This window comes from Euprymna scolopes, chromosome 36 (assembly GCF_053919585.1).
Source record: "Euprymna scolopes isolate OS-2025 chromosome 36, ASM5391958v1, whole genome shotgun sequence".
NCBI lineage: Eukaryota > Metazoa > Mollusca > Cephalopoda > Sepiida > Sepiolidae > Euprymna > Euprymna scolopes.
This window is the reverse complement of record NC_136517.1, coordinates 78,664,052-78,808,230: the sequence shown is the minus strand read 5'-3', so window position 1 is coordinate 78,808,230 and position 144,179 is coordinate 78,664,052.

Genomic DNA, 144,179 nt, shown 5'->3' with positions numbered 1-144,179 from the left:
TGCATACATACACATATACATACATACACACACATATACAAATACATACACATATATACATATACACATAAGTACACATATGGACATATATATATATACGTACACTTTCCTACATATACATACACATACATAAATATGCACTCACACACATGCACGCACATACATACATACACATATACATATGCATAATACACATAGACATATACATGCATACATATATATACACACGTTCATATATACACATACACACATATGCATATATACACACACATACAAACAATATATATAGGTATATACATATACACACAAACATATATACACACATATATATGCATACATATACACATAGATATACACACATATACATACACATGTACATAAACATACATACACCGATAATACATATATACATAGATACACATATTAAAGGCAGATCAATTATTACATGCTTCCAGCATTTCAGGCCTACACGCGTCACAATTTTTCCATCGCCACAGGATCATTTTTTTTATAGACAAATGCCTGAGGGAGTATGTATACAAAGATTACATAATTTTAGTTTTGTAGGACAGCTAAATCTCTCTCTCGGTTCAAAATGCTGACATCCAGCAACATGTAAGAGCAAGATAGTCAGCAACAAGGCAAACTGCTGACCAGCTTAATGCGGGTACTGGTCTCCCGCCTTATGTTTGTTTTAAATCAGAGATTTGCTTCTCCTAGACGGGTTGCCTTCGCCACGGCTTACGGGAGCCCTATCCACATCACATACGCATAGAAATAAACACATGCGTACATACAGATGTACGCCAACATGCGTATGCATGTGCACACACATGCAAACATAATAACGTCGAGGCACACATATACGCATATAGATACGTATATATATATATATATATATATATATATATATATATAAGTACACACACATATACATGTAAAATACACATAAATTAATATACGAAAGTATAAATTTATGTGTAAACTTAGTATTTACTTCAACGATGCTCAATACGTAGGTAGAGCTAGGTAGTAAGTTAGAAAATATATACGGCAATATATTCCGCATTTCGTCCACTCTAGGATTCATCAGGCTTATATATATATATATATATATATATATATATATATATATATATATATACAGGGTGACCCCCCCCCCAAAAAAAGCTAAATGGAGGCCATCTAGAACATATGCTGTAGAACGGAGAAAGGAGGCCAAAGGCCCTAGTGTTTTGATGTGATGTTTTGAATATAATAAACTAGTTATGACCAAAGTTTCATTTCATTCGGACAAAACACTAAGAAACGGGGGCTAATTAGAGTTGGGGCCCGTTTTGGGGAGGGGGGTCACCCTTACACACACACACACACACACACATATATATATATATATATATATATATATGTGTGTGTGTGTGTGTGTGTGTGTGTATGTATATATATATATATATACATATATATATATATATATATATATATATATATATATATATATATATGTGTGTGTGTGTATATATATATATATATATATATATATGTGTGTGTGTGTGTGTGTGTATGTATATATATATATATATATACATATATATATATATATATATATATATATATATATATATATATATATATATGTATAACATGAGTTCCTTCAGCCATAATCGAAATCGAAACAAAAACTCATGAAGAATTCTTGGTAAAATTATTTATTACAGAAAATGGAAGGTCGTAACAAATAAACGACCCTTAGTCAGAAGAAAAAATATAAGCATGACACACAAAATAATGCACACGCTATTAAAATACAAAAATCAAGAAGAATTACGTTTCGGATGAATGGTTTTGATTCTTTAAACAATTGTTCTAATCTTGAATGATTTTATCACAACGTTTCGGCCGATGTAAGTTCCAAACTTCTTCAAGAGAATCTTTTCGAACTTGGGAATCCGTACGGAATTCCGAACGGAAGTCTTTATTGAATCCATGGAGTAGCACGCTCTCGCATCATCAGCCATGACCGTTTAAAATAATTCGCAATTATATTCTTAGTCTCGCCTGCATTGAGGATTGACACTTCAACCTCCTGAAGAGTGTGTTTTAGAATTGAATTTTGCTTAGTATTTAATACGTTATGTCACAGGTTCTTAGCAGAAATATTTACCAACAAGCTTAAGAAGTGTGGTATGGCGAGGTGGGAGATATTAAAACATTCATATTGTATTGAGAGTGATAGGGAAGGTATTTTCTCATAAAAGGATCAGATTATTAAGCGAGAGGATATGATATCGACGTATAAACTGAGTAATGTTGTATCACAGAATTATCACACAGTTATATATTACAGTTTATACATAAAAAGAATAATATATACTTCATACATTTTTTCTCGAAGAATTCCTGTATCTTCACTTGCTGAGCTCTGTGACGAAACATGAAATGACCAACATCATCCAACTGAGACATCTGTTCTTCCTTCTCTTGTGAAACCACAGAACAAAAATTTATATTTTTAAAATATAAATTTATTTCAGTTGTCTCAAAGGTTTTAACAGGGTCCGCATTTCGTCTACATGCCTATTCTTGCCAGCCCGCTTCCTAGCCGTCTGTGCACTCCCGCAATCAAACTCCAACTCCTCTGTCTGTTCTCTCTGGTGATCAAACTCCAACTCTCTACTGTAAACTTCCCGACCTCTGATCTCAGTTCCGTTACGTCATCATTCAAAAGCACACGTATCCATTACGTGTAAACTTTCCACGTCTGCCTGCCCAAGGTTATTTTGTTTATATTTAACCTAGCTAATTTATATAAACATCTTCAGCTTAAACCCATTGCTACAGTTTATTATATAAACAATAAATAACTCTCAATATAAACTATTTTAAGATTATCATTGAATAGATAGATCGATAGATAGACATATAGATCGATAATAACTAACTTTTAACAATGCTAATTATTCAACAGAAGGTCGGAAGTTATATCGGCTGAAACGTTGCGAGAATAACATTCAAGATGCGGACAGTAACCGAAATAACTTAATGCAAATCCTTCAAAGTGGTTTGTTTTGCTGGAGCATTAACATTTTTATAATGTAGGAGTTAGTACAGAGGTGACCATCTTTGTTGCAGAGGTCGCATGTTTGGCCTGTCCTTGATCCCTTTAAGCCGTCGCTTTGCTTTCTGTGGACTCGTCTCTCTGAGGCGATTTCGATCGATTGACTATCCAAGGAATATGTTCATGCTGGGAGCATTAATATTACAATTCATGATATCACGATACGGCAGCTGTAGCCACGCAGTGGATCTTTTTCAACATGAGATTTTTGCAGATACGACCATCTCCCATACGGGAAACGTGGCTTTAGAAAACATAGTCTGCACCGTGTGACCATGCTTGGAATAATTTGTACAAGACTTTCAGGAATATAACTATACATGTAAAAACGGGGAAAAATTATATCCTGTTGACTTAGAATTGGTGCTTTATGTCAAATTGGTTTTATAGGGTTAAATTTGTGCTCATTTTTGCATTAAATATAAATCCCTATTAATACCGATCTTTGCATTGAACGAATACCATAAGATTTAGATTATTTTTTTATATGGAGGTCACCACTTATCAAGGCCCAGAAGCCACTCGGGGATAAGGGTTATTGTATGTACAGTAATCAATGGGATAGTATCGTAGTAATAGCATTAGAGATTTGATAAAGTCTCATTGCATGAGGGGTCGGTTCATCAGGAATTTGTTTGTGTTGGACTTGAAGACATCCAAGTTGAAGTCGGGAGGGAAACAGGCAAGCGGTAGAGAGTTCCACGGGCATGCAGTTCTAAGAAAGAAGCTTTGTTCGTGGAATCTACGTCTTGATTTCGCCGTACGTTATCAGAAAGAAAGATGTATACAAAATTTCAGCAAAATCGGCATTTAAAGAATTTTATGGATAAAGGCCGTTGTGTGTCTATAGAGGCAATAAGTGAAGAGTTTGATGTCAGTGTATAAACTGCACAATTAATCGCGAGTAACTGAATAGGCGCGAAGTTTTCCCCCAATAGTTCTTGATACATTACAGACTATTTGACCAAGATGAGTATCAAGACAGTTCCTCACCCCCCCTATACTAAAGACTTTGCTCCCTGTGACTTTCGGATATTCCCCAAGCTCGAGAAAACCTTAGAGGCGGTCGTTATGAGATAATTGAGGAGATGGGACGTTCCAGCAGTTGCTGTATAACAAGTGCATTACAGCCGATTTACTTTCCGAAAAAAAAAAACTTCAATAATAAATGTGGTATTTTGGTGACTAATTCATACTAGTCCTTATTAATTTTCTAACTGTGCATTGGTCAGATGACATGGTTCTTAGTTCGCTGCAACTTCTCCAAAAAAAGTATCAATACAAAATTTCAACCAGATCGGACCATTAGTTTCCATGAAAAAATGAAGTGGACGAACAGAGTGATAGATAGACCCTAGGTAACATGAATGGGACTATTTAAAACATACGCATATATACCGAGAAGCACCTGCTAACAAAAAAGAAAGAGAGTGAGAAAGAGACGAATGGTTTGAGAGAAAGAGAGAGAGAGATGGACGGACAGAGGGAGAGAGAGAGGGGGGGCGTGCGGGCGCCATGATTAAACACGCGATGTTCTCGCTCATTCGTAATGTGTTTAAAATAGCTAAGTGACAAAAGTGTCATTTTTGACGAATTCAAACAGACCAGGGAATTGCGTTAACTGAAAGCGTGAACGGGCGAACAAAATTCTCGAAGCCGACATAAATAATTAAGATTAGAGATTTTCAAATTTCGTTTTGCTGCGTTTCTAAATTTTTGAGATGGGGATTGGTTATTTGTATTACTAGTAGTTCATCCCGGCTTTGCCCGGGCCATGTGTACTGTTTATTACTTGCCTTATGTCTGAATACCCTATATGTAAAGTTTCAAATGTTTATACCAGAAATTGTCTGAGTAATTTAGTAGAGAGCGAAGAGGTAATTTTTTTCTTAAATTTGTCCCCAATTTTGACCCTTTAACATTTATTGTTTTGGTCTCAAATCAAAATAAAATGTTTGACCCATATCCAAGTTACCTACATCTAAAATTTCATTTATTTTTTTTTATTTTTTTATTTTGCGACTTTTTACCTTTTCTTCTTTTACGTTTTCATAACAATGAATTTTTCCTTTTTTTCTTTTTTACTTTTTATTTCTATCTTTGTTTTTTTTTTAGCTTTAACTAGCAGGGGTGCCCGGCGTTGCTCGGGTGTTTGGAGGTGTATGTTGTGCAAAAAAAGCAAAAAAACAAAAAAAACTGTTAATTTTTTTAAACTTTGACCCCTATTATGACCCCTTAAAATTTATTGTTTCGGGCTCAAATCACTTTATTAAGTTAGATCCAGGTTCAAGGAACCTATATCTAAAATTTCAAGTGTCTAGACCCAAAATTGTCGGAGGGGTTGGGTAGAGTTCTTAAAGGTCAAATCGTTGAAATTTTACCCCTTAACAGCGAAATTTCTGGCTGACACCCGTCACATCGATTTTCCCAATTCTCAGTACCCGGTATTTCAAATTTCGAGTCTATAGACTAAAAATTGACAGAGTTATTGCGTAGGGAAATGTACACAGACAGACACACAGACACACAGACAGACAGACAAACACGTTCACTTTTATAGATATATAGATTTTCTTTCATTTTTTATCGTTTTTTTTTTACTTTCGAAGTTCCTATCCGTCGCGGTTACCACCTGACGAAGGCCAGAGGAATAGTTGGCCGAAACGTTGTGAATAAACAAAACCAATAAAAGATGAAAAACAAAAACTAATAAAGATGAGAATAATAGTCCGAAATAAAAATAAATTAATATATAGTTGGTTTTATATCAAATTCAGTGTTACGGTTTCCGAAATTTCGTTCTGATAGTGTAGAAGCGCCGACATAAATATTGTATATGATTTAATTGTAGAATATTGTTAAGAATAATTGGAAATCAAAATGGCGTCCACGTTTTGTTTGTGGCTTCGTTTTGTCTGCTTTCCATCCTTCTTCACTTATTTCTCCTATTGTTTCTTTCTTTCCTCTTTTATTTTCCTCCATTTTCTTTCGTTATTTCCTCTTAAGACTTTTTTGATATTTTCGTCTCTTACATTTTGATGTGTTTATTTTCTTCTTTCTTTTTTTTAACATTTTTCGTTTAAAAAGTTTTTATGTGTTAAGTGTTAAAATAAAACGGGGGGGGGGGTAAAATAAAAATGGCTTCCGCGGTTTACAAAGGCCGCACCAAACGTGCAGGTCTACTTAAATCGAAGCATACGACATAAAAAAAAGAAAACAACTTAAATTCAAAAACGGTTTTTATCTGACAAACTTAAGTGAATGTTTGATTTGCAACCGAGGCTTTTTATCATGTCAAGACTCCTCAATTTTGACGAGCACAGACAGATTTTTATGGCGAAAATTATGCAAGAAATAAAGTCCACTTCAACTCCTATGATGTCATTCACTTAGGTGCAAGATAACCGTTATAAATCTAAACTGCCACACTACGAACACAATGAATTCACTTAACAAACTTTTCAAGTGATAAAACACTAAAAAAAGGAGTGTGACACGTTACCTTGGAAGACATAAAAACTACATGTGCAACTGCACGTATGCTAAAACTAGTTTAGTTGGCATAAAGAACTTCTACATTCTATCATTACTAACGAGACCTGTGGAAATTCCACAGTGGACTTTTTCATATGTAATATATTGACGTTGGCTTTCTGTGGATGATTGCCCTAAATAAGGACGCCTTGATATGACTCTAGCATTTATGTTAAAACCACAAAAGTATTTATCTAAGTTAGCAAGGACGGCCGGCATAGTCCGGTCGTAAAATACGCTTAAATATGATATTTTAATGTATGCAGATTTCATATATATTATTATGGAGTCAATTTTCTATCGATTCTTATATATTATAAAGCTGTGATTTCAATGCATATATATATATATATATATATATATATATATATATATATGTTTTATTTTTTTTTATTACCGTTTTATCTGTTTGTTTCTGATGTTGGACCGTGTTTACGATCTAACAGCCTCGTCAGACCTTACAGAAATGGTTGGTTAATATTAGGAAGAATTGTTTTTAGAAGGAATACGAGAAAAAAAAAACAGGGAAAAAAAAAGGAGGGGGGTTGGGGGTAAGAGATAATAGGGGGAGGCGGGTAATGACAATATTTCAGTTTTGAAGGTTAATATATATTAGGTTGTATTGTGTGTGGGGGCTAGCAGATTCAGGTAGGCTTGGGTGCAGATATGTGGATATAGGGAGGGGGAGGAGGAGAGAGGATGGTAAAGAGAAAAGAGGGGGTAATGAGAGGAGGGAGGAAATAGGAGTTTCAATTTTTGTGTTTTAAAATTTTGACTACTTTTTTTTCCTTGTTCGATAAGATATATAAGATGAGAGGGAGAGAGAGATAGATGGGAGGAAAGGGAGAGAGAGAGAGAGAGGGAAAGGGTTAGTGTTGCTGTCATGTTTGGCTGTTACAATGTTTCATTTACGGTTTTCGTGGTCGCTGTTCATTTCATAGTGGGTTGTTTTTAAGCAGTTAAGAGTTAATACAGACGTTGACGCACGCATAAAAACGCATAATACATATACATACATATTACACACCAATATGTAGACATATAGGCACACACATATAAAAACAATGCCCATGCAGACATACATGGATCTACATGCAGACATATACACACATACACGCAACTCTCGTACACACATATATATATATATATATATACTCGCATATATATACAGATATAAATATATGCTCACACATATATAAATATATACATACACACACCCATCCATATACATATACGTGGATATACAGATGTCCAGTAAGAAGCAGATGCATACATACACATACACAGACATATACATACAAGTACATAGACACGCACGGCTCATGCACACGTATACACAATTACATAAAAATACATATTTATGAATTATAAATATACAGACCTATATAGGCACACACATATATATATATATACAAATATATACATATCCATACATACATACATATACATACGCATATCGGCATGTATACATCTATATCAAGTAAATAAAGTAAAGTTACGATGAATAAATAATAATAATAATAATAATAATAATAATAAATAAATAAATAAATAAATAAGTGAGTACATGGTTTAATTTAGTTAAGTTACTTAATACTGCGGGGGTTATATAATATATATAAGCATATACAATTATACAAGTATATATATTCATAAAAATATAAACATACATACACATACAGACATATATACATATATACACAGAGATGCGTATATTTATGCTGAGTAAGTAAAGTAAAGTTAGGGTGGATAAATGAATGAATTGATAAAGGATAAATAGGTAAGCGGGTGTAGATAATGCAAGGTTAGGTGGACATGTTGAAGTCCAATTCGAAATGCATGTTGTTTATTTAATTTTTAGGAGTCTGTATTGATTTGCTTTGCTTATTGGATGGGAATTATTTTATAGTTTCTAGGGAAAAAAAGAAAAAAGGGAGGGGGGTTTAAATTGGATATAAATATTGGAAAGTTAACTATTAGGTTCATATACATAGAGAGGGGCTCCTAACATGTTGCTTTGGGCAGTGGCTATGCTTAACTTTATTTTCGGTGTGAAGTGTATTGTTGATATAGGCATACACACACATACAGACACATATATGCATATAAATCCAGACATAGCTACATCTGTACATATACGCCCACTTATGCGCATATACATAGATACACATATACATATAGTCACTAGGACAGCAGATGCATGCATACAGATACATGTGTACGCAGACATAGACATACAAATATATACCTATGCATACATGGTCACACACAATCATGCCCGCGTATATAGAGAAATAAACATAAACACAGACAGGGATACATACATAGGTACAATCATGCCCGCACATACGCATACATGTAAAGATGCATGCACGCACATAGACAAGTAAGTAGGTGCGTTAAATATAATAGTGTTTCTGGCATATCTACAAAAAATACATACATATATATATAGATATCTATACAAGTTGCCACGTATGTACATTCATATAAATGTGGGGAGTTTTAATCGTAATTGGTAAGTGGGTGTAATTGGGTAAGGTAATATAGGATATGGGGAGAGTTGAGTAAGGGGGTTTGGTTGTGTTGATGTTACAGTAGTTGGGTGTCTGCGGTAGATGAGTGGATTGTGTGTATTATTATTCAGCGGTTCTAAAGAGGATGTTGTCTAGGAGATGTTTCAGAAATGTGTATAATTGCTAAGGAGGTGGGATTTGTAGTGCCGGCACTTTATGGGGGTTTCATGTTTTTTATTTAGTAATTTGTCTCTATCTTTAAAACTGATTATAAAAAGTTTTTCGTCCAAGCAGAGGAGGCATGGGGAGTCTAAAGATTTACATACGTTAGATTTTTTGAGGATTTCCCACGTAATGGTTGGTGTAAGGTTATTTTGGATTAGATCTAGATATTGTGAGGTTAGTGAGGTTTTGAGAAGTGTTCGCACATACGCACATATTCACTTTTATATATATATATATATATATATATATATATATATATATATATATATATATATATATATATATATATACTAGCAGTGCAGCTTTGCTCGGACCCTATAGCTTTATGTTCATAGATTTATATGCATATGTATGTATATTAAAAAGTTTGAGTTGTGTTCAGGTAACCCATATCTAAAATATCAAGTGTTTAGACCCAAAATTGGCGAAGGAGTTTGGTAGAGTCTTAAAAGGTCAACTCTTTCAACTTGGACATATTGCCAGCCAAATTTTCGCCAAAACACTGATTAAAGAGCTTTCTGCAAGTCTAAATACTGTTTATATAAAATTTCAAATGTTTAGAATCAAAATTGACAGTTTTTTAGTTGGAAACTGCCACACTACAAACACAATGAATTCACTTAACAAACTTTTCAAGTGATAAAACACTAAAAACAGGAGTGTGACAAGTTACCTTGGAAGACACAAAAACTACATGTGCAATTGCAAGTATGCTAAAACTAGTTTAGTTGGCATAAAAGTTTTACATTCATCATTACTAGCGGGACCTGTGGAAATTCCACAGCGGACTCTTTCATATGTAATATATTGATGTTGGCATTCTGTGGATGTTCGCCGTAAATAGGGACACCTTGATATGACTGTAGCTTTTAAGTTAAAACCGAAAAAGTATTTATGTAAGCTAGCAAGAACGCCCGGCGTAGCCCACTAGTGAAATACGCTTAAATATGATATTTTAATGTATTCAGATTTCATATATATTATTATGGAGTAAATTTTCTATCGATTCTTATATATTATAAAGTTGTGATTTCAAAAATAATATATATATATATATATATATATATATATATATATATACTTCATTTATTCACATAAAATTAATATACGAAAGTGTAGATTTATGCGTAAACTTTAAGTATTTACTTCAAAAGTGCTCAATACGTAGGTAGAGCTAGTTAGTAATTTATAAAATATATATGGCGACTAAGCTACACTGAATATTCGTCGTCTCATCCACTATAGTCACCTGCGAAACAGGTAGGACGAACAGGAAGTATCGAGTACTGTTCACATTTTCTCACCGTATTTGACCCCCATGGGATTTTTTCTATTTGGGGGGCGGGAGTGAGGGCATGTTAAACACAGGTTAACACTACAAAACAAGTTACGATGAAAGAAGACGTGTCAACATACTAATTGAACTTGTTAGTAGGGCTAGGACAACAGCATATTATTTTCATTGTTTTTACTCTCGAGTGTGTATCCGTTGATATCTTATATGCCTTTATATAGAGTGATGTGGTTCTTGGTTGACTGTGTCAGATATATAAAAGTGAAAGTGTCTGTATGTGTGTCTGTCCGTCTGTGTAAATTTCCCTACGCTATAACTCTGTCAATTTTTAGTCTACAGACTCGAAATTTGATATACAAGGTACTGAGATTGGGGAAAATTGATGTGGACGGTTTTCGGCCAGAAATTTGGCGATTAAGGGGTCAAAGTTCAACGATTTGACCTTTGAGAACTCTACCAAACTCCACCGACAATTTTGGGTCTGCACACCTGAACATGGATCTAACTTAATAACTTAATTTGAGCCAAAAACAATAAAATTTAAGGGGTCATAATAGGGGTCAAAGTTTAAGAAAATAGACCACTTTTTTTCTTTTTTTTTTTTTTTGCTCAACATGCACCTCCAATCACGCGGGCAACAACGGGCTGAAATGCTATTATACCTATAAAAGTGAACGTGTCTCTGTGGGTGTCTGTCTGTGTGTCCGTCTGTGTGTCTGTGTACATTTCCCTACGCAATAACTCTATCAATTTTTAGTCTACAGACTTGAAATTTAATATACAGAGTACTGAGATTTGGGGCCAGACATTTGGCTCTTAATGGGTCAAAGTTAAATGATTTGACCTTTGAGAACTCTACCAAACCCCTCCGACAATTTGGGGTCTGAACACCTGACATTTTAGATATAGGTTTCTTGGACATGGATCTAACTTAATAACTTGATTTGAGCTCAAAACAATAAATGTTAGGGATTAATAATAGGGGTCAAAGTTTAAAAAATTGACCGTTTTCTTTTTTTTTTGCTCGGCATACGCCTCCAAAGACCCGGGCAACGCCGGACACCCATGCTAGTATATCTATAAAAGTGAACGTGTCTGTGTATCTGTCTGTCTGTCTGTGTGTCTGTGTGTTTGTCTGTATGTGTAAATTTCCCTACGTCATTTTTAAGTCTACAGACTCGAAATTTTATATACAGAGTACTGAGATTGGCTAAAATACATGTGATCGGTTTTCGGTAAAAAATTTGGCTGTTAAGGGGTCAACGTTCAACGATTTGACCTTTGAGAACTCTACCAAACTCCTTAGACAATTTGGGGTCTAAACACTTGAAATTTAAGATATAGGTTCTTTGGACTTGTATCTAACTTGATAACTGGATTTGAGCCCAAAACAATAAATGTTAAGGGGTCATAATAGGGGTCAACGGTTAAAAAAATTTGACCTCTGCAGTCTCTACCAAAGACAATTTCTGGTCTAAAGATTGGAAATTTTACATAAAGGGTATTCAGAGATGGGACAAGCTTTTTAATCGGTTTGGGTCGAAAATTTTTAGTTACTAATATATAAATATATGTATGTATGTATGTATGTATGTATGTATTTGCATGTCTGCCCAACACTTTCGACAGAGGCGCCGGATTTTCTCAAGATCAGTATCATTTTGTAAGTTGACCTTTCAGACGACAAATATCGAAAAATTGACTAAAAACACTAATATCTTCACCTAAAACTGGGCCCTTTTCTACAGGAGGGGGTCGCTTTTTTCGCCAATATTTTGGAAAGTCATACTCTCCTTTCGATTGTCTAGCCTTAATTTTAAAATATGGCACTGCCGGTTTGGCGGTGGTCGTACCAGCATAGACGTCGGTTTTTTTAACCCGTTCTTTTCCTCATTTGCGGCACGGGTTCGAGCCAGCCTTCCTACTACCACTTTTTTTTGGGGGGGGGGCTCAACATACACATCCACATACCCGGGCAACGCCGGACTGAAATGCTAGTATATATGTATATATATATATATATATATATATATATATATATATATATATATATATATATATATCGTGTCAAGAGGCGATCGCGGATGTGAGCGCTGAAGATACAAATATTTATTTAAAAACTAAATATACATATTTCACAGGCGTCGTACCAGTGGTTAAATTGCCTTTTATGATTCATTCAACGCAAGGAAACTACTGGTACGCCTTTGTAATGTGTATATATACCTTTGAAAAATATATATATATATATATATATATATATATATGTGTGTGTGTGTGTGTGTGTGTGTGTGTGTGTGTGTATATATATGCAAGTATCTGTGTGTGTGTCAGAAATTTGGCTGTTAATGGGTCAAAGTTCAACGATTTGACTTTTGAGAACTCTACCAAACTCCTCCGATATTTTGGGGTGTGTAAACAAATCGAGCTTAGGTATTTGGACATTATCAAAACATTGTTAATTCACTGCCCTCATGGCAGCATCCGATTAGCGCAACAGTTAGAAGCTCGGACTGTCATATGGGCGGTCGGGTTTCGATCCTAGCTTGAGCTAGTTGCTGGTCTAGCCGCAATATATATGTAGTCATCCACATCCAGTACTGTTTCGCAGCTCATCAGTGCGGCTAGACCAGCAACTAGCTCAAGCTAGGATCGAACCCCGACCGCCCATATGACAGTCCGTATATATATATATATATATATATATATATATATATATATATATATATATATATATATATATATATATATATATATATATATAGTCTGCATTACACTGTAGACAATCTACTGTTTATTCTATAACGTATGTTTCGTAAATACAGACATGTTTTGAATATTGATTTAAAAAAAACATTTAAAAAACATTAAAAACCATTAAAAAAACATGGACGCGGAAATCATTTTTAATGTGCATTTTGGCAAATATAGATACGTTTTTTGAATGCACTTCGATTTCTATGATGTCTAGGATTATTGAAGGATGTTTTGTTTTTATCTAACCGAGAGAAAAAAAAAGCTAAACCAATTTTGAAACAGCAAATTTGACGGAGGAATCGATAAATTGATTGATCGAAGAATTCGCTAAATCAATTAAACTGAAAATCCAAATATGCCTCGGTCGTCTAAAATATATTACCTCGATTTCTTAGCCATAAGTCACATTCAGCGTTGCGTTATCAATTCAGCCGCAAGTGTTATATATCTCTATATAAAGATAGATATGGTTATATGTTTGCTAGCAGGGAGACCCGACGTTGCCCAGTGAAATCGATTATTTTTTAATTAAATCGATTGATTGCCTGCTCTAGTTGGAGACACATAGCAGTGCAACTGGAGGAACATGCAAATGCCCCCCCCCGCAGGGACTTATTCAACAGTACATTATAGTCCACATTGCCTTGTCAAGTATCATTGGTTTAATTGTGTTTTAAATAGAAACATTAATTTCTAACGTCCCCTTGTCATGTCAAAGAACCTACTGTTTATTTTATATGTCTGTTTTTTTCTGCTTGTGTGATAACAAAAATTTCCCGGTACACCGGGAGGATGCTTCACATGTATTCCACAATTCATTGTAGTCTACATTGCACTGTAGAGAACCTACTCTTCATTTTATAAAATTATTTTTTATATATAATTGCTTGAATTAAAGTTTAAAATGTAAAAGTCGAGTAGCATGCTTCAGTCGCGCACTAAACAGAAGCATTTATTTCGAAAGCGCCCCTGTCATATTAAAGAACCTAATGTTGATTTTATATGCCTGACTCTATTGCTTATGTAGTTAGAATTTAAGTTTAAAATAATAAAAAAGGTCAAGTATCGTGGTTTAATTATGCTTTATACAGAAACATTGATGTCGAACGTGCTTCTGTGAAATCATTTTCAAAGAACCTACTGTTGATTTTATATGTCGGGCCTTTCAGCTTGTGTGGTAATAAAACTTCTCGAATGAACTTGTGAAGGTAGGATGTGTAAGGATGTGTGAGATTTTCTGTCGCATCGACGAGATGTTGCATCCTCTGCCTGTTCTACAAATACTTTAATGGTGAATGCTCTGACGAACTGCAAACACTTGTACCTCCCCGACGTAATTTACCCCGATAAACCCGACAAGCTACTAAGTCTCATCCCTTTACAGTAGAGATCCCTAGGTGCAAGAAAGCCTTTTACTCCAATAGTTTCTTCCCCAGAACTGCGAGTCTTTGGAACTCCCTTCCGGGATTCTGCTTTCCCAACTGCACTGATATGCAGAAGTTCAAGTTTAATGTTAACAAACATCTTTCTACTCATCTCCCTTCATAATGACCCTGCTAATTAAGTCCCTGATAGTAGCCCCCTGCTTCAAAGTGGCACTGTACCTTGTTTGGGGTGAAAATTGAATTTAAAAAAATTGAAAAAAAAAAAAAAAAGATGCTAACTTTAGTCAAAATCGACTGCTCTTTGTGACATCAGATTATTTCGATTGTTGATTACTTATCGAAGATACTCCTATACAAAATCTATCTTAGAACACTGCCAGAAAGATAAAGTACATTCCATAGGAAAGGGACCTACAAACACACACACAGACACACGTGGAGGTAAATTTTTATGTAATATTAGATATATATTGCTATGTGCAGGATTCATTCCTAAACGAATTGATCGATCATTGTAAATTTGTGAACACTACTGCTAGGCTATAGGTGTCAAAAGGTGGGCTACATTTACTGTAGTATAACTTTATGAAAAGAATTTTAAAAAATGACATACATAGAACTCACATACATCCGATTTTTGTAAACATCAAATGTTAAATATTCCTCAAATTTCAGTTTCTTTTGGAGTTTTTTTTTTACATGTTTCTATGGGGCATGTTATGGGTACAATCTTTTGCTGTATTGACAAATGTTTAGTGTGGTGAGATAGGCAGATGTTTCCGGTTGGTCGTTTCAACGGCAATCAAATAATTCATCCAACAGCATCATCGACGCAAATAACGAAATGGAAATGTTACTGTTTACATAAGCACTACCATTCGTCGAAGAGAAATCCATTCGTTTTTTTTTTTTACACGTAGTATGCTATTTTATTTGACAAAAACAAGTTCGCATCTTCACTTTCATCACTTTGACATTGGCTTAGTTTAGCCGAAATATGTCTGAACATATGTAGCCAAAATCTTTATACAAAAAATAAAACTATCCTTCCTCTCTCTCTCTCACACACACACACACACACACTCTCTCTCTCTCTCTCTCTCTCTCTCTCTCTCTCTCTCTCCACACACACACACACACATATATATATATATATATATATATATATATATATATATATATATATATATATATACAAGCCCTCATCTTCTTGATATATCAGAGGTGTTTGATTTAGGAAAGCATTACCAATAACGACGTACACAACGTTGAGTGAGAAAATCTAGAAAAACTGCCGCAGATATCAGTGTGAGCAGGAAGGGAAGGGAGGTGTGTTGAATGATTGAGACAAAGAGGGGTCCTGAGAGGTAGAGAGAAAAAAGGATCTTTTAATTACTCCCCGAGGGAGAGGTGAGAAAAAGGGGCTGAGTTCATGAAAAGACTTCTGAAAAGATTCTAGCTGTAGCTAGCAAACTGAACGGCTGAGCTGGTCAAGCGCTCCCGGATCAGGGGGCTTCTCAGGGCCTGATGTTACGATGTTAACTAGACTGTGTTAACGGGGTTTGTGACTTTTACTTGGTCTGTCCAGATATTGTTCTCTGCTTGTAGTCAGTCACCTTAAATTAGACAGTGTCGGTTGTGAACTGATGAACCTTATAAATAGTTTGTTATTGTTTATAAACCAGAGTTCTGTTTGTTTCTGGTGCGGACTCTTCATTTGCAGCAAGCTGACCAGACCGGCAGAGGAATTAATGAACCCGGACACTACCCAGGACAGGAGACGATTGGATCGAGAGGCGAAGCGCTCCACCATGGAACACGATTTGGTGAAGACGATCATAGGTCCCCTTGTGACGGGGCAACGCACAATCGAAAAAAGTACCTGTCATATCGGGTGCCGTTCAATGAAGAAAGTCACCGGTCATAAGTGGGCCACCTGTGGGAGAACTGTATTTTTGTTACATGATAAAAGGGTTGTCCCCTTTCCATGTAAATAAAAAAAAAAATAGGGAATTAGCTAAATGTAAATATGAAATAGGATAGTAAAGGATTCGAACTTGCGAAGCTAGATTTGGAATTGAAAATTCCAATCAGAAGTTAAAATAAATACAGAATGTTATTGAAATAAGGAATTGCAATTGTTTAGCTTACATATCTGTATATGGAAAAGGAATGTAATAATGAAATTTGTTTCTGTGAAAATTAATAAGGTATTTAATCGTCAATTGAAATTGTAAATATATTTTGTAAAAATGTTATTTGAAAAATAGGTTACTGAACTCGGGGTCATGTCAAGTTTGGCAACGTGACACATGTCAACCAACATGTTTTATGAGCACATGTTTAATCATGCGATGATGTGACGAGTTCTCAATATAGGTAGAGTTAGATCAGTCAGATCAGAGGAGCAGAGAGGTTCAGACCGATTCTCGGCACCCTCTGGAAGCGAGAGGGGGTTAGAGATAACCATATAACAACTTTGGATCCCTGAAATACAAAATCATGTCCGACCGGTTGAAGAAGAAATAAACGTATCATCGTGTGGTTTTGTATCTGCGTCTTCTGTGTTCATCATTACAACGAGAAAGGTAACGTGTGTATATTATGCACAACTGTCAAAACGTAAATGTCAAACGCACTATCTCTCGGTGTATCTATCAAGATATTCACAAATATTAATATGAACTTTGTGTTTATAAAAATGTACAACTGTCAATGTAAATGTTAAACCCTCGGTCTATCTATCTATATATCAAATCTCCTCTCATTGTGTAGTAACATGTACACTGTCTATTACATATATACAGAACTGTCTTTATATATACCTGTTTATGTCTCCAATATGCTATCTCTAACAACATGAACCTCTAAGACACTACTAAGACAAACATTAACACTCCTAAGACTGTCTCTATCACTCTAAGACTCTTACAAAAATGAACAACAACTAATAACATTTTCCCCACATCTAAAACGGGCCTTGTGTCTATGTCTCTCCTCTGCCATTAATATTTATAGACTAGCAGGGCTACCCGGCGTTGCTCGGGACCGTATAAACAATGAAAAAACAAAAGCAGATATTGAACATATGTTTTATTCTTAGGGGAGGGGAATCTTTAATCTCTATGTATTATTTGTTTTATCTACCCTAGGACTGGTATTGTTCATGTTTTATCCCTAGCATAGGTAATTTACAGCATGTATATTAAATTGTTTTACTTTAGGGAGAAGAGAACAGGTAATATACAACATAATGTGTCTATATTACATCCCTGGCAACGCCTAGAAATCAGCTAGAACATGTATTTCAGTCAATCTTTATTACATCCTGGGCTATGCCGGGAAACCAGCTAATCTCTATTTAGTGACTTGACCGCCAAAATACCTCCCTAAGTGTGTCCTTTCTTTTGAACTTATTAGATATAGGTATCTAGAAATGTGTGTGAAATTTTGTTGAATGCATTGTTCACTATGATTTTCTTATTGTTCTACACAATATCAACTGTAGCGAAATAACACAGTAAACTTAGTGTAGTGTTAGAATAAAGAGCAAAGGAAAAAATTAGAATCATATTCTGTAATTGCAAATCTAAATTTGCTAGCGTGTACCATTATTTTCCAGGTTGTGGAAATTTGGAATTTCTAACATATGTAGTGGCCTTTTCCTAGATACCTATTGCTAAAAATTATACTTTCATTTTGTTAGAAAAATCTCTCTTGTATTATTATTATTGATGTTTGGCAATATTTAACTATTTAAATTATGCGAAATCAAGTGCAGGCCTGTGGAATTGTCTTCCGTTTTCCTGCTTTCCAGCTGACTACAATGTAATTGTCTTCAAGTCCAATATAAACAAGTTCTTGATGAGTCGTTCCATTTAAGTTAACAAATATACCGAATTTCCATTACTAACGATTACTATATTGTCCAACTATCAAAACAATCCTTACCTTTAAGAAAATGGAATCATTATTTAGAATATGTTTTAAACTACATTTTTAAATAAAATGAGTGAGGATAATGAATTAATAACATAAATATTAACTGTAAAAGCAAATTTGCGTTTTTAAATAATAGTGACAGAAGTTTGATTTTTCATTTTAGGAACGTTTTTAGATGTCACCTTTGTAAACACACATTTGTTATTGCTATTGAAAATTAACGTTTGTTTATTTGTTACTTTAAAAAAAATACAATTTTAGACTTATTTCAAAAGCAGAAACGATGAAAAAGACTTGTTTAAAATATATATTATTAAAATAGAAAACTGCGAGCATGAAAAGTAATATGGTTAAGCTTAAACATGGAAAAGTAAAGAACTATTTGTTAAAACTGGAAAAGAAAAGGGACAAGATATTCTAGTAAAAATATAATAAATTTATAACTTAAAATATTGTCGCATTAAGAGTTGATTATATGATATTATAAATTGATTTTTATTTATTTATTTTTTTTTTTGCTGCAATATTTTACGTTTGGTAATGGACGCAACAGCAACCGCACCACTTTTTTTCCACGTTTTTTTTTTCTCCTTCGCGGTACGGGTTCGAGCTTGCCTGCCTGCCTGCCTATTACCATTTTTTTCTTCTTTTTGCTTAATACACACTTCCAAACACCCGGGCAACGCCGGGCACCCAGGCTAGTTTTAGATAATCAAAAGTTCTAAGAGAACAAGCAAGAATAAAGCTATCCAGCAATGTGTAACATGTCCATCAAAATGAGAATCTACTTAGTGTTGGAATTGATTGTAGAATTGATAAGGACACTTAGCAATACAAAGAAGTTGTAAATGAAAAATGGTGGGAAAAAGATAGTGCAAAACAGAGGAGCAGAACGCAACTTAACTTTCATCAGAGAAACAGAAAGAGCAAATATCTTACCCATAAAGCGATACCATCCTGGGGGCAACTGGTGTTCTCTTAACTGAAGATGTTTCTGCTGTTTTAAAAGAATATAACAGTGTAGATACCGTTAAAGCAATTTTGGTAGATAATACCAGTACAAACACTAGCTATGAAGCGGGATTTATTACAGCACTTGAAAAAATTAGCCAAATTGTATCCCCCCCCCCCCGCAAAGACCCGTGGCGCAGTGGTTAGATTACTTAGAAAAATCAATTGTAAAAAGCGATATTCTCCTGAAGGTTGAACGTTCAATCCTCAGTGTTGGCGACCGAAAAATACAATTGCGAATTATTTAGGACCTCTATCCAGTCATGGCTGACGGAACAAGAGCATGCTATCCTCGTAGAGTAAATAAAGTGTTCCGCTCGAAATTCTGTCCAAATTCCCGAGTTCGATAGAAACATTCTCGAGTTCGGCAATATACTCCTAAAGAAGGTCGGAGGTGATATCTACCGAAACATGGTGAAAATCATACTCAAGAAGAGAACAGTTAGTCCGATGAATCCAAATAATACGAATAACCGATCCTCATCTAAAAAAAGAATCAGAAACGTCATCCCTATTAATCCTTAACTGTGCATCGAACCGATAACTTAATTCTTATTTCACTGCACCCCACCGTAACCAATATTCATACAAAATTTCAGTCAGGTTGGCACAGTAGTTTTCGAGATAAAGTAGAACGGAAAAACAAACAGCCCTACAAACTACGAGAAATAATACAAGGTGTCCCAAAAGAAGCTGACTGATTTTAAATTTAATTAACTTCCTCAATATTTAAGTTATGCTTACCAATTTTCAGATGTAGGTAGATGAGCCTCACCGTGATATTTTTAGATATAGTAACATATCATAGTCTACTTATGCTAATTTTATTTACACAACATAATCTAGGGTATATTTTTCACAAGGTCTAATTTTAGTTATGATACTGATGATGCTACTCAAATGTCCACTAATTTCCTCCTCTATATTGTTTTTAAGGGCATTTATTGTGGCTGGTTTTATTGCATTGGGAGTAGGGGAATTTCTTGTGTTGAAGTTTCGACGAAATTCTCTTTGAGTTTCTGATATTGACTCATTCAACCGAAAATACGACTCTACGATAAATATCGGCTCCTCGGAAGTGTAATGACTCAGGATAACCTTGGAAGGGTTACGCTAGGTGATCTGAAAAAATAAAAGAAAAATATAAAAAATTAAGAAAGTTATGAATTTGTTTTAACCGTCAGCTTCTTTTGGGACACCATGTATATAGATTAGTTGCTTTTTTTATCATTCTTCTTCCATGCGTGTCTCATAAATTCTTTGGCGTTTCTGTTTAGTTAATAAACTAAGAACTGCAAAAACGAAATAAAAAAAAGTACCGTTTTATTCCTTTTGTAGCATTTGTATAGCCAAGCAGTTAGTTCTTATGCTTTTCAGGTTTAATAATTGTTGCGACACGTTCATTTCTGTCTCTCGCTACTTTCTAATTTTTTTTTTTTTTTTTTTTTTTTTGAAAAGTTGCGTACGAGTCTTCTTGACCACCTCAAGCAATTAAAGGAATGAAAGAAGCTCGTCGATAAATGTTTGCCGCGCGGACTTAACGAAAAATCAAAGAGACGATCGATTTTGTCGTCCACGGTATTTTTTTTTTTGCGAGAAACTATTCTTTTTTATCGATTGTATCGTCACGCGCGATAAGCTGAGGACCATTCATAAAAATCAACGTTAAGGTCAACCTAATGACCTTTCCTCACACGCATAATGACCAGCGGATAATAAGTTTCATTTATAATATCGTGGTGGTTTTATATTCATAACAATTATTAAAATGAGAAATACAGTATAATTCACGTTGACAGATCAACAAAGTTAAGCAACGTTAAGCCTGATCAGTACAAAAATGGGTGACCATTTGGGAATTCCAGGTGATGTATGTGTTTCCTGTATCTGAAGCAATGACGGCCCCAAAAATATGCTTGGTAGTGACGCCATGTAACATTTTTAGTAACCGTTCGTTAATGAGTTGGATAATTTTATTTCAGAATATGAGAATAGTGAGAGCTCAGCCAGCCGGGTTCATTGTGATTATGATGTATGTGCTCTCCGCTTATTACGGCATTGTTTCCAGTTCTCTAGCACTTTTCCATTTACTGGAGTCAAGCAGTGCCGATTAAGGAGAGGCGTGGTTGAGGATTTCACAATCCTTGCCTCACAATTACACGCGCCGCTACTCTTACAGAGGGTATCCATTGTTTCTTAAGACTGAACGGAGGCATCGCGTTAAGATGAGACCAATAATCTAAATATTACGAATTATTAATCGTCATCTCACACAATCAGAAACGTAATACTGTCTCAAGAAGTCGTGGCATAGTGGATAGAGTACTTGGTGATATTCAGTTGTAAAAGTTACACGCTTTTGGGCATTTAAGGTCCAATTCTTAGCGCGAGCAACTAAAAAAATAGAATTGCGAATTATGTAGGACTGAGGGAACAAGATCATGCCCTCCCGTGGATTAAATAAAGAGTTCTGTTGGAAATTCCAAATAGATTCCCGAGTTCGACATAAAGATTCTCAAAGTTTGACAGAAAGATTTCTGAGTTAAACAAAGATACAGCTGGAGAAGGTCGGAGGTTACATCGACCGAAATGTTGTGCAGATAGCACTCAAGATGAGAACAGTAGTTCAAAGAAGTTTTTTTTTTAAGTACGAAAAATGTAGTTGTCCGAACCAAAGAAAATGGCCGCATAAATCTAGTTTGAGAAGCTTTCCAAGGTAAAAAATTAATCCAATGTTGATCATCAGCTGTTATCTTGTTAGTATACCTGAAAACACCGGAAAGTTAAATAGTCGATTATTATGGTTGCATTTGTTTAGATAGAAAAATGTTATCTATGTGAAAAGTTATGTTGAGTTGAAATGTTTACATTTAATAATTCACAGGAATATTAACTTGATGTTAATTTGATAGACGGAATTTAAGCTAATCATAATATAAGCAAAGATATGTGACAAAAACTAAGCAAGGATCTTTTGGTTACGTGTAGGTATGACGTAATGGAAGAGATACATTTTGAGTCACGACAGTTTAGTTACGAAGAAAATAAGTTCGATACTCAACACGTTAGCGGACGGACGGGATTTTGGCAGTCGATACAGCTTGGCTCTAACTGCGCCGCTAGAGCTGCTAGTGATGGCAATATAGGCCATCTTAGGGACTCCGTCTCCAGATTTTCTGTCTAGGCTTACTCCCCTAGCCTTTTTCCCTAATGAGGTATTCTTGCATTAAGCGGAGGTTTTAAATCATAATTGCTTTTTTACTAGGTGAGCTACCATCCAATGTTGAGGAGACCCCAACTGCTCGAAGTGACTGGATTTAAGCCGCCTTTGCCCCTTCTTCCAGTTAATATAACCAGTTTTTCCGGGCTTAGTAGCTAAGCCATAGGAGAAGGCCAGGATCTGGATTCGGTTGTCAAACGCTATTTGAGACGCACCCCATGAGGACATTTTTTTAGGGAGAGGGAGCTTATCCCCACTACCATCATCGGTTATGATGACTTTGAAACCAACTGTTGGGTACGCGCTTTTATATTGTGTATTATTTTTGCACAAAGTATTCGCTTTCTTCTTTTTTAGTGCTTCTTAAAATAGAGTTTTACATGAAACGAAAATCTTTCTTCAGTAAAAGAAAAATCCAAGTTGTCCCCGACGGTTGCACATCCAAATAATATGATATAAATGCAGGAGTATCTCAAGGGTCTATCCCGGGACCTTTATTATTCTTGATATTCATAAATGATCTCCCTGATAAAATTGCTTCTGAGATGGGTATATTTGTTGATGACAGCACGCTCTATAACAGGCATGAGCGGAAAACAAATGACCACATAAGGAAATGGCAGAAACACTAGATGAAGACCCCCAATCCGTAGTGGAATGGGGACAAAAATGGTTGGTCACATTCAATGCTGCCAAGACTAAGCTTGTTTTCTTCAATAATTACAAGAAACTTTCTCAACCATCAATAGCAATGGCCAAGACCACATTACCTGAAAGTACTTCCTTTAAACTCATCGGCCTAACGTTCACAGGGAGCATGAACTGGAATAGATACATTGATAGCATTGCCAAGGCTGCTGCAAAGAAGGTGGGCTCTCCCTACCGTGCTAGAAAGATACTTACGCCTTAAAGTATCCTGTACCTCTATAAGGCCACCATTCGCCCATGTATCGAGTATTGTTGTCACATTTGGGCTGGTGCATCTGCTGCTTGTCTCTCACTCCTGGACAGGGCTCAAAAGAGAGTCGCCAACCTGATAGGTCCTGAACTGTCATCTAGGCTTCAGCCTCTGTCCCATCGACGAAATATTGCATCCCTCTACCTGTTCTAAAGTACTGTAATGGTGAATGCTCTGACGAACTACAGAACTTTACCCCCTCCCCGACGTGAATACCTCCGACAAATCCGACAAGTAGCTAAATCCCACCACTACACAATAGAGATCCCTAGGTGTAAGAAAGCCGTCTACTCCAATAGTTTCTTCCTCAGAACTGTTAGACTTTGGAACTCCCTTCTGGGCTTCTGTTTTCCTAACTGTACTGACATGCAGAAGTTCAAAGTAGCACTGTAGCTTGTTTGGGGAGAAAATTGAATTTAAAAATGTTTGGTTATTTTGTTTTACGGCATATCACTCTTTGGGGGTTATTTAATGTTGAAACCCATAATTTTGGAAAAAAAATTATAAATTTATTTATTGCGGACTATTACCCTCATCTTTCTTAGTTGTTGTTTCACGACATTTCGGCCAACTATTCCTCTGGCCTTCGTCAGGTGGTAACCGCGACGGGATAGGAACTCTGAATCTCCTAACTGCATTCTCAGTAATTACTACCAACCGTAGTTCTTGTCGTCTCACCACGTTTTTGGCCAAGTAAGCCTCTGACCGCCTTTGGGTAGGATTGAAACCGCTATCTTCAGATAGCTCGTGGTGCAGTGCATAGAGACGTTGAATCTCTACAGTTCCAGGTGAGAATTGTCTGAAGATAGCGGTTTCAATCCTACCCAAAGCTGGCAAGAAGCTTACTTAGCGAATAACTATGAGACGACAACAACTATGGATAGCAGTAATTGCTGAGAATTCTGTTAGGAGATTCAGAGTTTCTATCCCGTCGCGGTTACCACCTGACGAAGGCCAGAGGAATAGTTGGCCGAAACGTCGTGAAACAACAACCAATAAAGATAAGAATAATAGTCCACAATAAATAAATTAATAAATAATACTCATCTTAATAATGAATTCCAATTAAATAATATATATAAAATAAATGAATTTATGCTTCAAGGTCCATGTATCTTCAAACATTTATTCAGGTTATTTAATGCCGAATCTAGTTATTTTGAATAAGGTATTTGTGCTTCGAATTAATTATATCTTCAAATATTTATATATTATTTTATTTTTATTTCTTTGGAAACCATTTGAGATGAGACTTCATAATTCATGTATTCATTGTTTCACGGACTGTTATCCTCATCCTCATAATTGTTTCACCACATTTCGGCCAACTCATCCTCTGGCCTTCTTCAGGTGATTAACCGCAACGGAAAAGCAGAGTTTTGTAACTGTATCCCCAGTAATTACTGCCTTCCATAGTTGTTGCTGTCTCACCACGTTTTGGCCAAGAAATCTTCTGGCCTTTTTTAGATAATGCTCACCTGGGACCGTAGAGTCTCAATGCCTTTCTCCACTACGCCAGAGGCTCCGAATTATGAAGCTTTACCTGAAAGGATTCCTACCACCACCACCCACACACACATAAAAAACTATGTAAACTGTGCCAAGTTTCGTTACTCTACTACAACTAAAAGTGCATCAAGAGCAATATTTATTGAACACTTCTCTAATGAATATTATACTCGTTCAGTTGCCACAGTTTAAAATAAGACAGGTCGGTAGAAAATTGAATTTTAATGCCTTCGTTTGAAGTATTTTTTGTTTATACATGGTTTCTAGATTTTTGTTAACTATATTGCAAGATTACCTCTTTCGCTTTAGCCACCGACAAAAAATGTAGCTCTGTCTTTACGAAACTATTTAATCGATAAAAACGTTTTAAAAGTAAAAAAAAAAAAAAATTAAATAAGGAAGCAGAAATCTATAACGACGTCCGATGACGTCACTAACGTTGTCATAACAACTGTGCAAACTCCGTTATCAGCAGCAGTTTACACAGTATTTCAAACAATGGAAGAAAAGCGATAAGTTGCTGGAGTCGCTGTGATGTCAATCACAGCGCGTTGAAGAATTCAGATCGTTTCTCATTTTCTTCCAATCTTATATTCTTTAGAGATGACGCAACAGAAACACCAAAATATATAACGAGTCTGATGGGTTTTTTTTTTTTTTTTTTTGCTTTATTTTATTTTTTTGTTTTTTTCTTGTGATATTTTTCTTTTATCTCGACTTCGTTTGACACGTGCTTGCGTTATTTTTATTTCGCCCAGGCCTGTCAACGAATGGGAAACTTCTCACCAATGTTTACACCTTAGAGTCCAAAATGAAATTATTAAACACGTTTGTGCGCATATCGTTTGCGCATACACTGGGCTGAATGAAAGCAAATAATAATATTTTGGGCCAATCAGAGAATCTTCTGAATTTATTCGAATTAGTCGTTCTGAGAGCGACTTCGATCCCTTAAAAAGCCAGACTTTTCTCCAATAAAATTCTTGAGCCGAAATCCAACAACTGGCGTACTCGGTGTCCCTCTGTTAGAATTCGAGCCTTACTGGCATGTAAACTCATGCATGCTACACACTTACAAAGCCTCACACACACACACACACACACACACACACACACACACACACACACACACACACACACACTGCTTGAATCTCTTCATGTCGTCTGCTCACTATTAAACAAATCATCAATTGAAACAGTATTAACCTTTCTCACTGAACTTCTTTTCTAATATAATATACGAAGAATGTTAACCTTTCTCACTGAACTTCTTTTCTAATATAATATACGAAGAATGTTAACCTTTCTCACTGAACTTCTTTTCTAATATAATATACGAAGAATGTTAACGCTTATTAACATTTTTTAATTAAATATAATTTATGTAATTGAGCGAAGAAGTTTTGATGATTTTATGATCTGTGTAAAGCACCGCTGTTAAATTATCGACTGACTACGTTGATATCTCTATTAATGAGCCCCCTTGTTTTTACAAAAGTCTTAAATATTCACGAATATTCTATGTTTTTCCTATTGCTGTAAACTTCCATGTCAAATATATGCAGGGTGCAGCAGAAACGCCTCCCAAGTTTTAAACTATCAAGTATTGTTAGAAATTTTACAATTACATCATACCTCCCATTGTATTTGTTTTGGGCCAATCAAATCAGTCGATTTTATTTACCGCGAAGCGTTTCACTTTCGCTGTTTTTTTGTTTTGTTTTTTTTTGTACTGTATGCCTTTCTTTTTCAGTTTCATCAAGTAAGTCGTGGAAGAAGGATGTTTTGAATCTCACTCTCCGCATGAAGCATAATGGAGTCTCGAACTTTCATCTCTTTGAGGATTTTTTTTTATTTAAAGCTTAAATAATAAGGCTAATTAATTATTATTTAAGTCCGCTAGAGACTTTTTTACATTTGAATGGATGAACGGATACCAAGGACTTTCCCTAACATGAATTACGAGCTTCTGCAGTATCCTCTTGGTACAAGGACTGAATCTTGTTACATCAGAAGGCATCATATCTACCCCTTCAACGGCTGCAAACTCATATCTTTGAAAACAGATAAACCAGCTACTAGTTCCTGTTGCAGATGAAGGACTATTACCTTTCGAGGTTGTTAACAGCTCTGTTTGCAGAGACAAAAACGGGCATTCCTTTTTTGCAACCGAGGATCTAATAAAATTTATACTGAATTTTAAGGTAGTCCTTTGTTATGTTCGTCTTATTTTGCCACTCTCTTGGAGCAAATAGCAGTTAGATAAAATATCTTATACTTTATGTTGCTAATGAACTTATGCAGATACAAATAACGTTTTCATTTAGTTAATAACTTGCCATTTTTTTTCGATGCCCTCATCAACCAATGAGCTTTGGACTAATGCATATCGAGCGTGTAGAAACATATTTTTTAAGAACGGTGGATCTGTAACTGCCACACAGAGAGCTTTCCGTTCATTACAAGTTAGGACGGCGTGATGCTGTCCCAGATATTCAAAAAAAATAAATACATGTTCAGCACTGAAACAAAAATGTAATAGGCAAAAAAATAAATAAATAAATGTTCTGTCAGCAACAGTACAACTTCAAAATAGTCAATATCGCCCACCTCCAGAAGAGAGGGAATTCCTGTCCGTGATAACCGTGGTAAAAGAAGACACACTCCAATCGCCAGAAACACCCACACACACAGTTTGCAGGACACTGCCGACTCGTCTCTAGCCTCCTGCTTTTATAGTGGCCGGGAATTATCCATTTGCATAATCACATGAGAAAGAAACGTGATTTTCCGAGAGTTGCATGGGGTAAATGCTAATAAAACCCCCCGGACGCCATCTTGGAATTCTCTTTTTCCCCCCAACTGGTGACACAACAGACGTACCCGAGGTAAGCTCTTTTTCCCCTCATTTTAGTTATTGCTACTTCTGCTACAAGCACTTAAAAGAAAGCTACCTAGAAGGCCTCGAAGCGCTCGAACACTAAACAGTATTCGAGCTGTGAGACGTTCTGTTACCCAGTCTCGTACACGTTCAACTCGCAAATATATTTTGGCCTTGAGATTATCTGATCGAACAGTCAGAAGAACTCTGCACACTGATATGCAGTTCCATCTGTAAAAATTAATGATTGCTCAAAAACTACACGAGCGCGACTGGTAAGATCGCATGTCAAAATATGGGAGATATTTCTGCCACACCCTGTATAAAATATCTCTATTGTGAGTGCTTGCTGTGTAAACTCGTTTTGTTTTGTTTATTGTAAACTAGCTTAAGTGCCTGGCGTTGCCCAGGTATTTGGAGGTGTGTGTTGAGCAAAAATAAAAAAGTGGTAGTAGGCAGGCAAGCTCAAATCCATACCGTGAAGGAGGAAAAGAACCTGAAAAAAAAGTGACGTCTTTGCCGTTGTGTCCATCGCCAAACCAGAAATGGCGAAGGTTTAAATTAAGGCTAGTTAATCGAAAAGAGGGAATGACTTTTGAAAGCACCCGCGAAAAAAGCGACCGCTCTCTGTAGAAAAGTACCCAGTTTACGGTTAGGGTTAGGGTTAGGGCGAAGGAATTAATGTTTTAGCCAATTTTTCGTCCGAAAGGTTCGAGCTTCAAAACGAGACAAATCACGTGAAAATCCGTCGCCTATGATGTCAGACGAGTGCCACACCCTCAGACATTTCAAATCCATGATTCCAAATGTCTGAGGGAGTATCTATACAAATATGATGTTACAGAGTCTTAGCTTTGTACGACAGCTAAGTCTGTCTCTCGGTTCAAAATGTTGAGATCCAGCAACAAGCAAGAGCAAGATAGCAAGCAACAAGTTAAACTACAGACCAGCTTAATGCGGGTACTGGTCTTCCGCTTGATGGTTTTTTAAATTAGAGATTTGCTTCTCCTAGAAAGGTTGCCTTCACCACGGCTTACGGGAGCCCTCTCTACCCCAATACACATATACACACACACAAATATACACGGTGGTAGTTGGCCGTTGACCCAGAAAAAGAGTTCATTCGCCCTTTTGGAGGGTCTTGTTTTTAATCCTTCAGGGAGACTAGCCGCCCTCCTCAACAAACAAGTCTGGTGGGGGAACCAGTTTAGTCGCCGGTGACCCGACCATGAAGCAGGTATTACTGGGTTACATTGTACCAGTAGCATATGACATGACCTGACATACATACATACATACATACATACAAAAGCTTCCTTCAGTCTTGACAGACTATGGATACCCACGGTAAGAGTGCCTACGCATGAAATTTTTGTGGCATGAGTTGCGCAATCACTAACCACGCCCCTCCTGAGTCGACACTGTTGAATACCAGTGGCAAGTGGAGCTTCAGGACGACTGGAAACAATGCCGAGGTAAGCGGAAAGCACATACAGTGCCTCACCTTTCTAAATGGTCACCCATCTGGTACTAGCCAGGCTCAATGTTGCTTAACTTCGGTGATTTGACGAGAACCATTGTGTCAACGTGATTGCCATACATACATACATACATACATACATACATACATACGTGATGGCAGCAACTCGTTCTTGAGTCTTGCCATTACTTAATATATCTCTGGCTTAAATGACGCAAACATGAGCGCAACTAGCAGCACGTGCCAGACGGTCACTTCTATGAACTTTCTATAGTCCTGCAGATTCACTGATGACCGGGTCCAAGCTGTGGTGCCTCGAACACCTACCAGGCCAGACCCTGGAATTTCCAGAGCCCTTATTGCCGTTGACGCCCATATTTGCATCATTCCTCATTGAATGTCCGTTTGCCATTTTTGGCTAAAGCCAACCTTTTTGTTATCGAGATACACACTGATTGCAAAATGTGTATTCCATTACATATCAAGTAATGCCTGTGATTGAAGCTTTTTATAGTGAGGAAAGACTTTGCACTGAGACAATCCCACTCTCTGAACAACTGCCACATTGAACCAAAAAGTCAACATCATTGGAAGCAGCAGTCGCTTCAGGTTTTATATCAGGGTTTTCCTTCTTCTAGAGAGGTTACTTTCACCACGCCGTATGGAGCCGTCTCCACCCATCATGCCATTTGATCCATGACTGGGACTTAAGTTGCTGGACACCAGAGCATACTCCACACGCCATTGAGTCATGTATGCCGCAACTGACAGGGCCTAAGCTCCTCTGGAGGTTTCTGTCAGGGTTACCTCACCCTTAGCCTTTGGTTAAAAGAACCTTGGCCTACAAGGCAGTGGAGGTCCAGTTATACGGCACAGGACACTCGCCGTTCATCAGCGCATCAGAGCCCCGTCTGTGTGGAAGTGGTTACGACGTGCACTTGGGGTTGATTTGTCTGAGAGGAGCACAGTATGAGGCAAAGACATCTGTGTGATTTTAACACACGTCCACGCCAGATCTTGACCACCATACATACATACATACATACATACATACACACATTTAAACAGACAGGTGAGATTTATATTATAGAAGGCATGTCTCTTGTTTTCTTGCGTTTAAACAAACAAAAAACATTTTTCAATAAAAATATTTATTTGGAAACCTGCTCATACCAAAAATGCTTACCCCATTACAAAACACCTAAAGTAAAACATCCCTAAAAATCTAGTACGCAGTGTCCTTTTCTCCTCCTTTACAATCTTTTTCTCACAGAAGTGACATTGCTGGTCTACCTCCCCCTATGGTTCTCACTTGTCAAACTTTCACAAAAACCACTCAATTAGCTACAACCACTATAAACGAATTCTCCCCACTCCCTATACGTGCCTTAATCGCCACACAGATGCCATGAACAAAGCTTCTTTCCTAGGACTACCCACCTGTGGGATCCATCCATCTAACGCATCCGTATTCGAGATTGAAGTCACTACATGAGTTTGTAATGTAATTCAAATCTTGTCGGTAGCTGAATACTTGATGCTTCACCAGGGCTATCAAGGGTATTTTTTTATCGTGACGCCATCAATAGATGAGTTTCCTACCACGGCTTAAGAGAGTTCCATCAACCCTCGAGAGAGGGGTAGACCGTGCCAGTTTTTCAACCTGGTATTTTACCTCGCAGTACATATAGCGGCTGGCCTTCCAAAATTGTCACCCATCTGGTACTGGCCAGGCTCAACGTTGCTTAACTTTGGTGATCTGGCGAGAACTGGTGTGTCACCATGATTGTGCCGTAATTATTGAAACTGTTAATATTGTTCTGCTGTCCTGCTTCCCGGTTGAATATAACATGGTAATCTTCAAGTCCAATGTAAACAAGTTCTTGTTGAGCCGTCCCCATAAATAATACAATACCAACCCAACTTACACTATTAACGATTACTACGCTACCACCTCATTAACTCTTATCTTCGAGTGGCTTTATGATCTTGATAAGTGGTGACTCTCAAGTAAAAAAAAAGAACTCTGCTTTGTTGTTGATTTAATGACAGGTGCAGACTGAGCTTCAATCTATACCCCCCCACTGTAAAAAAAAACATTCACAACAAACACTCGTCTAGCTACAACCACTGTCAACAATTTCTCATATTCCTTATCTGTGCCTAGAAGTAAACGAAAAATCTGTGAGCAAAGTTTCTGTGCTGGAACTTTCTAACTGAATCTAGCATGATTGTTTTCAAATTAAAACAAGTTCTAGATGAGCCGCGCTTTTAAATAGTTAATTTCTACACGATTTTCATCACTATGATGTTGTTTCATTAGCCATTTGACACTCATTAAGCCTTCTCCTTGATAAGCAGTGATTCCCCAGCAAAACATTTGAGACTCTTTTCTGGATCCTATTGAAGAGTGAGAGACCTGTTGAGGAGTGCAGAATGCAAAACTTTTCTGGATCCTGTTGAAGAGTGAGAGATCCTGTTGAAGACAAAAACATTTGAGACTCTTTTCTGGATCCTGTTGAAGAGTGAGAGACCTGTTGAAGAGTGCAAAATGCAAAACTTTTCTGGATCCTGTTGAAGAGTGAGAGATCCTGTTGAAGACAAAAACATTTGAGACTCTTTTCTGGATCCTGTTGAAGAGTGAGAGACCTGTTGAAGAGTGCAGAATGCAAACCTTTTCTGGATCCTGTTGAAGAGTGAGAGATCCTGTTGAAGACAAAAACATTTGAGACTCTTTTCTGGATCCTGTTGAAGAGTGAGAGACCTGTTGAAGAGTGCAGAATGCAAAACTTTTCTGGATCCTGTTGAAGAGTGAGAGATCCTGTTGAAGACAAAAACATTTGAGACTCTTTTCTGGATCCTGTTGAAGAGTGAGAGATCCTGTTGAAGACAAAAACATTTGAGACTCTTTTCTGGATCCTGTTGAAGAGTGAGAGACCTGTTGAAGAGTGCAAAATGCAAAACTTTTCTGGATCCTGTTGAAGAGTGAGAGATCCTGTTGAAGACAAAAACATTTGAGACTCTTTTCTGGATCCTGTTGAAGAGTGAGAGACCTGTTGAAGAGTGCAGAATGCAAACCTTTTCTGGATCCTGTTGAAGAGTGAGAGATCCTGTTGAAGACAAAAACATTTGAGACTCTTTTCTGGATCCTGTTGAAGAGTGAGAGACCTGTTGAAGAGTGCAAAATGCAAAACTTTTCTGGATCCTGTTGAAGAGTGAGAGATCCTGTTGAAGACAAAAACATTTGAGACTCTTTTCTGGATCCTGTTGAAGAGTGAGAGACCTGTTGAAGAGTGCAGAATGCAAACCTTTTCTGGATCCTGTTGAAGAGTGAGAGATCCTGTTGAAGACAAAAACATTTGAGACTCTTTTCTGGATCCTGTTGAAGAGTGAGAGACCTGTTGAAGAGTGCAAAATGCAAAACTTTTCTGGATCCTGTTGAAGAGTGAGAGATCCTGTTGAAGACAAAAACATTTGAGACTCTTTTCTGGATCCTGTTGAAGAGTGAGAGACCTGTTGAAGAGTGCAGAATGCAAACCTTTTCTGGATCCTGTTGAAGAGTGAGAGATCCTGTTGAAGACAAAAACATTTGAGACTCTTTTCTGGATCCTGTTGAAGAGTGAGAGACCTGTTGAAGAGTGCAAAATGCAAAACTTTTCTGGATCCTGTTGAAGAGTGAGAGATCCTGTTGAAGACAAAAACATTTGAGACTCTTTTCTGGATCCTGTTGAAGAGTGAGAGACCTGTTGAAGAGTGCAGAATGCAAACCTTTTCTGGATCCTGTTGAAGAGTGAGAGATCCTGTTGAAGACAAAAACATTTGAGACTCTTTTCTGGATCCTGTTGAAGAGTGAGAGATCCTGTTGAAGACAAAAACATTTGAGACTCTTTTCTGGATCCTGTTGAAGAGTGAGAGACCTGTTGAAGAGTGCAGAATGCAAACCTTTTCTGGATCCTGTTGAAGAGTGAGAGACCTGTTGAAGAGTGCAGAATGCAAACCTTTTCTGGATCCTGTTGAAGAGTGAGAGATCCTGTTGAAGACAAAAACATTTGAGACTCTTTTCTGGATCCTGTTGAAGAGTGAGAGACCTGTTGAAGAGTGCAGAATGCAAACCTTTTCTGGATCCTGTTGAAGAGTGAGAGATCCTGTTGAAGACAAAAACATTTGAGACTCTTTTCTGGATCCTGTTGAAGAGTGAGAGACCTGTTGAAGAGTGCAGAATGCAAACCTTTTCTGGATCCTGTTGAAGAGTGAGAGATCCTGTTGAAGACAAAAACATTTGAGACTCTTTTCTGGATCCTGTTGAAGAGTGAGAGATCCTGTTGAAGACAAAAACATTTGAGACTCTTTTCTGGATCCTGTTGAAGAGTGAGAGACCTGTTGAAGAGTGCAGAATGCAAACCTTTTCTGGATCCTGTTGAAGAGTGAGAGACCTGTTGAAGAGTGCAGAATGCAAACCTTTTCTGGATCCTGTTGAAGAGTGAGAGATCCTGTTGAAGACAAAAACATTTGAGACTCTTTTCTGGATCCTGTTGAAGAGTGAGAGACCTGTTGAAGAGTGCAGAATGCAAACCTTTTCTGGATCCTGTTGAAGAGTGAGAGATCCTGTTGAAGACAAAAACATTTGAGACTCTTTTCTGGATCCTGTTGAAGAGTGAGAGACCTGTTGAAGAGTGCAGAATGCAAACCTTTTCTGGATCCTGTTGAAGAGTGAGAGATCCTGTTGAAGACAAAAACATTTGAGACTCTTTTCTGGATCCTGTTGAAGAGTGAGAGACCTGTTGAAGAGTGCAGAATGCAAACCTTTTCTGGATCCTGTTGAAGAGTGAGAGATCCTGTTGAAGACAAAAACATTTGAGACTCTTTTCTGGATCCTGTTGAAGAGTGAGAGACCTGTTGAAGAGTGCAGAATGCAAACCTTTTCTGGATCCTGTTGAAGAGTGAGAGATCCTGTTGAAGACAAAAACATTTGAGACTCTTTTCTGGATCCTGTTGAAGAGTGAGAGACCTGTTGAAGAGTGCAGAATGCAAACCTTTTCTGGATCCTGTTGAAGAGTGAGAGATCCTGTTGAAGACAAAAACATTTGAGACTCTTTTCTGGATCCTGTTGAAGAGTGAGAGACCTGTTGAAGAGTGCAGAATGCAAACCTTTTCTGGATCCTGTTGAAGAGTGAGAGATCCTGTTGAAGACAAAAACATTTGAGACTCTTTTCTGGATCCTGTTGAAGAGTGAGAGACCTGTTGAAGAGTGCAGAATGCAAACCTTTTCTGGATCCTGTTGAAGAGTGAGAGATCCTGTTGAAGACAAAAACATTTGAGACTCTTTTCTGGATCCTGTTGAAGTGTGAGAGACCTGTTGAAGAGTGCAGAATGCAAACCTTTTCTGGATCCTGTTGAAGAGTGAGAGATCCTGTTGAAGACAAAAACATTTGAGACTCTTTTCTGGATCCTGTTGAAGAGTGAGAGACCTGTTGAAGAGTGCAGAATGCAAACCTTTTCTGGATCCTGTTGAAGAGTGAGAGATCCTGTTGAAGACAAAAACATTTGAGACTCTTTTCTGGATCCTGTTGAAGAGTGAGAGACCTGTTGAAGAGTGCAGAATGCCAACCGTTTCTGGATCCTGTTGAAGAGTGAGAGATCCTGTTGAAGACAAAAACATTTGAGACTCTTTTCTGGATCCTGTTGAAGAGTGAGAGACCTGTTGAAGAGTGCAGAATGCAAACCTTTTCTGGATCCTGTTGAAGAGTGAGAGACCTGTTGAAGACAAAAACATTTGAGACTCTTTTCTGGATCCTGTTGAAGTGTGAGAGACCTGTTGAAGAGTGCAGAATGCAAACCTTTTCTGGATCATGTTGAAGAGTGAGAGATCCTGTTGAAGACAAAAACATTTGAGACTCTTTTCTGGATCCTGTTGAAGAGTGAGAGACCTGTTGAAGAGTGCAGAATGCAAACCTTTTCTGGATCCTGTTGAAGAGTGAGAGATCCTGTTGAAGACAAAAACATTTGAGACTCTTTTCTGGATCCTGTTGAAGAGTGAGAGACCTGTTGAAGAGTGCAGAATGCAAACCTTTTCTGGATCCTGTTGAAGAGTGAGAGATCCTGTTGAAGACAAAAACATTTGAGACTCTTTTCTGGATCCTGTTGAAGAGTGAGAGACCTGTTGAAGAGTGCAGAATGCAAACCTTTTCTGGATCCTGTTGAAGAGTGAGAGATCCTGTTGAAGACAAAAACATTTGAGACTCTTTTCTGGATCCTGTTGAAGAGTGAGAGACCTGTTGAAGAGTGCAGAATGCAAACCTTTTCTGGATCCTGTTGAAGAGTGAGAGATCCTGTTGAAGACAAAAACATTTGAGACTCTTTTCTGGATCCTGTTGAAGAGTGAGAGACCTGTTGAAGAGTGCAGAATGCAAACCTTTTCTGGATCCTGTTGAAGAGTGAGAGATCCTGTTGAAGACAAAAACATTTGAGACTCTTTTCTGGATCCTGTTGAAGAGTGAGAGACCTGTTGAAGAGTGCAGAATGCAAACCTTTTCTGGATCCTGTTGAAGAGTGAGAGATCCTGTTGAAGACAAAAACATTTGAGACTCTTTTCTGGATCCTGTTGAAGAGTGAGAGACCTGTTGAAGAGTGCAGAATGCAAACCTTTTCTGGATCCTGTTGAAGAGTGAGAGATCCTGTTGAAGACAAAAACATTTGAGACTCTTTTCTGGATCCTGTTGAAGAGTGAGAGACCTGTTGAAGAGTGCAGAATGCAAACCTTTTCTGGATCCTGTTGAAGAGTGAGAGATCCTGTTGAAGACAAAAACATTTGAGACTCTTTTCTGGATCCTGTTGAAGAGTGAGAGACCTGTTGAAGAGTGCAGAATGCAAACCTTTTCTGGATCCTGTTGAAGAGTGAGAGATCCTGTTGAAGACAAAAACATTTGAGACTCTTTTCTGGATCCTGTTGAAGAGTGAGAGACCTGTTGAAGAGTGCAGAATGCAAACCTTTTCTGGATCCTGTTGAAGAGTGAGAGATCCTGTTGAAGACAAAAACATTTGAGACTCTTTTCTGGATCCTGTTGAAGAGTGAGAGACCTGTTGAAGAGTGCAGAATGCAAACCTTTTCTGGATCCTGTTGAAGAGTGAGAGATCCTGTTGAAGACAAAAACATTTGAGACTCTTTTCTGGATCCTGTTGAAGAGTGAGAGACCTGTTGAAGAGTGCAGAATGCAAACCTTTTCTGGATCCTGTTGAAGAGTGAGAGATCCTGTTGAAGACAAAAACATTTGAGACTCTTTTCTGGATCCTGTTGAAGAGTGAGAGACCTGTTGAAGAGTGCAGAATGCAAACCTTTTCTGGATCCTGTTGAAGAGTGAGAGATCCTGTTGAAGACAAAAACATTTGAGACTCTTTTCTGGATCCTGTTGAAGAGTGAGAGACCTGTTGAAGAGTGCAGAATGCAAACCTTTTCTGGATCCTGTTGAAGAGTGAGAGATCCTGTTGAAGACAAAAACATTTGAGACTCTTTTCTGGATCCTGTTGAAGAGTGAGAGACCTGTTGAAGAGTGCAAAATGCAAAACTTTTCTGGATCCTGTTGAAGAGTGAGAGATCCTGTTGAAGACAAAAACATTTGAGACTCTTTTCTGGATCCTGTTGAAGAGTGAGAGACCTGTTGAAGAGTGCAGAATGCAAACCTTTTCTGGATCCTGTTGAAGAGTGAGAGATCCTGTTGAAGACAAAAACATTTGAGACTCTTTTCTGGATCCTGTTGAAGTGTGAGAGACCTGTTGAAGAGTGCAGAATGCAAACCTTTTCTGGATCCTGTTGAAGAGTGAGAGATCCTGTTGAAGACAAAAACATTTGAGACTCTTTTCTGGATCCTGTTGAAGAGTGAGAGACCTGTTGAAGAGTGCAGAATGCAAACCTTTTCTGGATCATGTTGAAGAGTGAGAGATCCTGTTGAAGACAAAAACATTTGAGACTCTTTTCTGGATCCTGTTGAAGTGTGAGAGACCTGTTGAAGAGTGCAGAATGCAAACCTTTTCTGGATCATGTTGAAGAGTGAGAGATCCTGTTGAAGACAAAAACATTTGAGACTCTTTTCTGGATCCTGTTGAAGAGTGAGAGACCTGTTGAAGAGTGCAGAATGCAAACCTTTTCTGGATCCTGTTGAAGAGTGAGAGATCCTGTTGAAGACAAAAACATTTGAGACTCTTTTCTGGATCCTGTTGAAGAGTGAGAGACCTGTTGAAGAGTGCAGAATGCAAACCTTTTCTGGATCCTGTTGAAGAGTGAGAGATCCTGTTGAAGACAAAAACATTTGAGACTCTTTTCTGGATCCTGTTGAAGAGTGAGAGACCTGTTGAAGAGTGCAGAATGCAAACCTTTTCTGGATCCTGTTGAAGAGTGAGAGACCTGTTGAAGACAAAAACATTTGAGACTCTTTTCTGGATCCTGTTGAAGTGTGAGAGACCTGTTGAAGAGTGCAGAATGCAAACCTTTTCTGGATCCTGTTGAAGAGTGAGAGATCCTGTTGAAGACAAAAACATTTGAGACTCTTTTCTGGATCCTGTTGAAGAGTGAGAGACCTGTTGAAGAGTGCAGAATGCAAACCTTTTCTGGATCCTGTTGAAGAGTGAGAGATCCTGTTGAAGACAAAAACATTTGAGACTCTTTTCTGGATCCTGTTGAAGAGTGAGAGACCTGTTGAAGAGTGCAGAATGCAAACCTTTTCTGGATCCTGTTGAAGAGTGAGAGATCCTGTTGAAGACAAAAACATTTGAGACTCTTTTCTGGATCCTGTTGAAGAGTGAGAGACCTGTTGAAGAGTGCAGAATGCAAACCTTTTCTGGATCCTGTTGAAGAGTGAGAGATCCTGTTGAAGACAAAAACATTTGAGACTCTTTTCTGGATCCTGTTGAAGAGTGAGAGACCTGTTGAAGAGTGCAGAATGCAAACCTTTTCTGGATCCTGTTGAAGAGTGAGAGATCCTGTTGAAGACAAAAACATTTGAGACTCTTTTCTGGATCCTGTTGAAGAGTGAGAGACCTGTTGAAGAGTGCAGAATGCAAACCTTTTCTGGATCCTGTTGAAGAGTGAGAGACCTGTTGAAGACAAAAACATTTGAGACTCTTTTCTGGATCCTGTTGAAGAGTGAGAGACCTGTTGAAGAATGCAGAATGCAAAACGTTTCTGGATCGTGTTGAGGAGTGAGAGATCCTGTTGAAGACAAAAACATTTGAGACTCTTTTCTGGATCCTGTTGAAGAGTGAGAGACCTGTTGAAGAGTGCAGAATGCAAACCTTTTCTGGATCCTGTTGAAGAGTGAGAGATCCTGTTGAAGACAAAAACATCTGAGACTCTTTTCTGGATCCTGTTGAAGAGTGAGAGACCTGTTGAAGAGTGCAGAATGCAAAACTTTTCTGGATCCTGTTGAAGAGTGAGAGATCCTGTTGAAGACAAAAACATCTGAGACTCTTTTCTGGATCCTGTTGAAGAGTGAGAGACCTGTTGAAGAGTGCAGAATGCAAAACTTTTCTGGATCCTGTTGAAGAGTGAGAGACCTGTTGAAGACAAAAACATTTGAGACTCTTTTCTGGATCCTGTTGAAGAGTGAGAGACCTGTTGAAGAGTGCAGAATGCAAACCTTTTCTGGATCCTGTTGAAGAGTGAGAGATCCTGTTGAAGACAAAAACATTTGAGACTCTTTTCTGGATCCTGTTGAAGAGTGAGAGACCTGTTGAAGAGTGCAGAATGCAAACCTTTTCTGGATCCTGTTGAAGAGTGAGAGATCCTGTTGAAGACAAAAACATTTGAGACTCTTTTCTGGATCCTGTTGAAGAGTGAGAGACCTGTTGAAGAGTGCAGAATGCAAACCTTTTCTGGATCCTGTTGAAGAGTGAGAGATCCTGTTGAAGACAAAAACATTTGAGACTCTTTTCTGGATCCTGTTGAAGAGTGAGGGACCTGTTGAAGAATGCAGAATGCAAAACGTTTCTGGATCGTGTTGAGGAGTGAGAGATCCTGTTGAAGACAAAAACATTTGAGACTCTTTTCTGGATCCTGTTGAAGAGTGAGAGACCTGTTGAAGAGTGCAGAATGCAAAACTTTTCTGGATCCTGTTGAAGAGTGAGAGACCTGTTGAAGACAAAAACATTTGAGACTCTTTTCTGGATCCTGTTGAAGAGTGAGAGACCTGTTGAAGAGTGCAGAATGCAAACCTTTTCTGGATCCTGTTGAAGAGTGAGAGATCCTGTTGAAGACAAAAACATTTGAGACTCTTTTCTGGATCCTGTTGAAGAGTGAGAGACCTGTTGAAGAGTGCAGAATGCAAACCTTTTCTGGATCCTGTTGAAGAGTGAGAGACCTGTTGAAGACAAAAACATTTGAGACTCTTTTCTGGATCCTGTTGAAGAGTGAGAGACCTGTTGAAGAATGCAGAATGCAAAACGTTTCTGGATCGTGTTGAGGAGTGAGAGATCCTGTTGAAGACAAAAACATTTGAGACTCTTTTCTGGATCCTGTTGAAGAGTGAGAGACCTGTTGAAGAGTGCAGAATGCAAACCTTTTCTGGATCCTGTTGAAGAGTGAGAGATCCTGTTGAAGACAAAAACATCTGAGACTCTTTTCTGGATCCTGTTGAAGAGTGAGAGACCTGTTGAAGAGTGCAGAATGCAAAACTTTTCTGGATCCTGTTGAAGAGTGAGAGATCCTGTTGAAGACAAAAACATCTGAGACTCTTTTCTGGATCCTGTTGAAGAGTGAGAGACCTGTTGAAGAGTGCAGAATGCAAAACTTTTCTGGATCCTGTTGAAGAGTGAGAGACCTGTTGAAGACAAAAACATTTGAGACTCTTTTCTGGATCCTGTTGAAGAGTGAGAGACCTGTTGAAGAGTGCAGAATGCAAACCTTTTCTGGATCCTGTTGAAGAGTGAGAGATCCTGTTGAAGACAAAAACATTTGAGACTCTTTTCTGGATCCTGTTGAAGAGTGAGAGACCTGTTGAAGAGTGCAGAATGCAAACCTTTTCTGGATCCTGTTGAAGAGTGAGAGATCCTGTTGAAGACAAAAACATTTGAGACTCTTTTCTGGATCCTGTTGAAGAGTGAGAGACCTGTTGAAGAGTGCAGAATGCAAACCTTTTCTGGATCCTGTTGAAGAGTGAGAGATCCTGTTGAAGACAAAAACATTTGAGACTCTTTTCTGGATCCTGTTGAAGAGTGAGGGACCTGTTGAAGAATGCAGAATGCAAAACGTTTCTGGATCGTGTTGAGGAGTGAGAGATCCTGTTGAAGACAAAAACATTTGAGACTCTTTTCTGGATCCTGTTGAAGAGTGAGAGACCTGTTGAAGAGTGCAGAATGCAAAACTTTTCTGGATCCTGTTGAAGAGTGAGAGACCTGTTGAAGACAAAAACATTTGAGACTCTTTTCTGGATCCTGTTGAAGAGTGAGAGACCTGTTGAAGAGTGCAGAATGCAAACCTTTTCTGGATCCTGTTGAAGAGTGAGAGATCCTGTTGAAGACAAAAACATTTGAGACTCTTTTCTGGATCCTGTTGAAGAGTGAGAGACCTGTTGAAGAGTGCAGAATGCAAACCTTTTCTGGATCCTGTTGAAGAGTGAGAGACCTGTTGAAGACAAAAACATTTGAGACTCTTTTCTGGATCCTGTTGAAGAGTGAGAGACCTGTTGAAGAATGCAGAATGCAAAACGTTTCTGGATCGTGTTGAGGAGTGAGAGATCCTGTTGAAGACAAAAACATTTGAGACTCTTTTCTGGATCCTGTTGAAGAGTGAGAGACCTGTTGAAGAGTGCAGAATGCAAACCTTTTCTGGATCCTGTTGAAGAGTGAGAGATCCTGTTGAAGACAAAAACATCTGAGACTCTTTTCTGGATCCTGTTGAAGAGTGAGAGACCTGTTGAAGAGTGCAGAATGCAAAACTTTTCTGGATCCTGTTGAAGAGTGAGAGATCCTGTTGAAGAGTGCAGAATGCACAAACTCAGAGTTAACAACAATACTCCATGCCTAGCTGAATGGCGGCGTTGTAGAGATATAAGATATTCTCTGGTGTAAAAATTTTTTTTCACGCTAGAGGGAGTCCACATTTTTGCAGCAGTCTTTGCAATATCCTCAGTGCATTTTTTCCAGTTGTGTGTATATATATATATATATATATATATATATATATATATATATATATATATATATATATATATATATATATTAGTATTGAAATGATTAATCAGAATCAGAATCGGGAATCAGAAAAATCGGAGTTTTTTTGAGTATCGGAATCGGAACCAGAACATTTTGAGCCCAATTTCCGATGCCTAAACCGATTCCTTTAATTATCTGTTTTATTTGATTTTTGGTGTAAGAAGCATCTTCCACTGCTCGTAGTAAGAATAAAATAATGAATATTTATTGATTTATCGTTCCAGTAAGACTAAAATCGCTAGGTCACCTCATCGCAAATGTGTTTTTTACGTTTGAGAAAATATAGGCACATTTAAGATTTGTTTTTACGGTAATCAAGGCAAAATACCACTTTTATGGTTAAATATTTAGAGATTTATAAAGAATTAGAATCGGAATCGGTAATTTTATCAGAATCGGGAATTTAGTACGAAATCGGAAATTGTATCGGAATCGGGAAAAATATTTTAATCGTCCCATCACTATATATATATATATATATATATATATATATATATATATATATAAAAGTGAACGTGTCTGTGTGTCTGTGTGTGTGTGTCTGTGTACATTTCCCTATGCAATAACTCTGTCAATTTTAAGTTTACAGACTCGAAATTTGATATACAGGATAGTGAGATTTGGGAAAATCGATTTGATCGGCCAGATATTTGACTGTTAATGGGTCAAAGTTCAACGATTTGATCTTTAAGAACTCTACCAAACTCCTCAGACAATTTGGGGTCTAAACACTTGAAATCTTAGATATAGATTCTTTGGGCATGGATCTAACTTAATAATTGGATTTGAGCCCAAAACAATAAATGTTAAGGGGTCATAATAGGGGTCAACGTTTAAAAAAATTTGACCTCTACAGAGGTCAAATGTCTGGTCTAAAGATTTGAAATTTTTCATAAAGGGTATTCAGAAGTAGGACAAGCTTTTTAATCGGTTTGGGTCAAAAATTATTATATAAATCTATGTATGTATGTTTGCATGTCTGCCTAAAACTTTCGACAAAGGCGACGGTTTTCACAAAATCAGTATCGTTTTGAAGCTCGACCCTTCAGATGACAAATACCGAAAAATTAGCTAAAAACATTAATTTCCTCACCCTAAACTGGGCACTTTTCAACAGGGAGGGGTCGCTCTTTTCGTCGATATTTTCGAAAGTCATCCCCTCTTTTCGATTGTCTAGCTTAATTTAAACTTACGTCTCTTCTGGTTTTCCGGTGGTTGTAACAGCAAAGACTCACGTTTTCCCCCGTTCTTTTCCTCCTTTACGGTACGGGTTCGAGTCTGCCTTCCTACTACCACTTTTTCTTTGCACCCATGCCAATATATATATATATATATATATATATATATATATATATATATTAGAAAATACTTGCGATCCACTAGCGCCTTAAAACCAGTCATTTTGGGCAGGTCAACTTTAGATGGTAGCTCACCTAGGAGAAGGCAACTTTGATTCCAAACCTCCACTGCCTTGCGGGATTACACCATCGGGGGAACGGCTATGGGAGTACACCCCAACGGAAAATCTAGAGATGGAGTCCCTAAGGCGGCCTGACTTTATAATATCATCACCGAAAACTCCTGCGGCGCACTTAGAGCCAAGCTGTATCGATTCTAGCTTTTCCTTGAATTCTCTGGCTTCGCGGAGGCGTGGGGGGGGGTACTGTATCATGAGCAGCAGCTAATATCTCAGGCTACATAGCTCCACTACTTCATCATCGCTAAACTTTATGTCTAGCATCCTTATTCTAATTTAAAATAAAATCCATTACATGATTTTGATTATAGAAAATGTCTCAAATATAGGGCTTAAGCTTAATGGGTTTTAAGAAGAAATTGAAGTTCAATTCGGCTTCCTTTGTATCTAATGACTATGAGTAAAATTTAATGCAAATCTGAAATATTTGGATTTTAAAATGGGCGCTTGTGCCTATATTGTGCCTATAAAACTCAGTAAAAAATACTTTAAAGAAATAGAAATTTGGAGAATTTTATTGAATCGATGTCCCTAATACATATTGTTTAAATTTTTAAAAGTTGGAGGTATCTGACATTTTGTGAACAATTTTAACCCATATAATACTCCTTACAATGACAAAATTAAAGTAATCTTATCCCCCATTATAACCCATTATTCGTAGCAATTATATTCTAAAACACTCATTTATAATCATCGATAAATGTTATTAGTTGAGTGTCTGTGTGTAGGGGCTTATTTTGTTGTAAAAAAGGAGAAGAAAAAGAACAACAACGACGTTATATGAAAAAGGGAACATTTGAAAAAAACAGAGAAAAACGGACAACATTGTCAGCCAAAAAGTGCCGAGTTGAAGAAGTAATTTAAAGATTGTTTCTTGCAATGTGATGTCATTATTTGCATTGAACTATGTAGCACAATATTACTTTCTGTGTATTTAGTAGTACTTATTTATGTATCTCATTTGTGTCAGTTGTATATTTAAAATGTAATGGACACTATTTTCGTAGAAATGTTAATAAACTTATATTTGTTGCCGGTTATTAGTTTTTCTGTTAATATATATATTTCTGTGCTATCCAGAAAATTAGCAGCTTAACGTATTTGTAAATCGAATATATTTTTCATTCCGTGGAATTTCCACTGTCCTTAAATTATTATTATTATTATTATTATTATTATTAATAATAAAAAGAAGAAGAAGAAGAAGATGATGATGAAGAAGAAGAAGAAGAAGAAGAAGAAGAAGAAGAAGAAGAAGAAGAAGAAGAAGAAGAAGAATATGAAATAGAAAGAGAATTAGGAAAGAGGAGGAACAAAAAGATTAAGTAGAGGAAGAAACACAAGAAACAGTAGAGGTTGGAATTACGAGAAGAAGAAGAAGAAGAAGAAGAAGAAGAAGAAGAAGAAGAAGGAGGAGGAGGAGGAGGAGGAGGAGAAGAAGGAGGAGGGTTGGAGGAAGACGAGGAAATTCGATCTGTTTGACCCGAAATTCGATTTAAGAGTAACGCTCCGATGACCTCCGGGTTATTGATTGCCGCTTGTCGTAAACTCGCGAGATCTTCGGAGACCACCTGGTCACATTCCACAATTCCCACTTCAAAGTCTCCGTATTTTTTTTTCCTGAGGGTTTCTAGCGAGGTCATTAAGTACTTTACTGCAAACATTTTTCGTTTTAACTATTTTCCTCCTTTATGTTTGTTCATCATTTTTTTTATTATTCTAATCTTGTTTTATTTTCATTTTTAAAAACTTTCTTTTTCTTCTCTTTATCAATTTTGTTTGTTCCTTTCATTTCCCCCCCCCCTTTCCTGTTTTCAATATTGAGTCAATGTTTATCAGGCCAAGGAGCCGCTCAGTGATGAAAATTAACGAAACGAAAGCGATTGGGTTAAGTTAAAAAAAAAAAAAAAATTCAGTACTCAAAATTTAAGTAGACTCAGTTTACCTAAATATTGAACGGAATTCACAAAACATGAAACGAAATGCGAAACCATGTGGAAATAATTTATTTCCAACAATGCTTTTAGTTTTAAAACCTCGGTAAATGTCACCTTAAGCTACAACAGAACACCGACTACACTAATTTGGTTCTTAGGGATATTCGAGGTCGCTGACAACGAATCTGATAATTAAACCCGTCGCAAATTTACCGTTTGCATGGTATGAGCCCTTGGACCCTAGGACTATTTTGCGCCATTTCACCGCCTTCAGTAGTGTTTTCTTGCATGATGCGTTCGCGTGCGCACTCGCGTAATTTTTCGTTTCATGTTTTATTACTTCCGTTCCGTTCCGTATTTCGGTTAACCGAGTCTACTTATATTTACTAAAACTTCTTTTGCTATCATAAAACAATAAAAATGTAATAAACTTGTATTGTTTTTTACATTTCTATAAATAGTTCTTGTTGGTTTGATCACTTGTGATATCACGAAACAAAAAAAAATTCCAATAATTTTTTTTTAATTATTTACACGTGTTTTATCATAAAACAATATATATATATATATATATATATATATATATATATATATATATATATTCAAGGAAACTTTATATAGAAATGTAAAAAAAATAAAAGTTTATTATTTTTTTTTATTGTTTTGTTATAAAACAAGAAGTATTTCCATGTGGTTTTGTATTTCGTTTCGTGCTTAGTGATTTCCGTTCCGTTTCATATTTTAGCAAAACCGAGCCCACTTCCGGGCGTCTTAACTTTAGGAACTGTATGGAGTACTGTTGTCATATTTGAGCTGGTGCATCTGCTACTAGGCTCTTGCTCCTAGACAAGGTTCAAAAGAGAGTCGACAACCTAATAGGTCCTGAACGTTCATCTGAGCTTCAGCCTCTGTCCCATCGACGAAATGTTGCATCCCTTTTCCTGTTCTACAAGTATTTTGATGGTAAATGCTCCGACGAACTGCAAGCACTTCTACCCCCTCGACGTAAATACCCTCGACAAACCCGGCAAGCAGCTAACTCACACCCCTTCACAGTAAAGATCCCTAGATGTAAGAGAGCCTTCTACTCTAGTAGTTTCTTCCCCCAGAACCGCTAGACTTTGGAATTCCTTTCCGGGTTCCTGCTTCCCCAATTGTACTGACATGCAGAAGTTCAAGTGTAACGTGAACCGAGATCTTACTGCCCAAATCTGAGTACTTGTCCCAATTCAAAGTTCCATTAAAAAAGCGATTTAAATATGTTATCTCAAGGGAAACTACTTTACTAAGCTCAAACAACTTTTCTCAAGTAAAATTTTACAAACGTGGTCTTTTGTATTGTTTTTGTCTGTGCGTGTTTTTTTTTTTTGTTTTTTGTTTTTTTTTTTTACAATATCATGCGTCTGCAAACTTAGTAGATGACTAAAACTCTGGGTTAAATCCAAAAATTCAGTTCCCAAAGTTAACACGCTTTGAACTCGGTTTACCTAAATATGGAATGGAAGTAACAAAACATGAAACGAAATACGAAATCATATAGAAATAATTTATTTCCAAAAATTATTTAGTTTTAAAAATTCTTGTGCTATCATGAAGCAATAAAAATATAAACTTCTATTTTTTTACATTTATATAAATAGTTTTTTTTTATTTGATCTGTTTTGATATTTTTTATTTGATCTGTTTTGATATTTTTTATTTGATTGTGTGTGTGTGTGTATATATATATATATATATATATATATACATATATATAACAATATATATATAAAACAATATATATATATATAAAACAATATATATATATATAAAACAATATATATATATAAAACAATATATATAAAACAATATATATATAAAACAATATATACACATATATATATATATTTCAAAAAATGTATATATGTAAAAATATTTTAACCTTTATATATCTAATTTTAAATAAGAATGTAAATATACTAAATACTAACCATAGTGTGGGGTGATAAGTAGTTAAATGGATTAATCCTAATCTTATAAATACAAGACTGATAAATTAAAAAATTAAAAAATGTATCCATTTTAAATGTGGAAATTGATGAATCGCACAGGTAAGAAATTCATTTTTATAGTATGAAAAGGTTAGTAATTGCAATTAAGAATAGGAAATTGGATCAAATGTTTGAAACATGTCTTCTTCCTAAGATTAAGGGTGGTGGTGCTTGATCAACGCTGCTGGGGAGCCATGATGTAATATACTGTTTTGTTTTTAAATCCCCGAAACAGTGTTTCATGGTAAACAACTGATGATCCCTTGAAAAATAAATTATTGGTACTATAGTAAATTCGAGAGCGAGTTGATGCAGTGATTGCAGGTGATTAAATGACTTACTGACTAGATGGTTTTCTAACGAATGATAAAAAATATTTTTTGTATAGTTTTAAAGGTTAAAAACTTCCAAGACTATATATATATACATATATATATATATATATATATATATATATATATATATAACAAAACAGCTATATGTTAAATTCCAAGATATTATTCATCTTACAATTGCTTTCTGTTAATATGTCAAAACGTCCATTTTTCACAGTATGTGTTTCGTAGCGCAGAAATAATCATATAATTATTATATAATTTTCATATTTACCACACTGATTCTTAAGAAAGGTAGGAACTTAAAAACTTTAAAAAGAAAATAAAAATAAATAGGCATGGTCACATGAATCCGGAAAAAATCAGAAGAAGATGATAATATTCGATCCACGTTTGATTGTATGCACAAACTGAAGCACTATGTTGTCAGCAAACAACGCATATAACTCCAACAACGACTCGCAGATATCAACTTTGAACTTCACATGAAACTTCATTTGATTCCATCGATCGAAACACTAAAAAAAATAATCAGAAAAATTGGAAAAAAAATGGAAGCTCTCTGTTGTCTTCTGCAAGGTTTGTTTAAATGAAAGAATACTGCCTAAACGCACACAATTCTAAATTACCTGATCCCGTAGAGCATTATAAAACAGCAGCCCAGAGACTCTGAAGCAACTTAATTAAAAGACAAATTAACATCGCGGAAGAAATAATTCAAAAACACACCTACGAACTCGATGGCCTTGAACACAAGTTGATGCACCCTGTTGCCGACAAACGAAACAGAAATACAACAGCGACTCGCAGCTATCGTAGATAGCGTCGCCAACTTTGAACTACACAGAGAATTTCTATTAATTCTGTCGATGCACACAATAAAAAGATCGTTGGAAAAAAGGTCTAATCGAACGGAAGATCTCTGTTGCAAACGTTTGTATATATATATATATATATATATATATATATATATATATATGTAAAATAGATTTAGAAGGCTATCACAATGCGAGGAATGAATTATAGTCGCTGTTGGTAAGAGGAGACGAGAACAAGTGGTGATTTACAAATCAATAAGTACATATATATACATATATTTTTATTATTTTTTATTTATTTTTTTATATATACTTATTCAGTTGTATGGTAAAATGTCTTACATGCGACGTATTCCATTATTAATTTCGGAAAAATTTTCCCTTTTCAAATGCGTAACAGGTCGTTTCAAAGCATGCTGGATGGAGGGCCGGAAGTTGCATATATATATATATATATATATATATATATATATATATATATATAAAGAGAGAGAGAGAAAGAGAGTGAGAGAGAGAGATATTTGTTTACTGTTTTATGGGAAAGGATTCCAACAAAGTGCTCGATTACAAAGAAAAAAATTCGAATCAAGTAAAGAATAGATACCCTTTGACAGAATTATACAGCTGGCGACGACTGGCGCACATTTCAAGTGATACCGGTGATTCGACATTGACATTGGAACAAGCACATGGAGTTAAGTGTTTGTAAACACGACAAATAGTAGACATGGTCGAATATTCGCAAGCACGATTTTAAAAAAATATATTTACAAAACTTTTGAAGATTTAAAAGAAAAACATATATATTTTTTTTTTAATTCAATTTTCACTCCAAACAATGCACAGTGCCACTTTGAAGCAGGGACTTAATTAGCAGGGTCATTATGAAGGGAGATGAGTAGAAAGATGTTTGTTAACATTAAACTTGAACTTCTGCATATCAGTGCAGTTGGGAAAGCAGAATCCTGGAAGGGAGTTCCAAAGACCCGCAGTTCTGAGGAAGAAACTATTGGAGTAAAAGGCTTTCTTGCATCTACGGATCTCTACTGTAAAGGGATGAGACTTAGTAGCTTGTCGGGTTTGACGGGGGTAGTTACGTCGGGGGGTACAAGTGTTTGCAGTTCGTCAGAACATTCACAATTAAAGTATTTGTAGAACAGGCAGAGGGATGCAATATCTCGTCGATGGAACAGAGGTTGACGCCTAGATGACAGTTTAGGACCTATCAGGTTGGCGGCTCTCTTTTGAACCCTGTCCAGGAGCGAGAGACAAGCAGCAGATGCACCAGACCAGATGTGACAACAGTACTCCATACATAGGCGAATGGTGGCCTTATAGAGGTATAGGATACTGTCAGGCGTAAGTAGTTTTCTAGCCCGGTAGAGGGAGCCAACCTTCCCTGCAGCAGCCTTCGCAATGCTCTCAATGTATCTATTCCAGTTAATATTCCCTGTAAACGTTAGGCCGAAGAGTTTAAAAGAAGTACTTCCAGGCAATGTGTTCTTGGGCATTGCTATTGGTGGTAGAGAAGGTTTCTTGTAGTTATTGAAGGAAACAAGCTTAGTCTTAGCAGCATTGAATGTGACCATCTATTTTTGTGTCCAGTTCACTACAGATTGGAGGTCATCCTCTAGTGTTTCTGCCATTTCCTTAGATATATGTTCATTTGTTTTCCCCTCATATCTGTTATAGAGAGTGGTGTCATCGGCAAATATACCCATCTCCGAAACATCAGGGAGGTCATTTATGAATATCAGGAATAATAGAGGTCCAAGGATAGACGCCTGAGGTACTCCCGCATTTATGTCATATTGTTTAGATGCACAACCGTCGAGGACAACTTGGATTTTTCTCTTACATAAGAAGGATTTAATTACATTATAAATTCTTCCAGTGATTCCATATGATCTAATTTTCCTTAGAAGACCATCGTGCCATACCCTGTCAAAAGCCTTAGATATATCAAAGGCTACCGCTCTACCCTCCCCTGTTTTGTCTAATGAACGGTATATACGTTCAGAAACTACAGTTAAGATATTTGCTGTTGAACGGGCTTGCCTGAATCTATATTGTCTGTCAGTCAGGAGTTTAGCAGATGTTAGGTGCTGGATTAGGGCTTGATTAACTAAGGACTCAAATATTTTGGCGAAAAGCGGGAGGAGGCTAATGGGGCGATAATTTAGTGGGTCAGTTCTTTCACCAGAATTCTTGAAGACTGGTACCACAGAGGCGGTTTTCCAGCAGTCAGGAAAGCAAGATTCGTTAAGGCATTTATTGTAAAGTTTGGACAGAACTGGAGCAACCTCGGCACAGCCGGGATGAGATCTGGTCCACATGCTTTTGAGGTGTCTAGGTTTTTTTATAATAGCATGTACCTGAGAAGGGGTGATTTTCAAATCGTCTAGTGTGGCGTCTGTTCGCAGAGGAAAATCAGGGAGTGAGTGGTGTACCGAGTTCAGTGTGGAGTTTGAGGCAAACCGACTGGCAAGCAGATTAGCCTTGTCAGTTGCCGTGCAAGCAACCTCATGATTGTTTGATAGTGAGGGAATAGTTGACTGTCCATTATTTACTACTCTGTTGTAGATTTTTCAAAAATCCCGGGTTCCTAATTTCTGTGCTTCGATGCGTTTTCTGGTGGGTTAAGAGTAATCTGTCTTAGCTGTCTCTAACACTTTTTTGCAATTATTTCTAGCTTCTATTTATTTGAGCTGGACTTATGTCGGTTGAATCTGCAGAACGCATGCTGCCTTTGACAGATGGCAGCGGCACAAGCAGAAGTAAACCATTGGGGGAGAGTGGGGCTTGCTATAGAATTTCCGTGCGGGAACATGTGCTTCAATTGCAGTTTTGAACCATTCAGTGGTCTCATTTGCACACTGTTCCGCTGGAAGAGTTAAGATATTTTGCCATGGGGCATCTCTGATGTGTTCCCTGATAGCTTCCCAATCAGCCTTTTTGTAATACTTCGTTGTTTTGAGTAGTGGTTCTTCAGTTTTACAAAAAATTGTTTTTTAAGTAAGTAACAAAATGAACGTATTTAAATAAAAGATACTTAAATAAAGTGATGTCTTTCTGGGTGCGTTTTTAATATATTTTCATGACTTTTTAATAAATTTATAATAATTATAATTATAATAAAATAAATAAATAAATAAATAAATAAATTCAACCCAAACGTTTTAATGACAGAAACAAATATTAAATAACTGACTTGTTCGGATTTTATGAATGTTTCACGGATTTTTGCGACCAAGGTTGATTTTTATGTACAGTGTTTTTTGTTTTTTTCTGTGTGCGTTTTTAATACAATTAAATTTAATTATTCTTTAAAACATTAACTTTAGCGACAATTAATATATTTTAAATATTAAATTTTGATTTTATTTCATGTGATCAATTGATTTAAATATCTTTTACTTTAATAAGTTCGTTTTGATACTTACTTAAAAAATGTTTTGTAAATATATATTTTTCTTTTAAATGTTCAAAAGTTATTTTTTTTAAATCGTGCTTGCGAATATTCTACCATGTCTGCTATTTGCCGTGTTTACAAACAACGCCATGTGCTCGTGCCAATGTCAAGGTCGAGTCACCGGTGTCATTTGAAATTAAGTAATTAGGCCCCGTTTCTTAGTGTTTTTTCCGAATGAAATGAAACTTTGGTCATAACTAGTTTATTGTATTCAAAACATCACATCAAACTTGTCAAAAAGCATTTGAGCAAATCAAATCTTTACTATGTTCTCAACCTGTTTTAAAAGCCCCTGACTTCTCACAGCCATTCCGTTTAGCCATCGATGCCAGTGATTCTGATCTTGGTTCCGTATTACTCCAGACAGATTCAGCCGGTATTGAACATCCAGTTAGCTACTTTTCCAGGAAGTTTAATGCGTATCAAAGGGGATATTCGACTGTTGAAAAGGAGACGTTAGCCCTCGTCCCCGGCTTAAGGCATTTCGACGTGTATGTTTCTTCCTCGTGTACGCAAATACTCGTTTATACTGACCACAACCCCCTTACTTTCTTATACAAGATGAAGAATCAAAATCGACGATTATTAAACTGGAGTTTGATTCTACAAGAATATAACTTGAAAATCCAGTATATCAGAGGAGTGAACAACGTTTGTGCTGATGCTTTATCCCGTGTATAATATGGATAACCTAGAACACTTCTTGTATGTTTCTTTTAGAAGATCGTAAGATAATTCCAAGAGACTTCAATACCACAAGAAAACGTGTGGGACTGGACAAAATAAGTATGAAAAAAAAAAATCTTTGGAAACATTTTTCAGGAGCAGAATACTTTGTTTATCATGAACAAAAGTAAAAAAAATAAAAATTAAAATAAACGGAGTCTGTGTCAGTGAGCATCAAATTGAATCCCGTCACTGGGAATGTAAATGATCTATTTGATCAACCAATCAGAGGTTAGTTTTCTTTGATGGTTTTAATATCACAAGTGTCTTGAGAGTTAGGGCTGTGTCTACCCCGCTCGTATCCATCTGTTCCGCGCAAGGTTTACGCCCTTAAATTTTTAAAAACATAAAAATAAACAAATAATGCGTTTCTGAATTTTTGTGATGAGGATTGGCTTTTGAGATGAGTATTTGGATTAATCGGGCTACTGTTCTCATCTTGAGTGTAATTTTCACAACGTTTCGGTTGAGGTAACCTTTGACCTTCTTCAGGTGTATCTTGTTGAACTGGGGGGGGTCTGTTGAACTTGGGAATTTGGACGGAATTTCGAACAGAGCACTTTATTTACTTCACGGGGGTAGCATGTTCTTGTTCCGTCAGTCAGGACCCGTGACAAAGTGGTTGAAATACGTGGAGGAAGAGTCAATTGTTAAAGTAGTATTCTCCTGGAGGATTAAGGCTCAATTCTCAGTGTGAGCGACCAAAAAATACAATTGCGAATTACTTATGACCGCTATTCAGTCATGGCTGACGGAACAAGAACATGTAACCTCCGTGAAGTAAATACTTTTATACAGTTCGACATCAGAGATTTCTATGCCTCGATATCCGAAAAACTTTTCAACATTGCCCTGGAGTTTAATTATCATCTCTAAATTTTCGCAGCCGCTGTATGATAACTTCAAGTTATTTTTATTGAAAATTTTGTGTAAGGGATTTGTTACGGGGAGGTGCTTTTCGATAAGGTCTAGATATTTCTTGATAATTAAAGCACATAATAACAAAATATTAAATAAAAGCAATGAAAACAATAACAAAATAAACAATAAAAAAAAGTGAACAACATGACAAAAATAAAATTAACACAAAGGACAAAGCTGTAACCGGTAGAAATAATAATAATAATAATAATAATAATAATAATAATAATAATAATAATAATAAGCAAATAGCCGAGAAGGGTCAAGGAGGATGGAAAGACCGAGGAGGGAGCATTGGCCAGACCTCCGCTGAACAAGTGCGAAGAGAATTGGGATCTTGGGGAGGCTTAGTGCCACTCAAATTCCAGTATAAACCAGTGGCCACTGCCAGCGAGATATCAATGGTAAGAGGCTTTTGCGATGATGCAAATTTATTTGCAAATGCTAACGAAAGAGGGGGAGAGAGCTGGACGTCTGGGGAGACTTGTTGTCACTCAGCTTCCAGAGAACACCACAGGTCTCCAATCAGATAGTTTGCTGACTTGTGTGAAAGCTCCATGTGAGCCGATAATAATAATAATAATAATAATAATAATAATAATAATAATAATAATAATAATAATCCACACCTAAATAACAACAACCATAAGAGAAATTATTTTTCTATCCTTTGCAAATGATTAAAATTTCAGTATGTTATTAAAGATGATAACGACTACCAGCTTTTCACATTTGTTATTTCTAACAAATATTAGGTTTTAAAATTTTGTCCCTTAGTTTTGGATGCTACTATATATATATATATATATATATATATATATATATATATATATATATATATATGATGATGATTGCAACGTCTCTTGTGAAACGAGTGCCACTCCCTCAGACATTTAAAATCCATGAGCCCAAATAGATGAGGGATTATCTATACAAATATGATGTTACAGAGTCTTAGCTTTGTACGACAGATAAGTCTCTCTCGGTTCAAAATGTTGAGATCCAGCAACAAGCAAGAGCAAGATAGCCAGCAACAAATTGAACAGCAGACCAGCTTAATGCGAGTACTGGTCTTCCGCTTTATCGTTTTTTTTAATCAGAGATTTGCTTCTCCTAGAAAGGTTGCCTTCACCACGGCTTACGGGAGCCCTCTCTACCCCAATACACATATACACACACACAAATATACTTGTATATATATATGTGTGTGTGTGTGTGTGTGTGTGTGTGTAGCAAAAATGGTAATAAGTAAAAACTTGAAGAAAGTGCTCAATACAGAGCAAATATATATTTTTTATTACCGTTTAATATGCTTAATTACACATGTTTCGGCTACCTAATCGTATCAACGACCCAGTAAGTTCATCCGACTTTAATAGGTTCTGTTAAAGTCTGATGAAGTTACTGAGTCGTTGGCTCGGTGACTGAAACATGTGTAACAAAGCAGATAAAACGGGAATAATATATATATATATATATAAGTAGGTTGTAGTTTGCTTGAAGCATTGTTGAAGAAAATTATAAGGTAAAATTAAAAGCCAAGAACAATGCGAGATTTTTTTTTTTTATATAGAGTAAAATTAAATGCAAACAAAAGAAATAAAGTTCTTTTTTTTTTTGTTGTTTGTTTTTTCTTTTTCACACAAATTTTAACTCTAAACAACAGTAATTTTTTTTTCTGTTGTATTCAATGGTGATATAAATCTCAATATATTTCAGACTTATTAGTCCATTTTCAAGAGAAGACAGCGGAAGAGTGTTCAAAATTGGAAAAGTAGCCGCAGAGTTTGCCACGTGATACCGCGAAATATAGAACAAAAAATGACGTTAGGAGAACGTTAAAATAAATCAGTTGATGTTTGAAATACTTGTTGCGTTTGTGAATCAAGGGAGATGACTATTCAAGCAAGGTTTTTTTTTTTTTTTTTTTTTTTAATTATTGTTTTTCTTATGTTTTAAACTTATATTATAAAAGCGGAGCTCAATTCCAGTCTATTGTTTAGTGTGGGAGTATTTTTTGAAATAATTAAAGATTCGAGGATACGAAGTTGACCTACGTTTCTTGAAGAAGCAAGAATGTTGATGTGAAAATCTGGTTCTGAATTAATGCAAGTGCGAATATGTTTATAGAACGACGAAGCAGTAGTGTTTAAGTGCTCTTTAATGCGGTGATGAAGCAATCTGGTAGTGCTTCCGATGTAAGATGCACTGCATTTAGTGCATTGTAGGTCGTAAACAACGTGGTTCTTAAAGCATAAACCTGTGTGTGATATTGGGCAATTAGAGAGTGAACAAGGGGAAGGTGTATGCGATGGATGTTTTCGGTTGAGCTGTTGTCTTAAAGTAGATCCAGTGTGGATGAGTTGAATGTTGAGCCCCTCGCTGCGGATGGCTTTTCGGATTGAAGATGAGATTTTGTCACTGAGGAAGGGTAGTTTTAGAAAACAATTGTTAGAGAAGGGTCGGGTGTTGCGTTTTTTCTTTTTAAGTGAGGATAGGATCGTATTAGGGTAGCCGTTTAGTGAGAGGGTCTGTAGGAAATTGTTAGTGTGTGTATGTTTGTCGGAGATGTTAGTGCATTTGTCTTGTATGCGTGAGATTTCGGCATGTGCGTAGTTTAGTTTGTCCTTGAGAGGTAGCGCAGATTTGAAATGTACGAAGAGGCGTTTGCTGGCGAGTTTTCTGTAGAATTCAGTGCATATGGCACCATTTTTTTTTATTTGTATTTTAAAATCAAGTAGAGAAAGAGATTCCGAAGAGTCTGGGTGTTCTATAGTAAATTTTAAGTTTGGGTCGGCGTTATTGAATTTGTGGAAAATGTTAATAGCTTCTTCGCGGGAGTATGTGATAATTAAAATGTCATCGATATATCTAGTAAAAAGGAGATAAGAATAGCAGGTACTAAGGGTGTGTCTTTCGAGTTTGTCCATATAAGCAATGGCAAGAATACCGGATAGACTGGAGCCCATGGGTAGTCCAGATACTTGTTTGAACGTGTTATATTTAAAACTGTACAGAAGGTCAGAAAAACATTAGTACCGTCGGTTTCAAGCCTAACAGAAGGGGGAGCATTTAATGGTAAATAATTTTAGGCTCTCATCAGCCATATTGTTTTCTGTGTGAGGAAAAATCAGGACCGCACCCATTATCTATAATGAAGTTCATTTTTATTTAATTATAGCTTGTCTGTCCATATTTCTATACATTTTATTTTATTTTGATTTTAATATCAATTTTTTCAATTTTTTATTTAATATATTCCTTAGTAAATATATGTTTAAATTTATTTTGCCCATTCTGTTCTTAATTGACATAGCTTCCGGTCTTAATCGGTCCAAGGGAGATAATTACGTTTAATTCTTTAATTGTTTGGTCTCTTTTCTTTTACTTTAATTAAAAGGGGGGTAACTTATGAATCCTTGCTTTTATATTTTATTATATTTTTATATTTCTTTATATATATATATATATATATATATATATATATGTATATATATATATATATATACATATATATATAAATATATATATATATATTTTATAATATTTTTATACGCTTTTCCTTTTGATTAATTAAATTCATATGCTTTTATTTTATTTTATTTTCATGTTTGGTTACTATATATCTGGGTATGTGTAAATGGTATCAGGTTTTAAGTGATCTTGTATGAACTATTTTAATTATATTTATATTTATTATTATTATTGTTACTATTTATTATTATTATTGTTATTATTTATTATTATTAATTATTTATAATTAATTATTATTATTATTAATATTATTATTATTATTATTATCATTATTTATATTTATCATTATTGTTATTATTATTATTTCGTTTACTGAATTGTAATGTCTAGGTCTTATATATATATATATATATATATATATATATATATATATATATATATATATATATATATCTAAGGTCTATATATATATATATAAGGCCTATATATATATATATATATATATATATATTTGAATTTATGATATTATTTTATATAACCGTAATAATTCCTAACACTTTCATTAAAAATTCTCTTATATATCTGTTTTCACTTTTGATAAATTATTTTATGTGTTAATTTTTCTGCATTTAGAATACTTTTTAAGAATTTCTTTTATGTAAAGTTTGTTGTTCGGTCCTCCCAGTTTAATAGGAGCGCTTATCTCTTATGTATACAGGCCTTAAGTGATTCACTGCGGACGTTCAAACAGGTCTTTTGAGGGGCTTTAATAGTCTTAATAATGTGGTATTACTCCGCATCACAACGGAGTATGCAGTTGTTCTCTCTATGATCTTCCATTTAATGCTGAATGGTGTTCCGTTGTCTTTTAACTGCTTTTATCCTTGTTCTTGCGCTAAAAGGAACAGTTATGCATGTAAAATATCTGCTTAAACCTCGCTTGTGTCATACTGATGTATACTTCTGGTGTATCACTAACCTGATGCGTGAGTGTCGTTTCATATACGAAGGATTTTACCCAGCATCTTCCCTCTAATGGGCAATCTTTGTTGTATCTGCAAGCGCAGTCCCTATTTTCTTTTCTATTGCGTTCTCTTGCGATGATCTTTATTTATGGGGTGGTAAAATAGCTGACCATAACTGTGTTCCGGTTGAATGATTTGTGCAGCTGGTCTCCCTTATGTTTTTCTGACCTTCTGTATAGTTTAAAATTAATAAATATTAAGCTCTTATATTGAAAATCTGTTATTTGTAATCGAGCATTTGTTGGAATTATTTCCCATAAAACAGTAAACAAATATATATATATATGTGTGTGTGTGTGTGTGTGTGTGTGTGTGTGTGTGTGTGTGTGTGTGTGTGTGTGTGTGTGTGTGTGTGTGTGTGAATATATACATATGTCCTGAAAAGTTGATATGTACGCACATGAATTAATATCTATCTGTCTATCTATCTATCTCTGTATATATATATATATATATATATATATATATATATATATATATATATTCTAAAAGAGAAGAAGCCTATATATATATATATATATATATATATATATATTCTAAAAGAGAAGAAGCCTATATATATATACATATATATATATACCTATATATATATACATATATATATATACGTATATATATATACGTATATATATATATATATACGTATATATATATATATATATATATATATAGGTTTCTTCTATTTGAGAACCAGATGCCTTCCATTGCAAGTAAACTTCACGCTGTCTTCTCTTGAAAAAGGACTAATAGGTCTGAAATATATTGAGATTTATAACACCATTGAATACAACAGAAAAAAAATGACTGTTGTTTAGAGTTAAAATTTGTGTGAAAAAGAAAAAACAAACAACAAAAAAAAGAAATTTCTTTCTTTTGTTTTCATTTAATTTTACTCTATATAGAAAAAAAAATCTCGCATTGTTCTTGGCTTTTAATTTTACCTTATAATTTTCTTCAACAATGCTTCAAGCAAACTACAATCTACTTATATATATATATATATATATATATATATATATATATATATATATATATATATATATAGGTTTTATTTCGGTTTCGATTCAAGCTAATGCAAGCTGATCCCATATAGTGATAGAAGATATATCAAGACACAGGAATGGGTATATTTGATCTGGCATAATGATGATTCATTAAAATTGTGGGGTCTGCGTACGCGCCTGGTCCACAAAGTATGGAAATTATAAATTTAAAAATTAAAAAAAAAAGTTTACAAGTGTTTTTGATATAGATGTACATAAGAATACTTTGATAAGTATGTTTTAACTTAAATAGGGATGATATGATAAAATTGTGGGGTCTGTGTTCACGCCTGGCCCCCATAGAATGGAAATTGGCACAAACTTTAATAAAGACTTTTCATATCTATCTGCGTAAGTATACTTTAATAATTATGTTTCAGTTTGAAGAAATATGGTATAATAAAATTATGGGGTGTTCGTTCGCGCCTGACCGCCATAGAATGGAAATATGTCACAAAGTTTAACAAGGTTTTTTTAATCTAGATCCACAGAATATTGTGATAAGTGTTTCAGTGTGAACAGGTATGGTATAATAAATTATGGGGTTTATCTATTTTATTTTTACTTTTATGATATTTTGCTTTGGTTTTGATACCCCCAAATTGGAAGCTATCTCTTTACAATCCTTCCTTTTCATAACCTATCATGCTTTCATAAATCAGAGTCCATTTTCTGTAGGCTGTTTTTGAACCCAGTCAACGACGGGTACTTTTGCTAGTATATATATATATATATATATATATATATATATATATATATATATATATATATATATATATATATATATATATATGGGATGAATCAATAAAACGATAGTAATCACTTGTCTTATCATGATTAATTATTCGACGTCATCTATCCGATCTAGCGGTTCAACACACATGTCGAGTACTTCAGTTCAATAGATCTGAGCTCAGGCTATTTGCCTAATATCTAGCGACTAAACGATCAATTTATCGATATTTCCATGAAATTTGCTGCATTCAAAATTGCCATTGACTTTAATCTGAAGAAAAAAATATTTTTTCAATAATCCCAAGTCGAAGTGCGTATCTAATCGCTATCTTTACATTCTATTCACATTTTTTTTGCATTGGAAAAGCACGTTGGTTTATTTTTACTTTATATTTTCAGAGAGAATTTCTTCCAGATAATGAATACACTATTTACTAGATTAGCTTGACGCAATCCCCCGTTAGACATAATCACAGGGTTGTAGCACATTAAAAAAAAAACGCTTCAAAATAAACTACACACAAAAAACACGTGCATAATTGCAAACTTTCTAATCGCAATCTAAAAATAAAGATTTAAAATGCAAGTTTTTAGTTGGTCTTCTTTTAGGTATTCATAATAAGGCATTTCCTATTTTTCCTCGATTCTAACATTTTTTTTTTTTTACATTTTCACCCCAAAAAAGACACATTACCATTTTGATGTAGGGGGCTACTAGCATGGGGCAACAACTACTGGGGTACTATGTAGGGATTTGGGCAAATTACCGATTCCATTCTAAATCCTTAATTCTTATACAATTTCCGATTCCGTTTAAAATTCACAATTCTAATAGCTATAGACTCTAATAGCTATCGACTCTATCTGTCATATATATATATATATATATATATATATATATATATATATATATATATATATATAATGGATATTATTATATAAAAAAAAAATCTCGTAAAATAACACGAGTGAGGGATGGTATCCCGCATATAAATATAAGAAGAAAAAAAGAAAAGGATGTCATAACTAAACTATATTTTCAAATGACTACTCAATCAGCCTCGAAATAGAATTGAAAAGAAGTCGTCCTTATATACCAACCCACATTCTGGATTATCCAATAAATGTTGTCCAATTACGGAATCTAAATTATTTTGGGTAGGGTTGAGGAGAATTTTATTTTATTTTTATTACGAAAACCTGAAAGTACATGTTGTCCAATTCTTGTTTCAAAGTGAACGCTGGTTCGTCCGAAGTAGACAGCATCACACTGACATTGGGATTTATATATAATATTACTAAGTTTAGTGCGGGGAAAACCATCCTTTTTGAAAGAAGAAAATGCAGGTTTCGTATCGAAAATCACCCGATGCAGAACGGACAGAAAACAATTGCTGATCGTCTGTTTAAGTTGATTATTAAAAGGAACACATTTCTCCAACCTATTTCAACTTAAGATATACAGGAAACTTTGAAGGGACAAAGGTGTTATCTTTATTAAATTTTGAATATAATACATTTATCAATTAAGAATCCTGAGTAGCATTATCAACCAGGATTTCCTTAATTTTAGTAATTTCAGTATCTAGTCGACAGAGGGAACAAATAACAAGGCCGTATGAATCAACGCCAACTTTATGGTTTTAGCTGCAAAAGAACACCATTTAGTATATAGACCGGTAAAGGTAGGTTTTCTATATATAAGGGTAAGAAACCCCCATCTGGACCTTTCACTCAACACGTCGAGGAACGGGATAGAGTTTTCCTTTTTTATCCTCATAGTAAAAGACAAAGCGTGATGTAAAGAATTAAGACGTTCGAGGAATTCTAAAGCCAGGTCCTGCGAAGGAAAAGTCGCAAACGTATCATCCACATAACAAAAATAAAAACCAGAAGAGTTATGTGATGATTTGAAAAGTTTTAATTCATAAAACCCAACGAAAATGTCGACAAGGATAGAACCTATGGAAACTCCATCAATTTGTTGGTACATCACGTTGTCGAAACTAAACTCGACGGATTTTGTGCAAAAGAGAAAGAGTTTCGATAAAATATTTCACAGGTAAAGAAGAGGGAGGAACAAGTTCACTACGATAAAGTACATTGTAGCAAATAGTAATGATTGTCTCATCGAGAGGCACGTTAGTAAATAAACTGGAAATATTAAATGAGAAAACAAAAGAATTTTTTTGATTGGGGGTAGTATCTCTAATGATTTTGGAAAAAGTAAAGGAATCAGAGACTCAAAAAGTAGAATGGAATGCAAGGGCAGGTGAAAGTAATTCAGTCAGCCATTGGGCAAGTGCATGTTGAGCGGAATCAACCGTGGATAAAATCGGTCTACCAGGCACATTATCTTTATCAATTTTAGGAAGACCATCGAGTCAGGGTCTCAAGGATCCAGTGGGTCGTATTTTCTGATAAATCTCTTTGGAGAGATAATTCTTTTTAAATAAAAAGTGCAAGCGTTTTTGCAATTTGTTTTCAATATTCAAAGTATTATCACGCGAGTCGACTGAACAGAGTTTAAGAAATTTTCTAGTGTCATCTAAAAAATTTGATATTTTATTAATATAGTCAGTACAGTTGAGGACGACTTTTCCAGACAAAATTCCTAGAGTCGATCGATGAATTGCTATGAATGTTCAATACTAGACATATTAGCTTTCACAGCTGAAAAAGTATCAGAGGAAAGAGGGGCATGATGTTTTAACTGAGAAAACAAGATTTCAACTTCAGTGAGAACCTCAATATCACTGATGAATTTAGGAGGGACACAAAAATTTAAACCTTTAGAAAGAACAACTTTTTCAGAATCAGAAAAGGGCAACGCTGGAGAAATTGAAAATGTGTTTATCAAGGATGGTATTGTCCGAGCCAAATCTATTCTTAATTATTAATAACAAATGTTCGTTGAATCGAGTAGATAATTTCGTATTTACCTAATACCCTGGGCCTTTCGGGTGACTTGTAGAGGGATACTATAGTTATGATCCCCCTTTTCTAATATATATATATATATATATATATATATATATATATATATATATATATATATATGTGTGTGTGTGTGTGTGTGTGTGTGTGTGTGTGTGTGTGTATATATATATGTCTATATATATATATATATATATATATATATACATATATATATATTGTCGATGTAATTGCTCGATTCTATCTAATTCTGGGTTCTAGCTTTATCGTGAAAGGTGTATGTGAACGGGTATATATATATATATATATATATATATATATATATATATATATATATATATATATATATATATATATATATTAAGGGGATTAGAACAACAGTCTAAAGAGCAGAATATATTTTTATGTATCAGTAAATTCATTCATACAATTAAAATAAATTAAAAGAAAACAGTGCTCGTTGTAATGTAGATATATAATAAGCTCGATAGGCATATATATCCTGGAACTAGTTTAATATTGAGTAAGATGATTGATAATTTGTAATTAAAATTAAAAATTAAAAATCGGTTTCACAATAAACCCCCACCCAATATTTTTGCTGACGAGGAGACTTTGTTTCAAAAAACTTAATGATAAAATTATTGCCCAAGACTTATTGTCTATCTCAATAAAAACATCGTTTCTGAAACGATCGTACAATTTATTGATTTTGTTTGTTCTTCCCTGTGAAACCGATTTTTAATTTTTAATTCTAATATATATATATATATATATATATATATATATATATATATATATATATATATATAATGGACTCTCCCGCCGATCCGATTTCAACATATGAGGTTCGTCCACCTACACTAAGTTGTTCAGAGATCCACACGGATGATTTGTTTATAGTGGTGAAAGCTTTAGGCAGAACCAACCACATTTTTGGTATTACTGCTAATCTTTGTCGGTGCAGATGACTGCCACGAGACAGAGTATACAGTAGACCGCAGGATTTACATCAGAGTTTTCCTTCTGCTTGATGCATGTCTCAACGAGACAACGAGAACTGGGAGTGCATCTTTCCCAATTAATTAATGCGCCTCCAGGTACGAACCTGGAATTACTACGATACTTAGCGCGATACCTACAGCGCCCGACCTCCCAAAATGGTCACTCGTCTGGTACTAACCAGGCTCAACGTTTCTTAACTTCGGTGATAAGCACTGAGATATATATATATATATATATATATATATATATATATATATATATATATATATATATATATATATATATATATATGAGCAAACAGTTAATAAAATATGTTAATTCGCGGAGTACTTAAATCATTCGTTGACATCTACGCTGATGACACAACCTGATCTGAAATGGAACACGTACATCAAGTCTGTTGCCAAGATCGCTGTAAAGATGGTGGGATCCTTCTACTGCTCCAGAAGATATCTCACTACTGATGCAATTCTCTATCTATATAAAAGCCAAGTACGTCCAAGGATGGAATACTGTTGCCATATCTGGGCAGGAGCTGCTAAAAACAGCCTATCCTGCCTTGACAGAGTACAAAATAGACTTCGTGGCTTAGTGGGGGATGCCCTTTTCTCTACCCTACAACCTCTCTCCCACAGAAGAGACGTTGCGAGCCTGTCCTTGTTTTATCGTTATTTCCATGGCAGATGCTCGTCTGAACTCCAATCCCTGGTCCCCCCTCGCCAATCTTTCACGAAAAACACCCGTCTAGCTGAATCCACTGTGAAAAATTTCCCCCACTCTATATCTGTGCCTAAATCAAAACACGGATTCCATGAACAAAGCTTCTTTCTTAGAACTGCACGCCTGTGGAACTCTGTTCCGTCTGCCTGCTTCCCTCCGGACTACAACTTGGATGTCTTCAAGTCCAATGTTAACAAATTCCTAATGAACCGCCCCCTTAAGTAAACACTTCAGCAAATCTCCTCACTAACTTAATGTACTTGCAATAACTCTTATCCCTGAGTGGCTTCCGGGCCTTGATAAGTGGTGATCACTGTGTAAAAAAAAAAAGTTTCGAAGAAATACTTTCCTTCTCATCACAGGGTAGGAATTAGCAGCAAAATGTGGGATCGGATTTTGCATGCAGAAGTATTTGATGAAACAACAAGTAAGTCAAAGATCTTACTTGAAGACAAAATAAGTTAAGCAGAGGGAATATGGTAAAGAAAAAGGTGATTACACACGAATGGATAGTCTGGTGGAAGATAAAAAATCCAGTGACGGTAAAATCCAAATGTAAAACTTCAAGAAAGTTAAAAGAATTTCCATTTGTACAAGTAAAATCCAAGGAAATCCCGTAATTGGAATAAGATGGTCCATAATAATCCAAAGGCAGAAATCCATGGAATAATTCACAAAAATGTGTACAAGGAAAAAAAGAAAAGATTCCAATAATATTAATAAAAGAAAAAGAAAATGTGCTTTTCACTCTACTTCCGAGACATAAATATAAATAAGAAAGATATGGGAAGAGAAAGAAGAGAAAAAAATGATGATAAAGTTTAATATAAAATATAAAATAAAGGGAAACAAAAGTCTAAATGACCCAGACAGGAAATGTTAAAGGCGCGAAAAATATATAGGGCAAAATGAAATGTACAGGTCAGCAAGAGTTGTTAAACGACACTAAAAGGAAAAGAAAGATAAATAAATAAATGAATAATAAATATATAGAAAATAAAGAATAAATAAATAAATTAAAAAAATAAAATATAATGAAAAATAAAATATAAAATATAAAATAAAATAAAATAAGAATAAAAATAAAAATTAAAAAAAAATTATTTAAGGGGAGAGGATGGCCGGTATCTGCAAATTCAGGAAAAAAAAGTAAGTGAATGCATATAGTAAAATGAAGGTGTGGGTAGATTAATATATTAGATAGATATGAAAGTTTAAAGAATAAAACAGAAAATGAAGATAAAAAACCGGCCATGCAAAGAAGAGATAAAGAATTAAAATAAAGGATTATTAAATTATAAAAATTATTAAAAAGTATGTCGAAAAAAGTTAAAGAATTTTTTTTTATATATATGTAAAGGGTAAAAGTAATAACTATGTAATTTCAAAATTGCCATAATTAAATGGTATGTTTACAGAAAGAGATCAGTTCATTTTTAGAATTTATTATATTGTTACTTTGAGGGGAAGTAATTATAGTTATAGCTTCGGTTGTGCCGAGGCGACATGATTTAGAGCCTGGCGTATAAGACTTAACTTTTTTATAATAGTCCATTTGATTGAGAAGGGAGTATTGTTAGAGTTAAGTTTTTTTAATTAAAGTGGTTAGAGAAGTGCCTTGGTTATTATTAGAATTATGGTTGTTAAAAGAAGAAATGTGGTTGGATATTCTTTTCTTAATTAATGTTGAAGTAGCGCCGAAATATGTATGTACTTTATTAAAAGCTCAAGGTCTGGTATTAATATTAATTTGCTGATTTGTATTAGTTAAATAGTTTGAATTTTGTTCATAGTGTTCAACAAATCGTGGGACAATGTCTGTATGAGGACTATTTTGGAGGGGATAATGAGTGTTGTTAGTGTTAGGATGGCTGTTAGGAGAAATATTATTATTCTCATTAATATTATGATTATTATTATTATTATTATTATCATCATTATTACTTGTTGTATGATTGTAGATGGAAGGGCTGCTCGAGTGGTGTATTGGATTAGTAACTATATCAGATGGAGGATGGGAAGAAGAATAACTTGAAGATGAAATATTAGTGTCTGTTATGGGAGGATTGCGTGAGAGCTCAGTAATAGTGCAAGAATATATAACATCTTTATCGCTGAGATAATTTTATAAATATTAATTCTTTAATATTTATAATTTACTTTAATTTTACCATCTTGGATCATTTTGGTAAATTCAATTGTAATTTTCATTTTATATATATATATATATATATATATATGTGTGTGTGTGTGTGTGTGTGTGTGTGTGTGTGTGTGTGTGTGTGTGTGTGTGGCGTGTCTTTCTATCGGAGGAACAGTCTCTACCGAACTCCTTTGTCAATTTTTGGTCTACAGACATAAAACTTCATATATAAGTGGATTTTGACCCGCGAAACAAATTTGATTCGGTATTCAGCCGGTAAAATTAACTGCTAAGGAGTCAAAATTTAAAATAATAGAACTTTGCAGACGTAAGTCAACTAAAAGTTTTTTTCTACGCATGCCCAAATATACATTTAAAGTCGGTTAACTTTTATCGTTTTCTCATCCATCTGATGATAGTCGCTCGCATAACCACGATTGAGTATATTAAGAGGTTCGTTTTAAATAAAAATGGAAATTTTTAATATCAATGTCGGTGCAAGAGAAACATTGAATTTATAGGTATGTAGAAGATATATATATCACCATCCACATTAACACTTTTTCGCCATATCACAGTTCATCAGCGCGGCTAGACAAACAACTACCTCAAGCCAGAATCGAAACTCGACCATCCAAATACAGTCGGCAGTTCTAATCGTTATATTATGTGGCTGCTGCTATGCCGGGTAGTAAATTAACGATGTTTTGACATTGTCCAAACGCCTAAGCTCAGTTTGTTTACACAAAGAGCATCGCTTAATACGCTAATGGTAATTTATATATCATGTGTGTGTGTGTGTGTGTGTGTGTGTGTGTGTGTGTGGAGAGAGAGAGACATACAGACAGACAAACAGACAGATAAACAGACAGACAGAAACAGACAGGCTTGCTGTTGTGTTATATCACAGCTTTTCGAAGCGCTTAGACCAGGGGTTCTCAACTAGGGGTCCATGGAATATTTCTGGGGGTCCACATACAAAACTTAACAAAATAAGTGTCCGCAACGATATTTTGGTGGCCCATGAAGAAAACCAACTCAGACTAGTTTTTATTATTAAAAATTTACTTTCTACTGTAATTTTGTATAGTTTTTTTTTTTTTCAATCATTCAAGTTATTTTAACGATAATATTTTTATTTACCAGGTTTACCCCATTAAATTAGTTTTAATTTAAAAATAAAGCTTAATTTCACCACGGCTTACGGGAGCCCTCTCCACCCCAACATACATATACATACACACAAACACACACGGTCTTAGTTGGCCGTTGATCGCGAAAAAGGGTTCACTAGCCCTTTGGAATGTCTTGTTTTTAATCCTTCAGGGAGACTAGCCACCCTCCTCACCAAACATATCTGGTGGGGGAACCAGTTTAGTCGCCGGTGACCCGACCATGAGGCAGGTAGTACTGGGTTACATTATACCAGTAGTATATGAAATGACCTGATATATATATATATATATATATATATATATATATATATGTGTGTGTGTGTGTGTGTGTGTGTGTGTGTGTGTGTGTGTGTGTGTGTGTGTGTAAGAAGGGGAAACGTAATTTGCTCTACATTAAAAACCGACATTGTCTCTAACTCCGCCCTCGTGGGGATTATTATTATTATTATTATTATTATTATTATTATTATTATTATTATTATTATTATTTAGAACTATCACCAATGTTATTAATACTTTACTATATTTATCTATTAATATTTTTGTTTCAACTATTACTATTATCATTATGGTAAATATAAATAAGGTTGTTTTTATCGTTCAACAAATTTGTTTCAGTTTCTAACCATTTCTTATTATTGAAATCAATTGCGTCTCCCTTTTTGCCGTTTGAATTAAATGCTTATACGTTGCAAATTATTTTTAAAAATAAAAAAATAAAATAATGCAACATTCTCTTTCCACAGACGGCAAAAATAAGTCACGTGAACTCTTTCGAACATTGTTGCAAAGAATGAACAAATGTCCAGTTTTTTCAACGTCTTTTATTTTCATTTCGATACTTTTTTGCGATTAAGAACTTGAAATATAAAAAAAAATATCAAATATAAAAATAACATCGCTTTCATGCTTCAAAAGAACCTCTTCATCTTGAAATCACTATTCTAGAAGAATACGTGAGCTTTTAACATTATATATATATATATATATATATATATATATATATATATATATATATATATATATATATATACGTATTGTTTTTAAAATATAATTTATTTTTAAAATATAGTTTTTTTAAAATATAATTTTCTAATTATATACTTATTTTTTAAGTATAATTTGTTTTTAAAGTTTAATTGCTTTTAAAATATAGTTTTGTTTAAATATAATTATCTAATAATATATATATTGTTTTAAAAATATAATTTGCTTTTATAATGTAATTGTTTTTGTTTTTGAAATATAATTTTTCAAAATATAATTATCTAATTATATATATATTGTTTTTTAAATATAATTTGTTTTTTAAATGTAATTGTTTTTCAAATATATTTTAAAATATAATTATCTAATTATATATATATTGTTTTTAAAATATAATTTTTTTTTTAAATGTAATTGTTTTAAACAAATTTTTAAATATAATTATCTAATTATATATATTGTTTTTAAAATATAATTTGTTTTTTTAATGTATTGTTTTCAACATATTTTTTAAATATAATTATCTAATTGTATATATATATTGTTGTTAAAATATATTTTTTTAAATGTAATTGTTTTAAAATATTTTTAAATATAATTATCTAATTATATGTATATATTGTTTTTAAAATATAATTTGTTTTTAAAATGTAATTGTTTTTAAAATATAGTTTTTAAAATATAATTATCCAATTATATATATAGTTTTTAAAATATAATTTGCTTTTAAAATGTAATGGTTTTTGAAATATATTTTTTTTAAATATAAGTATGTAATTATATATACATTGTTTTCAAAATATAATTTGTTTTTAAATGTAATTGTTTTTAAAATATAATTTATAAAAATATAATTACCTAATTATATATATATGAATAATTATATTTGAAAAATTATATTTCAAAATATAATTTTTAAAATATAATTATAAATATATATAGATATAGATATTTTTAAAATATAATTATAAATATATATAGATACTTATATTTAAAAAATATAATTTAAAAAATATAATTTTTAAAAATATAATTACCTAATTATATATATATATATATGAATAATTATATTTGAAAAATTATATTTCAAAATATATTTTTTAAAATATAATTATAAATATGTATAGATATAGATATTTTAAAACATAATTATAAATATATATAGATACTTATATTTGAAAAATATTTTTAAAATACATATATATATGTATATATACATATATCTATTTTTAAAATACGTATATATATATATGAATATATATATATACATACATCTATTTTTAAAATACGTATATAAATACATGTATTTATTTTAAAATATATTTTAAAATATAATTATCTAATTATATATACATATTGTTTTTAAAATATAATTTGTTTTTTAAATTTAATTGTTTTTAAAATATTTATAATATATATATTTTAAAAACAATATATATATAATTAGATAATTATATTTTAAAAAATATTTCAAAGCAATTACATTTTAAAAACAAATTATATTTTAAAAACATATATAGTATATATATAAATACTTGAATTCATTCAAGAAAGTATCGCTAACAAAAACAAATAAAAACATCAACGTAAAAGTGATACATTTAGTAATCCGGCGAGGTTAGCACCGTGGTAGAGGTTTGGGCTTCTTATCACGAGGTGCCGATTTCGAATCTCGCTAGATTCAGCCACTCTGATGAGTCGTGGACGACGAAACACGTGTCAGTGGATAATTATATTTTAAAAATAATATATATGCCGCTCCCCATTAAAAGGTGGTACCAGATTGGTCAATGGGAAAATTATTCCCAACAAGCATTTAGGTAAAAATGCACTTTCGTATAAATACTTGAATTCATTCAAGAAAGTATCGCTAACAAAAACAAATAAAAAAATCTACGTAAAAGTTATACATTTAGTAGTCCGGCGAGGTTAGCCGCGTGGTAGAGGTTTAGGCTTCTTATCACAAGGTGCCGATTTAGAATCTCGCTAGATTCAGCCACTCTGATGAGTCGTGGACGACGAAACACGTGTCAGTGGGTAATTATATTTTAAAAACTAGCGGGAGGACCCGGCGTTGCTCGAGTGTTTGTTTCCGGGACGGGACGGGGGGGGGGAGTTTTAAAAAATGTTATGGTAGGTAAGTAGGAAGGATCAAACCCGGAGTCATGAGTAAAAGTAGGAAAATAAAGTGTGAAAAAAAGAAAAAAAAAACATCTGCAACGTTAACAGTTCGGCCACCGAGAAAAGTCCATTCCAGTTGTTTAGGAAAAAAAAAAAAAAAAAACGACTACGGTAGGTCGGCGCGAACGTGAAAATATAATGAGAATTGTCCAGCACGCTAACCACTACGCCACAGAGCACTGCAACTCATTTTGATTTTGATTTTGATTTTGACCTTAATAGGATTAAAAATCAAGATATTTCATGCAAATATAATATGCACAAACGGCAGAACAATATCTGAGGTGTGTTATAGGCTTATTATTTCTCAAATTCCTCGATAATCTTAGATTTCTATACTTTTTCTGCTGAGAAGTCACGGCCAAAATCGGTTAAGATCAATGGAAGTGGTAAAATATTTTCTCTCTAATAAATTCCTCCCCCCCCCCCTGCCACCACTTAACACCGTTTGGGGATCGTTCACAAGGAACAGTTGAGAAGAGAACACCGGTTTGGCTTCGTAGTTCTTTCATGTGAAGTTATTTAAAATCACTAAACTAAGCTGCAGTGTTCTGTGGCGTAGTGGTTAGCGTGCTGGACAATTCACATTATATTTTCACGTTCGCGCTGACCTACCATAGTCGTTTTTCTTTTTGTTTTTTTTTCCTAAACAACTGGAATGGACTTTTCTTGGTGGCCGAACTGTTAACGTTGCAGATGTTTTTTTTGTTTGTTTTTTTTCACACTTTATTTTCCTACTTTTACTCATGACTCCGGGTTTGATCCTTCCTACTTACCTACCATAACATTTTTTTAAACTCCCCCCCCCCGTCCCGGAAACAAACACTCGGGCAACGCCGGGTACCCCCGCTAGTATATAAATAATTATATATATATATTTCATGTAAATACAGTCATGTTTTGCTACGATGTGCAGACCGTTTCAATCATATTAGATACCATCAGGCAAGAAAAATTAAGGTACAAAAACTGAAAACGATCAACACCTTTCCAAATTTTGGGCGAAATTAAAGTTCTTATGAATTTATATTCATTCTGAAGATTCGGTTTCTGTTAAGAGAAGGCGGAGTTAAGAAGGGTGCTGAAAGGGTAGTTTAAGGTGACTGTATTTACATAAACAAATTCTTTTTAAATATAAATTGCTCTTTTATGATTGAGCACTATCAACGACCCCTGTAGAAATTCAATTATTTTCAATTTTTGGATATCTTCCCACCGAAAAACAAACTATATATATATATATATATATATATATATATATATATATATATATATATATATATATATATATATATATTCATATATATATATATTCATATATATATATATATATATTCATATATATATATATATATAGAGAGAGAGAGAGAGAGAAATAGAGTGAGAGAGAGTCTGTGTGTGTATGTGTGTGTGTGTGTGCGTGCGCGCACGCGTGCGTGCGTGTTAGGGAGTTTAAATAAACTAAAATCTCTTATCTTGAACTTCAAATGAAAATATTCTCACGCCGGTTCGCTATATTCCAAACCAAATTCGTTGGCGATAAGTCTGCCAGGAGGGACGATAAAGAATTTCCCGCTGCTTCCCGGCGCAAAATTACCGACGCCGTTCTCCCACTGGACGGATTCCAAATCGGATGCTAGCTGCCAATCGCCGACATGGCAGCACCATCCGTTCATGCTTATGAAAGATGCAAGTCTCACTGCTCCCGGAGTAGCCGACGCAGGCACGGGCGTGGTGCCGCTGAACTAACCACATCTGCAGTGTTTTAGAGCTCGCTTTCCTGAGTGGAAAAATCTGCCGATGAGATAACAAAAAAAGAAAGATAGAAATTACTCCGTCGGGTTCATCAAGCAGAAATCGACCGGTCGAAATAATATACGAAAGAGATATCTCGGACGGCTGTGCGAGTTTGTTATATAACAGAAAATATATTGTGTGTTAACCACAGCGCCCACTCTATGTAGCTATCTTTATTTTAAGACGAATAGATAGCACTGCGCTTATGCATTGCTTATTAGGATAATTTGTTTGGAATATCATTAGAAGTGAACACACACAGAAACATATACCCGGTGAACCAAGTTCAAAAGAGATAATAAAAAAATAATAATAATAATTTCACTTAAGAGAGTGCTAACAATCTTACAAATATATTTTAGTCGGAATATTTTGGATAGTGGGTGAATGTCTGACATCCAACAGGATGCTCCATCTGAAGCTAGAACAAAACAATAGGACAATTAAAATATATATATACTAGCACTTCAGCCCGGCTTTGCTCGGGCCCTATGTACTGTTCATAACTTTATGTGCACATACACACACACACATACATATATATATATATATATATATATATATATATATATATATATATATATATAATTATTTTTTTACTATAATAATTAAATACCTAGAGACACTAGTGTTTCATCCTTTCGGGAATCTGCTGTGTAGGGTGTCACGATTAACACCAGTCGAACGATTCGAACCCCGCAACACGAGACATCTCTGGCTCGATTAGCGAAGACCTAATCAATTCGGCTACTATTAACCGCGTGAAATAACGTTGAATTAAAACATTTTAATTTTAACTGTTCATTTACGTTAATTAGACAGTGATCTAATCGTTTTACGATGATCTATGCATAAGATGAATCTTGCTTTCCGGGCTGTTGGAAAACTGCTTCTATAGTATCAGTATTCAAGAATTCTGGAGAAAGAACGGACCCATTAAATTATCGCTCTATTAGCCTCCTCCGTCTTTTTTCCAAAATATTTGAGCCCTTAATTAACCATGCTCTAGTCCATCACCTTACACATGCTAATCTTCTGACTGACCAACAATATGGATTTAGACAAGCCCGTTCCACAGCAGAAATCCTCACTGTAATTTCTGAACCCACTTCCCATAGCAGTAGAGCAACGAATCTTGGCACAGTTATTAGTCTTTCTCTACATAGCACCACCCAGAGTTATGCATTTCTCCCATCGTTTGAAGCAACTCTGGAGACCGTTTTTGTAGAACACCCCAGGTTGGTCCTCCAACCAGGACGTGACTTCAGAAATCAAGGCTGCATCATCTGGGAAACGCTTTCCTTTCAAAAACAACTTCATGGCTGGGAAGAGGTGAAAGTCAGAGGGTGAAAGGTCATAAGAGTAGGGAGGATGGAGAAGAATTTCATAACCACACGCCTGTGCTTCTGATCTAGCCATATGCGAGTTGTGGACCAGAGCGTTATCCTGCAGGAGAAGGGTACCTCTGCTGATCTTGCCTCACCTCTTGATTTTGATAGGTTCCCTTAATTTCCTCAAAAGTGAAGTATAATAGGATCCTGTAATTGTGGTACCCTTTGCCAGGAAATCTGTCATCACTACTCCGTCCTGGTCTCAGAAGACTGTGAGCATGACCTTGCCAGCGGAGGGCTGCACCCTTGCCTTCTTTAGAGGTGGTGAGTCCAAGTGCTTCAACTGCATTGATTGGGCTTTGGTCTCTGGATCATAGTAATGGACCCAGGTTTCATCCTGTGTAATTAGTCTTTTGAAAAACTTTGACTCATCTTCTTGGCATATCTCCAAATTCATCCTCGAGCACTCGACGGGTTTTCGCTTCTGGAATGGTGTGAGCAACCTGAGAATCCATCTGGCAGACACCTTATACATATGCAAATGGTCATGAATAATAGTTTCCACAGACCTTGACATCTTGGGCTATTTTTCGAATAGTAATGCGCCGATCTTCCAAAATGGCAGCCTCAACTTGACGGACATATGTCTCATCAATGGCAGAAGGGGGAGACGACTAGTTCTGGGAGCTGTTTCCACAGACTTCCGGCCATGTTTGAATTCACGATGCCAGCGTTTTACAAGATCATATGATGGGGCATTATCACCATAAGTTTCTTTCATTTCATCAAGTCTCCTGTGGTGTGCGTCCTTTCAAATACAAAAAACGGATCACTGTTCGACATTCAACAGGCTCCATTTCACATCTGACTCAGTTCAAACACCTATAAAAGAAAAACTACAATTAGTTCAGAGCTGTAATTTTCCACATAACCCTTAGAGATATAAATCATGGCACATGCAAAATTTCAGCTACATCAGACAACTGGAAGTGGGTCAGGAGCATTACCTATTGCACGCTCCTCGTATATATATATATATATATATATATATATATATATATATATATATATATATATGTTTGACTCATGACTAGATTACCTATATCTTAAATTTCAAATATTTAAACCTAAAATTTGTGGAGAGGTTTTCGCCCCAAAAATGATTAAAAAGCTTGCTTCATGTCTGAATACCCTTTATGTAAAATTTCAAATGTTTGGACCCAAAATTTGCTAAATATATTGCTAGAGACCACAAAGGTTAAATCCTTTAGACTTTGTTTCTTTAGCAGCCAAATTTTCGACCAAAAACCTATTATAAAGCTTTCCCCATGTCTGAATACACTCTATATAAAATTTCAAATGTTTAGACCATAAATTAGCTGAGTAATTTGGTAGAGACCGCACAGATCAAATTTTTTTTTTTTTAACTTTGACCCCAATTCTGACCCTTTAACATTTATTTTTTGGGACCCAAATAAAATTATAAAGTTTGATCCACGTTTCCCTAACCTACATCTAAAATTTCAAATGATTAGGCCCCAACTTGAGGCGTTTCGCTGAGTCTTCAAATGCTAAATCGTTGAACTTTGACCCCTTGGCATGCACATTTCTGACCGAAAACTGATAAAAAGATTTTTCCAAATCTCAATACCCCGTTACGTTCAATCTCGAGTCTGTGGATTGAAAATTGATAGAGCAGTTTGTTAAAGAAATGTACACACACAGACACACACACACAATCTCATTTTTATTGATATATAGACTTATATGCATAAGAACATATGCATAAAAGTTGTATATTCGGGGACGAAATAGCTTGTTTCGTTTAATCCTGTAAAGATTCACCTCTTTCAATCGTAAGCGTGTCCCTTTTCTTTCTGAGATTCTCATAAATGGAGCAGCTCTTTGGTAAGAATCGACTTGGAGGTCATATCTATCTTTAAATCTACTATCAAATCATGTATGGAGTATTGTCGTCATATTAGTGAGGGTGATTAGGTGCAGAAACGTATCTGTAATTTGATTAGCTCCACCATTTCTTTGCTGGCTTCACTTTCTCACGCACGTGATATTACTAGTCTCAGTCTTTTCTACATACGCCGTTATGGTATGTGTTCTTCAGAATTGTCTTATTTATCTTATGCTTCCTTTATTCAAGCTCGTTTGACATGTTGGTCTAGAAGTCTTCATCAAACCACTATTTTAATCCTTGGCTGTGATACAACTTCCTATTACAGTAGCTTCTTTCCAACAATTGTAGGAATGAAAATCTCTGTTTTCCGGATGACTATTTTTCACGAATAATGTTACGAAATATGATTATCGCGAGGGCCGGGCTTTGCGATATTAATAGTTCGTTCTTGATAGTTATTCCTACTGACTGTTTTCCTCCTATCTAAAGTCTTGGGCTTTTCAATACAAAGGTCAATAAGCATATTCTTTTTTCTTTTCTTTTTTTTTTTGCAATAATTACCTTTCGTTCTGTTAGTTTCTTGCATCAAGTGGATTCACGCCTTGTCTGGAGCGATTTCCATGGAAAATCCTTATTCAACCAAGATAGGTAAATTGTGATTAGGAAATTGAAACTAATCTGCTAGATTATTCTAAAGCTTACGAGCACTTCAACCCATCTTTGCTCGGGCCCTATGTAACTTTATGTGCAACAGTATTCCATCCTTGGACGTACCTGGCGGCTCTTATATAGATAGAGAATGGCATCAGCATTGAGATATCTACTGGATCGATAGAAAGATCCCACCATTTTTCCAGCGGCCTTGGCAACAGATTTGATGTACGTGTTCCATTTAAGATCAAAAGTAATGGTCAAGCCCAGAAGCTTGTCAAAACCTGAGGCCACCTGAAGACGAGAGCCATTCATTTCAATTGATGCCAGATGTGGATCAGAATGTTGATGATAAATAATACTCATCTCAATAAGGAATTACAATTAAATAGTATATATACCATCCAGTACGACCCCAACCATGGAAGATAATAAATAAAAGTGGATTTAGAAGACCAAAAAATACAACCTTGACACCCCCCCCCTTCGGGGCCCGTGGCGTAGTGGATAGAGACGCTGCATCTTTACGGTTCCAGGTTAGAACTGTCTGAAGATAGCGGTTTCAATCCTACTTAGCAAAAGCGTTGTTAGTTCATTGCAGTGCGTGTCAATGCGAAGTGCATCTATTTCTGTAAAATGGACTTACCTTTTCGGTACACGCAGTTTCAATTAACAATTATTTTATTTATAACAATCATCATATTTGGTTTTAACAGGCCAGGTTCGCGTGGATTTATGAGGCCAAAAAATTCGACCTTGATCGCCCTTCAGGGCCCGTGGCGCAATGGATAGAACATTGAATCTCTACAGTTCCAGGTGAGAATTGTCTGAAGATAGCGGTTTCAATCCTACTTGGCCAAAACATGGTGAGACGACAAATGACCTTAACTTTTTGATACACCCGGTCTGAATGTCCATACAAAATTTCAGAACATTCTAGAGTAAATGTGGTTTTATGGTGACTAATCCTCATCAAAACCTCTTTATTCTTATTTGCACAACAAACGGATACCATAAAAGTTAGTTCGCTGCACCGTTTTATAAGAAAGATTCTATATAAAATTTTACCCAGATAATACCAGTAGTTTTTAAGAAATGGTAGAATAGACAGACAGGCAGATTAAGAGAAATATTACATGGATAGGTAAGCGTTTTCAATAGCTATTTCATTTCGATAGAAAATAAAAAGAGTCTGACAGTAAAGAAAGACAGAAAATAATTCATCCGTCTAGCGAATTATCGATCGGAAATCGAATTTCTGTTTACAAGTCCATTGTTCTAATGAAGTTCGCTAGTGCGTAAAATCACAAACAATCAAGGTCAGACGATATCAGCGGTACGAAATGGCAAGATGCAGTCAACCATAAAAACGTCAACCAGTCGCCGTCTACATTTGCTCCGATGACATCGAACTAATTTCCGCGAGAGAGATTTATATTTTCTCCCGCCATTTTTCAATGATTCGGATCACCATTAGATAAATGTGATACAAAACCTCTAGCGACAATACCCATTCCAGAACAGTTTCATAATGCAATGTTGTTAATTATATAAAGTGCGGTAGTAATACTAGGTGGCCCACTTACAAGTAGCCTATAAAAATGTAGTAGAGAGGAGGAACATTCTTTTATTGTTCAAATTACCTGTCGTGTTATAAAAGATGTTGGAAGTTTTTTTGTTTTTTTTAACACAGTGATCACCACTTATCAAGGCCCGGAAGCCACTCAGGGATAAGGGTTATTGCAAGTACATTACGTTAGTGTGGAGATTTGATGAAGTGTTTAATTAAGGGGGCGGTTCATTAGGAATTTGTTAACATTGGACTTGAAGACATCCAAGTTGTAGTCCGGAGGGAAGCAGGCAGACGGAACAGAGTTCCACAGGCGTGCAGTTCTAAGAAAGAAGCTTTGTTCATGGAATCCATGTTTTGATTTAGGCACAGATATAGAGGGGAGGAAATTTTTCACAGTGGATTCAGCTAGACGGGTGTTTCTCGTGAAAGATTGGCGAGGGGGGACCAGAGATTGGAGTTCAGACGAGCACCTGCCATGGAAATAGCGATAAAACAAGGATAGGCTCGCAACGTCTCTTCTGTGGGAGAGAGGTTGCAGGGTAAAGAAAAGGGCATTCCCCACTAAGCCACGAAGTCTATTTTGTACTCTGTCAAGGCAGGATAGGCTGTTTTTAGCAGCTCCTGCCCAGATATGGCAACAGTATTCCATCCTTGGACGTACTTGGCTTTTATATAGATAGAGAATTGCATCAGTAGTGAGATATCTTCTGGAGCGGTAGAAGGATCCCACCATCTTTCCAGCGACCTTGGCAACAGACTTGATGTACGTGTTCCATTTCAGATCAGGAGTAAAGGTCAAACCCAGAAGCTTGCTCCCTATTCACATCTATGCATTTCTGGGCACGTTTGACAATGTTTGCAGATACTGCCTTTAGATCTTCTCTGGTGATTCTCCTGGTAGCGTTGTTAATGTTTTGATTTAGTTGTGAGGATTATTTGCATAAATTTTTCGTTTTAAAGTCCTCCAAAGATAAAAAAATCACATGATGACAAGTCCGGGGAACGTGGTGGCCATAACGCTTTGCTTATTGTTCTCTCTTTCGTAATCATGTCATGAACTGGTGTCAGTGATCTGAGGTGCGTGTGGCGTTGGAAAAAGAAATACATTTTGTCTTGTGGTGTCAGTTGGGCGATAAGAGAAAGATTAGAGCGATCGGTTTACATTTAACTGGGCCATCTTGTACCCCTTTTATAGTTAGTATGAGTTTCTACATAGCCACCGGTATTCTTCCCACATGTAGGATGATGCGTCTACGTCTAATCTATCCCTTTTAGACAGGATCCAAAGAAAGAGTTTTCCAATTTAATAGGTTCCACGCTATCGGCCAAGCTCCAATCCTTGTCCCACATGCTGCAATGTTGCATGCCTCTGCTTGTTTTACAAGAACTTTAATAGAATATCCTCCGATGAACTCATAGCACTTGTGTCCCCTCGACGTATGTACTATGACTAACCCGAAAAGCAGCAAAATCCCACCACTTCAGTGTCGAGGTCTCTAGGTGCCAGAAAGCCTTCTATTTTAATAGCTTCTTCCCACAGATTGATAGACTTCGGAATTCCCTCCCTGTTTCTTGTTTTGCTGATTGTGCTAATCTGGAGAAATTCAAATGTAACGTGAACAAACATCTCGCAGCTCAACTCCTCATATAATATTCTCTCTGGCCTATTCCATTAAACAAAATAGACGTCTATAGAATTTGTCTATAAATTCTATTTTTGATCCTTTCCAACTTCAGAATAATATTCTTCACTTCTGGTGGGAACTGGCTGATGTAATCACCATATTTATCGTAAGGCCGAGTACTTTCCAATCCTTCAGGATTCATCGTCAGAGATGAATCAATCTAACTAGTTTTGAAAAATTTATAAAGTTGTTTATGCTTTTTTTTTTTTTACTTCATTGGTTAATTATTTTATTTATCATTTTTTTCCATTGGTTAAAATTGGTTAATTATTAATACTTTTTTTTTCTAGAAAAACGGATTAATAATCAACCAATTTTAACAAAAAAAAAAGGATAAATAATAAACCAAAAAAAACAGAAAAAATATAAAATAACAATTAATTTATTCCTGGAGATGAATCCTGAAGGATTGGAAAGTACTCGGACTTACGATAAATATGGTGATTACATCAGCCAGTTCCCGCCAGACGTGAAGACTGTTATTCGGAAGTGGAAAAGGATCGAAAATAGAATTAATAGATTAATAGACAAAACCCGTCTATTTTATTTACTGGAATATACCATAGAGAAAAAATGTTGCATATATATATATATATATATATATATATATATATATATATATATATATATATAGCTTAATGTAAAAGGAAAAGAGAAAGATCAATTCCACAGTCCTATTATATATATATATATAATATATATATATATATATATATATATATATATATATATATATATATATATATATATAGGCAACATTTTTCACTAATATATATGTATATATATATTAATTTTATCACAAATCAATATAAAAAAATATAATTTTATGCGTAAACGTTCAGTATTCACTTCAACAGTGCTCAATACATAGGCAGAGCAAGGAAGTAAGTTATAAAAATATATATGGCAATTAAGCTAGGTGTTAGGTGAAAGTTTTTTTTTCAGGAAAACTTGCACTTCTTTTTTTAAAGAAATTTGGCAGTAAACGTTTCTCTTTGAAAACGGAATTTTTATTATAAAATGAACAGATGAATGCTTTACATGAACACTGTAAATAGTTAGGTGACAGTAGAGAAAAGTTTGATTCTTTTTTTCAAGAGAATGTACAAATTATTTTTTTAACAGATGTTCAGAAAATAAACAGAAAAATACTTCCATCATTAATTATGCAAAAAAAATAAATAAAATGTTGATTTAGTGTTTCAACATAATGCTTATAAATTACGATAAAACTTGCTGAGTATGCGCTGTTTTACGGTTGTTGTAAAATGGAACGGAAACTTAAATTTCGCTCCGTTTTAATCTTTCTTAATTTTTTAATTGTGCCCCCCAAGCGAATATAATCAAACCAGTAAAATTCAACAATTGTACTTTATATATATAAAACACAAAATATTTTTTTTAAAAAAATGTTATTAACGAAAGGGAAATACTTCCATTTTTAAACGAAAAAGTCAGTTTGGTATATCTTTTTGTCATTTTTTACATAAGTCAAGCTTACCATTCACACTGGAAATGTCGACATTTATAGGTTGTCGGGTACGTTTACAAGGAATAAACACTCCAATCTACCCATGTTAAGAACGGCTTTCGGAATAGACACCCCTAACTTTGTCAGCATACCCGAAAAGCTATAAAAGTTGACGTGTTGAATGTGAACGATGAGTTGGACGTAATGTAAAAATATACCGAATTTAAAAGGGAAGGAAATTCAAATTTCCGTTCCATTTTTACAACAACCGTAAAGCAGAGCATTCTATGCAAATTTTACCTAACTTACTGTATTGATGCTATTTTTTTAAGCAAAGAAAAAAATATTTAGGTTTGGCTATAAATTCCTAAACTCATTTCACTCTAAATAATTTAGGTGACTGAAATAGGAATCTAATTGAATCTTTAATTTCCTGAATAGTATGCGAGAAATTCATTTTTCTTCGAGTTATATCGAATTCATCAATACGGACTTTAGGGGCTTTTTTCGTAATGTTACTGTAAAAATTATTTTTATTGTTACAAATTTATATAAAAAAAAAGCAAAAATAAATTCTTGCGTTTTTTATTTACTACTGAAAACCATAACTTTAGTAAAGGTATTTTTTGTTTAAACAAAATAAAACATTTTCCCTAAGAGTTAAGTAAAAATAATTAGTTCATTATATTCTGCGATCATTATCTGATAAATACTGAAATTTTCATTAAAATTGGTTAATTTCCTGATTTTTAGTGAAGTTTTAAGTAAAGGAAGGGGTCAAAATGTTTATACACTTTGAGCGTCGGCATTCATTTTGTCTGTATCTACCATTTTTCGATTAATATTTGATAGGAAAGCGACCACGTGTGGTTAATTTAAATTAAATTTCAATCACATGGTTACATTATAAATAATCATGTGATTAAACCCATTGAAAATTTACCGATATTGTAAACACATTCTGTTTACATTATCCTTTTAGTGATGCAATGTTGACAATTGAGATTTTAAAAAAACGCGAGATCAGCAGAAAGAAATCTCCAGAAAATCGCTAGATTTTTAACTTTTATCGTCTGAAATTTTCAAAAATCGCTAATTCACCCCCCCACCCAAAAAACTCCATATTTTAACTTCCTACGATAAAAAAAAAATTATAAATATAGTATATTCAATATATAAAATGTTCCGTGTTTTCTCACTATATGTTTCTGGAATTATATTGAAGCGGTTAGCTCCCCAGAAGGCTTACATATTTTATCAGCTAGTTTTACTTGTTTTTTTTTAGAGAGGGTTTTTATTTTTGCAAGAAACAAATCATAAACTCAAACTTTTTATAATAAAAGTTAAATTGAAATATACTAGAAATTAAACATCACAATAATGGTGCAACATATTTTGAAATTAGAAAAATAAAAAAACAAAAAAACTTTGTTTTAGCATGTTAAAAGTATTTAGGTTGGTAGATAATTAAATTCTACTGTATTGGTATAAGTTTTTTTTTGCTGTTGTTTCTTTATTTTTACAATTTTCGACTAAATACTTATAAATTAAGCGGGGTTGCTTAGATCGTATTTTAAACTAAACTTCGGAGGTTGGAATGCCCCCCACCTAAAATGTACTTGGAAAAATCGATTTTATAGCGAGATTTAAGAATGGTTAGCCGAAAAAACAGGCGAAAAACAAAACAAATAATCAATAAATAAATGTTACCAAAGGCAATAAATGCTACTTTTTTTACTTACATGAATGAGTTTATTTTATGTTTGAAAGTATTTTCAAGCGCTTTTCTTTATTTTTTAATCTAAAATTGCGGGTGTGTGGATGCTAAATATCTCCAGATTTTCTAGAATTCCCCGCTAGATTGCTAACGAAATCTCCAGATCTAACAGGAAAACCGGTAAATTGGAAACACTGGTCATGTGACAGGAAGCGGTAATAAATTGTCCCTAAATAAAAGCGTTTTTCTTTATTTTTTAATCTAAAATTGCTGGTGTGTGGGTGCCAAATATCTCCAGATTTTCTAGAATTCCCCGCTAGATTGCAAACGAAATCTCCAGATCTAACAGGAAAACCGATAAATTGGAAACACTGATCATGTGACAGGAAGCGGTAATAAATTGTCCCTAGATAAAAAAAATGGCATATCGGTACAAAGAAAACCACCTATTTATCATAGAAAAATTAAATATAATGTTATAATTAAAAAGAAATATATAAAAACACACATGGTACAGCAAACATATTATACCAAAATGTGGAAGCCATCCGTCCTGTGGTTCTTTAGACTATTAATTGCGAACGCACCAAGAGTTACATTATTATAGATATATATAAAGATTATGAGGTGTTTTTGAAGCATGAAAAACGATGTTACTTTTTGTATTTAATATTTTTATTGTTATTTTTTATATTTCAAGCGGACCTCCGCTCTTGGTCGCAAAAAAGTATCGAAAATCATTATACACACACACACACACACACACACACACACACACACACACACACATATATATATATATATATATATATATATATATATATATATAGTAATTTATAAAATATATATGGCGATTAAGCTACACTGAATATTCTGCGTTTCATCCACTGTAGGATTCGTCAGGCTTATGCGCGAATTCTGTGGTTGCTTCTTGTTTTTATATATGTTGAGGATTTCTAGTTATCCAATCAGCTTTCTAGTATCCACCGCGCCCCTTCCTATCAGCCAATGGGCATGCATTTTATCGAACAAAAGATCTGTTTTTGAACTAGGTTAGTGGTTTTAGGTAGATCTTTTCCCTCCTTTTATATATATATATATATATATAAATATACCTATGTGTACACACATACATGCACATATATATATACATATATATATATATATACATATGTGTGATCGTTTATGTATATTCATGTTTATTTAATTTATTTATTTGTTTGTTTTCTATTGTTATTGTAAGTTTTAAAGCTATTTTGTATCGCTATCCTAGAGTAAGTTTTATTTTGTGAACACAGTTGTTTGCTGTTTCTCGTACATACATATATATTCTGCTTTTCTAGCAATTGTGTCTGCGTATTTTTTTTTTAAATATTGTTCTTTTAGTAATGCAGCTACTCCTACGACGGTCTTTCTTTACATTTTGATATTTTGTTATTGAGGCCGTAGTCGTTCGGTATGCTAACACCAATAACGAGAACGTTATACAAAACATCTAGCAGCAATATCCGCCCCAGAACAACTTCTAATATAACTCTGTTAATTACACAACGTGTGATACAAATATCTCTTTTAAGACTGACTAGCAGAGTGATCCGACGTTGCCCGGAGTTGAATGATAATAAAACGAATATTTATTCTCATCGAAATCGGTGAAATCGACCATTTTCCAATCAACCCTATTAATTCCATGCTCTACTTGAGGAGCTATCGCGGTGCACCGAGAGGTAGTTTCACATGCATTTTTGAAGTGACTTAGTTCGCATTACATAGTAGTTTACATTGCACTGTAGAGAACCTACTCTCACCTTTATAAAATTATTTTGCGTATATTATAGCTTGAATTATAGTTTAAAATTCAAAAGTAGAATATCATGCTATGGTCCCCCCTCGCCAAACTTTCACAAGAAACACTCGTCTAGCTGTAAACACTATCAATAATTCCCCCCCCCACTCTTTATTTGTGCCTAAACATAAACGTAGATTCCATGAACAAAGCTTCTTTCTTAGAACTGCACGCCTGTGGAATTGTCTTCCGTTTTCCTGCTTTCCGGCTGACTACAATATGGTTGTGTTCAAGTCTAACGTAAATAAGTTCTTGATGAGCCGTTCCATATAAGTTAACAAATTTAACAAATTTTCATTACTAATGATTATTATATTGTCCAATTTCTACTGTACACTCTTTAACCCTTATCCTTGAGTGGCCTCTGGGCCTTCATAATGTGGTGATGCCTATGTAAAAAAAAAAAATTGCGCCTTAAACAGAAACATCCATTTCGAACGCGCCTCTATCTATAAAAGAACCTAATGTTGTGTAAGGTGTTAACTTTGGTCATGATGCAATTGTCGTTTTAACAGAAACATTCTTTTCGAACGCGCCCCTGTCATATCAAAGAAGCTGCTGTTGATTTTATTTGTCCGGGCTTTCTGGTTTGCATAGTAATAAAACTTCTGCTATGCACCTGTGATGTTAGGCTGTGTAAGGTGTTAACTTTGGTTAAAATCGCTTGTTCTTTCTTTCATCGGTTTATTTCGATTATCGATAACCGATACTTATCTTGAATATTCCGAAATAAAACCTATCCGAGAACACATAAAGTACCTTCCTGTGAAATTGTATAAAAAATCGACCCAGCCGTTTTCGAGCATATAGGGAACGAACTCACACACACAGATGTACGCACACATACGCACACACACACACACACACACACACACACACACACACACACAAAGTTCCCTTTATATAATAGTAGAGATATTTCTAATTTACTACCGCTTCGTATTTTAGTAATTGTGTCTGAGTAGTTTTCAGTTTTTGGGTTTGTTGTTTTTTTTTTTTAGTTCCTCCTACTACAAACGCCATAATGTTTACTGACGGGGAGGGAGTGCCGGACCTTCTCGGTCGTAAAATACGTTTAAATATGATATTTTAATTTGTCCAGATTTCGTATATATTATTAAAGAGTCGTGATTTAAAAATTAAAAATAAATATTCGGGTGCAATCAACTAGAATCGAAACCGAAAGCAAAACTGCAGCATTCAAAGCTGGTGACGTTACCACTGTACTAACATGACACGGATATGAACTGGTTAAAAATAAGCTAAGATGAATGTACAAAATGTATAGCGATATATTATAATTTTGACCTCTTTTTGATCCCTTAAAAACTATTTTAACCGGCTAAAGACCCATAAAATAACGATCTATTAAAAAAAATCCAATCCTTTGAGGCCCCTATCGCCGCTCTGCGACTTTTAGTTTCGGGAGAGATAGAGTTTGAAAATATGGAGACGGACAGACAGACAGACAGACAGATAGACATAGTAAGCTTTATACATTAGATTTTGGTCCTATGATTTCCTGGAATTGCGCACTTGTTTGATAACGGCGTTGACTGTGACCATTTTCGATTACAAGCGTTTTGAGTTATAAAAGACCTAGAGAATAGAACAGGCGAGGTTGACAGCTGTCCCCAAGAAGAAGGGGGACAGAGCGTGTCGGAAGCAACTGTAACGAAACGGCTTCCAACTCTCTCTCTCTCTCTCTCTCTCTCTCTCTCTCTCTCTCTCTCTCTCTCTCTTACGTACACACACATAAGCACATACAAAGTTATGTTTTCTCTTTCTGTTCTTTTGAAATAAATCCCGTTAAAATGAATATTGCCGTTCACGTGCTTTTGTGTCAACAAACGAAAGAAAAATGGGTTTACCTCGACGACGACGACGACGACGACGACGGCGGCGGCGGTGGCAGCAGACTCAAAAATGGTTGAGTTGATTTTCATGAAATTTAACACGAAGTTACTTTATGTTTATGGGCGTGTTCTTATACAGGTTTTATTTCGGAATACCCACAATAAGTATCGATAATCGATAATCGAAATAATCCGGTGAAAAGAGGAACAGACGATTTTGACCAAAGTTAACACCTTATACAGCCTAACATCACAAGTGCATTTGAGAAGTTTTATTACCACACAAGCAGAAAGGCCCGACATATAAAACAAAGGGTAGAAAGTATTTACATATGATAGTAAAAATTGCTCGCTCTTTTTGACTTCCGGTTTCTGCTGGCCATTTTGCTGGCTGAGTAGACACGGTCAAACGAGCAAGAAAGTCATCTAAGGGAGGAGGTTTTAACGTTATACGAGAGGAAGGTAATCATTAATCACACGGGACTATATCTTGTTTATCAATGTCGTCCCATCTGCAAAAATCAAAAATAACAGACAATCCTGACTATAGCCAGAATTTTAAATACAACAAAAATCTTAGGCATTGGGGCTTGTTCTCTATAGCTTTTATGTATGCTCCGGTGCAGTTCTAACAGGCTCACCTTAGTCTTTCAAAAGGAGATTAGTTTATTGTCAATCGCTTGAGGTGTTCCCATTGTGTAATGCTAACGTGGCTGTGTGTGATACTATAAAGCGGCCCTGAGGTGGTTTTGAGCCACTAAGTGCCGAGAGGAGGGGGGATAGACAAAGGAAGAGGAAATAGCTTAGAATAAACAAAGAAATCAGAAATATCCTACAATCAACAATAGATAGGAAGTAGCAAACAATAACAATAAAAACCAACAGATAAAACAGGGAAGGGGAGAAAGCTGAGGGGAGGAATAGACAAAGGGATAGGAAATGGCTTAGAAACAACAAAGAAAAAGGAAATATCCTACAATCAACAATAAATAGGAAGTAGCAAGCAATAACAATAGAAACCTACTGATAAAACAGGGAAGGGAAGCTTCTGGTAGCCAGGGTGGGGTGGGCGACCTGAGATACCAAGACAGAGGAGACAGTCATTTGACAACTAGATGCCCTTGATGGTGGATGGGAGTTGATTACAACTACAGTTGGACATTTAGTGTTGACTGTGATACAGAGATAGACAAATGTTACATCGATAGAACAGGGAGAAGACCCACACACACACTCACAAGTCCAACAGTCAATTTATATGTGAACAATGTGCGTTTGTATTTTTCCTTTCTTTGTTCATATTTGTACATTTGTGAAACCACGCGTGTGTCCCCACCGACAGTCGCCAGCGAGAAAATCACGATCCGGCCATGAATGAAAAATCCACGATACACGACGTTGGGAGTCGGCGTTCTGTGTAAGGGCGCACGTCGTGTTACAGTATAAGAAATTTTTGTTCGGTTAGATAGCTCTTCCTCTAGAGGTTTTTTAAAACCCAGTTTCCTGACCGCGGTGGGAGTGAAACAAATAAAATGCTGAAAGAAATTGGTTTCAAATTGAAAATCGAGACCAAAACACAAAATAAGACTCTACGGAATAACAAACGAAGCAAACTATGGTTGTTCTAAAAAGTTTTGAGATGTGACGCCCTCCTCAGTCTAGAATAGGTATATGCTAATTAAGTATATAAATAGCTGGCTTTTCCTCTGTAATATATATTTACCAACATTTGTACAAAATATTGCGTTGCAATTTTGATTAAAATAACTATAAACCATTTTCATGTTAATATACGTGAAATGAAAAAAAAACCCAGAAAACTCGCATTTATTTCTTTAGGTACATATCGTTTATTTTAGATATAAGTAGATATATTTTGTTGAAAAAAAAATGAATCGGGATACATTAGAAAAGTAATTCATAAACAGGATGTGTTTTAGACAGGGATCAGAAGAGTTGGGTTTTATGGCAAGCCGACCATGTGTAGAAAGCGAGTACATTGGAGGTGACATCCGACCATTGATGATGATGATATTGATGATGGTGATTATGATGATGATGATGATGATGATGATGATCATCATCATCATCATCATCATCATCATCATCATCATCTGAATACTAAGATTCCATTGTTGGTATTGGTTTCCTCGATCTTTCGCTAATCCGAATTCTTTCTAGATAGAGACCGGGTACCTACGGGAATCACGAGAAAGTTGCCAACATCCTAACTTAAAGTTAATTTTTGTCCAACGAACTGGATTCTCTAGCTATTAAACAGCATCCAAATGAAAAAGAACTGCGAGGCAGAGAAAAAATAACAGAGAGAGAGAGAGGGGGGATGCTTATATTACAAAGTTCTTTTTACTACCAATAATTCCATCTCAGTAACCTCTATCCTCGAATGGCCTTGGCCTTAATAGATGGTGATGCGATAGACAAAAATTCGCAAATCAAATTTTATAAATACGTTCGCTCCCTCTGAAATCCTGACTTAGATTTGAAATTCCATGTTTTGATATTAATCATCTTGTTACATGAAAGGGCTGTCCCCTTCTCATGTAAATAAGAAGACATACTAGATAAGTGAAAATGATATTAGGAAAAGGTTAGAATCGAACCCTGTAGGCAAGTTTTAAAATTTAATGGATGAATTGAAATCCTAGGAATGCAGTCGATTGTTAATTCTTGTAGAAATAACTAAATATTATTTATGTCAGGAAAAGAGCGATTGTCCATTCTTTTAGAAATAACTGGATATCAAATATGTCAGTTAAAAGAATGGACAATGTGAGTAAATAAATAATGATTAGCTATTGAACAATAAAAATTGGGGATTCTTTGTTTTCCAAAAGTGTGTTTGGACAGATATATGTAAAATTCACGTGAAAATTAGTCACGTTGGTTAGCAGCACACTTCTGGCGTCATAAACAAAGGAGATTCTCAATATATTGAGATGGGGTTCGAAATTAGGATTAGAAAGAATCAGAGAATCAAAGTCACAGTCATAGACGAGAGTGGAGCTGATCCCCTTCAAGGCGAAGGGAGAAGAGAGTAGACCATGTAGCCATACAAGCTTCAATTCCTGAGTCATCAATCGGCCGGCTGATGAATAAAGAAAACGCCATCCATATTTTATAACTGTTTGTCTTCGTGTCGTCATTCCACCAACTGAAAGGTGCATGTGTTTTGTTATCATCTTTGAATAAAGGTTGTATAACCCAACACCCTCCAAATATTAATTGTCTGCCCTCTCCTCCATCATAAGTGAAGTCTCTCCTCTGATGTAAAAGAACTGTATTAAACATTCCTTCAATAATGAATTCCCATCTCTCTCAGCTCTGTTATAAATGCCCCTCCCTCAATATTGTCATAATCATCCCTGTTCTGAGTCCCCGTTATATATGTCTCCAATATGCCCCCCAACAACACAACAGTCTTAGGAGATGACGGCGGTTAACGTCACATACTGCCGACTTGGATGTTCCACGTTCAAATTTAGTTTGTTGAACAAAACTTAACTTTCACTTATAATTTGGCAACTTTCTCGTGGTACACGATTTTCTTTTAGAAAGAATTCTGATCAGAGAAATATCGAGGAAACCAATACCAACAATGGAATCTATTTTGAACTCTGTGATGGTAGGATAAGATCTTTCTAGCAGCCCCTTCCCAAATGTAGCAACAGTACTCCATCCTTGGACGTACCTGCCTTTTATATACGTAGAGAATTGCACTAGCAGTGAAATATCTACTGCAGCGGTAGAAGGATCCCACCATTTTCCCAGCGATCTTTGTCAACAGATTTGATGTACGTGTTCTATTTTAGATCAGGAGTAAAGGTTAAGCCTAGAAGCTTGTCAAAACATGGAACCTCCCCAATTCATTCCATTTCAATTGATGCCAGATGGGGATCACGGAGTTGATGATGTAAAGATAGAAGCTTGGTTTAGATGCATTAAAAGTAACTAGCCACCTCTTTCCACATGGTATCACGTGCTCAAGGTCAGAGGAGAGAGAGAGAGTCAGAGAAAACTTGGTCTTTTACGGCATTTGATGTGTTGTTATAGATAGTAGTCTCGTCAGCATAAATGTCTTCGAATGGTCTTAGGAAATCATTGATGTGGACCAAGAAGAGAGGTGGACCCAGGATGGACCCTTGAGGGACATCAGCATTAATGCAGTGGGATTCTGATTTCTGCCCATCGACCACTACTCTTATGAACCTATCAGAGAGAAATGATTTACTAATTGAGAATACATTTCCAGATATATCATAACTAGAGATCTTGTGAAGTAGGTCTTTATACCATACCCTATCAAAGGCCCGTGATACATCAAGAGCAATTGCCATAGAAAGGAAGCCTCCGTCGAGAGATTCGCTAATTCTATGAGATATAAACGGTTAGCACACCTGTTGTAGATCTAGCAGAATGTAAACCATATTACATGTCACAAAAAATTACTTTTGCTGAGGTGGTTAACTATTTAAAACAGATTCCAGCAACTTACTCATGACGCACAAGAGACTTATAGGTCTGTACTGAGAGAAAGATGACCGATTCACCTGAACTCTTAAATACAAGGCATATTGATGAGGCTTTCTAATTCTCCTTAAGACAACGCTTAATCAGCTTTGTAAATATTGGAGCTAGTTCTGGTTGAAGCTTTTTCACCTCTATAATTGAAATGTAATAAGGGCCTGTTGCTTTACTGGAATGAAGGCTTTTGATTAGCTTGACAACATCACGTACAGATATTTGTATGTCACATAGCGTGTTTTCTGATACAGGTGAAAATACGCGGGGGTTACGGCCTTGGTCGCATAGGGTAAAGGTTGCTGCAAAGTTCTTGGCAAAGAGTTTGGCTTTGTCTGATGCTGACGAGATTACCTCAGGTCCATTGATGATGATTGGGATAGAGCACACGCTTCTGTTCAGGGTCCTATTTGCTATTTGCCAAAACTGGTGGGAACCAAGCCGCTGCTCAGCTACTTTGAACTTGACGGACTGAGCATACAACTTTCTTGCGTTCTTTATTACTTTTTTTACAGTTGTTGTTGGCAGTCTTGAAAGCGGCTTTAGTCTCAGTACATCTATTACGTTGGAAGCAATGGAAAAAGTGATTTCTGTGCGCAATGGCAGCAGCACATTCTGGAGAGAACCACGGCTGGCTGTTAGGTTTTTGCTGGAATTTTTATATATACACAATTTACATCCCTCATGTAATTTAGATCAGAATGCAACATTCGGCAATATTACTAAGTTGTTACGTGAGTTGATTACGAGAAATATATATAGGCATTAAAGTGAGTTTTTTTTTTTTAATTAAGTATTATTACATGAGAATCATTTCGAGTTAAAATCAACTTACTATTTCGCATGTAAACTTGAAAATTACACACTTTAAATGTGTAAACGTTAGGTGAGGAATAACAAATTATACAATACGGCCGTCTCATTTGAGCTGATAACCTAATCGATCTATGGGATTGGACTTTCTTTATGACTTCAAATTTGTTGTTTGTTTGGGGGGGGATGCATAACATTATCTGGGAAAAATAATGTGTGTTTTTTTTCAATTTCGTTTTTCTGTTATTGTTTTCAAATATAATTAACGTTACAGTTCTGATACTACACTTTAGCTTGTATATTCTGCATCACTAAAGAAATCCTTCTAGACTGCGGTAGTTACAGAATCGTAGCATGACTTTAGTAAGGTTATTTTTAGGCGTTGTTTTTTTTTATTTTGTAGCGTGACTTACTAAGCTTATTTTTAGGATGAAGGTTGATTATTAGATTAGAGTCAAAGGTCACTTTGCGATTCGGTCCGATTACTTCGAACAGCAATAATTATCATTTCATACATTGATGATTGCGTTAACATAAAACAGGTTCTTGTAGTTATAATCTATATTCCTGTAAATTTGGGATTTGGTTCAAGATCAAAAAGTAGGACGTCCCCCAATATGAAAGGGTGAATGTGGTATTATGGTGAAAGAAGATACTAGCTGGGAGAAACTTTTTTTTAGTTTTTTTTGTTTAGTTCTGGAGTGACAAGGATGACCAACGACCCCCACAATCCCCCCTTTTGAGTTGGCCATGTGCCTAAGTTTTTTGTTCATCGTTGATTTTGACTGTATTTTTAACATGAATAAAAGTTTTAATATCTCAAAGTGTAGTATCTGTTCTTCAGATGCTACACTTCAATGTCTTGTTCTCTGTCTCTGCGACAATTTTTATTTTTGTTCCTTTTCTCCACGTTAAAAAATGACCCTGGTGGCTAACTCTGTCCCGTGGGGAGGCATTGTAAATAGGAACATCCATACTAAAAAACCGTTTCTTTTATTTATTTAAACAAAAAATACAATTTTGTTATTTATGGGTCGTGAAAGAGGTTTGTGTTTACTATAAGCTTTTTACGCAAATATTACGCAAGTATAAATCATGTATGATATCTGCATGAATATAATTACACGTAATAGTTAACTTAAGATGATTATCCCATGAGAAAACCGAAAAAATTATAGGGAATTAATTATTCTCGATTGGATAAACCAGAAAGGTTGAGATTAATGAACTCCTGGCGATCACTAAGAGAAAGTCGTGGTATATGGACTAAATGTTACGTTGTATAACCTGGAACAACAATAATTACGATTAGAAATGCTTTGTTGCCTGTTGGTGGATATTTTTAACTGATTAAGAGGCGATAATTTAAGCTGGTTTTAAGCGAATTTGTTGCTGTGGGCTTTCTTTTTGCCTCCTCAATTTGAAGCTATTTTTTTAAAATCCACATGAACACTAGAATATTTGAATTAAAAGTCAAATATGAACAGGTAAAATTATAGAGGAATAAAAGGCGAATCAAATGAGGTATAGGTTGTTTAAACAGTTTAATTGAATTTAGCTTAAGTTTGCAGTTTTTGAAAATAAATTACAAGTGCGGACTTTGTTTTGGGCGACACTGTATATATGTTTAATATGAGCAACGAAATTAAGGAAAATGGCGGATAATTTTGATGTTTGTGCTTGTTCAATAAGATTGAATATTTCTCTTTCGTCACTCACTGACGTAACTTGATGTAAGGTGTGGCCATGAGAGTCTCTTTCAACCGACAATATACGCTACTTAACCCTTAAGCAATTGAGACCGTTGTATCTGATAAAACGGTTGGTAACCGATAAAAATTAACACTGCTTTAATATTCCCTTGCACTCATATGAACATTCCAATTCTTTTATCATTACGCAATAAATAATGTTCAATGTTTTATCTATCTGTGTTGGATGGACACGCACATTTTTTTTATTACATTTTTACCCCAAACAAGGCACATTGCCACTTTGGTGTAGGGGGCTACTATCAGCGGCAGCAACTACTGGGGCACTATGTTGGGATTTGGGCAGCAAGATGTCGGTTCACGTTACACTTGAACTTCTGCATGTCAGTACAGTTGGGGAAGCAGGGACCTGGAATAGAATTCCAGAGTCTAGCAGTTCTGGGGAAGAAACTACTGGAGTAGAAAGATCTTTTACATCTAGGGATCTCCACTGCGTGGGATTGGGATTTAACTGCCTGTCGGGTTTGTCGAGGGTGTCTACGTCGTGGGGGTACAAGCGCCTACAGCTCGCCTAAGCATTCACCATCAAAATACTTGTAGAACAGGCAGAGAGATGCAACGTTTCGTCGATCGGACAGAGGCTGAAGCTTAGATGCCAGTTCAGGGCCTATCAGATTGGCGACTCTCTTTTGAACCCTGTCTAGGAGCGAGAGACCACCAGCAGATGCACCAGCCCAAATGTGACAGCAATACTCCATATATACATAATTATAACAAAGACCCAATTTTTATTCTAATCGTTATATAATATACTAGAGGGCGAGGGGCGCCCAGCTTTGCATGGTCGTAAAATACGCTTAAATATGATATTTTAATTTGTTCAGGTTTCGTATATATTATTACAGAGTCGTGATTTCAAAAGTAAAAAAAATATTTCAATGCTATCAGCTAGAATCGAAACCGGGAGCAAAACTTTAGCATTCAAAGCTGGTGACGTTACCACTGTATCAACACGACACGCTTATGACCTAATTAAAAATAAACTAAGATGAATGTACAAAACGTATAACGATTTTTTACATTTTGGCCCATTTTTTAACTCTTAAATCTAGTTTAATCGACTAAAGGTCCATGAAAGAACGTCCGTAAAAAAGCCAATTATTTTAGGCCCCTATTGCCTTTCTGCGACTTAGTTTCGGAAGAGATATAGTTTGAAAAGACGGAGACAGGCAGACATAAAGCCTTTTATATATTAAATTTAAAGTTGCCTCGTATTATATAAATTCTTCAGACTACGTTTCGATCGATGTAAACTCCGACCTAGTGCATAAAGTAATTGGTGGAATTAAGTCATTTGTTGCACTCTTACGGAGGTTGAAGGTTCAATTCTCAACGCGGGGTGACATTCAAAATACAATTGCTAATTAGTAAGGACTTCTACCCAGTCATGGCTGATGGAACAAGAGCATTCTACCTCCGTGAATTAACGGGTTCCGTTAGAAATTCCGTGAAAATTGTCGAGTTCGACAGAAAGCTTCTCGGGTTCGGCAAGATACACCTGACGAATATCGGAGGTTATATCGGCCGAAACGTGAAAACATAACTCAAAATGAGAACAGTAGTCTGATAAATCCAAATAATAGGAATACTCAATCCTTATCTCAAAAATTCAGAAAAGGTACTTTTATTTCGATAATAAAGACATTTTATATTATTTACTCGTAAACCGTTGAGTCAGTATTTGTTATATATATATATATATATATATATATATATATATATATATATATATATATCAAACTTACAAACTTTTACAACGCTGCTAACAAAGATATTCACTTCGGATTTTACCATGGAATTTGGATGTGAATTTTTATATCCTTTTCATTAACTTCCCTTACTCTATGATATTTAAATACTTAAACAACTTTTAATTGTGATTTTCCATGTCTCACTGACTTTGGCAAATAAAGTGTAAACCATTATAACTATTTGCTATTATTTTCTCCTCTGAAGAGATGGTAGACATCGAAATTCTATAGGATAATGAGTTACGAGTACATTTCAAATGTATTCTTTGTCTTACATAGAATATTAAAAATCTTTTGATTTGAAATTCAAACATTTCACGTCATTGGATGACTAAAATTTAATTTATTTACTCTATCTATTATATCGAGCAATTCTTATATAGGTGGGATATTACTTATAGAAAATTACTGCCAGTAATATCTTGTAAGACTTATAATCATAGGTTTCCATACCAGTTGATTGTTAGATAATTTTATTCTGTAGTATATATATATATATATATATATATATATATATATATATATATATATATATATATATATATACTAGCAAAAGTACCCGTCATTGACTGGGTTCAAAAACAGCCTATGGAAAATGGACTCTGATTTATGAAAGTATAATAGGTCATGAAAAGGAAGGGTTGTAAAGAGATAGCTTCGAATTTGGGGGTATCAAAACCAAAGCAAAATATGATGAAAGTAAAAATAAAATAGATAAACCCCATAATTTATTATACCATACCTGTTCACACTGAAACACTTATCACAATATTCTGTGGATCTATATTAAAAAACCTTGTTAAACTTTGTGACATATTTCCATTCTATGGAGGTCAGGCGCGAACGAACACCCCATAATTTTATTATACCATATTTCTTCAAACTGAAACATAATTATCAAAGTATACCTACGCAGATAGATATGAAAAGTCTTTATTAAAGTTTGTGCCTATTTCCATTCTTTGGAGGCCAGGCGCGAACGCAGATCCCACAATTTTATTATACCATCCCTATTTAAGTTAAAACATACAAAGTATTCTTATGTACATCTATTTCAAAAACACTTGTAAACGATTTTTTTTTAAATTTTTTATTTCCATACTGTGGACCAGGCGCGAACGCAGCCCCCACAATTTTAATGAACCACTGTTCTGTCAGATCAAACATACCCATTTCTGTGTCTCGATACACCTTCTATCATTATATGTAATCCGTTTTTTAAAATAGTCAACCATCTAGGAGCCTATTCGTGACCAGACACACACACACACATACACATACACACACACACATTCAGCTTTATATATATTTATATATATATATATATATATATATATATATATATATATATATATATATATATATATTTATATATATATATATATATATCTAGAAAACAACATTACAACTTTATTTTATTGAAAATAAAATCAATTCAGGTAACTTGATTACGTAGTAGTAGAGCTGATATCTATTCAATGTAGCCGCCTTCAGAAAGAAAAGAAAACCGGTTTTCGCCAAACGGAAATGGAATCATGTCGTTTTTGCTAGGGCGACAATTTTATCATTATCTGTAGAATATGACGTAGTTGCAGTTACTGACAGACACCGAATCTCTATTAAATATATAAATACTTTAAAACTCCTTACGCCCATCGGTGACTGTGGTTTTTCTATTCATTGTATCATTCTTCTTATACTTTTTAAAATTATCTTTGTCTCCTTCTGAGGATCAAATAAAAGCCGAACGTGTCCTTAGTGTCTGTCATATAGAACGAAAAACTACGTCTCCATTGACGTTAATACGGCTTAGTGTCAAAAGGATTTATCTCCCTTGTCTGTCATATTGGTCGAGACGGTCGGAAGCCTGGACAATGTACTGACTTTCATCGGAATTGAACACCTGTAAGCGAAATAAGTACTGATCCCAGTGACACTGATCTTAAGCTGGGTGGAGTTGTAATATAAATCTATGAAGCATAGTAGCATAGCCTTGTACAGAGATACAAGGAATGTTTTATAAAAAAAAAAAATATATATATATAACTACTTTATTTGCTCACGTAAAATTAATATACGAAAGTATAAATTTATGCATAAACTGTCAAATGCTCAATATGTAAGTAGAGCTAGTTAGTAATTTATAAAATCTATTTGGCGATTAAGCTACACTGAATATTCCGCGTTTCATCCACTCTAGGATTCTTCAGGCTTATGCGCGAATTTTGTGGTTGTCTGTCGTTTTTATATACGCACCTTCTATTGAGATTTTAGTTAGCCAATCAGCTTTCTAGTATCAGCCACCGAACATGCACTTACAGGACAAAGGCCCATTTGACCTCTGGTTGACCTGATTCTTTGTGTGTGTGTTCTATTTAGCCTGGATATCTAGTGTCTTGACCTGTTTTAAATCTAGGTTAGTTTTTTATGTTAGTTTAAATATATATATATATATATATATATATATATATATATATATGATAGTTTATGTATATGCATGTTTATTTATTTTATTTATTTATTTGTGTATTTTCTATCTTTTTTCTTAGTTTTAAAGTTATTTTGTATCTCTATCCAAGAGTAAATTTTATCCTGTGAACACAGTTGTTCGCTATTTCTCTCCTACAGTTTAATAGATCGCAAATTTTTCATGAAGGTATAATCTACATGGATCGTCTAGGTCTCTACAGGTGTGTGCTTGTCTTACTATTTTCCATTCGACTATCGGCGAACGGCGACTTTCCTTGAGTTACCAGTATTTATTTGCTAGCTTTGTTTTCATACGGTGTTTTTTTTATTGTTGAATGTACTTTTATGGTCATAATATCGAGTTTTGAAACCGAAGGAAGTCATACCTACGTAATATTTCTTGTTATTCGGGTTTTCTTTCGCGGATATTGTGGCCTGGTAACCTATGCTTTTGGTTAGACTTTTTGTATTCCTACATGTCAACACATAGGAAATAAATACAGAAAATATATAAATTTTATATATTTTCGTATTGATTTTTTATTCATACAGTTTATGTATATATATATATATATATATATATATATATATATATATATATATATATATATATATATATATATATATATATATATGAAAGAAAGTATAGCCAAACTGAGGGAAAATCGCTAGCAATTATCTACGCGGTAAAGAAATTTAAGAAAAGGCTGAATGGCAGGAATTTTACTCTGATAACAGACCCCAAGCTCTTAACAAATATTTTGGTTCCAGGAAAGGAATTCCAGTTTATATAGCCAGTCGTTTACAAAGTATACTTTTATATTACGCCTTTTCTATAAAATATCAAGCTGGCAGCAAAATTGGCCAAGCAGATGCGTTATCCAGATTCATCTCTTCTTACCAAAAAGTAGTGAAAGACAGTCGTCGCTATTAGTATCCATGGAACCTGACGTTGTCTCTTACCTTGTTTTCACAGTGAGATCGCTATTTGTCACAATAAAGGTGATCAAGGAGGCTACAACCACAGATCCATTATTTCATCTAACAAAACATGCACTGGTCAGCAATTTCAACCAGAGATCTTTATCTAAAACCAATAGACCTTTTCTTTCTTTTTATTTTTGAGAACGTTTGGTCCCATTCAAACTCCAGAACAGAGTTCTCAAACAATTCCATTATGGACATCAGGGAATAGATCGGATGAAGTCTTGGTACGTAGCTATGTGTATTGACCAAACCAAAATGGGCAGGGCATGAGATTAACTTGTAAAAAGTTGTGTCAAATGTCAACTGGTTGCAAAGTTTCCTTGAAAACCCACATTGCATGCTTAACCTACTCAAGAAATACTTTGTTCACGACTACACATGGACTTTGCAGGACCAATTAATGGGCAACATTGCTTAATATTGGTAGATGTTTACAGTAAGTGGCCAGAAGTCCTCCAGATAAACTATACTACATCAAATGAAACTGTAAAGAACAAGAAATTTTAAGCAGGTTGGGCGTTTAACTTTGATAATGGTACTGCATTTACCTCAGCAGAATGTCCTGACTTGTGTAAACAAAACATTATTTAGCATCTGAGCTCTCCATCTTTCCATTTACTATCAAATGGTCAAACCGAACGCATTTTCGACACACTTAAGAGAGCACACTTGAAGTTAAAAGGAGAAGGAACTACTCGAAAGATCATAGAAATACACGTTTATCAATGGATGCCATTTAGCATACATCGAATAATCTCCCCAAGATAGAAAACCAATTCAATCGCCATCATGGAGCAAGGTCACGTAAATTCCTACCAGGACAACCTGTATTGGCAACATATTACCGCAATGGTAAAGAAAAATGAGCAAAAGGTCGCATAGTACGCCGTTCTGGTAAAGTTATGATATGGATGTACAGTCATCTATTTGGATTAGACATACAAATCAATTTCGTCAATCATATCCTGCAAAGAGACAATCAAATAACACAATCATTTCACTAAGTATTTTACTGGACACATTTGAATTACCTCAAAGTGTTCAAGCAACATGCAGTAAACAAAGCAAGTCTGAGAAGGTCAAAGGGGGGGTTACGGCGATCAAAGGAGAAATAACTCTAATAAAGAAGGTAAGACTTATCGCCCTTTATATAGATCATATAAACAGACAAGGAAGTCCCAGTAAGGGACCCGAGGGCAAGATGGCGGCTAAGCTTGACATTAGATATTTTTCTGTAAATAATTTAAGTTTTCTGTCGTGAATAAATTGTGTTTAAAAATACAATGAGCTTGTTTACTTGTTATTTGAATATTTAATGATCCTGATATAAGAATCTCCGAATAAAGCATATATATATATATATATATATATATATATATATATGTGTGTGTGTGTGTGTGTGTGTGTGTGTGTGTGTGTGTGTTACAATAGAAAAATGCGAGCATGAAAAGTAATACGGTTAAGCTTAAACATGGAAAAGAAAAGGACAGGATATTCTAGTAAAAAATATAACAAATTTATAACGCAGCATAAAGAATTGATTATATAATGTTAAATTGAATTTTTTAAAAATTCTTAATGCTGCAATATTTTAAGTTATAAATTTATTATATTTTTTACTAGAATATCTTATCCTTTTCTTTTCCATGTTTAAGCTTAACCATATTACTTTTCTAAGCTCGCATTTTTCTATTGTAATCCATGATTTTTTTCAGGCTTCCAGTAAATTCACTTGTTCTTTGCTTAATTTCAATGTTATTTTTTTGCCCCATGAACATAACATACACATATGTAATAACAATTTACGGCACTCGTCTGCTTTCAATCTGTTTCAGTTGTTCCTTCTTTTTTCGCGACAGTGTGAATTAGTAGCAACTCTTGTTGCTGAAGCAACGTGGTTGCTATGGAAACCAGTCATAAAAAACGTCGCTCATCTCCTTACGAATTTTTACGATTTTGAATACTTAAATTCATCATAAGTTTTGTTTTACTGAACGAAAATTGAAAATTGTTTTTCACAATGTAGCTGAGTAGGTAATCTATAAGCTGTAATAATTGTTTGAAATTTGGTTCGAAAAATGAGTGAACGGTAAATTTCAAAGCAGTTCTAAATAAGAAAAACTGTCACTTAACCATATATCCAAACTGTTATGTTGACGTTCATCTTCGTCGCCAACTGCTATGTTTGCAGGTTGAACCAAATAACGTATAAGGCAATACAAATGGAGACTCAACAAACAAGGTAGATCAGTAAGAAGTGTATTAGAAAAAGTATAGTCACAGTATATTTACATAATGGTTGTCAGGTAAGAAAGTCTTGGCTGGAGAACATATCTGCTCTCGGCTCGGCCTTCGGTGGCTTCTGGTTAACACACACTCAGACTAACCGAGTCTTGCTATTTATGTGTAATATTATTCACATATGTAAATGAGTGGGTGCCACCACAACAAATATATATATATATATATATATATATATATATATATATATATATATATATATATATTTCGGCGTATAAGACGACCGTTAAATTAAAAAATCATCTTGAAGAACCAATATTTCATAAGATACCGAGTGTTGAAATCTCTAGCCTAAGCTAAATAAACATGGTTTCGTGATTTAGTAGTCATCTTATACAACCAATATATGATAAATTCACGAAAATTTGCTCCAATTTTGTACCTCGTCTTATCTGACGGTCGACTTATACGCCGAAATATACGGTATATATATATATATATGGCAACGTGGTTGATAATTATTTATTGAAACATGGTATCTATTCGAGAAAAATATTACAAGTAAATGAATTAGTTGTATCTGCTAAAAAAAATTTTGGATTTTTATTCCGTTTGGATAATCTTTGCTCTCAGGCAGTGAATGTAACGATAGTTGATTTTGTTTGAATTTCATTTTGCTTCTTTTTTTTTCTATCAAAATTAAAGTCACAGAAAAATAGAAACATAAAAAGAAAACGAGTACAAGGAACATCAAAGAAATGAAAATCTAAAACGCAACCTGATTTTTCTGTTGGCTGGAAAACATGCAGATGAGGCTAACTACCAGTGCGATCGTTTCCAGGCAACCGAATCGTTTTTTTTTTTTTTTTGTTTTTTTGTTTTTTTGGGTTTTTTTTTTTTTTGACGACGTTAATGGTCGGAAAGGATTTTCTTTTATAAAGGCTGGACGCTTACAAATGGTTTGTTGCCAATTAACAAATTAAAATGGTTGGGGATAAAACGAAGGAGAATAATAAAGAGGAAGAACGAACGTAAGAAAGTAAATAAAAAGAACGATATTATTATTCAACAAAGGAAAATATTGCATAGAAAAAAAAAACGAGGGCGGTGACAAACATTTAAAAGAATAATGAAGATTTAGTATTGATGTAATGATAAATTAAGTGGTCTTGCCTGGTTTTTCTATGTAAAATATTGCGAGAATGACGTGCCTAAGTCGCATGACTAGAAAATCAGCAGCAGCAGTTGCTTGTTTTGTCGTGCTTTAATTTGTCGTAGATACATAGTAGAACTAGCGTAATACACATGATATTCCACGATATTTTTACATCAACGCGTAGAATTCGCTGTGAAAAATAATATCCGCCCTGGAATCATGACTGTCTCTAAATAACGCAGAAATTATCTAATAAAAAACGTGTACTGTTTTAGTCGGGTGAAACGAATTTTAAGTTTGGAGGGGAAGTGAGAAAGCTGATAGCAATTCAGACATACCGCTTTCTGAAATGAATTCGGACTTCTCTACTGTATAATCTCTGCTTATATATAAAGGGTACTTTTTCTGTGTGTGTGTGTGTGTGTGTGTGTGTGTGTGTGTGTGTGTGCTTTCCTTGTGGACTCCAAAACGACTGTGCCGATTTTCCGGAAATTTCACATAAATATACTATATCGATTTGGGTGAAATTTTACATGTTATTACATGGGTTTTGGATTTTGTATGGGTTATCTCCGATAAGTATCGAAAATCGATAATCGAAAAAATACCATTAAAGAAGGAAATGTCCGATTTTGACCAAACATAACATTTTTATATAGCCTAACATGAGATTTTTATACATACTAACATAATATTTTATACAGCCTAACATAATATTTTTATGCAGCCTAACATAATATTTTTATATAACCTAACATTAAGTTTTTATATAACCTAACATAATATTTTTATACAGCCTAACAAAATATTTTTATACAGCCCAACATAATATTTTATACAGCCTAACATAATATTTTATACAGCCTAACATAATATTTTTATATAACCTAACATTAAGTTTTTATACAACCTAACATAATATTTTTATACAGCCTAACATAATATTTTATACAGCCTAACATAATATTTTATGCAGCCTAACATAATATTTTATACAGCCTAACATAATATTTTTATATAACCTAACATTAAGTCTTTATATAACCTAACATTATATTTTTATACAGCCTAACATAATATTTTTATACAGTTTAACATATTTATATACAGCCTAACATAATATTTTATACAGCTTATAACATTCTTATTCGGCCTAACATCACGAATGAATGTGAGCAGTTTTATCACCACACAAGTGTAAGGACGCGATGTATAAAATCCACTGTAGGTTCTTTGATATTACAGGGGCGCGTTCGAAATAAATGTTTCTGTTTATAGAACAACTGAACCATGATACTTGACTTTTGTATTTTAAACTTTAATTAAAGCAATTACAGTAAAACACGAGGATACGGTAGCCTTACGATACGGTTTTTTCGGGTTAAGGTGTCGAATACGATGTTTTTCCGGTCCCTGGTTACGATATTTTCCCCGCTTTACGGTTTTATTTTTAATGTTATTTGATTATATACATGAGTAATTTTTATTTTTGTACCTTTTCTCCACGTTAAAAAACGACCCTGTTGTCTAACTCTGTCCCGTGGGGGGGGCATTGTAAATAGGTACATGAGTATTATATACTGTACTGTATTTTGTTACTAATTTTTAATGCCGTATCCAAGGGTTCTTCTGTATATCATTATAGAGTCATGATTTCAAACGTTAAAAAAAAATGTATTTAGGTGCTATCAGCTAGAATCGATTCTTGTTACTAAGTATTAATATGTACTGTATAAAAAAATTTCTTTAGGCCCCGCCATAGAGCGATTTCACCTAATGATCCAAACCCCGGAACGGATTAATGTCGTATCCCGGAGTTCTACTGTATATAAAAATATTTTTTAAAAAAGGTTCTCGACAGAGCAATGTCAACTACAATGTACTGTGGACTAAGTAATTGCGGGAAGGCATATGAAGGTTCCTCCCGATACACTACGGAGAGTTCTAGACTAGAGTAGGCAATTAATCACCGCGTGTTATGAAGGGGCGGACCCCAGTAAGTAAGAAGGCAAACTAGATAAATTTGAAAATGAGATTTGGAAAAGGTTAGAATCGAACCCAGTTAGAAAAGTTTAAAAAGTCCCCAAAGTCTTAGCATATCTAAATTTGAGTTCAGCACCATGCAAAACTGCTAAATAGACATACACAGAAAATTTTTGAACAAATATGGTAAAATAGTCCCCAAAAATGAAGTGTTTTTATTAGCCCTAAAAGAGCCCCTGGGGCACACTTAAGAGTAATCGCGAAGTATAAACAAAATTATATAGAAATCAGTTAGTTACAACTTTTCAGAAAGTTTTATAAAAATTCAGTTTTTTTTAATAAGCACAAAAGTGTCAATTTTAGCCATTTTAACCCGAAAAGCACCACTAGGAGGTCAACCGGAGTTTTCCTTCTTTTTTTTCTTTTTTTTTTTAAGTATTTTAAACTTCTAGCAATTCAATTCTTAATGGAATGATGTTGATATTTTTGAGATATCGTGTGAAATTTAGGATATTTTTCTTTTTTTAGAAATTTAAGAAATTTGAATACAATATTTAGAAATAAATTATTTATTTACCTTAAAAATTGATTGCGCAAACTCCTTTTAAAGCGTTGTTGTTGTTGTTGTTGTTGTTGTTGTTGTTGATGGTGATGGTGATGATGATGATGATGATGATGATGATGACGACGACGACGACGACGACGACGACGATAATGATAATGATGATGATGATGATGGTGATTTTTTTCCGTCGGATAAATACAGGATGAGTCACGGGAAACGCATCTTAAGCTAGTTCAAAGACGACCTTCATCACTCCCTATCCCTTACTCAAGGAGGACAAGGAGCGTTCTAAAATCATCCGTTTCCTGTGACTCATTCTGTCCCCCCCCCCAAAAAAAAAAAAATCTCAGGTTGTTTGGCCGTCTTTTTCAATGTCACGTGTGGTGTGCGTGACATGTTCAATATTGTCACTTTTGAATTTTTTTACAGGAGAGTCACCACTTATCAAGGCCCGAAGGCCACTTGAGGATAAGTGTAATGAATGTCAAGTGGTAGTGGAGTAACTATTAATGTTGTATATTGAGTAGAATTTAAATCATTTAAGGGGACAGCTCAACAAGATCTTGTTTACATTGGACTTGAAGGCTACCATGTTGTAATCGACCGGGAAGCAGGCCAGTGGAATAGTGTTCCATAGACGGGCAGTTCTAAGAAATGTTGTTTGATAGTCAGACCATCAGACAGCAATCAGCACCTCGATAAATTCCGTCCCTGAGAGATTTTTTTTTATAAATCCGACGGAAAAATGATTTTAAAAAATGCTTGAAAAGGGTCTTATATGAGTGAAAGTTTCCTCAATCACATCTTCGCAAATAAAGAATTTATTATTTTAAAAAAAAGTAATCACTTTTACTCAAATAACGAATTTATTTTTAAAAAGTAATATTGTGTTTAGCTTTATTAAATTTCTGATAATATCTCAAATTTATTTTTTACGAATAAATATTATTTGTCTTCTTGCCGTCAGTTAATATTCTTCCGATCCAGAAACCAATTTCCAAAGTTCATTCCAAAAGTAGAGTCTACTATTTTTTTTTTTTAACTCAAAAACTAAAACGTTAATGAGCTACAAAAGTTAGGAGTTGTACCATTAAAACGAACGACCTTTTGTGCACCAGAACTTGTTTTCTGCATAGTCACCAGCATTCTCAATGCACTTTTGCCAGCCTCTTTTTATTACATTTTTACCCCAAACAAGACACATTGCCACTTTGATGCAAGAGGCTACTATCAGGGAAATAAGCAACAGGGGTAATATATAGGGAGTTGGGCAGCAAGATGTCAGTTCACGTTACACTTGAACTTCTGCATATCAGTACAGTCGGAGTAGCAGGGACCTGGAAGGAAATTTCAAAGTCTAGCAGTTCTGAGGAAGAAATTACTGGACTAGAAAGTTCTCTTACATCTAAGGATCTCTACTGTGTAGGGGTGGGATTTAGCTGCCTGTCGGGTTTGTCGGAGGTATTTACGTCGAGGGGGTACAAGTGCTTGAAGTTCGTCAGACCATTCACCATTAAAGTACTTGTAGAACAGCCAGAGGGATGCAACATTTAGTCGATCGGACAGAGGCTGAATCTTAGATAACAGTTCAGGACCTAACAGGTTGGCGACTCTCTTTTGAACCTTGTCTAGGAACGAGAGACAAGTAGCAGTTGCACCAGCACAAATATGGCAACAATACTTCATACGTGTGCGAATGGTGGCCTTATAGAGGTACAGGATACTTTCGGGCGTTAGAGAGAGCCTACCTTCTTCGCAGCGGTCCTGGCAATGTTCTCAATGTAATTGTTCCAACTCATGTTACCTGTGAATTTTTGGTGCCTCAGTCATTAACGTCCAGAGCGTGCTTTGTGACTCACACTTTTGCCGCTGTTCTGAAATCGACGAACCCATCTCCTAGCTGTGCTGACATCGAAAGTATTGGCTTCGAAAAAGTTCAATTGGCGACGATAAATGTTGATTGGTTCAATTTTTTTCTGCATAAAGGAATTCAATATCGCATCTCTGCTTCTGGCGCACGTTCATGACAGAGGTTGCTTTTTTTTTTCGAGTACCACACGATCAATACTTTCAACAGAAAGATGAAACTTTCAGGTCATGAATGCATAAGTATAGTCATTATAACAATGCAATTTGAAATCCCCCCTTTTGATCCATTTTGGTAGAATAAAAAATAGGAGACATTACTTTTATAAAGTCTTTCGTATTTAGAATTTTACTGTTGTAATAGGCAAAATGATATGAGTTGATTTGGAAATAATTCATTTTTAAAAAAAATTCAAAATTGGTTGCCTTAATGACATTAGATTAATTAACAATCACTTTTTTCTTGATACAAACAATCTCATTTTTAATGATTTATTTTATTGCGGACTATCATCCGCATCTTTTTTTTTCAGGTGTTGTTGTTTCAAAACGTTTCGGCCAACTATTCCTCTGGCCTTTGTCAGGTGATAACCGTAACGCGATAGGAACTCCGAATCGCCTAACTTCATCCTCAGCAATTACTGCCATCCATAGTTGTTGTCGTTTCACCAGGATTTGGCCAAGTAAACCTCTGGCCGACTTTGGGTAGGATTGAAACCGCTATCTTCAGACAAACCTCACCTGGAACCGTAGAGATTCAACGTCTTTATCCACTGCGTCATGGGTTATCTGAAGATAGCGGTTTCAATCCTACCCAAAGCTGGCCAGAGGTTTACTTGGCCAAATCGTGATGAGACAACAACTATGGATAGCAGTAATTGCTGAGAATGCAGTTAGGAGATTCGGAGTTCCTATCACGTCGCGGTTACTACCTGATCAAGGCCAGGGGAATAATTGGTCGAAACGTCGTGAAACAACAATAACTAAAAAAGATGAGGATAATAGTCCGCAATAAAATAAAAATTAATGAATAAAACTCATCTCAATGAATTCAAATTCAAATAATTTTATTTTATTTTTGTCATGCGTGTAAAAAGCGATAACATACATTTGTTTTTCATTAGGATTTGACTTCTTATGAAGGCCCAAAGGCCACTCGAGGATAAGGTTTAAATGAGGCAGACCGTGAGACAACACCATGATGACTGGTAACGATAGTGGTGATTGAGGAGAATTTGATTATTTATGAAGGCGGTTCAACAAGAATTTCTTTACATTGGACTTGAGAACGATTATATTTTAGTCAACTGTGTGGGGCAGTCCCACCGTATTGTTTTCTACAGACGGACAGTCCTAAGAAAGAAACTTTGCTCATAGAAGTCTGGTTTAGTTTTAGAAAAAGAGAGAGAGAGAGAGAGGGAGACTATTGACAGTGGTTGCAGGTAGATGAGTTTCGTTGTTAATGTTTTACAAATCGGGACAATATATTAAAGCTCACTCGAGCACCTGTCATAAAAATAAAGATAAAGGAGAGAAAGAGAAATAACGTCTCATATTCTAAGAAATAGGTATTTAAACGCAGTAACATATCTTGATGAAACATAACATTGGCCTTTCGGGCCGGGAACACAGTGTAGTATCTGTTCTGATGCTTCATTAAATAATTCGGTTTTGGTCAATGTGGGGGAGACTCTCCATATCGAGACAATAGCTATTAATTTGGAAACTGACAGAATGCCCCCTTTTAGGGGAAACTGATACCCCCCACACACACATACACATTAAAACAAACACCTTGTGTCTATTTTGCTTTCGTAGAGAAACAAATAAATAAAACACAACATTCGGCTCCCTACTTGGCCTTCGGGACAAGATCAAAGTGCAGTCTCTGTTCTGATGTTTCCCTTAAGTAATTGGTCCTTGACCAATGATGGGGAAACCTTTTATACCGAGACAATTACTATTTATTTGGACAATGCCAGAGTGCCCCCTTTTTGGGGGGGGCTGGTTCCTCCCCTCACATTAAAAAACGACCTTGTGGCTAATTTGCCAAAGTGTAGTATCTGTTCTGATGCTACACTTTACCTTTTCTGTCTTCGGTCAGTGGAGGAGAAATCCTTCATGACTGAGGCAATTTTTAGTTTTATTCCTATCCAGAGTGCCGTCTGTGGAGAGCTGTATTTTCCCAACATTAAGAACCGATCTTGTGTCTAACTCTGCCCTCGTGGGGATGCAAGTAAATGGGAACATCTATTGATGAAACTGTTATTAAAATGCGTTTTGTTCATAGAACAAACCGGATAAAGCCACCCAATCGCGATTGTCTAAAATAAAAATAAAAAATGAAAGCTAATCTGTTACTGCTTATTCGCAGTAGCTTTGCTGAAAAATCGTTCGAGAGGGAAGCAGGCCGATGGTGATGAGAGAGAAAGATGCTGCCGGCGATGCACGTATCTTGAGTTTAATAAATGCATGCGTGTTATATAGGATGAATTGCGTTAATAAAACAGAAAGAGACAACCAAAAAAAAGCAGGACTTCTCGAGTAAGAAAACGTAAAAAAATAACGAAAGAGAAGAATAAAGAGAAAAAGAATGTAAGTAAAGAAGAAGAAGAAGAAGAAGAAGAAGAAGAAGAAGAAGAAGAAGAAGAAAAAGAAGAAAGTACGGAAGTAAAGAAGAAGAAGAAGAAGAAGAAGAAGAAGAAGAAGAAGAAGAAAGTACGGAAGTGAAGAAGAAGAAGAAAAAGAAAGAGAAATAGAAGAAAGTACGGAAGTAAAGAAGAAGAAGAAGAAGAAGAAGAAGAAGAAGAAGAAAGTACAAAAGTAAAGAAGAAGAAGAAGAAGAAGAAGAAGAAGAGAAAAAGAAAGTAAGTAAGTAAAGAAGAAGAAGAAGAAGAAGAAGAAAGTACGGAAGTAAAGAAGAAGTAGAAGAAGAAGAAGAAGAAGAAGAAGAAGTAGTAGAAGAAGAAGAAGAGAAAAAGAAAGTAAGGAAGTAAAGAAGAAGAAGAAGAAGGAGAAAGAAGAGGAGGCGGAGACGGCAGGGAGAAAGATAAAGAAGAAAAAATATTAAAAAAGAGAAGAAGAAAAAATAAACAAAGAAGTTCAAGAGGAACAGAAGGGGGGAAAGTAGAAGGAGATGAAGAAGAAATATTGTGTTTAGCTTCCTCTGGAAGTCTCGAAATAAAGATGAAACGTTGATGAGCGCATAACACGCTTTGTTCCTTTTTATTTCTCTATTTTGTCGGAATACTATTTCCATTATATATATATATATATATATATATATATATATATAATGGGTTAAGAAATTCCAACGAAAGAAAGATGTATATTTAAATAAAGGGGTAGTCACCAACAATGTGTATTTTTTAACATTATTTTCGAAACCGCTGACTTCGGTTGTAGTCACTCTTGTGTTGTGTTTCTCTCTCTCTCTCTCTCTCACTCTCTCTTTCTGTTTGTGTTTTTTTCTTTTGCTTTAGGGTAGGGTAGGGTGTGTATGTGTATGTATGTGTGTATGTTTGAGAATGTGTGTACAGTTTTATAGCATTATGAGGTTATTTGCTTCCCTAAGAAGGTGACTGTGATCCAAGGTCGTTACTAATGTGTATGTGTGAGGAGGGGAGGACCAGCTCTTCTGAAATAAGGGTAGGGGTGCTTTCATTCTATTTTGGTATTTATTTTTTGGATTCTTGGATTTTAGTATTGTGATTTTTCGTTTCAGTCTTTTCAGGTATTCTTTATATTATGTTTGTTTAGATAGAGGGGTGTATTTAAAAATATGTATAGGAGACTTTTTAATGTTTCTATTTATTTGTCTCCCCATGTGGGTATGGCCAGACCCAGGGTCGGTTCCTAGTGTGGGGAAGATCTTGTTCCCCAGAGGGGAGGGGCCAATTGGAGGGGTATAGGTATGGGAAGGGGTGATAGAAGGGATGATAGTTGTCTCAGTCATGAAGGGTTTCTCCTCCACTGACTGAGGAGGGAGCGAGGTGTTGGAACAGATATTATACTATGGTTCTAGGTGTTTCCTAGTGTTGTTGGTTTCGAGGTTAAGTAGGGTTGATATTGTTCAGTGTGTTGTATTAGAGATAGGGGTGTTATGTCTGTGTGTGGTTGTATGCGCGCGCGTGTGTGTGTTTTAATGTGTCGGTTCTGATTTATGTGTGGATGTGTATATGTATATGGATGTGCATGTGAGTGTGCCTTGCATTTCATGTTTTTGTGTGGTAATATTAGGCTCTGTTCAGTTCAGGAGTGAATCTTGTGATGAAGTTTTTTTTTCCTGTGTAAGTAAATAAAAATAATTGTCTGTTTGGAAGATTGGCATTATTTTGAAGCTGTTTCCACTGAATGTGTGTACGTGTTTTGAAACATAGAGGTATCTGTTATCTGTAATTTTGATGTTGCTCTTATGTAGGGCCACTCTATTGCTGAAATTTTTGGTAGCGCCTATGTAGGATTTGTTGCATGCTGTGCATCTTAGTGCATATACTACATTTTTGGAGGTGCAATTTAGATCCTTTTTTTATTTTTAATGTTTGTGCTGAGTTTTTGAATGTGTATGTGTTACCTTCTATTATTATGTCACATACTCCACATCGCGGTTTGTTGCATTTTGTAACCCCTTTTGTAGTATGTGGAACGAGTTTTGAGGAAGTTAGGATGTGTTTTAAGTTTTTGGGTTGGCGTTTGCTTTTTATTATTTTTGTTGTTTTAAGTTTAGTTTGTCGTTCTGATTGAGGAGGATAAGGTTTTTTGTTGTCTGTGTGAATAGTTCTGGGTTGTTTGTGTTGTGTGTAGAGACGTATGCTAAAATTTGTTCTTTGTTGTGTTCTTTTGGGATACTTAGTTGGTCTATTGGAATTTTTTTCAGCCAGTTCAATACCTTTCTGTATTAGTAGTAGTGGATATCCTCTTTTCCGCAGTGTTATAACTACTTGTTCTTATATATATATATATATATATATATATATATATATATATATATATATATTATATATAAGAACAAGTAGTTAATAAAGCATGTTAAAAAACACTTTGAAAAGGAGTTAAAAAACCTATTTCATGTTAAAAAATAAAGCACAAAATAAGTGGCTAGTCCTTAATCCGCGGAGTTTCGAAGAAATACTTTCCTTCTCATTAGAGGGTAGGAATTAGCAGAATGCGCGATCGGATTTTGCTTGCAAAAGTATTTAATGAAACTACAAGTAAATCATGGATCTTACTTGGTAACAAATAGTGAAGCAGAGGGAATATGGTGAAGAAAAAGGTGGTTTCATGTGAATGGATATTCTGGGGCAGGGTAAAATATCCAATAACGGTAAAATCACAAAAAGTTGATTAAATTTCCATTTACACAAGTAAAATCCAAGGGAATCACGTAATTGGAAGTCCAAAGTAATCCAAAAAGCAGAAATCCTTGGAATAATTCACAAATGGGTAAAACGAAAATGGGGGATCATGTATGTATCACTTGTTGTTTATGAAATTAAGTTTCAAATTTATTGAAACTTTATTATTTTTTTAAACAATTCTACTTTGCTTAAATTGGATGTTTTTTTACATAGGCATAACCACTTATCAAGGCCCAGAGATCACTCGAGGATAAAGGTTAGGAGTGTACAGTGGTCAATTGGACAATATAGTAATAGTTAGTAATGGAACTTCGGTAAATTTGTTAACTTAAGTTTAACGGCTCATCAAGAACTTGTTTACATTGGACTTGAAGACAACCATATTGTAGTCAGCTTGAAAGCAGGTAAACAGAAGAGAGTTCCACAGGCGTTCAGTTCTAAGAAAGAAGCTTTGTTCATGGAATCTACGTTTAGGTTTAGACACAGATAAAGATTTCTGGAGTTTTTTTTTTTTTTCTTACATTCCTTTTCTAACATAATTTCTCTTAGGTAAATATTTTTATTTCTTAACACTTTGAACAATCTTCCGGCTTTACTTTTGGTAATCTGCTGCTGCTGTTGTTGTTGCTGTTGCTGCTGCTGCTCCCCGGGATTCCAATATTTAAGACATAAAACATAAACAGACTTATACTACATCCGTGAATTAATAAAGGATTTCGTTTAAAATTCAGCGCAGATTCTCGAGTTCAACAGAAAGGTTTTGTGTTCGCTAATATACACGTGAATATAGTTGAGATTTATATCGGCTTAAACGTTTCCGGAAACAACACCTAAGATGAGAACAGTAGTTTCAAAGACTCGGATAATACGAGATTATTGAATAAAATATAGAATATATAATATTGAATAAAGATAGAACCGTTTCCTTTTGTTCTTGTTTTCAGGAAAAACGATAAAGAAATTACTTTATTTTGTTCGTTCGTTTCTTTTCTCTTTTCGTTCCTTTGTTTCTCTTCCACAACGTTGCTTTGAACAAAATCTACAAAACGCTAATTCTTTTGAAATCTCTTTCATGAGAAAAAATATCTCAGTAATCATCTCTCGTTCGCGTCTTTGTAATCTTTTTTTTTTTCTTTATGTAAACGAGAAGAAAAGAAAAAAAGAGAAGAAAAGAAAAAAAGAGAAGAAAAGAAAAAAAAGAGAAGAAAAGAAAAAGCCCCTCCCCCAAAAAAAACTACAGTTATTTTTGCATTCTTTTGGTCCCCTGGCAATAGAAGAGTGGACTTGCAAATTCACGCTTGTCCGTTCGTCCGTTCGTCCGTTCGTCCAATTGTTTGTCTATACTTTTCTCAATAACTACGCCTTGGAATTTTTTTGAAATTTTGCGCAAACATTAAACGTGATATGAGTAGATTTGAACAAAAAAATCTACAAGATGCTAATTCTTTCGATATCTTTTTTGGAAGAAAAAAAATCTCGGTCATAATCTTGGGTTCGCTTCTTTTTATTCGTTTTTTTTTTTTTTGGTAAACGAAAATATTCGAAAGAATAAAATAAAAAGAAATAAAACTAGTTATTTTTGCATTTTTTTTGTCTTTCTTTTTTTTTCCTGTTGAGCAACGATTTGATGTTATGATCTGCGAAAAAGTCAATAACTTTTTCACATTTTTTTTGTTGTTTTTTGTTTATTTATTTATTTATTTTGTTTTTTTACTCATTTGTTTTTTTTTTTTTTTTGGTTCCCCGACAAAAGGAGGGTGGACCTGTAAATTCAACCTTGTCCGTTCGTCCATTTGTCTGTCCGCACTTTTCTCAATAACTACGCTTTAGAATTTTTGGAAATTTTGCACAAACATTAAACATGATATGAGTAAAAAAAATGTAACAGGACGAATTTTCCGGGGAAACTCCGGTTGCTACCCTAGAGCTGCGTTTCGGGTAAAAATGGCTAAAATTTACACTTTTGCATTCATTTAAAAATTGTATTTATTTAAAAACAACTGATGCCTTGGATTTTTATAAAACTTTCTGAAAAGTTGTAACTAACTGATTTCTATATAATTTTGTTTGTCTATACTTTGTGATAACTCTTGGGTGTGCCCCAGGGGATCTTTTAGGGCTAATAAAAACATTCCATTTTTGGGACTATTTTACCATATTTGTCCACAATTTTCTGTGTATGTCTATTTAGCAGTTTTGCATAATGATGAACTTAAATTTACATATGTTAAGGCCTTGGGGACTTTTGGGGTTAAATGGGGAGGGGGCTTTGTCATTTGTTTTTTGCATGGTGGAGAATTCGAATTTACATATGTTAAGGCCTAAAACTGTAGCGTTTGTTCATTTTCACCAGGATTTGACGACTCTTTCTCTATATATATCCTTATATATATATATATATATATATATATATATATATATATATATATATATATATATATATATATATATATATCCTTGTACACATTTTCGTGAATTATTCCATGGATTTCTGCCTATGGATTATTATGGACCATCTTCTTCCAATTACGGGATTTCCTTGGATTTTACTTGTGCAAATGGAAATTCAATTAACTTTCTTGAAGTTATATATTTGGATTTTACCGTCACTGGATTATTTATCTTCCACCAGACTATCAATTCATGTGTAATCACCTTTTTCTTCGCCATATTTCCGCTGCTTCACTTTTTTTGTTATCAAGTAAGATCTTTGACTTACTTGTTGTTTCATCAAATACCTTTGCATGCAAAATCCGATCCCGCATTTTGCTAATTCCTACCCTCTGATGAGAAGGAAAATATTTCTTCGAAACTCCGCGGATTAAGGACTATCCACTTATCAAGTGTTTCCTTTTCAGATTAAATATGTTTTTACCTCATTTCAAAGTGTTTTTAACATGTTTTATTAACTGTTTTCTCGTATTATAAGCTCTATTTCCTATTTGGTTTTATTGAGCTTTTACATCTGGCTGAGATAATTTTATAAATATTAATTCTTTAATATTTATAATATACTTTAATTTTACCACCTTGGATCATTTTGGTAAATTTAATTGTAATTTTTATTTTATATATATATATATATATATATATATATATATATATATATATATATATATATATATATATATATATTATTTGCTTGTTTGCCCACAACCCCCTCTTCTTTATTTGTGGGTACAAATATGCTTAAAATAATTAGCCGAAACTGAGCAAAATAGATTGTATTGTGGAGAGGGTGAGGTTTGTAGAAAAAGAAACAATTGCACACGTATCAGATTTTAAGGTTGAAAATCCGAATTTTGAATGTATTTATTTTTCGTCTTTTATGTTTTGAAGTGCTAAATTCGTTAAATTCGTTTAATAGTAATAAGCTTTCAGACAAGTAAAAGAAAAATTATATATTTTCATTATTTTTGAGAAAACAATCTTTGGAAAATAAATTAATAACTTTCTTTTGGTGAGCCTAATATTGCTAATATAGCATTAAATAGAAGATCCTTTGAAGAAGCGATAACAAAATAGAAACATTCGATAAATAACTGCACATTTTGCTAAAAATACGACAATTTCTTTCGGCAATTTCTTGGTTATTCACTCACGGTGGCTCAACCGTGATATTAGATGCAGGAGTTGTTTTTAACACATACGATGCCTAGCATTCCCATAAAGGTCACCCACTGATACTGGCCAGCCTCATCGTTGCTTTACTTCGGGGGTTATGTAGGCTATATATATATATATATATATATATATATATATATATATATGTGTGTGTGTGTGTGTGTGTGTGTGTGTGTGTGTGTGTGTGTGTGTGTGTGTGTGTGTTCAAAGGGAAAACATTTCTAAATATATATATGGTCAAAGGGAAAATTATTCTCAACTCGCATTTAGGTAAAAAAGTGCTTCCATATAAATAATTGAATTCATTCAATAAGTATCGCTAACAAAAACAAACAAACAACATATATATATATATATATGCTTTTGCAATATCCTCAATGTATTTGTTCCAGTTTATGTTTCCTATCAATGTTAAACCGAGGTGTTTGAAGGAGTAGCTATGAAGGAAAAAGTTATTGGTTATGCCTATCGGTGATTAGGAAGTCTTATTGTTATTTTTAAAGGAAATATGCTTAGTCGCAGTCACATTTAATATTACATTCTAATTACGACCCCATTTCACTATAGACTTGAGGACGATTTATAAGAATTCTGCCATTGCCTTAGACATGCCTACATCTGGGGGGGGGTTCGCCTGCCTTTTATAGAGCGTTGTATCATGGGTATATAGATCCGTCTTGTTATTCGTCCTTGTCCAAGAGGGAGAGACTAATGGTAGATGCACCCGCTCAGATGGGCCAACAATACTCTATGTATGTGGGAATAGTGGCTTTGTGCAGGTACAGATTACCACCAAGTATGAGTAATCTTCTAGCACGTTAAAGGGAACCCACTTTCTTTGCAGCAGCTTTTGCAATATCCTCAACGTATTTGTTCCAGTTCATGTTTCCGTCTCAGATACAATATTATCAGTGAGGTAATTTATGAATAGCAGGAATAATAGAATTCTAAGAATCGACGTCCGAGGTACTACTACACTAGTATTATGTGTAGGGAAAATCGTAGTATCAGATAGATTAGCGCAGGTGTCAAGAAAAGAAAGGGAAAAGTGTTAAACTCGAAACCCGACCAACACGAGACAAAACGTGTCTTATGAAAATTTAGACGCAGTCGGGTTTGACAATATAAAAAGTCAGCATTTCTTCAATTGGGGACGATTCGTTTTTTTTTTTTTTGTTTTGTTTTTTTTGGTACAGTGTACTTTGCAATCAGGTTTCAATTGAAGAAAGCTTGTTTGCAATAAATTCGAAAAGCGAATAGGATGGGTTTTTGTTACGTGCGCTTCGACGTGGTTAACTTGACGATCGGAAAATCATCCTTCTTTTTCTGTAACTCAAATATTCAACGATTAGATTCTGCTGTTTTGATGTTTCATCACGAGAAATTTCAGTTTCCCTGTTGTTTAAGAAGTATCTAAGTAGTATTATTTATTTATTTAGCATTTGTCTTGTAATTCCGTATGATTCAATTTTCATTAGGAGTCCTTCGTGTCAGACTTTGTCAAAGACTTTGGATAAATTAAGGGCTATACTAAAGTCTATAATTCATATAATCATTACCGGCAAACAAGTTTCCAAAAATTATACTCTAGCAAACATGCATTAGGGATAAGAAAAATATCTGGTTTAACCCTCCGTAAAGTAAAACTAATATTCAATAGAAGCTCTTTAAGTTTGTAAATGTTATTTTATGTATAGAAGAGAAAGGTAGGGAATAAACATCAACGGGATGGGGGTATTATAAATACTCTCTATATCTAGGTATTTCGAAGCATACTGCATCTCATCAGAAGAGAAGAAAGGCGCTAAGTTACAAAAATAAGAAAATGAGATATCTAGCTCAGAGTACATCAGGAAGAAAATGTTCAAATACATGAAATTAAAGAAAGAAATAATGCTTAAATATCCTGTTTAATGGTTGTGCAAAATTTCCAAAATATCCAAGGCGTAGTTATTGAGAAAAGTGCGGACAGACGAACGGACGAACAGACAAGGGTTAATTTACATGTCCACCCTCATTTTGTCGGTGAATTAAAAAGAACAAAGGAGAACAAAAAAAAAACAATGCGAAAAAGTTATTGACTTTTTCGCAGATCATAGCGTCAAATCGTTGCTTAAGAGAAAAAAATGAAGAGTAAATAGACGAAAAGAAACAAAAATGCAAAAGTTTTATTTCTTTTTATTTTATTCTTTCGAAAATTTCTGTTTACAAAGAGAAGAGATTAAAAAAAAAGCGAACGCGAGATAATTACTGCGACATTTTCTTCTCAGAAAGATATCAACAGAATTAGCGTCTTGTAGATATTGTTCAAAGCAACGTTGTGGAAGAGAAACAAACAAACGAAAAGAGAAAAGAAACGAACGAACAAAATAATAAAGTAATTTCTTTATCGTTTTTCCTAAAAACAAGAACAAAAGGAAACGGTTCTATCTTTATTCAATGTTATATATTCTATATTTTATTCAATAATCTCGTATTATCCGAGTCTTTGAAACTACTGTTCTCATCTTAGGTGTTGTTTCCGGAAACGTTTAAGCCGATATAAATCTCAACTATATTCACGTGTATATTAGCGAACACAAAACCTTTCTGTTGAACTCGAGAATCTGCGCTGAATTTTAAACGAAATCCTTTATTAATTCACGGATGTAGTATAGAACAAAAGGAAACGATTCTATCTTTTATATTTTATTCAATAATCTTGTATTATCCGAGTCTTTGAAACTACTGTTCTCATCTTAGGTGTTGGTTCCGGAAACGTTTAAGCTAATATAAATCTCGGCCATATGAAACTCGAAGCCCAATCGACACGAGACAAAAAATGAAACTCGAAGCCCAACCGACACGTTGACAATATAAAAAGCCAGCATTTCTTCAATTGGAGACGATCCTTTTTTTGTGAGCTCGACATCAGTACGGTGTACTTTGCAATCTGGTGTCCGTTGAAGAAAGCTTGTTTGCGATAACTTCGGAAAGGGAATGAGACGGGATTTTGTTACGTGTGCTTCGGAACGGTTAACTTGGCGATCAGAAAATCATTTTTATTTTTCTCTAACTCAAACATTCAACGATTAGAATATGCTGTTTGGATGTAAGTTCATCACGAGAAATTTCGATTTCCCCGTTGTTTAAGAAGGATCTAATTATATTTAGCCTTTGTCTAGTAATTTCGTCTGATTTAATTTTCATTGGGAGTCTTTCGCGCCAAACTTTGTCAAAGCCTTTGGATACATTAAGGGCTACACTAAACTCTGTAATTCATATAATCTTAACAGGCAAACAAGTTTCAAAAAATTATACTTTAGCAAACATGTATTGGAGATAAGAAAAATATCTGGTTTAACCCTCCGTACAGTAAAACTAATATTCAATAGAAATTCTTTAAATTTGTAAATGTTATTTTAGGTATAGAACAGTAAGGTAAGGAATAAACATCAATGGAAGGGGGTCCATATATGGTTGACTATTATAGAAAACTGATCACATATAATGATAGAAAATATATCGAGACACAGGAATGGGTATGTTTGATCTGGCATAATGATGATTCATTAAAATTGTGGGGTCTGTGTACGCGCCTGGTTCACAAAGTATGGAAATAAAAAATTTAAAAATTAAAAAAAAAAACGTTTACAAGTGTTTTTTATATAGATGTACATAATAACACTTTGATAAGTATGTTTTAACTTAAATAGGGATGGTATAATCAAATTGTGGGGTCTGCGTTCGCGCCTGGCCTCCATAGAATGGAAATAGGCACAAGTTTTAATAAAGACTTTTCATATATATCTGCGTAAGTATACTTTGATAATTATGTTCCAGTTTGAAGAAATATGGTATAATAAAATTATGGGGTGTTCGTTTGCGTCTGACCTCCATAGAATGGAAATATGTCAGCAAGTTTAACAAGGTTTTATAATATAGATCCACAGAATATTGTGATAAGTGTTTCGGTGTGAACAGGTATGGTATAATAAATAATGGGGTTTATCTATTTTATTTTTACTTTCATAATATTTTGCTTTGGTTTTGATACCCCCAAATTCGAAACTATCTCTTTACAGACCTTCCTTTTCATAAACTATCGTACTTTCATAAATCAGAGTCCATTTTCTGTAGGCTGTTTTTTTAACCCAGTCACCGGCGGGTACTTTTTCTATTATATATATATATATATATATATATATATATATATATATATATATATATATATATATATATAATTATTTATATATATATGTGTGTGTGTGTGTGTGTGTGTGTGTGTGTGTGTGTGTGTGTGTGTGTGTGTGTGTGTGTGTCTAAAGGTGATGAACTTTGTCTGTCATTTGGGCGGTCGAGTTTCGATCCTGGCTTGAGGCAGTTGCCTGTCTAGTCGCACTGATGAGCTGTGAAACAGCGAAACAGTACTGTATATGGATGACTATATATATATATATATATATATAGGTGGGTCGCCACTTATCAAGGCCCGTAGGCAACTCGAGAATAAGGAGTTATAAGTTTAAGGTGATCAGTGTGACAACGACTCAATTATAGCTGTTGGTAGGATTTGGCTAGAATTGGATTATTTAAGGGGATGGGATAGCAAGAACTTATCCATATTGAATTTTAAGACAATCATGTTGTAGTAAACTTGTATTAGGCGGGTAGACCTAGAAAGCTTTGATTTTGGCATTGATAGAGAGTAGGTGAGCTTTTTTTTTTGGCAGCAATCGTAGTTTAGCGAGTACATTTTGTGAAAGTTTTGCAGGTCGGAGGGGGGATTGAATAATGCTCAGACGAACACTTACCAGGAAAATAACGGTAAAGCAAATGCAGGCTCACGACGTCTCTTCTGTAGGAAAAAGCTTGCAGGGAACAGGAAATGGCATCGCCTACTGGGTTTCGAAGTCTGTTTTGAACTCTGTCAAGCTAGATACGGTAACACCGCGGATCTCCTGCTCGCATATGACAACAGTATTCTATTTTAGGGCGTATTTGACTTTTATACAGGTTAATAACCCCGTCAGGAGTGAGATACCTTCTGAGGCGTTAGTAGGACGCGACCATTTTTTCAGTGACATTGGCAACAGATTTGATGTAAGTCATCCATTTCTGGTCAGAGGTGACTGTCACTCCCAGAACCTAGTTGAAACAGGGTGCTTCGAGACAAGAGCTATTCATATCTGTGGCGATTAGAGCGTTGGTGGTGAAAAGATTAAAGATTGGTTTGGGATGCATGAAAATTAACCAACAACCTTTTCCCCTGTTGCACCACGCGCATAAAGGTCGTTGGAAAGAGACTCTGAGAGATCGTGGTCGTTGCTGGCTTTTGAAGAGAGACCAGAGATGGTAGTGTCGTCTGCGTATATTTCGACGAATGACATTAGGATGTCATTTGGGAGACCGTTGATGAATATAAGGAAGAGAACTTGGGCCAAGGTAGATCCCCGAGGCACACCAGCATTAATATTTGAGTTTCCGACTTTTCCCTGTCACTGACTACTTTTATTATCCTGTCGGAGAGGAAGGGTTCGATGATTGAGAAGACATTTTCAAATATTCTATAGCTAGACATATTTTGAAGTAGATCTTTATACCGAATCCTGTTAAATGTTTTTGCTCTAGATAGGAATCCCCCATCGAAAAATTCGCTGATCCAATGTGAAATTACAGTGAGAACGTCAAGATGAAAAGTCTATTACTTGTCGCTAGGCAGGTTATTTTTGTCGAGGTGCCTGACGATTTCTCTATTTAATACAAACTAGCGGGGGTACTCGACGTTGCCCGGGTGAAGTGAGGTGTATGTGTGTGTGTGCGTGTGCGTGGGGGGTGAATCAAAACAAAATGGAAAATAAAGAATAAGCGAACGTAATAACCCTGTTTAATTTTTTTTTAAATAGGAAAAAACAAAAACAAAAATCAGCGAAAAACATTTTTAAAAAAAACAACGAAAAATGGCATAAATAACTTTGTTTCCATATTAAAACTTTACAAATCGAAAAAAAAAGATATATCTGATCTCTCGGCTCGAACCTGCAATGTTAACGACTAACGACTGGTCAATGATCGCATGAACGAAATTAGGTCGTTTTTTTATATTTAAACTAATTTAAGAAAGAACGTTTTTTGCGCATGCGTGTTTGCCTAAATTGTCATGAAGGAACGATTTTTTCCTACCCCTCCCTGTAGAAAAGTACCCAGGTGAGGGTAAAGGAATTAATGTTTTTAGCCAATATTTGTCGTCCGAAGGGTCGAGCTTTAAAACGCTACTAGTATCGTGAAAATCCGTCACCTCTCTCGAAAGTTTTAGGCATACATACAAACATGCATACATAATACATTTAAACAGGTTTCTGTCCTTATATTATAGACTAGCGGGGGTACCCGGCGTTGTCCGGGTGTTTTGAGGTGTGTGTGGTTTTACGTAAATCAAAACACCCGAGTGTTTGCGTCGGGGGGGGGGGGTAAAATAAAAAAAAATGTTTTGGTAGGTAAGTATGAAGGATCGAACCCGAACCCTTCAGTCAAAGTTGGAAATTAAAGTGTGAAAAAAAGTGCAACGTTAATCACTGGGCCACCACGAAATAGTAACGGAAACATGTTTGAATTTATTTAAGTATTAAAACTTGGCAGGTGCCCGTACTTAATGAGGTCAACTTTGACTGCGGGGCAGTATTTTTTTTTACTGCGGGGCAGGATTATTTTTTTCCCCAAGATGTTGTGGAGAAAACCAGCTCCCCATGAAAAGGGGATTGTTCAAATTGAATAGCAATTGTCTGATATAAGCAGAAAATCCACATTGATCAAAGCTGATTGCTTTCGGACGTTTCCGAAAAAATGCCGCCAGAATTAGTTTCGCTTTTATTATACGAAAAAGCTTAATGCACATGCGACGATCGAAAAATGTTGAATATTTATCTTTTCAAAGTCGAGCAAATTAAATAGATAGGCGACCCCCGTTGTTAACTCGGAGATATTATCATTTAGACGTGATATAAAAAGTTTTAAGAAGAAGTGAGTCGACCGATCGCTTCTCAGAAAAAAGCCTTTCTCAGACATACACAAAAAGCGAACATACATACATACATACATACATACATTTTCGCTTTTATATTATAGATTACTTATTACGCATAGAAGAGTAATTGTTCTGTACTGTGATGCTGAAGACTAATCTCCAGTATTTTCTTAATACTAGACAGACTAATGACGTTTTTTAGATGTTGGGAAGCATTTTTCCTATAGGTATCGATTGAACCACTTTAAAAGAATGGGTTCTAGTCTCAGTTGTAGCTTTTTTAGTAGTATAACTGGAATATTGTCAGGATCAGTTGTTTTATTAGTAGCAACGTTTTTGATGAGCGTGGCAACATTACGAACAGATATGTGGATGTTCTTCAGATTATTTTTGGTAATTTAAAGAAATTAGGGAGTAAGTAACCCTGAAGACTGAGTTTGCTGCAAAGTGTTTGTCTTTGTCAGATGCTGACGAGATCACTACATACTCATTGGTGATGTACGTAATTGAAGACGTGTATCTGTTCAGGATCTTGTTCATTATACGCCAAAACTCATGAGAGCCAAGTCTGTTCTACTTGGGACGATAGATTGAGCATATGACTCTGGCGTTTTCTATAATTCTTTTACGTTGATTTCTGGCAGTCCTAAAGGCGATTTTATTACGTTCAAAACAGCTGGAATATTATATTTCTTAAAATAATATTATCATATAGGTGTGAAAATCTATGCAACCCAGGGAGTGAGATATTACGTTGGATTTGAGCAGTAAGCTTTGAAATTTGTGGCCGAGTGTTTGTTAGAGACAGTCTCATATCGTCTCCAACAGCTAATCTATTCATATGCTTTGTTTTTATATTAACAAGAGTAAAAAATCCACGTACGTTCGACGATGGAGTACTGTTGCCACATCTGGGCAGGACCTATTAGAAGCAGGAGCTATTAGCGTGCGTGTCATTCGCTTAAGAAAAGAAAGAGAAAAGTTTTAAACTCGAAACCCGACCAACATGAGACAAATCGTGTTTCATGAAAATTTAGACGCAGTCGTGTTTGACAATATAAAAAGCCAGCATTTCTTCAATTGGGGACGTTTCTTTGTTTTTCGGTACAGTGTACTTTGCAGTCAATTGAAGAAAGGTTATTTGCAATAACTTCGAAAGGGGAATAGGACGGGTTTTGTTACGTTACGCGGTTAACTTGGCGATCGGAAAATCATTCTTCTTTTTCTGTAACTCAAACATGAGTTCAAAATAGACTTCGTAGCTTAGTGGGGGATGCTCTTTTCTCTTCTCTGCAACCTCTTTCCCACAGAAGAGACGTTGCAAGCCTGTCTCTGCTTTATCGTTATTTTCATGGCAAGTGCTCATTTATGGTCCCCCTCGCCAAATTTTCACGAAAAACACTCGTCTAGCTGAAAACACTATCAATAATTCCCCCCACTGTTTATCTGTACCTAAACCTAAATGCAGATTCCATGAACAAGGTTTCTTTCTTAGAACTGCACGACTGTTGCCACATCTGGGCATTAGCTGCTAGAAAGGACTTATCCTGACTTGATAGAGTTCAAAATAGATTTCTAGCCTCGTAGGGGTTTCCTTTTCTCTTCCCTGCAACCTCTCTCTCACAGAAGAGATATTGCGAGTTTGACTCTGCTTTATTGTTATTTATGGCAAGTGCTCGTCTGAACTCCAATCTATGGTCCCCCTCGTAAAAAATTTAACGAGAAACACTCGTCTAGTTGAAAACACTATCAATAATTCCCCCTCTTTATCTGTGCCTAAACCTAAATGTAGATTCCATGAACAAAGTTTCTTTCTTAGAACTGCACACCTGCGGAACAGTCTTCCGTTGTCTTGCTTTCCAGCTGACTACAATCTGATTGTCTTCAAGTCCAACGTAAACAAGTTCTTGATGAACCGTCCCCCTAAATAATCCAATTTACAAAATTCCCACTACTTATGTTTACTACGCTATAATCACATTGACTAATGTATACCCATTAACTCTTATCCTCGAGTGGCCTCTGGGCCTTGATAAGTGATGATTCCTCTGTAAAAAAAAGAAACTTTAATACTGACATTGAAATTCGGTTGATAAGTGGTGAACCAGAAATGAATCACGGAGTCCATCCTGAAAAGATCACGAGCTGAAGTGGTTCCTTAGGTCCAGAAATTTTTCTTGTAGTTCATCTGGGATGCTGGACGCATTCAACACTTTGCAAAATGGGTTTCCTCATCAAAGCCTCCTGAGATAAGATTAGCGATGTAGTGCTCAACTTCATTTTCTAGAGACTTAAGATGTTCGGTAATCTTATCCCTAAGGAACTGATCCAGATCTGTCTGAGACTCCTCCATCTCCCTACAAAGTTTTTTTTTTTTTTTTAAACCTAGCGATGTTTCCAATATAAGTTTTCCAGCTCCTGTTCTGGAGTTTGAGAAAAAAGGTTCGAAGAATATCCTAAAAAAAAAGAAGAATATGGGTTACCTTTCAAACAGAGCTTCTTCGACTTTTTCTTCTTTTTTTTTTTTTTTTTTTTTTTGCTTGGCGCTCAAAAAAAAAAAAAGAGTTATTGAATAACGTAATTGATGAAATGAATTAATGTTATCTCAAGCTACTTCTAGAAAAGACAACACGCTCTTCTGCCAAGGCGTGGCGACATCGAAGGCGGTCGCGACCCATTGGTTGGGAACTCCTGCATTATATAAAGAAGATGTGAATAACTTAATTTCATTAGATTTATACAATAGAAAGGGGTCGTCTGGGCGGAGATGCAAGGTGCATTAGAGAGGGGAGATGTAGAATAGCAGGTAGAATGTTCGCCAACCTGATAGGTCCTGAACTGTCATGTAGGCTTCAGCCTCTGTCCCATCGACGAGATGTTGCATCCCTCTGCCTGTTTTACAAATACTTTAATGGTGAATGCTCTGACGAACTGCAAATACTTGTACCTCCCCGACGTAACTACCCCCGACAAACCCGACAAGCTACTAAGTCTCATCCCTTTACAGTAGAGATCCCTAGGTGCAAGAAAGCCTTTTACTCCAATAGTTTCTTCCCCAGAACTGCGGGTCTTTGGAACTCCCTTCCGGGATTCTGCTTTCCCAACTGATATGATATGCAGAAGTTCAAGTGTAATGTTAACAAACATCTTTCTACTCATCTCCCTTCATAATGACCCCTCTAATTAAGTCCCTAATAGTAGCCCCATGCTTCAAAGTCGCATTGTGACTTGTTTGGGGTGAAAATTGAATAAAAAAAAGAAAAAAAAAAGAATGGGATAAACGATGAAGGATCGGAGCGAGACGTTGCGCACACGTTTTAGCCTCTTCTACTTTTATGGATGAAGGTAACAAATTTGTAATTAGGTTTGATTTGCTGTAAAAAGTCATACAAATTTAAAATGAGATTTTATTGATCGATGATTCAACTTGGCTTGAAGTTTTTTTTTTTTTTTGTTTTTTTCATTTTGATATTTTTGGATATTTTTTATTGTATTAATATTTTTGGATATTTTTTATTGTATTAATACAAATCGAACTCGAGTTATCTGTCCTTATCATCTCGACGATTTCGAATAATGAATATAAATTTGGAAATGAATAAATTTCCATAGTTAAATTTCTTTTAGGAGATTTCGTGCGGAAGAATGGCGTTTTTTGAAAATTATGAAGGAGAAAATATATTCCGATGCCTAAAATCATATTAAAAAGAGTTGAATTGGAGCGATTGAAATCAATCTATGAATATATTTCCATCTATTTGATCGACCCGGATGTTCTGGGCGATTCAAGAGTTGTAGTGCAGAACTAGTAATGCACTGGAACAAGATATTCCGATCCGAATAAGTCATACGAGGGCGTTCAAACCTCCGAATAACGGTCTTCACTTCTGGCAATCGCCATATTTGTCGTGAAACCGAGTCCTTTCCAATCTTTCTGGATTCATCGTCAGGGACAGATAACTCTAACTGTGAAAAATTTATAAAGTTTTTTTTTTTCTTCATTGGTTAATTATTTTAACTCGCCGAACCTGTGGAAAAGATCTACAGTAATATCAGGGCGTCTCCATTTAAGTTGAACATCCACAGAATGCCAATATCAATTCCACAGCAGACTCTTTCATATGTAATATATTGATGTTGGCATTCTGTGAATGTTCAACGAAAACAGAGCACACCGTTATATTATTGTAGTCCTTTTGTTGAAACTACCAAATATTTATCCAAGCTAACAGGCGTAGATCGGTCGTAAAATACGTTTAAACATGATATTTTAACAGATTTCCTATATACAGTGTGACCCATAAAAACGGGCCCCAGCTCTAATTAGTCCCCGTTTCTTACTGTTTTGTCCGAATGAAATGAAACTTTGGTCATAACTAGTTTATTATATTCAAAACTTCACCTCAAAACACTAGGGTGTTTGGACTTTTTTTCTTTTTTTCCTCCGTTCTACAGCATATGTTCTAGATGGCCTCTTTTGTGTTTTTTTTGGGTCACCCTGTATTATTATAGAGTCAATTTTCTATCAATTCTTATATATTATAAACTTTTGATTTCAAAAATAAAAAAAATGTATCTATATTACTTGGGTGCATCAGCTTGAATCGAAACCGAAACCGAAACCAAAACTTATGAATAATACTTGATAAGATTATTCATTACAAGAAATGGAAGAGCGTAACAATTAAACGACAGTTACTCGGAAGAAAAAAGATGTAAGCGTGACACACAAAATAACACACACGCTATTGTATTAATATATAGACAAGCGGGACCTGTGGAAATTCCATAGGAGACTCATTCGTATGTAATATTGATGTTGACATTCTGTGGATGTTTAGTGTAAAAGGAGACGTTCTGACATTATTGTAGCTCTTTTGTTAAAACTGCAAAAGTATTTATCCAAGCTAGCAGGGACGCCCGGCGTTTCTCAGTCGTTAAGTACGCTTAAATATGATATTTTAATTCTATCAGATTTCGAATATATTATTGTAGAGTTGATGTTTTATAAAGTTTCAATTCCAAAAATAAAAATGTATATATCCATATGACTTGGGTGCATTAGCTGGAATCGAAACCGAAATAAAAAAAATTATATATATATATATATATATATATATATATATATATATATATATATATATACAGAGAGAGAGAGAGAGGGAGGGAGAGCTTGAGTTCCTTCAGCCATAATTGAAACCGATACCAAAACATAAAGAAAGAAATTCTTGATTAAAGTATTTATAAATGAAAGTAGATTACTGTAGTGCCATTAGTTATAATCGAAACCGAAACCAAAACTTATGAAGAATTTATGTTAAAATTATTTATAAAAAAAATACATGACTTAAGTGCTATCAGCTATAACCGAAACCAAACTTATGAAGTATTCTTGGTAAAATTATTTATGACAAGAAATGGAAGTATATAACAATTAAACGACCCGGATGTAAGCATGACACAGAAAGTAGCACACACGCTATCGTATTAATAATCATAGATAACTTTACAAACATTTCAGGATGTTACTACTGTTAGTAAAATTTATTTTATTGCTAGTATTTTTTTATTTTTATTAGTAATACTTCTAGCATTTCACGTTTTCATTTACTATTATTAAATACACAAATTTATTTATATATACATATATATATATATATATATATATATATATATATATAATTTATTTCTAATATCGTCAATAGGCTGCACGTACTGTTGCGTTCTTGATTAATGCACTCGAAATTCGAGACAAATGTGATATTTGCTCCTGGTTTCGAATCGTGCCACTGACTTAATGGTTATTTCTACACTGATGCATTCGCAACGATGAAACGTATATCGGTATTGATAATGTTTAAACTATCTGGGCTGGTGCATCTGCTGCTTGTCTCTCGCTCTTAGACAGGGTTCAAAAGAGAGTCGCCAACCTGATAGGTCCTGAACTGTCATGTAGGCTTCAGCCTCTGTCCCATCGACGAGATGTTGCATCCCTCTGCCTGTTTTACAAATACTTTAATGGTGAATGCTCTGACGAACTACAAACACTTGTACCTCCCCGACGTAACTAAACCCGACAAGCTACTAAGTCTCATCCCTTTACAGTAGAGATCCCTAGGTGCAAGAAAGCCTTTTACTCCAATAGTTTCTTCCCCAGAACTGCGGGTCTTTGAAAATCCCTTCCGGGATTATGCTTTCCCAACTGCACTGATATGCAGAAGTTCAAGTGTAATGTTAACAAAAATCTTTCTACTCATCTCCCTTCATAATGACCCTGCTAATTAAGTCTCTGGTAGTAGGCCCCTGCTTCAAAGTGGCACTGTGCCTTGTTTGGGGTGAAAATTGAATTTAAAAAAAAAACAAAAAAAAACTGGGCATTTTAATTGATAATAAAAGAAGATGGCCATAACCATAATGTAGAGTCCTTTTCTTGGAACATTGTTATGACGGCTGTCTGTAACTGCACACCTTCTTAAACATACATAGAGTTCATTTCTCAGCATGTCTTCAGCTACTCAGCCTGCGGCTTACTTGATTGGTTATCTATACACTAATAATTTCATCTTTCTCTCTTTCTCTCTCTCTCTCTCTCTCTCTATATATATATATATATATATATATATATATATATATATATATATATATATATATATATATGATGAAAATAATGGAAATAGTATTCCGACAAAATAGAGAAATAAAAAGGAACAAACCGTATTATGTGTTCATCAACGTTCCGTCTTTATTTCATCCAGAGGAAGTCTCGAAATAAAGACGAAACGTTGATGAATACATAATACAATTTGTTCCTTTTTATTTCTCTCTCTCTCTCTATCTATATATATATATATATATATATATATATATATATATATATATATATATATATATATATATATAATCTGGCACTCTGACGAGTTGTAGACGACGAAACCCGTGTCAGTGGATAATTATATTTTAAAAACAGTATATATGCCGCTCCCCATGTGGGGGTACAAAATTGGTTAAAGGGAAAATTATTCCCAAGTCGCATTTAGGTAAAACTGCACTTTCGTAAATAATTGAATTCATTCAAAACGTATCGCAAAAACAAAAACAAATAACATCTCTCTCTCTCTCTCTCTCTCTCTCACTCACTCTCTCTGTATATATATATATATATATATATATATATATATATATATATATATATATATATATATATATATATATTATGTAAATACATTCATATATTGCTACGATCGTTAACTTCGCTCCATGCCAGTCATGGCTAAGTTTATCTCCGTTAAAATTAAAAATTGTCTTGAACCATTTTTAATTTTTGAATTTTTTATTTTTCTCGCCTTATGAGATCAATTATGATCGAAATGGTATGCACATCGTAGCAAGATGAGAATGTATTTACATAAAAAATAATTTAAAAAATATATATATATAATTTGCTCTCCATGATTGAGCACTATCAACGAGCTTTGTTGAAATTCAATTACTCTCCGTTTATGCATATCCCCCTACCTGGAATAAATAGATATTTAGCGAGATTATTTAGGAACGCCGCTCCCGTGAGTCGATCGGTAGAACTGCTGACTGTCAACGCGATGGTTCTAGGTTCAATCTTCGGCTTGGGAGAGGTGCTAGTCTAAAGGCACTGATGAGTTGTGATACAATAAAACAGGACTGCATGTCGATGACTATATATATATATATATATATATATATATATATATATATAATTGTAGTCATATGTATATATATTGTTTTTAAAATATAATTATCGACTGACACGTGAATCGTCGTCTACTGACGAGTCATAGACGACGGAGCACGTGCCAGTGGATAATTATATTCAAAAACCATATATATGCCGCTTGTAGAAAAGGTATACATTCAATTTATTTATAAGATATTTCTTTAGAATCACCTCTCTGAAAACAAAGTCTAGTTTCTGTGTCAGTCCACCGAACATCGCTTCATTCGATTAGATACTATTCCTACAGAATATAAGAATAATAGAATAATAGTTTCTTTTATTTGTTTTTTTTTGGGGGGGAGGGGGTTCTATTCATCTATGCTGTCTTTTTCATTTGCAAAACGCATTTTTGTTGTTCCATTTAATTTCGTTCGTTTTTTTTATTTTATTATTATTGTTTTCCCCCAATAAGAAGCAACCATTTCTTTTGATCGGCAAACGGTGATGTATTAGACGCCATGATTGTTGACCCGAACAGCTGCTCTCATAAGTCTTTCGGAGCGTGAACGCTTTGTGATTCTGCACACATTTTCAAAAACTAACATGGCCGCCGTGTTTCTCTTGAAAGCTTCGGTCGAGTCATCGGTCTTGTTTTGATTTTCTTTTTCTTTTTTTTCTTTTTCTCCTTTTTTTTATTTTTCTTCTTCTTCTTCTTCATTATTATTATTATTATTATTATTATTATTATTTCGTCGTTTTATCTATTTTGTTTGGTTTTGTTTTTAAAAAAAATGGTCTTTCAGTTCACAAAGGTTAATGCAAAATGGCGGGATTTCTTTCGACGTCTGACTTTAAAGTACTGTTTCTCTTCTATCAGGATTTCTGGAGTAATCAGCTAGACTGTTTACGTTTTTGTTTTTGGCGGGGGAGGAGTATTTATTTAGTGACTGCATCGAGATGCGATGTGGTGGAACGTTAAAAAGCAAATGGTTTGCATAGCTATTCGCCGTCTTTCTCCGCTTCTTAGGATTAACTCTCCTCTCCACTTTCAGAGGCAAATTAGTTGTCACAAGAACATGTTAACTTCAAATACTTTAAATTAATGAAAATCGTTTTAAATCCCCACATTAACACGCCTATGTCAAATTAACCAAACGTGTAATAACAGTGATATAGTCACCAAAAGTAAATTTCTTCAGAATTCTCACTACTGGGTTACCAGAAAGACCCGATAATATATGCTTAACACCCTCCCCCGTACTCTTGGTCTGGGTAAAGGCGGAAATGAATCTTGAATGGTTCACGTACAAGTCTTTTTTCCTCTCGCGCACACATTCTTACGCAATAACGAGTCAGACGAACAGAAATGAATGGCTACTCATAGCGACACACTCACTGACTCGCCACCTCCACAATCTCGTTCGATCTTGACCTTTAAACTTACTGTACTCTCGACATTTCAAAGCAATGTCGTTTATCGTTTGTCGCTTTAATTCAAGACAGAAGGGTGGGGGCGGTAGTGTGGTTTCGGAGTTAAAGATGTCTCTGCAAGATGTCGTTCTTTTTTAGTGGCGGGCTCGGAATATAATTTAGTTGGACCGAAACCGCACAAAAAGGAGCGTCACAACTTACCTTTTGTCACACTTCAATTCCACTGTACAACCACTTCCTCGTGGGAATCAGCTTGCAATACTTTTGTGGTCGCAGTGGTGATGTGGCAACCGGAGTTTCCATCTTTACTTTATTGTTAGGCACCCTCTTTTTTTTACGCAGGCATCACCACATTATTAAGGCCAAGAGGCCACTCAATGATAAGGGTTAAAGAGTGTACAGTAGAAATTGGACAATATAGTAATCATTAGTAATGAAAATTTGGTAAATTTGATAACTTATATGGAACGGCTCATCAAGAACTTATTTACGTTAGACTTGAACACAACCATATTGTAGTCAGCCGGAAAGCAGGAAAACGGAAGACAATTCCACAAGCGTGCAGTTCTAAGAAAGAAGCTTTGTTCATGGAATCTACGTTTAGGCACGGATAAAGATTGGGGGGAATTATTGATAGTGTTTTCAGCTAGACGAGTGTTTCTTGTGAAAGTTAGACGAGGGGGGACCATAGACTGAAGCTCAGTCGAACACTTTCCATGAATTTTCTTATTATTATTATTAGTAGTAGTAGTAGTAGTAGTAGTAGTAGTAGTATTAGTATCATCTTTAAAACGTGTCGTTTAAAACTATTTGGCTTCTATTTCTCATAGTATACATGTATACTCTATATCCCTCTCGCCCCCCTAGAAAAAAATCGAGAAAAAAAAACTTATTAATAATAATAATAATAATAATAATAATAGTAGTAGTAGTAGTAGTAATAATAATAATAATAATAATAATAATAATAATAATAATAATAATAATAATAATGAAAAAAATAACTCATTCTCAAATTGCCCTATAGTCTTTGGTATAGTAAGCCCAAGGGTGCACGTCCTGCCCATGCCCCACCAAAATATTGCCATGCCCCACTGGTGGGCCATGCGCCCCACGTTGGGAATGACTGCCTTAAGTAATCCAATTTACAAAATTCCCACTACTTATGTTTACTACGCTATAATCACATTGACTAATGTATACGCATTAACCCGTATCCTCAAGTGGCCCCCGGGTCTTGATAAGCGGTGATTCCTGTGTAAAAAAAAAAAACTCGGTCTTCAGATTAAGTATAGTCGTTCACTTCCGACGAGTTTCAAAACCAGAAGTCGCTTGCCTCGGTAAATACACAGGAAAGTCGTGGTGTTACATGGCAACATATTTACAATGTAACGTTTTTTTTTTTGCAAAGCACGTGTAACGTTGACATAACGTCATTACATTTCTTTTTAGCTGTGTGATAATATTCTCTTTAGAAAATGCCTGTCCACGGGATTTTCTCCTGCGCTAAAAAAGATGCACAAATATGACATTCGTAATTATCTTCATGAATATTTCTTCTGGCATCTTTCAGCATTTCATTGATTCTATCAAGCAATCTATGTTAACTGGCCGTTGTCATGGTTACTCCCCGTGCCAATGATCGTTGAAATAACTTACAATCGCCTGGTTAATATTGATGGGGGTCGGGCGTTGACGGGATCTATTAGCCAGCTTTATGTAAGATGAGTTTTATAAGAGAAGTACAAATAGACTGTCAAATTAATACTTAAATGCTGTGTTCTGCCCAATTGGATTGTCGAAAACTGTATGCTCGCTTGTAAAAGCATAAATTTTCTGCTTGCCTCCAATAGCTGACGGAGTGGCTACTGTTGTAGACCCGTGCTATCGGTCACAAATGAAAGAAACCACAAGTAGCGTAAAGTGTATACAATATAATATGTATTTATCATAAAGAATACAGGAGCCACTAAAGTGGTATGAGAGCAACGTGTTCGTAGCATGCGGTTAGACATGATATGAATGTCTCCATCTAGTCTCTGAAACCAGTGGTATTCAGAGGACTGGTTGATTCCGCTTACTTCTAAAATAGAGGTGATTTGTACCCCACAACAGCTACATAGATACAGACTGGAAAGTTAAAATGTGACTTCGGTCTGAGGTTCGTATCATTGACAAAATAGCGATCCGCCACACAGATGATCCTATTGTTAGCATTGGTTTCTCTAATATCTTTCTGGTTAGAATTGTTTCTTGAAAAAAAAAAAACAGATTATCCTATTGTAAGCATTGGTTTCTCTGATATCTTTCTGGTTAGAATTCTTTCTTGAAAAAAAAACAGATGATCCTATTGTTAGCATTGGTTTCTCTGATATCTTTCTGGTTAGAATTCTTTCTTGAAAAAAAAACAGATGATCCTATTGTTAGCATTGGTTTCTCTGATATCTTTCTGGTTAGAATTCTTTCTTGAAAAAAAACAGATGATCCTATTGTTAGCATTGGTTTCTCTGATATCTTTCTGGTTAGAATTCTTTCTTGAAAAAAAAACAGATGATCCTATTGTTAGCATTGGTTTCTCTGATATCTTTCTGGTTAGAATTCTTTCTTGAAAAAAATACAGATGATCCTATTGTTAGCATTGGTTTCTCTTATATCTTTCTGGTTAGAATTCTTTCTTGAAAAAAAAACAGATGATCCTATTGTTAGCATTGGTTTCTCTGATATCTTTCTGGTTAGAATTCTTTCTTGAAAAAAAAACAGATGATCCTATTGTTAGCATTGGTTTCTCTGATATCTTTCTGGTTAGAATTCTTTCTTGAAAAAAAAAAACAGATGATCCTATTGTTAGCATTGGTTTCTCTGATATCTTTCTGGTTATAATTCTTTCTTGAAAAAAAAACAGATGATCCTATTGTTAGCATTGGTTTCTCTGATGTCTTTCTGGTTAGAATTCTTTCTTGAAAAAAAAAGAGATGATCCTATTGTTAGCATTGGTTTCTCTGATATCTTTCTGGTTAGAATTCTTTCTTGAAAACAAAAAACAGATGATCCTATTGTTAGCATTGGTTTCTCTAATATCTTTCTGGTTATAATTCTTTCTTGAAAAAAAAAAACAGATGATCCTATTGTTAGCATTGGTTTCTCTGATATCTTTCTGGTTAGAATTCTTTCTTGAAAAAAAACAGATGATCCTATTGTTAGCATTGGTTTCTCTGATATCTTTCTGGTTAGAATTCTTTCTTGAAAAAAAACAGATGATCCTATTGTTAGCATTGGTTTCTCTGATATCTTTCTGGTTAGAATTCTTTCTTGAAAAAAAAAACAGATGATCCTATTGTTAGCATTGGTTTCTCTAATATCTTTCTGGTTAGAATTCTTTCTTGAAAAAAAAAACAGATGATCCTATTGTTAGCATTGGTTTCTCTAATATCTTTCTGGTTAGAATTCTTTCTTGAAAAAAAAAACAGATGATCCTATTGTTAGCATTGGTTTCTCTGATATCTTTCTGGTTAGAATTCTTTCTTGAAAAAAAAACAGATGATCCTATTGTTAGCATTGGTTTCTCTTATATCTTTCTGGTTAGAATTCTTTCTTGAATAAAAAACAGATGATCCTATTGTTAGCATTGGTTTCTCTGATATCTTACTGGTTAGAATTCTTTCTTGAAAAAAAAAACAGATGATCCTATTGTTAGCATTGGTTTCTCTTATATCTTTCTGGTTAGAATTCTTTCTTGAATAAAAAACAGATGATCCTATTGTTAGCATTGGTTTCTCTAATATCTTTCTGGTTATAATTCTTTCTTGAAAAAAAAAACAGATGATCCTATTGTTAGCATTGGTTTCTCTTATATCTTTCTGGTTAGAATTCTTTCTTGAATAAAAAACAGATGATCCTATTGTTAGCATTGGTTTCTCTAATATCTTTCTGGTTAGAATTCTTTCTTGAAAAAAAAAACAGATGATCCTATTGTTAGCATTGGTTTCTCTTATATCTTTGTGGTTAGAATTCTTTCTTGAATAAAAAAACAGATGATCCTATTGTTAGCATTGGTTTCTCTAATATCTTTCTGGTTAGAATTCTTTCTTGAAAAAAAAACAGATGATCCTATTGTTAGCATTGGTTTCTCTAATATCTTTCTGGTTAGAATTCTTTCTTGAATAAAAAACAGATGATCCTATTGTTAGCATTGGTTTCTCTGATATCTTTCTGGTTAGAATTCTTTCTTGAAAAAAAAAACAGATGATCCTATTGTTAGCATTGGTTTCTCTTATATCTTTCTGGTTAGAATTCTTTCTTGAAAAAAAAAACAGATTATCCTATTGTTACCATTGGTTTCTCTAATATCTTTCTGGTTAGAATTCTTTCTTGAAAAAAAAACAGATGATCCTATTGTTAGCATTGGTTTCTCTGATATCTTTCTGGTTAGAATTCTTTCTTGAAAAAAAAAACAGATGATCCTATTGTTAGCATTGGTTTCTCTAATATCTTTCTGGTTAGAATTCTTTCTTGAAAAAAAAAACAGATGATCCTATTGTTAGCATTGGTTTCTCTAATATCTTTCTGGTTAGAATTCTTTCTTGAAAAAAAAACAGATGATCCTATTGTTAGCATTGGTTTCTCTGATATCTTTCTGGTTAGAATTCTTTCTTGAAAAAAAAACAGATGATCCTATTGTTAGCATTGGTTTCTCTGATATCTTTCTGGTTAGAATTCTTTCTTGAAAAAAAAAACAGATGATCCTATTGTTAGCATTGGTTTCTCTAATATCTTTCTGGTTAGAATTCTTTCTTGAAAAAAAAAACAGATGATCCTATTGTTAGCATTGGTTTCTCTAATATCTTTCTGGTTAGAATTCTTTCTTGAAAAAAAAACAGATTATCCTATTGTTAGCATTGGTTTCTCTAATATCTTTCTGGTTAGAATTCTTTCTTGAAAAAAAAACAGATGATCCTATTGTTAGCATTGGTTTCTCTAATATCTTTCTGGTTAGAATTCTTTCTTGAAAACAAAAAGCAGATGATCCTATTGTTAGCATTGGTTTCTCTAATATCTTTCTGGTTAGAATTCTTTCTTGAAATAAAAACAGATGATCCTACTGTTAGCATTGGTTTCTCTGATATCTTTCTGGTTAGAATTCTTTCTTGAAAAAATAAACAGATGATCCTATTGTTAGCATTGGTTTCTCTAATATCTTTCTGGTTAGAATTCTTTCTTGAAAACAAAAAGCAGATGATCCTATTGTTAGCATTGGTTTCTCTAATATCTTTCTGGTTAGAATTCTTTCTTGAAAAAATAAACAGATGATCCTATTGTTAGCATTGGTTTCTCTAATATCTTTCTGGTTAGAATTCTTTCTTGAAAAAAAAACAGATGATCCTATTGTTAGCATTGGTTTCTCTGATATCTTTCTGGTTAGAATTCTTTCTTGAAAAAAAAACAGATGATCCTATTGTTAGCATTGGTTTCTCTGATATCTTTCTGGTTAGAATTCTTTCTTGAAAAAAAACAGATGATCCTATTGTTAGCATTGGTTTCTCTAATATCTTTCTGGTTAGAATTCTTTCTTGAAAAAAAAAACAGATGATCCTATTGTTAGCATTGGTTTCTCTAATATCTTTCTGGTTAGAATTCTTTCTTGAAAAAATAAACAGATGATCCTATTGTTAGCATTGGTTTCTCTGATATCTTTCTGGTTAGAATTCTTTCTTGAAAAAAAAAACAGATGATCCTATTGTTAGCATTGGTTTCTCTGATATCTTTCTGGTTAGAATTCTTTCTTGAAAAAAAAAAACAGATGATCCTATTGTTAGCATTGGTTTCTCTAATATCTTTCTGGTTAGAATTCTTTCTTGAAAAAAAAAAACAGATGATCCTATTGTTAGTATTGGTTTCTCTAATATCTTTCTGGTTAGAATTCTTTCTTGAAAAAAAAAACAGATGATCCTATTGTTAGTATTGGTTTCTCTGATATCTTTCTGGTTAGAATTCTTTCTTGAAAAAAAAAACAGATGATCCTATTGTTAGCATTGGTTTCTCTAATATCTTTCTGGTTAGAATTCTTTCTTGAAAAAAAAAACAGATGATCCTATTGTTAGTATTGGTTTCTCTAATATCTTTCTGGTTAGAATTCTTTCTTGAAAAAAAAAAACAGATGATCCTATTGTTAGCATTGGTTTCTCTAATATCTTTCTGGTTAGAATTCTTTCTTGAAAAAAAAAAACAGATGATCCTATTGTTAGTATTGGTTTCTCTAATATCTTTCTGGTTAGAATTCTTTCTTGAAAAAAAAAACAGATGATCCTATTGTTAGTATTGGTTTCTCTGATATCTTTCTGGTTAGAATTCTTTCTTGAAAAAAAAAACAGATGATCCTATTGTTAGCATTGGTTTCTCTAATATCTTTCTGGTTAGAATTCTTTCTTGAAAAAAAAAAAACAGATGATCCTATTGTTAGCATTGGTTTCTCTAATATCTTTCTGGTTAGAATTCTTTCTTGAAAAAAAAAACAGATTATCCTATTGCTAGCATTGGTTTCTCTAATATCTTTCTGGTTAGAATTCTTTCTTGAAAAAAAAAAACAGATGATCCTATTGTTAGCGTTGGTTTCTCTAATATCTTTCTGGTTAGAATTCTTTCTTGAAAAAAAAAACAGATTATCCTATTGTTAGCATTGGTTTCTCTGATATCTTTCTGGTTAGAATTCTTTCTTGAAAAAAAAAACAGATTATCCTATTGTTAGCATTGGTTTCTCTAATATCTTTCTGGTTAGAATTCTTTCTTGAAAAAAAAAACAGATTATCCTATTGTTAGCATTGGTTTCTCTGATATCTTTCTGGTTATAATTCTTTCTTGAAAAAAAACCAGATGATCCTATTGTTAGCATTGGTTTCTCTGATATCTTTCTGGTTAAAATTCTTTCTTGAAAAAAAAACAGATGATCCTATTGTTAGCATTGGTTTCTCTAATATCTTTCTGGTTAGAATTCTTTCTTGAAAAAAAAACAGATGATTCTATTGTTAGCATTGGTTTCTCTGATATCTTTCTGGTTAGAATTCTTTCTTGAAAAAAAAAACAGATGATCCTATTGTTAGCATTGGTTTCTCTAATATCTTTCTGGTTAGAATTCTTTCTTGAAAAAAAAAACAGATGATCCTATTGTTAGCATCGGTTTCTCTGATATCTTTCTGGTTAAAATTCTTTCTTGAAAAAAAACAGATTATCCTATTGTTAGCATTGGTTTCTCTGATATCTTTCTGGTTAGAATTCTTTCTTGAAAACAAAAAACAGATGATCCTATTATTAGCATTGGTTTCTCTGATATATTTCTGGTGAAAATTCTTTCTTGAAAAAAAAACAGATGATCCTATTGTTAGCATTGGTTTCTCTGATATCTTTCTGGTTAGAATTCTTTCTTGAAAACAAAAAACAGATGATCCTATTGTTAGCATTGGTTTCTCTGATATCTTTCTGGTTAGAATTCTTTCTTGAAAAAAAAAGCAACAGATATTTACAGAAAGTGCCATATGAAAGTGGCTACGAATTGAATTCTAATTCCGACTAATTATATCATAGTTGTGTCGTTAGCCACTTCCCGGTCTTTAAATGAAAAGGCTGCGAATATATGACATTCGAAATTAATTTTACTAACGTGATATGCAGAAAGTCCACATTCTCTTTCATAATAATAATAATAATAATAATAATAATAATAATAATAATAATAATAATAATAATGTGTCCTTTTCGCATCCATGTCCAATTGTTTTCCTTATTTCCATCGTCATCCTTGTGAATATTCCGTATAGTTGTTTCTTTTCCCACCTTTTCTTTTCTTGTCTTATCCTTCGTCTTTCTGTTTTCTGTTTTATTGAAAAAATCAATAAAACAGAAAACAGAGAGACAAAGGATAAGACAAGAAAAAAGTGAGAAGAGAAACAAGTACACGGAATATTCACAAAGATGACAAAAGATGTCGATAACGAAAACACCTAAACATGGATGTGAAAAGGGCACATAAGCCGAGAAACTGAATCCCTAACAACTGCAACACAAGACAACTCGATAAGAACCAACCATATCAAAGCAAAGATCGACGAAACACGAGAAAACAGCAAATGCAAACTCTGTGGATAAAGAGACGAGACGATAAACTATATAGTAATTGAATTCAGAAAAGTGAGTTAAAAAGAAATACAAGGGTTAGTACACTGGGAATCATGCAAAAAAAAAACTGCACAGAAAAATGGTACAAACATAAGTCGGCAACAGTACTTGAAAACGAGAATCACAAAGTCCCATGCGACATGGATATACAAACTGATAAACCCATCCAAGCAAGAAGACCGGATGTCGTAATAATTAACAAGAAAGAAAAATCCTGTCAAGTGGTAGATTTTGCTGTTTCAGCTGACTACAGGGTGAATATCAAAGAAAAGGAGAAACAGAGTAAATACACAGAGCGAGCCAGAGAGCTGAAAGGAATATGGAAGATGAAGATAATCAACATAATACCCATAATAGTAGGAGCACTAGGAACAATTCCGAAAAACTTTGAGAATAGAATGGGAGAGATTAGAATCAGAGGGATGGCTGGAAAAATACTACGAACAACAATAATGAAAACGGCTGAAATATTAAGGAAAACCTTTGAGTGTGAAGATTAACATACAGGAGCAACAAACGCGGACCAGACAAATTGCTGCAGAGGCAAAACATGAAACGCTACATGGAACCAAGAACATTTGAATCAGCATATCTATAAATTCTCTACCCCCTACTCCCCATTACATCACTGACCCACCCTAAAAAAAGTGACATCAAACCGCCAAGTAGAGTCAAGTGGGAACGAAAAGACCGAGGAGAGAGCACTGAACAGATTTCCGCTGGATAAGCGCGAAGAGAACTGGGACCTTGGGGAGGCTTGTTGCCACTCAAATTTCAGTGAAGATCAATAGCTGTTGCCAACGAGAAATCAATGGTAAGCAGCTGTTGTGCTAATGCAAATTTATTTGCGAATGGTATTGAAAGAGGTTGAGAGTACTGGAAATCTGGGAAGACTTGTTGTCACGCAGCTTCCAGAGAACACCACTGACTGTTTTCAGGGAGAGATCTTTGATAACTTGTATGAAAGCTCCTTGTAAGCTAATAATAATAATAATAATAATAATAATAATAATAATAATAATAATAATAATAATAATATAGGCGTGCGACAGGATCCCACAAAAATGGATAATAGAATGCTTAAAAATATATAAAATACCAAGCAGAATCATCGACGTCATAGAACATGCAATCAGAACATGGAGGCAGGGGTTGACAGATGATGGATAACACATAACAGAAATTAACATACAAATAAGCATTTTCCAAGGAGATTCACTATCACCGTTGCTGTTCATCATAGCCATGATGCCCCTGAACAATATACTGAGAAAGTGTCAAGTTGGATACATTTTCTCTAATACAAAGGAAATAATGAACCACTTTATGTACATGGACGATCTGAAACTTTTTGCAAGGACCGAAAAGGAACTAGAGACATTAAAAAAACTACCAGGATCTTCAGCCAGGATATCTAAATGGAGTTTGATATTGAAAAGTGCGCACTGCTAGTTATAAGAAAGTAAAAATGGAGACAAGAGAAGGCATAGAACTACCCAACCAAATGGAGATTAGGGTCCTAGGTTAACAAGATGCTTATAAATACTTGGGAGTTCTGGAAGAAGACGCCATCACAGCTACAGAAATGAAAGGGAGAATCGGAAAGAAATACCTCAGCAGAACAAGAAAACTTCTCGAAATCAAATTATATAGCAGAAACCTAATAAAATAAACACATAGGCAGTATCACTAGTAAGATACTCAGGACGGTTCATAGGATGGACCAAAGAAGAACTGAAACAGATCGATCAGAAGACCAGGAAACTCATGACAATGCACAATGCACTGCACGCAAAGGACGATGATGACCGACTCTATGTGAAAAGGAAAGAAGGCGGGAAAGGACTAGTTTTTATAGAAGACTGTGTGCATGGCACAAAAAAAATAATGGCAGCGAGAAACACTGAAGGAATCGACAAAACAGAAAACAGATAGATAAAGAATAAGACGAGAAAAGAAAAATGGGGAGACAAACAACTACATGGAAGATTCATAAGGATGACAAAAGATGAAAATAACGAAAACAATTCGACATGGATGCGAAAAGGACACATAAACCTAGAAACTGAATCCTTAATAACCGCAACACAAGATAACTCGATAAGAGGACTGGACCGTTTGGGAGGTCTATTTTCACCCACATTACACTGAGCACCAATGGTCGCTGTCAACGCAAGTTGGTCTCAAAGAGAAATTCTTGATAATGGTCTGTGTGACTATCCCTAGTTAATAATAATAATAATAATAATAATAATAATAATAATAATAATAATAATAATAATAATAATAAACTGTATGCAATGTTTAATAATATTACGAAAAAAAATTCCTTCGTGGAAATAAGTATTGCTTTTATTTAACATTTTAACAATTAAAACATCCATACAATATTTTAGAGTTTTTATCTATTCTTTTCAGAATAAATAATGAATAACAATAATCTAATTGTCTGTTAAATATGCTTTCAATAATTTTTTCTCGCCGTGAAAATAAATGTCAGCTGATATATTCAGTTAATTATTAAACTATAAATAAATGTTTTTTTTCTATTTTAATCTATTTATTTTCATAATTTGAATATTCATAAATAAATAGTCAGAGTTATTCACGTTAGTGTTTGTGTTCCTTAATAGAAGCGCTGTTGAGTTTGAATATTGGTTCAAATTCAACAGCGCTTCTATCAAGGAACGCAAACATTAATGTAAGTTCCGCGTGACCAACGCACCGTTCCGACATTTGAAAAGACTACCGTAAAAACAACAAACGGACTTCTACTGATTCTATGCTCCACAACAATATGACAAAAAACAAAGACATACTGAAGATGAAGCGTAGCTTCGAAATATATTAATAAATTTTAATATGAATCATAAACAAAATAAATATCTGTTTATTTTGTAATAATGCGTTGTTTTGGTTTCAAACGTATCTAATATGTATTCTATTTTAGTAAGAGTTATTGTCTATTGTAGTGGATTTAATCACCAGCAAAATAATATTATTCATTTAAGAGGAGGATTCTTTAGTTTGCTTGAAGCATTATGCGTTGTGTGAAAGGAATTAAGTTTGAAGGCTATATCAATGAAGTTCGGGGGAAACACCGCGGACACGGATTAGCATATAAAAAGATAATGACAATATTAGAAGAAATTCTATATAATTTTCAATTATATTACATTTATTTGCCAACATGTGCCGTACCAGTTGGTGGGTGTTGATGTCTCTAACTTTTAAGATTAGTATCACCGAACAGCTGTACACGTTTCTTTTTATTTCCCTCCTTAAGAAGAGATACTACTCTCAAAACTTAAGGAAATCAACACCTATTATCTTGCATGATAGATTATGTTGCTAGATAAATATATTACAGTTTTATTTATTCATCTTTCTTAGTTGTTGTTTCACAACGTTTCGGCCAACTATTCCTCTGGCCTTCGTCAGGTAGTAACCGCGACGGGATAGGAACTATCCTACCCAAAGCCGACCAGAGGCTTACTTGGCCAAAAAAAAAAACGTGGTAGACGACAACAACTATGGATGGCAGTAATTGCTGAGAATGCAGTTAAGAGTTTGGAGTTCCTATCCCGTCGCGGTTATCACCTGACGAAGGCCGAAACGTCATGAAACAATAACTAAGAAGGACGCAATAAATAAATCAATAAATAATACTCATCTCAATAATGAATTCCAATCAAATCCTAAATGTAATATAATTAAAAATTATTGAAAATTCTTTTTAATATTTTCATTATTCT